This window comes from Magallana gigas, chromosome 6 (assembly GCF_963853765.1).
Source record: "Magallana gigas chromosome 6, xbMagGiga1.1, whole genome shotgun sequence".
Lineage (NCBI taxonomy): Eukaryota > Metazoa > Mollusca > Bivalvia > Ostreida > Ostreidae > Magallana > Magallana gigas.
The window spans coordinates 50,126,086-50,270,264 of NC_088858.1; the positions used below are offsets into that span (position 1 = coordinate 50,126,086).

Here is a 144,179-nt window from a genome sequence, read left to right on the forward strand (position 1 = left end):
TGAACGCGTAACTTTCGCGAGTTAACGCGAAACATTCGCGAATAACGCGTTACTTTCGCGAATAAACGCGAAATTTTAGCGAGTATACGCGTAAATTTCGCTAATTAACGCGTAACTTTCGCGAATTAACGCAAAACATTCGCAAATTAACGCGAAACCATTATATAAATATTGTAATTTTATATACAAAACCCTTATGAAGAAAAACGATTGAAAACGAACACATTTTAAGTTTCATATCACAAAATACTTATTATTCATTATTATTATAACATGCGTGTTACGTTGATTTATGAAGACAACATTATCTTTTTTACATATAGATATTAATTAATCTGATAAAACTTTATAAATGTTTATATGTGTTCGAAGTAGATAATAAGTTTGAGCATCATATTACGATTTTCATTTGTTCGCCGACCCTGTGTTCGAACAGGCATTCATTGATTATCTTTTTCAAAAAAATTGATATAAATTCAACCGCCAATCTTATTAGTCCCCTACCAGTTTTCACCTTTTTTTCGAATGACATATTGGATAAATTAAGAGGCAAATTTTCGTCATCTAGATTTGAACAATAGCTTAAAAATTTCAATTCACAATTTGACTTATCTTTCTGATATTAAACTAGACGTTAATTTATTTCGCGGCGATATAACATATATTATAACGTTTTCAACAATGACATCCTTTAAATTCTAAAATGATATTTAATAAAACGTTTAATTTGAATTAAAATTGTTATAATTAAAATATGTTGCTGCCTCATTTTTAATGAAGCAGCGCCCATTATAATGTAAAAAGCGCGATGCATTATGTTAAGATTTGAAAGATTTCCTACGTTTGAATTTATATTAATTTGTATAAGGTTAAATCTAATTCATTTACATCTTTATATAATATTATTTTGTTTTATCTAAATTAATATATTTGTTTTCAGTAATTATTCTTCATAGGGGCTCTTCTATGAAATAAAAATATTTATATTTAAGTTTCGCGTTTATTCGCGAAAGTTTCGCGTTTATTTGCGAAAATAACGCGTTATATCGCAAACGTTTCGCGTTTTTTCGCGAAAGTAACGCGTTATATCGCGATAGTAACGCGTTATATCGCGATAGTTACGCGTTTATTTGCGAAAGTTACGAGTTTATTCGCGAAACTAACTCGTTTATTTGCGAAAGTTTCGCGTTTATTCGCGAAAGTTACGCGTTATATTGCGATAGTTACGCGTTTATTCGCGAAAATTTTTTTTTTAACCTTCGAAAATGAGCTCAAAGGGCTTTCGTAATGGGAAGACAATACAGTTTAATTGACGATATTTTCTAGAAATTGGAAAAGGAAAAAATTCGCATTGAGTCAATAATGATGATAAAAATTGATTGAAAACGAGATTATCATTAGTTCGTTAGTAACCAAGATTTTATGGTTAAACATTTCGACGAACCTATCTAAAGTTTGGTTATATAAGATCTCTAGAAAATTGTACGGCATTAGAGGAAATGCGTCACCAGAAGTGGTAATGATTGCGGTTTTTATTTTAGAATCATCAAATCATTTGTTGTGGTTTTCATTTTTACTACAATCGGAAGGATTGCGTTGCGCTCTTAATACTTGAACAGACTACTAATGATTGACGAAATGCACTTACTCTTTTATTATAGCGTACAATTTACATATTTGTATTAAAGCCCCATTCATCCACTTTTTACGACTTGTTTACGAAAGTGTCAACTTTCACTTTTTCAAAGTACTATATTCTATAATGAATGGTCTTGATTGTTCAATCGTTTGACCGAATATATATTTTACTTATCTGTACCGGTTCTTCGTTTAATAGAAAATTATAGATACTCAAGAGTATACGAATCATTAATTTCTCTCTTGTCTTTTTTAGGGGGTAGAGGTAAAGAAAAGCGTTGATTTCTTCTTCGTTTAGAATGATTTTATACTTTTTTTGGATGAACTTCATTTTCCAGGAGTCAACGAAAGAGAAAAAAAAACATTGCATTTTTGCCATGTTATCTTGTCATGTAAGTATATCCTTTCAACATTCCTCTACTTAGTCTTTATAAACGATCTCCTACAAGAACTACAAAACCAAAGACCCAAATACTGGAATTCACAGCATTAGATCTTCAAATCCAGCACTTGCAGATGATATTTCCTGTATAGCCTTATCACCACGAGGTCTTCAAACCCTTCTCAACACAGCTTACGACTTCTCTACTCGATGGCGATTCAAATTTAACGCAAGCAAATCTAATGTTCTATATTTCTCTCCAACAGACATCAACAACAGTTCTCTTTCCTGGAAACTTGGCCACGACACCATTAAAATTTCAAAATCATATAACCATCTTGGTACTCTTCTAGATGCTAAGCTTGATCCAACAGAAAGAACAGCAAAAGCATGCAGAAAAGGTCAACAAACGTATTTTGCTCTCAAAATAAGTGAACACCTCAATCCCGCAACTCTTTAAAAGCTTTACAAACGGATTGTTCTTCCTAGTGTTCTATACGGTAGTGAGCTATGGTGTGACCTTAAACAGAAGGACAACCGCGCTTTGGATGTACGTCAGCACTTCATATGTAAACACGCCATGAATCTTCCAAAACATACAAGATCAGATATGCGCGAGTCAATCTTTGGACTTTAACCAATAGCCTCCGAAATTGACAAACGTAAATTACAGTTCTTTGGCCGTCTCTGTTTAATGGACACAAAATGCCTCACGAAAAAGATCTTTCTTCATCGCCTTTTTTCATGCCTCGATTCTCCAAACTGCAAACACTACGGCTTTATTCCCGACGTAATTCACCTTCTGGATAAATATAATCTGTTAGAACATCTGAACTCGTATCTACAAAATGGATTGTTTCTAAATAAACTTGAATGGAAAAAGACTGTTAACTCAGCTGTGTTTTACCACTTTACACCTTCCAGATCAAACTGCATGCTCCGAGACGACTTAACTCAATTTAGACATATAACTGGAAACAGCAGACCAGACTGGATATGGAAAATTCCTAGCGATGTTCAGGAAGTTACCCTTTGTAAATTAATTGTTAAACTTTGGACTCTCCAAGACCATCCCCCGAACATCTGCAGTTTATGTCAAAAATTGTTCACAAATATTTTTGAACATGTTTCTACTTCTTGTGATGGAACCTATTTATTTAGAGAAGCCTGGTGGCAAACTGTTATAGAAAATTTCGACATTAACTTATCTGCTGACCTATGTGGACTTAGTAATAACGACCTCTATTTGTTTCTGTTAGGAGCAAGGTCACTCCCAGGCCTTTCATTTACAGATTTTTCGTATAGTTTGCACCTTCTTAATTTCCGCCTAATTAGGGATGCAGCAGCATGTTATTATAGAATGTCACGTGTAACGTCCTGTCCATACACATAAATGTCACAGGATTACAGTGTCATATAAATGATAATACTTTATATTTTGGTATTGCCTTATAGAGTGTGTACACCTGTAAACTTGTTGGTAATTATGTATAATATGTACTGGATCTTTGCACCATAGTAGACTATATTATCTCGTTTTCTCTACAATTGTCTATATGTTTGTATTCTTGTAAATATGTTATGATAATCTCCTTTGGGAGGAAATAAAGAAAGAAAAAACTATACTTGTTTTATCACATAGACAGACTGTTTTGTTGGTAATTTATATAATCAAACCATAAAATTTTTTATTATGTGTTAATCAGTAATGTCTTATTAATTAACAGAGTGTGTATTTTCCCTGTTAAAATTAAACTAAAATGATGGGCTAGATTTTTTTATTACAATACATTGTGCATATGCAGTATCTAAGACTCGCATGTTCGTATGTTATGTGCATTTTTTTTGAGACTGGAGTTTTATTTCAGAAAGTCATGACAATTGCTACAAAATCTAAAAAATTGCTGATTTGCTATGAAGATATTCCAAGTTCTATTATTTAGAAAAATCATTCTGCAACATTCTCCAAATGTTATCAGTGTATAAATATTTATAATCGAATGAATGTAATTCATTTAGCAAAAAAGTATGGAGTTTGTAGAATCTGTTGATCTGTCAATGTTTCTACGTGCAAAAATTAAAACCACGGACAATTTTTAAAACATTACACCAAGTGATCCTTTGGCGGTTATCAATTATTGAGAAGATAAAATCAAGAATGCTGGTCTGACCTAGCAAAAGTCACAATTATATACATCATCTTTCAAAACTAATACTTGGTGTATTAAACAGAATGATGTTCAAGTGCAGATATACAAAGCCACAACACATTTAATACCGTTGAATTCTGTTTCGCGATTCCCCAGGCACCCGCGGATTTAATTTGCAATAACCTTAATTTGTTATATCTCTTTAAAAAATTCTTAATATAAATTAATATTAGTATAACAAATTCGCATTAAATAATTTTTCACCATCACTACTAGGTGTGCTTATTAATGAATAAAATCAAAACTTCTTTTCAATAGGTAACTTATTGGAATTTAAAGGATTTATATTGAGACAAATACTGACGAAAAACTAAGTCAATTACATATTTTGTTTGAACTCTTGAGACTTCAAAGCAATTCGTAATCAAGGATAAAAATACCGTTATGCTTCAAATCATCAGTTCCCTATATCCGTAAATTTGTTGTACTATGGTTCATTATTACAATAAAAAATTGTTCAAGTTAATGTTTAAAAATTTGCCTAGCTGGACATACACAAATTCGTTATACCAAGGATAAGTGTATTATCGTGTTCATTCTAAATGAATTTACGGTACAAGGTAAAACTCATTTCGGAAGGGGGTGGTTGGATGAAAGCTATATAGTTTTCTCTTCCATATAGCTCATAAAACTATTTAAATAAAGAAAAAAAAACCAACTTCTAGATTGCTGTAACATGTATTAAAAGGGAAGGTACTAGTATTGATTTTATTGTGCGTGTTAATGCCCAACTAATTTTCATCAATATTCAAGAATACTATCAACTTGGGTTTCCGCCACGTATTATTTCACTGCCCATTGACACGATTGTAGATTATTTGAAATGACATAATTTGAATTGTGATGAGATTCCATCTGCCTTTTTGGTCTCTCCATTCAACATGTCTGCAAACAATAGGCTGCTGAATAATGCAGGCGTGTCTACCTTATCGTTTTCCTTAGCAACATGGCTTCCATTGTGTGCATCCTGTTTCGGCTAATGTGGAATTAGATACTAACAGCTTCATCCTTTGTGCACCAGGAACTGGACAACTCTGCTCTCTGTCTATTTGTGTGTTGTTATCAAAGTGACATGTGTAAATACACAGTTTATACCGATCGAAGCTGCATTGATCTCTGAGTGTATAAAGCAGTAACCCGCTTCTTATAAAAAATATATCTCCGTTTGTTTGCTGCGCCCGACAGATCGTATTAGTTCTGTCTTGCATAGAGAAGTCATTTGATGGAGAAAAGCAATGAAATAGAGCGGAGTGCCACTGTTGTGTAGGTAGGGGGAGAGAGTCGGCCAAACAGCACGGTTAGTGAGTACTCCTTGTGATCCGTGACAGATCGTAGGGCGCTCTGACTTCACCATCCTTCGGGTTTCTAAGTCTAGAGCTGACTGGGATTCTTACCAATTGAGACCCGCGTCTTTCTGAATCAATAACACTTCTACAGAGAGTTGAAAATTGACAGGTATATAATCTTCTAATCAATGTGAAATTCAGGGAAACAACAGCGTCCGTCATTCGAGTGAAGCAGTGGGCATTTCAACATGTTCGATTAGCACTTCAGCTAATTCCCCGACTCTTTTCGCTATTCAATACCTGTCTTGTTTGATCAACATGCACGCTATATACGCTGGGGGGTCAACTCCCACCCCGTCCCCACGGGTCCACCGGAAACAGTTCGGCTATGGACGACCGGTGATGCCTGGATATTCTTTCCCTCACAAACAGGCCTCTCCGGTCCATCATAAAAGTGCTTCTAAAGACTCGAACGATTCTGCTTCGAAGGAAACAAACTTTCGGGACGCTATCCCTGCGATGTGTACGGCTCTGGCCTGTGTGTGCTTTATCTGTAACATTATTCTTCCAGGACTAGGTAAGAAACGTATATAGCTTGAAAATATCCAGTCATTTGTAAATAATATATATTTTGATTATTGCAAAATTTTCCACTGTATTTTTCACATCTTTTCAATAATTGATTCGCAAGATCGACTGCAAAGTGAAAAAAAAAACTCAACCAATGTCTTCCTATAAGTTCAGCGACGCTTTAGGCACATTTTCCTTCAAATATTGAAACCACAAAATTTATTTCGAATTCATCAATTTTGTTTTTTTATGTTTATATCTAAACTTGTAACAGGTATTCTATTGTATATTGTACTTTACCCCTAATTAACTTCGTTTTAAAGACAACATCTTAATCATTAAACGTATTTATCCAGACACTGTCTGATAAGATTAAATTGTTTTCCAACAATTATTGACAGTAAAACCATTTTTCTATTCTTATTTCCCCCAAAATAGCGATGGAATAGAGCCTTGATCACAAAAACATGCCGTGATAGTGCTTAGTTGACACATTTCTTTATTTATGTCAGACATTTCCGATTAAAATAGATATTTACGATCCGCTCCATTTCCTCTGTTCTTATTTAACAAAATAATTAATGGCGACTGGGAGACAGTTCAAGCATAGGATGGGTGACAAGACTTCTTTTCCCGTAATTGAGTGCTGGAGATGATGGAGAAAAAACCCGTCATCGACCAAGATACTGTGCATTATTTATATAGTGCTGGGGAATTTCTTAAGAATTCCAATGACCCGGTATATTAATCTATCACGTAACAACAGGGAGTTTCATCGAAGGAATTGGTCTTTTGTGTGTGGTTGGTTGTATTTTCCCCTTGAGTGGTTACCTATTTTATAAAGGTACTAAGAAATAAACCTTTGTGATAAAAAGAGAATCTTTAGACAGACCATGCTGGATAAATATTGCTGAAAATTAAAAAAAGTTTGCAAGTAATGTCGTCAAACGTTCGATAATTAAGAAGTCGATAAAACAAATACTAATTAGAGGTCGTGCTATAAAGAAAATGTTTTAGGGACCCTGTAAAGTGGGTTGTTCTTTAATTTCCATCAGGTGTATTTACTTTGCAATTGATACTTCGCAATCAATGGAATCTCGGAATTTAAGTGGTTTATATTTGTGCACGTGCTTTTATAATAAGTGACTTCATAAATCTGCGCGAATAGTCAATATTCTGGAAATGAGTTCAAGATGTGTTTGTAAATATTCCGACTCTCACGTAGATACATGTACATGTATAATGCTTAAACTTGGCATGTTGCTCGTATCAGTTGACACTTCCAGTGCTAAAACTCTGGACGTATTTTGTATCTGTTGAGCAGTGTATGTGTTGACCAGTACTAAAACTCTGTATGTGTCTTGTATCTGTTGACCAATGCTAAACCTCGAGATGTTTACCAGTGACAGAACCTTGTCTGGTTTTGACAAATTTCTCAGAGTTGGTCCTATGGACAGATGCTCTCAAACCGATCATACAATGACCACAAATGTAAAGAGTAAATTAAAAGACATTGTCGTTATATTTCACAGTCAATCTGTTCATGTGCTAATCGAATTAGTGTGCATAATCAGCGTTACAGTTTGGTGTTGCTTTAGTTAAAGTTTAGTTAAAATATAGACCTTATTCAGGAAAGCAACTGACAAAATTTTAGAGAATTCTTTAAAGTTCACGAGCGTGGAGTCAGTATCTGGTCACTGAGTCAGTATAATTCTACACACGGCCATCACTACGTGTTACATGTTTTTTATAGTCACGTGTCTGGTGTTGTTTTTCTTTGGATTCTTGTACTATAGGTCAAGCTACACGGGATAAAACCATTCAATCACGACAGGGCGGCTAATTATTGGTAGATTATAGAAATGTCCAAATGAGGAATGTTATTTTCTTCTGTATATTCAAGGAGAAAATATCTGAGCAATTGTTCAATCAAACAAAGAATAATATTTGGAGAACTTCCAGTAACTATAGATAATCACTCGAGGTATATGAAATTATATTATGTGAAACATCTTGTAAAATCTGGATCGATTTTAGACTGACGGTGGACATCTGTGAATCGACAAACAGCTTAATATGAAGATATTTGACCCAAGACCTAATACCCACATAAATCAAAGTACTGTGTCCCATCGATTGAGACAAAACAGTGTTAATTGAATTTGTCATCTCTCTCTCTCTCTCTCTCTCTCTCTCTCTCTCTCTCTCTCTCTCTCTCTCTCTCTCTCTCTCTCTCTCTCTCTCTTAACTTGACAGCTGAGACTATAGGCAATATATTGACAGAGGAGACGATATTCGTGACATCTGTTATTGATAACATTTAAACATATAGACCTTTCTCGTAATATATCAAAATTAATGTCGTTTACCTTTTTCCTGGAAAAAATATCTACATGGTCATAAAACTGTTACCCCAGTAACAGTTATATATGCAGAATATACAGCTCACCTCAAAAAACCCTGAATGCGCAATTGATAGGTTTTGGTTACCGACATTTATTAGGATTCATCTTGACACCGCCACTTTTTGCTTACTTCATCTGTTTCAGTCCGTTTATTACATAAATACACAATCTGTTCTTGCTTAAGTTGGGGGTCTTGTGTCAAGAAGTGTCAAATTAGATAAGTTTTGCACTTCTGGTGTAGTTCTATTTGGGGTTCCCTCTGAAGTGTAATTCATAACAGTAATAATTATACGCTATTTTTGTGCCACTTCACTGCATGATTTTTACACCAAGAATACTTATTCTGTTAACCGTATCTATGCATAAGTTGATTACATTTGTCAATGTAGAAGAAATATCTCTGAAATAATTCTTCCTGTTGTTTTAATTGATTGTTACAGAACAAGTCTTATTTTATCTCTAGCCTTGTCATTTAGTTCATCGTATGTAGACCCAACAATGATCAAGATTCTTTACGTCTTCCGTTGTATATAACCTTATTATCACTAAGCTTTAAGGTTTTTTAGGGCTGGAAATTTCCGTCAGATTCTATGAAACCATGCAGTGGACATGTTACCCATGATATGTATTTTTAAACATATTGAATACGAGTAAATATCCTTGCAATTATATTAATATAACTAAATGTTAGTTTTGCAATGAACCAATAATTTGAACCATTCAAATTTGATTCACATTAACTCTCGTGGAACAGTTCATTGGAAGTTTGGATCACAGATACTTCTTTGTAAACCCTTGTAATATGTAGCTCCAGCTATAGAAACAAGGTTTGTTTAAAAAAAACCTACATACTGTATACATCCTAAAAAAAATACAAAGTCAAAAACACAAATGTCTGCGTTATTAGTTATTCTCTTTTGAGAAGTGGACAGGCATAGCCTAGTGGATGTAGGATATGCCTGTCCACTTCTCAAAAGAGAATACGTTATTAGTGACCGCTTCGATATTTTCATTTTATTATCTCACCCAAGGAATACTAGTGGTATAGGCAGCATTAACTCAATGTCCATCTTGATGTAGCACCCGCACTGTCGATCGTATGATTATTTACACTTAATTTACTATGTTTATCCTTTTAATCAACCCTGGTGCTTCTGTAAAAAGAAATGAGGGTCGGGAAAGGTCGCAGCCAATACAATAGATATGTACATGTATAAGTATACTGCGAAAGCCTTTGGTCCACTGGTCTGGTTACAGCGCAGAAACAGATTTCTTAACTTTTAAGATACAATCGTTAAAATGCAACATTAGGATGCTTTTGAAAAATTATAAAGCACAGTGGTGTAGAGGAGGTGGTAGACACTCGAAACAGATACTGAAAAGAACATTTTGGCCAGGCATGCAAGTACAAGTATGCATTTAAGGACAACAATCGAAAAAGATATCTTAATATTTTTTTATTTAGTACACGCTACTATAATCTGACGTGGTTATTTTTAAGTAAATATCGGTACTGAATATGCTTCAAGAAAACTAGAATATTCGCTAGGGAACAACAAATGATGTTCTGCAAAAGAAACTGCATTTTTCATAATGGAGAAATGCTGTAATCTTTCAGTATGCATATGCAGGCTTGATTCATCTTGGAAATTAACCCAGCCACTGATTTTATTGCACCAGATGTATTGATTACAGTTGACTAATTTGTAATACAGCCCCAAGGACTTGCAGATCAATTATTCTGCAAACGATATTAAATGGTATTTATACAAATGGTCTCCTCCATGTTTGGTATTGTTTGGTTTCCTTGCGAATCTCCCCTTTCTGTATTTATTGAACTTATGAGTGCGATAGAATCATGCAAAAAGTAGTATGTTTGAAAAAGTATTTCCCCAATCAACAACAAAAAGAGCATCGTCGTCCTCATGCGGCTGCTCCGGCCAACAATGATTGGTTAGATTTCCCTGTAGAGTGACGCGGCCATACTATAGGAGTCATGGCACACAAACCTCAAGAACAATCTCTGAATAATCAGAGCAAGCGAAGAGCAACAACAACAAAGACTCACATAACAGAGAATAATATAAAGTCATTATGTCTCAATGTGATTAATTTTTGGTATCATACAATATACTAGTACGTGTATAAGGAAGGTGTCCTGTACTTCTCAATTTATTCATGAGAGAGACCAATTAGGGAGTGGCTGTATGGTTATATGGTAATGTTCGGCCACTTAACCAAACAGTAGAGGATTCCATTAAACTGTTATTTTGCATTATTTTACAGCCTCTGACGGAAACCGACTTTGGCCTCAGTGTTTTACTCTTTAATAACGAGGGGAGGTAACGTGTCTAAAAATGGAATCCAGTCTGTAATTATTAAAAGATAAATCTAACAGCACGTGATGGAAAGTTCATTCATTGATAGTTAATAATGTTATTATAAAACATAACAAAAAGGGCTCAGTCATAAAAATAATTGTTATGACCGCCCCGTGCAAAGATAATTTCAATACCTGATTTTTCATCATTTAGAGAAAATATTGACACGGCTGCAGATCAGCTTAGTGGATCCAAGTGGTACAAATGTATTTCCTTTGAAACAACCAAACTATTGACTCAAAATCCATTTTTTTAAGCATTTACATTTTACAAAGTCCACCGTCACAAAAGTATTTACGAATTTATATTTCTTTACATCATACTCTCCCTTTATGCATTTACTGTGCTGATACAAAGAGAGACCCGTCTAACGAGCAAGCATCATCTTTGACTTTAATTCATAATTCGTCGGTGATATGTTAATTTGGATGACGGGTACACTTAGATTGAACTACAGGGATTTCATTTTAAGTAAGATCGATCCACTGACGTCAATGTCTTTACAACATTTCTCTTTGCAATGAATAGTTATTACTGACATCATTAAAATTTTACTTGAGCCATTTGTAGTCAACATGTATTATTACTAGTACTCTACAATAACATTACAGAAAAACTACATCGTTGTATTTAATGTCTTTAATTTAGTTGTGTGGATGTTTTTTGGGAAGGGGGTGGGGTGTTGTTAGGGTTCAAGTTTGAAAATAAATGTTTTTTGTTGGGGTTTTTGTGTGCATAGTCTTGCAATTGGTTTCCTTCCTATTTCAATAGAAGTTAAAGCTATCAGGAAATTGGAAGAATGTGCCTGCCTTAGTCAACTGCGCATTTGTATGATATGCGAGAGAATTATCTGTATATCTAACACATGTTTAGTAATTATCAGTGAGGTATTTAGTGAATAGAGGTATTTGCTAATTCAGAAAAGATTTTCTTGAGTGTTTGCTTGTTTAGTTTTTTTACACATGGAAATAAGCAGTTTTTTCATAACCTCTTCTATCATGATTGTCGTTACACTATTCTAAAAAATGTGATAGTAAAGGTTTTTTTTTTAAACCAGGGAAGAGAAGTTCAGGATATTTACATGAATATACTGTCTCCTGTTTTATAACAAGTTGAATTAAGATTATATTTACGTGTCTTTGCAATTATCCTAAGCCATGTTATTGTCGCAATTCCATAATTCATCTTTCTGTAACAAAGATTGGGATGTATCCAAGTAAGCCAGCTTGGCTGCATTATGTTTTCTGTAAAACAAACCTATCTATGAATGCGAGTGGGTGTCAACACCTCAGAGGCCATCTTGGACCATTCGTGGGGAAGCTAGGTCATGCAAAATCATCGAAATCACATCGAAACTCTCCGACGATTCTCTGCTTAAAGTTAATGACGATCCGATTTCTCAATTTACAATCACTGCTTTAGAACAATTCCCCTAATCGTTTTAGAAGTTTTGTTTTGATATATTACACAGCGCTAATGGGGCAATAATTTAGGACTCGTAATCTCTAGTTTCCCCATTAATTACCGTTACTGAGGAATTGGCTTGTTGCTGGAACCATTCGATTAATTGTCTTTTAACCAAATACAAGCTTTATTAAAAGCATTACACGGGGATATCCACTCACCAGTCGTTCCTGCCTCTTTCTCTATCTCCTTGTTCAATTATTGAAGAGGGCAGGAGCCCGGTAATAAGCTAAATCAATAAGTATTTTCACAGAAATAAAAACATTTGCAAAGAACGGCTTTCCTCTTGTGATTTATTGCACATTAATCCCGTTTGTTACGTGACCGGTGTGCATACTATTAGTTTTATACAGAATCCAATATGTCAGCATCATTTATTTGAAGGACATGAAGTCTTTATGTTTTTGTTGATTATCTTAATGATTTCTCCTGCTATATTCGGCTTTGCAGCCTATCATAAGACGTAGAACACGAAATAAGGGGTTGTTTCTCTCACAAATAGATATTGTTTTCGATTGTTAGGCAGAAATAATTAAATAGGATAACATTAGTTCTTTTACTGGTTCTTTTGTTTTGACAACAACAATAACAAAAGTTTTGAATTTACACGAATGTTCAGTTCATCTCTGCGAGAGGCATTGTCCCGCCATTTTAGATTTCACCAGCTAATATCTGAACATTAGCTTTATGATCATAATGGATATATACATTGAAATATCACCGGATTCCTTAAAAGCCAAAGCCTACCAGTTTCAAATATTAAAGCTATCCTCCTGTACACTTCTTTCAACAAAGATGTTAAGGAGCAACCTTGGGTACGTGCCGTCTGTATCTAATTCCTTATGGTGAATGACCTTCCATTTCCTTGCACTTTTACTGTAAACAATTACTAACTATGCTTTCAATCAAAGTATTGACAACCAGTCAGCTTTAAAATAAAGGCTTTTTGAAGACTGTAGAAATAAATAAATAATCGTAGCAATCATCGCCATTCCTTAGGCAAACACCAATTTGCTGTCGACTAGGTTCCACCCAATGTGAAATCAAACATATGTAAAAGTTACATACAAAGGTGGAGTCCCCAGGGGCAATAGCTAGAAACCTTTCCACGAATCATCTTATCTTATTATGAAATTAAAAGAAATATTTGCTGTATTGTATAAATAAATCAAACCATGCTTCGGGTGAAGAGAGGCCAATTAACATAGCACAGAGGAGCCATTTTCCTGTCGTTCTTGTTCGGGGCTACCGTTTTGATGTACCTGTACTGCCGACCCGTGTAGAATCAATAAGACCGATGCCAGGTCTCTGTCTTTCTGCGAGGCTGATTGAGACGATTTCCCGCGAATGAAAGCATCCACAAACACATGTAAAGTCTCCGATATCATCACAGGTCGAGCACTGGATTGCGTTAATACTTTATGATCGGATCGGGACGCAACAAGAATGTATCGTATGAAAATGCGGGGTATTTTTTTTGTTTTATCTCAATAAACCTCATTGTAACATTGGCTGAATCCTAAATGAAACTTTCCACACTATTATGTAAAATGTTTATTCTGTATAGCATTCCAATATTTTACCATTCCAACAGTCTAAGGATTTTCTAAGCAGACAGGAGTGCTATCAAAACAATACATTTCTGGAGGATTTCTTCCAGAACTGTGCCCTCTCATACAAACCTACAAAAATATTTACAAATCTGCGCAATGTTTCAAAAAATGGAGAGTTCTTGTGTTACTGCTTCATTTCAAACGCACTCGCATTGGTTTGCCTGTTCAGTAATACTTAGTTATGTGAGTAAATTCCTTCTAATTCCAATTTATCTACTGTCATCACACCAGTACAAACATGGTTCATTCCAAAGAGTTATTTACCCTGCATGACTTCAAATAAGCAGAATGGTTGGTTTTGTGTTGATACATATATCAAATTCTGAATAAATTGTATTTTCATTAATCGGTCTTTTTGTCTCTCCTCTGTTTATTTATTCACAATTACGCGGAGCTATTCATTCATAAATTAAGAAAGTACAGTATATCTATTATGTAATTTTGTTGCACAGACTCGTATTTTCTACATTTTGTACATTATACATAAATATACATTAATGTACATGTATATACATCAGTTATCATGCGCGAGTTTAGAAAAAATTATTGGGGGGGGGGGGGGGTTCCGAGGGATATTTGAGTTTTCCCGGGGGGGGGGGGGTGTCAGAGGCACATTTTCTTAACCCCCTCCCTAGATCCGCGTATGAGTCATGAATAACTTTGTTAACTTCAATTTCGATCCACTAATGTATGGCATTCTTTGATATGTTACAATCGTAAGGAGATACAGATGATATCGTCAAGGAGATCTTTATTTGGTCAATAAATAAAACTAAGCGATCTGTCTGGAAGACTTCAAATGTCTCCACATCGTCTCTGTATTAAGTTTGTCAATAACAAGGACTGAATTGAGCTCTGTAGCTATGCGGTGCAGTAAACAAAGATTGTTGTTTAATTAGATTCCGATGCAGTTGTCAGCGCAGGCTATCAAAGATTTCTTGTTGTTACAGTGACGTGCATTGTATCAAAATCAGTGCCCGGGTTAAATCCGAGAGAGGTGATTGTTGAAAAGTTTATTTCATCTCTTTGGTTGTAGTTTACAACAGAGAGTATATTACAAACATATACACAATTTACACTTTATGCGTGAGTAGAGTATATATATATATATATATATATATATATATATATATATATATATATATATATATATATATATATATATATATATATATATATATGAAATAACAATATACCTTTTTATGTAGATAAATAGATACGAATTAATAACTAGGAGATTTAGCCTTCTCGTTAACAATATATATTAATACTGATAAATTTACATAACTTGCTTATGCAGAACTCTTACTATTAGTTTACATGTAAACAAACCAGCAGTACCTCACGTAACTGTGCCCAGAAAAATGTCAAAGGTAAAAGGCAAATTTTTACCACCAATATTGTGGCACATTATATACAAGTTCATGTATGTGTATGGACTATTTTTATATGTTGAATCTATTATTTAGGCATTTCTATCTAATATCTGTAATCTTGTATGCCCTCTGGGCCCAAAATTGGAAATAAACTATTATTATTATTATTATTATATTATTATTATTATTATTATTATACAAGATATTCGCGTGTTAGGTAAGGATGGGTGCTGGATTGATGGAAAAGGTTTCGTTCCGTTAGAGAATATTTTTAAAACGGACTTTAACAATATTTTACAAGTGTATTGGATATTTTTATTATGACCGTTGGTGTGATTGGGTCTATTTTTAAATACACTGACATGTATGTTTAGAACAATTATGTTTACTGAATGAAGCTCCTCGGTTTGATATAAACCTCATCAGCAAGGATATTTAAGAAAATGTCATTCAATACAGCAACGAGTTGAAGGCATGTAAAACTAGGATAATTTTGAAGCATCTGGAGTTAATTCCTTTGAGTAACAATGTATTGTTTAAGTCTTCCATTCATCCCTAGAAACTCAAGCCAACAGTCGCTGTTTTATAGACATCTGCCACTTGCAATAAGCTAATAAAGCCTGCATAATGTCACTGTCCACAAAAATCATCAATTATCTTAATGTTAGCAAAACTACTATTTTCCCTCTTGAGTATTGGTTCATGAGTTCATGGAATTCATTTTTCTTTCTCTTCTCGCGGTGAAGATATATTTTTCACATCATTACTGACGATAAATTCAGTCATGATAATGCATTTACCTATATTATGGTTTTTGTTTTTTTCTTAAAAATTGCTCTGTATCACTTGTAGTCTTAGATTGTTTCATTCCTTCATTTTCCACAATGTTTCATCAATATACTCTGAACTTTTATAAATACATGTACGTGTCGTCTTTAATTCACTGCCATTTTTTTCTGAGCCATTATGACGTCATGTCCTCTTAATTCGCTAGGTACCTTCCTGTCTGGAATGAGCGTCCTCTGTGGTTCCAAAGTGAGGCAAAAGGACACCACAAAATCCAAAGTGGTGCTCGTTAACTGTTGGGTGGCCTTTCTGCAGCTTTTCACCACCATATTTCTCTTGTTAGGTTGGATATGGAGCATTGTTTGGGGAACATTGTTCATTTCCTATACAGGTGAAGATTTCTTGAATAATTGATTGATGTATGTATAACTTTCATATGCCATATGTTCTTATGAAACTAAACTAAGATACTAATTTATGCATAGAATAAATGTCCAAAGATACATGTTAGACCTTAAGGAGGCTGGGTGGTCTTCAAACTAACCATCAGATCCGCCTAAGGTTTATAATATCAGATCCGCCTAAGGTTTATAATATAATCAATACAGTCTAAAAATGACCACGACCATCGAGCTCTCTGAACCTAGACGATGCACAGTGAATGCATGTCACAATGTCCATGTTAGTGTCCTAGTATATCAAGCTATTCGCCCAAACTGTCTTTTCTTTTTTTTTCATTTTGCAGATGAGTTCTACAAGATCAAAGAGAAAGGAATAGAAACGAGTGACCCTGACAAGGTACAAGAACAGCACACTAAGCCCCAGACGTCGCCGGCGAAACAGCGCAATAACACACAAACTAACTCTTCTCCCAAACCCTCAACGAACGCGCAAGTGCAGAGGATTCCGGTGCAACAGACGCAACATCAAGTTCCTTCTACGTCATCAACTGACCATTCCATCATCACTTTACAAGAACTTCCAACAATAAACAATGACAATTCAGTGACGCGTTTGGATCAGCCAATAATGAACGCTAGAACTCGCCATCAAAAGATTCTTAGAAGACAAATGTCTGATCACGATTTGTCTCCCTTCAATTTGACGCAGGAGCAGTTGGAGGACATTATAATTCATGCTGCTCCGGTTACTAGGGGCAACAGAATGACCATAGACGAAGCCCGAGAATCTGGCCCGGAAAAGGGATGAAATTCGTTCTGTATATTCTCAGAGTGACGATGGTGCAATATGTGGAATAATGTACTTCGATATATTTTGTTTACTCTATCAAAAATAAATGTTATTATATTACTACACCCGCATTAATGGAAGTAAGTGGTTATGACAAAAGGCCTATGGGCTACATTGTTCACATTCAGTTTACAAGAGTCATTACATTGCAATAGAAATACGTTTAGTAAAAAGCGATGTTCATGTCTTTCAGCATAAGCAATGGAGAACCTGCTCTTTTTAGTAAGATGTCCAGGCGAGCTCAAGTACTTAAAAAGTGGAATCAAAGTTTAAAACGGGTGCATTGACTATCATGCTTGCTTGCCGGTGCGCCAGATTTAAAATAATAGATGTATAACAAACAAGACTAATTGCAGTTGCTCTGTATCGAGCATTTAAGCCAAAACACAAGACCCACTCAACAAAATGAACCAAACACCAATTTCGTGCAGTTTTGTCTTTAGATATAGTAATGAGAAATCGAAACAAAAGTTTAAAACGCCTTAAAAAAGCCTCTAAAAATCTGTTTATATTATCCATAGAAAAATTAAGAAGTTAACCACACGTGAAAAGCTCAAGCAAGCAAATATGCAAATAAGAATGGAGTCAATAAAACATTACTAAAACATTGGAGAAGAAACAATTTGAGATATCTCTATTTAAAATTTGTTTACTTGCATTAAAACTGCAAGTGATTAATTACTAATAACGCCATAGCCATAATAACAAAGCCCAACAGATTGCGTGGACCATTAATCTTTATTGACAAAGCCACGGAATATAACCAAGCTGGAAACATTAACTATAAAAGCAAATAAGCTCACATGACAACAGTATCAGGACTGTATACAAGTACATGTAACAGCTGGCGGTATCTCATAATTATCGTGTCATGTTGCATGGAAGGCTTTTCAGCATTGTGAAAGCATTACCTTGTTAACCTGAAACGGCAACCGTTTATTATAACTGTTTGACAATTTCAGCCAATGTGAAAAATGTTCCAGTCGAGAACAAGGTTGATTGCAAACCACTGAAAAACAAATAAATGAGTACTTGATGTATTTATGTTCCCAAATATAAATACGGTGTCAGGATAGGGACATTGTAAAACGTTATATTGTTTAACAGTCGCGTCACACATTGCGCCGTCGCGCCATCACGACTTTACATAACAAGCAGTTGCGCTATGACGAGCTTGCAAAGCAAACCATCTTGCTATCACACAACTCGTCTCCACATCAATTCAACTTCACACACCTCGCAATCCCGCTGTCGCAATTGCCGCGATTTCGATGTTACCGCAATGTTGTCATCTGTATTTCTCGCTACAGAGTGTTGTAAATTGCGATGACCAATAAATGTGCTTGAGCGACGACGCGTTGTGTGAAGCTGTATCAGTGCGTCTACTTATGTTTGACAAAACAATGGCAAAGCTGCGTTATCATGACAACATGTTATGGGACTCTTGTGCGCAGTTGTATAATGTGCAAAGACAATTGTGTTAGCGGGACAGCTGGTGTGTGCTTTCCCATCACTCAGAATTTTCAGGGTTTTTTTAATGGTTCTGTCGAAAACAATGCGTATTATTTTTATAATAAAGCTGTTTGGTTCGTCTCACTTTTATTTCTTTTGAACCTATATAATTATAATGTCGTGCGTTTTTGGTTATCAACAACCATGCCCTTCGATTGCCAAACTTAAAGCAGAGGTAATCAAATGGCACAATTATTGGAACGTGCACAGTCCAACTCTGTAGCTTGTACGATGAAAATCTTATTTTATGTTTTTTCACGTTTTCCAATTCTAGACAAGGCATTGTTTAAATCGATTTATGTGATGTACATGTACATTGTACTATGAAAACTAACACGTCCGTCAGATTCCGCTTACAAACTTTTTAGGTCACCATTGTGCGTCAACAATTTTACATTTTTAACTTCTTGAAAACTTCAAAACCAAATGTTACCATTTTGTTTGTGAAACATCTCAATGGTAAGAAGAATCTAAATTGTGATATTCGTGGTTTTACCACCCCCAGGACCTCAAAGGCGGGGCCAAATATACAAAAAATGCAAAATTATTTTTTTTTTAAAACTAAGATCCTGTGTGCATACTGTATATATACTTGTAGAAATAAGCTGTATGCATTTTGTGTGCATCATAAATGAAACTATGAATATTAAAAAGATTGATTATTAAAGGCCAGTGGGTCTATTATTACCAAAAGTTTACAATTTTTGGCCCCTGGAGCTAAAGTACACATAGTCCGAGATCCCTCCGACTCTTACACCCTCCCCCCACCCCTCCCCCCTCCAATTTTCAAGAATGAATGTTTTTTCAAAAATCAAATAAAAAAGCGGGGTAATAGTCAAAGGAGTCTCAGATTAGGGTTTAGACTTCAAAATGAAGCTTAAAATGTAAACATGATACTCTGACGATTCAATCTAAGGGCTATGGTACTCAGGTGACCGTCAAGGCTTGTGGGCCTCTTGTCGATAAAGAGTGGTCTTATAGGCTCTCTGACTTTAGTATATCATTTGAAATATGGAGGGAGAAAACGGCCATAAAATGTCAAATTAAGGTATTTAATAACGAAAAGGTCCAAGGGCATTGATAGTTACTCGAGTTTAAGTATCAATAAAAGAGCAAATCTGAACCAGATTGCATGATAAGTAAAATATACTGAAACAGGAAGATACATTACAAAAAGATAAATCTTCAAGATATTTCCAATGAAAAACAACATTTGGGATTCGTAAGTTGTTAAAGCTTAATGTTGTTTGTGTATGTGGGGGTGTGGAGGGTGCTTAGGGAAGGGTTGTGGAAGATAACAAGATGACGAGCCTCTGATCCCAGAATATAGCGGAACTACTATTACAACCGAATTCTTGTGGATACAGATTCAATGGGGTGTGGAAAATATAATGAGTTTTTACTTATGACCATGAAAGGTTAATAAATGCATTATGACCCTTTCTTAGGGTAATATCAGAGGTCATGAATCTTACAAAACTGGAAAATGTTCATGTCGATGGAATAAATTTATGTAATGGAAGATAACTCTGTCCATTTGTAAAAAATATTTGAAAAATTTGAGGTAGTTTAATCCAGTTTTGATTTAACTTACTATAAACTATTTTTCTTAAAAATCTTGTAAAAGTATCTAATGTATCAACTTATTTAAAAACAAAAATTCAATAAAACTTTCATTATTTCTTTTCAATCCAATGACTAAAACATTTTCCATGTTTCTTAAAACATTAAAAACTAAACAAAAAATAAGTTTGCAAAATAAAACATCGGAAAACTAATTTATTAAAATAAATAAATTCTACATCAATAACATTACTGTGTTATAGTCTGTCTTTCAACCAATTTTCTAAAAATTCCATTTTGGATTTTCATTAGTTCTTGGTATGGTCCTAGCTCAGCCACAGCCCCCAGATCTAGGACTGCGATCTGATTGGCCGATCTGATGGTTGAGAGACGGTGAGCAATGGTGATGACCGTCCTGTCCACCATAAGTTTCTCCAGCGCGTCCTGCACCAAGAATTCACTCTCAGCATCTAAAGCACTGAAAAATATTACCACAATCAATAGGCTTAGAATCATCTTACTTTTTTGAGCTTTTATGGAACTCTGAGGCATTAAAAGCTCATTATGTACAATATTTAGTAACTATTAAGAATGATTTAAAGAGAGATATTGACTAACCTGGTAGCCTCATCCAATAATAGAATTTTGGGATCCTGCAAAAAGAACATTTATTACACGGTGATTGAATATATATTAGCATGAACAGCAATGAGGAATAATTTTTGAAGAAAATTCTTTAACATTTTTACCCTAAACAACTTACCTTAAGAATGGCTCTGGCTATTGCTAATCTCTGTCTCTGTCCACCTGTATACAGATATTCATTAGCATATTAACCCATCTTTTTAGTGCGATAGCACAGATTCAAATGAAATACCTATATATACAATAAGGACCTAAAATGGCCTAAACTGAGCATCATATTTTTGAAACAATTTATTTTAATTATATTATATTAATATTTTTATCAAAGATTTATTGATCAAAGACTTATACTGACAGCAAAATTAGCTGTGATTTATATTTTTCATTTAAAAGAAAAATACACATTTCTGACTGATTTTGATTTAAGTGTTAATTCTAACATCAGAAACTGCCAGTGAGTGAAAATGAATAAAATGAATGGATGAAAAATATATATTCTACCAACATCCTTTAAATAATAAAACAACTTGATTATTAAACCTGAAACATTTTTAAAAACAAAGGAATCATGGGGGCCAAATTTGACTCTTATACACAACCTTCTTGTGAAAGTTTTCAATTTTCACACTAAATAGCTTTAAATTAAAAAATCCTATGTGGAACAAGTAGACTATTTAACCATTTACCTGAAAGCATAAGCCCCCTCTCTCCAACAATGGTGTCAAAGCCATTAGGGAAGGACTTGATAAAGTTGATGGCGTTGGCTTTCCTGGCTGCACTCTCAATCTCTGCTGGAGTGACAGCATCCATGTCAGGGGCTCCATAAACAATGTTCTCAGCGATGGAGCAGGAGAAGAGAGCTGGCTCCTGGCTCACTGTTCCTATCTGGTTCCTGAGCCAGTGTGGGTCCAGGGTTTTTATGTTATGACCGTCCAAAAATACACCACCTAATAAAATCACAAACCATACATGCTCATTTAAGTTTATCGACAATCATTCAAATTGATGAGTCCAAAAAATTACTGTAAAAGTGGTTATTTACGCGTGGGGAAATTCACACTAGTTATGCGGTGGGCTTAAAACTACGTAAAATACCATGCGCATATGGTAAACAAGTGGAAAGCTGTCAATGTGACAGCAAACCAGGTTTTCTTTTATATGAACTGTATCGATAATCCATGTCAACCCTGAATTGATAAACACTATCTACTATATCCAGTGAAATGGATTACCCTATATGTAATATTTTGCCAAAACATGACTAAGTTCAAAAGCTGATATTTTTTCATAAATAATCAGAAATCAAAATCCTAGCAATATGCACACCTCTAATATATGTACAATTAGTCTGCAAAAGGACAACTTCCTATTATGAAAACAGTAGGAGTTATCCGTACAATAAGGGTACCCTATATGCAATAGTTTGCCAAAAAATGACTAAGTTCAAAAGCTGGTATTTTTTTCATAAATTATTAGAAATCAAAATCCTAGCAATATGCACACCTCTGATATATGTACAATTGATCTGTAAAAGAACAACTTCCTATATTGAAAACTGCAGGAGGAGTTATCCGTACAATGAGGGTACCCTTTTACCGCCCACCCGCCATTTTCACCATTTTAATAACCAGATTTTTCTGTTAGAAAACCCAGTTAAAAACTCAACATTTTAGAGTGTTATATCACGCATCTGCATATTCAATACCCACGCGTATTGTTTGAGCATAGAATCCCGTACCTAACCACCAGCATAAATAACCACTCTAACAGTCAAGGAAAACTCTTTATGTATTCATTCCCTAAGTTTAGTTTTGAAGCAAAATCAACAAGTTTTAACATTATACACATAATTTTCAAAACAAAAAGTTTTTAGACTGGTAAACAGGAATGAAACAAAACATGAGTTAATCAAAAATAAATTTGGAGCACTTTGCGGAGATCTGGTTAACTATTTAATGTGGCAGGATTGTGGTCACTCACCATTCTGTGGGTCATAGAACCTTAGCAACAGTGACCCAAGTGTGGATTTCCCCGACCCACTACTCCCAACAACAGCTGTAATCTGACCGGGAGGAACTGTCAGACTCAGGTCATTGAAAATTAAAGACTCGGCTCGGGTGGAGTAGCTGAACATGATGTTCTTGAACTCGATACTGCCAGCAGTGTGAGTAGATGGAATTAATCCTCCTGGAACATTCATTAAAAATATATAAATCTTATCACAGAAAATTATTTCATATCAATGGATGTGAGCACATAACTTCTACCAGAACTCAAACTTTAGATAAACAATGACATTCCCAATGCATATCAGAAATGTGAACAAGAAACACTACTACATGAATACACTAAAAATATAATGCACTTCTAAACAATATTGTTCCTCAAAGATTAATTAATGTTAAGTGAGGATTTGATTAAATGATTACTGTTAGCTATCAAATTTAACTTCATGTGAATTCATAAAGTATATCTGTCTGAACTATTTTTGCAACAGACATAAGAGACAACACAAAGCCTACCGGAGATTGGGATCTGTGGGACGCGGTCTGTTAGCTCCCAGATCCTGGCCGAGGCACCAATTCCTTTCATCAACTCACTATAAAATGATGTCATGCCTGTAAAATAAAACATATCACATGCATTAATTAATGCCAGATCAATAAGAAAATTTTAAGTTTACTTTAATGTAAATAAAATATTCTAGTATATTTATGAATGGTTTTGTCTTATACCAGGGGTAGGCAGTTATGAATATTAAATAATTACTAAATATTCCAAAAACAAAAGTGACTATTACATCAATGTTTTGAATTAAAAGAAATTAATACTGATGATTTACATATTTCTAAACTTTTTTTCTCAAAATATGATATTATTCATGACATCAAAAAATTACTACCCCATCTTTAAAACATTTTATAGTATGCACTCTTTGGCACTAAAGAATGACAACACAGTATTTCATGAATCAGGAATGTTTTTTATATATACCGCTTAGTGAAACTGTGGCATAGGCAGCATACAGCAGAAAGGAGGATAACTCCCCGACAGTGATCATTGAGGATTGCATCATGATTCCTCCACTGTACAGCACCGACAGGATTATCAGGTTACCAGTAAAGCCAGTCTGTCAGGGGAACCAGTCAATAAGATCATTTCACATGAATCAAACAAATAATCATTAAGGGACATTTTTATGTGTATATGTATGTACCGGTAGGTTTCACATTAAAGGACGAATATAAAATGTGCGGTACAAATATTCAGAAATATGTCAGTACTTTGGATGGTGTGAAAATCTATTAAATACTCTATACACCTCAAGTCATGTATTTTACTAATCATTTAGTGGCATCAAAAAGTAATCATAATTTATACCTGATAGATATCTGATTTATTTTTACTATTATGAATTTTTTTTTTTTTGGTCTTAATTTTTTTTCCCATGTAAGCAAGTAACCACAAAATAACACATTTCGGTGTTTATTCATAAGTGTGTATGTGTGTGTGTCACTGTGTGTATGATTGAATGTCTGTTTTGCATGTCTGTTTCTTTGAAAAAGAAATAATTTTAAAAAAGAAAAGTGAAAAAAAAAGAAAAAAGTAATCATAAATATGTATAATATCATTTTTATCAAGGACCGATTACATTTAACAACAAATAATGGCCTTGGGTTCAACATGTATTTACAATGACCATGTAAACAAGAAATGATACTGACTAATCCCCAAAACAATCCTAAAGCAGCTGCCTCTTTCTGCATCAGTTGTAGAACATGTTCTATCTTTGAATTGTAAGCAGCTATTTCCTTGTTCTCTTGGGCAAAGGCTCTCACAGTTCTAATATTACTGATCCTTTCCTCTGCAACCTTAAGGGAAATAAAAAGTTGTTTAATACTAGCAATTTCAAATCTTGTTTTATATTAATTATTCAATGTTGTTTTGAAATACACACCTGGGTAGCATTAGCCAGAGAATCCTGAACATTTTTGGTGATTTTCTTTTGGTAGGAACCGTAGTACCTCGACATCAGGATGAGAGGAGGGACAACACAGACTACTATACCAGTCAATTTCGGAGAAACATACAGCTGCGGTAATTTAAACGAGGCAATACTTATCAACTCATATTTTCATATAAAAAAATTGGATCAAATTAATTATCAATTTTACGGTATCTTTCAGCTCTTTTGTAAGAAACGATCTTGTTTAAAAAAAATGATACATATACATGTGAGTTTTTGACCTAGATGGAAATCAAGATTATTTCTTTTCATCTGTTTATATTATTTATCTTTTATAATCTTATTTCAAAATTCATAAACCTATCTATTAAACATAAAAATTACTCCATCAGTACTACTGACTTACCATCATTCCCACTCCACCAACTCCCTGAGCCACCGCTCGCAGTCCGTCAGAGACGTTCATAGTAATGGACCGCCCAACCAGAGACGTGTCTGTCGACAGCCGGTTAATTAACTCCCCTGTCTTGTTCTTGTCAAAAAATCCAATCTCTTGTCGAACAATAGACGTGAAAAGCTTCTCTCGAAGATTCTTAACTATTATATTGCCTGTAACATGCAAATTAAAACAATGACTGATCATTCTTGCATTAACTAGATGATGATTTTTTCTATCTCATTATGCAATATCAACTTTGATATATAGAACAGTAACCAATACAAATTAAGCTATATTTCCCAAAATTTTTATTCATAACATTCACCTGAATTATTCATGATGTATATTCTGCCCATATTAGATGCAGCACCAATCACAAACACACATATGAGGACCTGGCATATATAAGTGAGGGTGGCAGTCATATTCTCACTGTCAGAGTATATAGTGTCTATCACTTTTCCAATACAGAATGGAATGGATATTGAAATACCACTGGATATGAGCAGTAGTCCCACAGCACCTGCACATTCATAATATGTTATCATAGAAAAAATATCTCAATATAAAAATAATAATTGTTTGAATACTTCTCTTTGTCAAGCCTCGTTTAAAAAAATGGTTATCTAAAAGTACATTTAAAAATTGTGAAATGAGAAAACAAACAAGTATTGCATTTAGGACAACTCTTTACAACTATATCTAAATAAGCATTTTAATCTCCTGCAAAAAGGTCGGCAACCAGGACATTAAAATGTGAGATGGTCATGATGGTTTTTAGAACAAAGTTATAAATTTTATAATACAATAGGTATCTTACCAACTAGTTTCCATTTTTCTGACTTTGCTAGCGACAACAGTCTCTTGATTTCTGTAGATGTCGGAGCTTTCTTTTTTGTCGCCAATTGGCTCTTGTCGACCGCGAGAGAACTAGACTTTCGTCGGAATATAAAGTCCTTGATTTTTGCAAGAACACCTTTTCTAGACGAATTTCCCGCTGATACATGTTTGTATTTGGGAATGACAAACCCTGACCTTTGAGACTTGCGGTACGTCTTACACAGTGTGTAGTGCAATCGTTTTGAAGTGAAAACGTTTGATTTGGGACCAACATATGGTTTAGAAAAGATAGAAAGATTGAATGTCTTTGCATGACAATATGAAGTCCACTTACAGCAAAGCCTGTGTAACATTTTTGATATACGATCCCTGTGAAAACGATGTGCAACAGTTCAAAAAAACACTCCCACTGCAGTCCCTATCACAAATGTCATCTTACGAAATCATTTCTAATGGGCGCGGCCATATTGGATTTTAGACAAGTTGTACATGTGTTCTGTTAAACGGGCCAGCCAATAATTGTCGAAATGCGTTATTATTAATAAAACATAATTATAATATTTCAATTAAGATACATAAGATTAACATGCAGTAATAATCACAAAAAGACAATGTACAAAAATGTTCCTCTGAGGGTCAAGTACAGAATTTAAGCGACTATTAAAAGAAATTCCAACTTTAATCTTGGATTTTCTAACTTTAAAGCTGATTTTTTCCTACTTTAAAGAGGAAATTTCCAGCTTTAATCTTGGAATTTCCAACTTTAATGTTTTCATATAAATATTAAAGCATCAGATATCAAATATTGAAATAATGTTGAATGAAATAAATGTAATAATTACGGAAGCGTATTAGTGCCACTCTAAATATTTTTTTATTTTTTAGAATTCCAACTTTAAAGTTGGAATTTCCAACTTTAATCTTGGAATTTCCAACTTTAAAGTTGGAATTTCCAACTTTATAGTTGATTTTTCCAACTTTAAAGTTGATTTTTCCAACTTTAATCTTGGAATTTCCAACTTTAAAGTTGATTTTTCCAACTTTAATCTTGGAATTTCCAACTTTAATCTTGGAATTTCCAACTTTAAAGTTGGAATTTTAAAGTTGGAATTTCCAACTTTAATCTTGCAATTTCCAAATTTAATCTTGGAATTTCCAACTTTAATCTTGGGTCCAATTCAACATATTTATTAATTGTTCAAGATTATCATGCACATACTACCGTATATGTATCTGTTAACTGAAAATTCTTTGTTGAAAATTGCAGAATAGATTATTGTTTACATATAATTACTTTCCTTAATGTTTTTCAGTACTATGCTTCATTATGCTTACTCCTTTTATTTCTTTTATTTATTGAGGATTTTTTAAATTTATTTTATATGTATATGATACAATCAAGCAACGTTTTATACACATATATATATATTGATTATGACATACCGGTAGTTATTGTTTTCATGGAATTCAAAAATTAAAATTGAAATTATAATTATGACATGTTCTATTAATTCCAGTGAGTTCGAGTTGTTGTATTATTATATTGAGTTCTTCTTGAAAGCAAATGAACTCCCCCATTCTTTTTATGAGTAAAGCCTAATTCACACTGAACAAAAAATCATAGTATATATCTATCTATCTATATATACAAATATAATAAAAATCAACTTTAAAGTTGATTTTTCCAACTTTAAAGTTGGAAATTCCAAGATTAAAGTTGGACATTCCAAGATTAAAGTTGGAAATTCCAACTTTAAAGTTGGAAAAATCAACTTTAAAGTTGGAAAAATCAACTTTAAAGTTTGAATTTCCAAGATAAAAGTTGGAAAAATCAACTTTAAAGTTGGAAATTCCAACTTTAAAGTTGGAAATTCCAACTTTAAAGTTGGAATTTTAAAGAATAAAAATACAAAGTGGCACTTATACGCTTCCGTAATTAATAGATAGCGTTGATAAAATTTCAAGTTTAAAGTTTGAAATTCCAGGTTGGAAAGGAAAAATTAACTTTAACGATAAATTCCAACTTTCCAAAATAGGTTACTAACCATAAAAATGCATTTCATAGATTTGTTTAAAATATATTTAATCCAAAATGAGCCCGAAGTGTAATCTTAATACGATTCTTGTTTATATATGTTTTACATATCTGTTCCATACAGCAAAACTCGGATATAGCGAAGTCCTAGGAACCGGTGAAAATTCGTTGTATCCGTATAAATAAATCGCAATGCTACGTATGGCGACTGCGTTATATATGGCATGTTTCAGTTACTCTACATGACCACCATTTGTGATATGCACACTGCATGAGACATTCATAAATATGAAAATGAAGTAAACGATACTTCATCGGAAAATATCAATGCAAAAATAGTTTCATTTTATGTTTTTCTTGTGATAATTATTTCAACTGGTATTGTTTTTAACCTTTGAATCTATGAATTATATCGACATTATAAACAATGTAGATTTCGTTATCTTCAACTATACCGGACTCGAATCAATAAGCTCCGGATTTATGATAGATTAAATCACTGTATTCGATCACCAGTACTAATCAACTAATGATTCTGTATTCCTTAAATTCAATGTTATATCCAAGTTTTTTGTAACCTTGTAAACCGTACAATTATGCATGGACTTTTAAAGAAGTTTACCGGAGACGCCATAAAATGCATCTATATCCGTTATTCGTTCTATATTCGTGATCGTACTGAACGGATTTTACTTCATGTGTATACTCAAGTTTCGATATATCAAGATCGTATTAAACCGGATTTTATAACACATGTTCACAATGTATTGTATTCTGCGGGAAATATGCAACATTAAACTACGTACGTGATTAAAAAACTATAATAGTCTAAGTTTGTTATTTGCGGCTGTGCGTGTTTGGTTTTGTTTTGTTGTTTTTTCTTAAATTATCAATTAAGTATATTTTAAAATTATTTTGGGTTTCTTTCGTTTGATTTGATTCTACATTTTAGCTGCTATATTGAATTCTCAAGTCTGCAAGAAAAATGGTGTATTGTTGTATTGGGGTTATTCTTTATTTTTCTTTTTGGAGGGGAAGGCGATATAAGTGCACATTTCAGCCATTTTTAGAGATTTTTTTAGCGATCTGTTCGTGAATCGACCACACTGTCGTCGTTGGCACAACAGAGACATGTAAACTTTTTATCATGAAAGAAATTATAGAGATTGTTGACATCCGGTGACAGTGCATATCAAACCACTTACACGTAAAGTCACAAGAAATTCAAATTAAAGAGGTATTATCCTAAGACTTAAATATTTTGTTCAGAGAAGATGAATACAATTTCCGCCTTCGTTGTTGGTACACTGTAATTAATAGTCTATTGTAAAACTATAGTTTATATAAATGACTATGTCCTACTATAAGTAAGGGTCAGTTGGCTAGTCAGTGCCTCCTTTTCGGGTGCTGTGGCTGCCTCTATCAGCCCGAAGAAAACATGTCGGAAAAACACATAGTTATCGTTGGAGCAGGTTTGGTAAGTATCCTTAAGTATTCTTATGCTGTCTTTTAGAAGGTTGGGTGGTAAATACATAACATTTGATATACCTTATATTGATAAAATTGGTTTGTTTATCCATAAACTATTACTTCGTAAGGAACTATTCAATGAATTTTAACATTTAAATCTAAATATTTGTTTTACAGCTCATCTTTTTATGATATTTCTATATAAAGTCTAAAAATCAACCACGGCCTCCAAGCCCCCGTGAAAGTATAAACTATTAAAACTTTAATCCCAGCAAATATATGAACATTTTCTTGGTCTATTCAAGGTAGGAACTCTGAACGCTATTTTGTTGGCAAAACGGAATTTGACCGTGAGTGTGTACGAGAAAAGACGTGGTAAGTTGTTTATATAGTATTGATATTGATCTAACAAGGTCATCTTTAATATACAATGGATACTTATTTACATAATGAAGATTCATTGTACGATAAAGTGTAAATAAGTTAATTAACTGTAAGAGAGCAGTGAAAACAATGAAGAAAATAAGTTAAGGAAAATAATCAGAAAATTGAAAACCGCTAGTTCCTTTTCTGTTACCAAAAATCAAAATGCGTATGCTGCATTACTAGTCTATTTTTCAGTAAGAAAATAATGTTGAAATAAATATTTTTTTCTTCGAAACATGATACTGTAGATAAATGCCAATTTCCCTTTGAGTAAAGTATTTTCGCTATCATTTGATAACAACAGACCTTAGAAGAGAGCCACCCCCGTCAGGACGGCGGACAACCAACCTGGCACTGACCAGTCGGGGGATGGCGGCGCTCAAACAGGTGGGCGTGGCCGAGCAGATCGCCCCCTACCAGGTGGCTATGTTCGCCAGAATGGTACACGAGGTGGACGGGACAATGCATCCGCTCTACTATGGCCGGAAAGAACAGGTTTCCAAGCTTAAATTCACAAAGCAATTTTTTAATATAAATTTTGATATCAATAACTACATATATGAACTATTACTTTTATCAGATTTAGTCAGTTTGTGGGCTAGTTCTCCAAGGTCAGGAGACAGATCTCTCTCTCTCTCTCTCTCTCTCTCTCTCTCTCTCTCTCTCTCTCTCTCTCTCTCTCTCTCCGATTTACTTACAAAAGCTTGAGTGTAAATACAAGTATTGTTAAATGTTAGTTTTGGGATTAGATAATTATCACGTTTGTCTTCATGGAACTGCAAAGGGCGTAACCATTGTACATTGTATTGTATTGTTTATTACCAAGAACCATACGATTCATAGGTTTAACATATATACATAGGTGAACAAACATATGAAAACAATTTTTAAAAACAAAAACAAAAAAGAAAGACCATCACAATCTTGTATTAGACTGCGTGTGCACATAGCAGTCTGCAAAATTTACATGACAGAAGTAAACAGGATAATGAAGAATATATTATCAAAACAAAAATTAATTATAATTTTATCGTAATTTTGAGCATTTATATAAGTATTTTCCCAAATTGCACAACTCTTTGATATTCTTTGTTGAAAGTAATTGAATAAGTTTAAAAACAGAAGGCTTTTCATAATAATATTTTTTTACATACAACTTTCTTATTTCCTTATAAAATGGACAGATTAAAATAAAATGAAACTCATCTTCAATCTGTGATAGTGAACATAGTTTACAAACTCTCTCATTTCTATGGATATTATAAAATCTGCCACGCTCAATCTCGAGTTGATGAGAGGATAAACGGTATTTACTTATAAATTGAACATATACAGTTGGTATTGGTTTTCTTAAATATTCTTGTACTTCAAAATTATAACATAAGTGCTTATACATTGTACATTTGGGAGAATTTTCAAAGTAGCCATGTCCTTCTTGTATAAACATGTCGGTCAACCTCTGCTTCACTTCATGTAGGAATACATGTTCATTAAATTGTTCTTTACAGTTCCATATATATCCAAAACCTAAATTGTTAATCAATTGTTTTATGTATGAGAGCCAACAATTAGAGGCTAACTGTGTTTCACATTCATTTACCATATCTTGGTATATATTGCTTAAAATACAATTATCACTATTCTTTAACTTTATCCAATATTTCAACATTCTATAATTTCTATCCAACTGCAGTGGTTTACGACCTAATTCAAAATACACCATCATTGATGTAACACTATTCTTAACACATAATAACTTCTTACAAAAATCTAAATGTATACTTTCTAATTCACTTGCTGGGTGCTGTCCCCATAATTCACAACCATAATGTACTATGCTACCAATATATGTATCAAACAGTGACAATTTTGTATTAACATTCAATTGCAATGGCTTCATTTTGGACAATAAACAATACATCGCTTTTCTACTTTGTGATGCTAAAACGCTTTGCGTTTTATGAAAACTGCCATTAAAATTCAAAGTTATACCAAGATAATTGAAGTTTTCAACAATATCAATACATTCATTTTTATAATTCCAACAATAATTATTTTTCAACCTTCCACCTTTTCTAAATACAACAATTTTTGTTTTATCTACATTAACTTTTAACTTCCACTTGGATGTATATTGCTGTAAACAATCCAGCATATTTTGTAAACCTTGCTCTGTCTCTGAAAAAAGTACAGTGTCGTCTGCATACATAATTAAGAATAAAGCAATATCTCTAATTTCAACAGGTAGACACATCTCCTTTATGAATTCAATTTCAAAATCATTTACGTACAAGGAAAATAAGAAAGGAGACAGAGACTCACCCTGCATCAAACCCTCGAGACAATAAAAAAACTCGGATATATGATTTTGATATTTTACACATGACTTTATGTTACTATACATAGACTTTATAATATTTAACATACGACAATCAACACCACTTCTTGCTAATTTAAAAAACATTAGATTTCTATCAATTTTGTCAAAAGCCTTTTGATAATCTACAAAACAGCAAAATAATTTTTTCCTCTTTGCAATACTTCGACTAATCAACCAATGTAAAATAAAAATTGCATCTGTTGTACTATGTCCAGCTCTAAAGCCAAATTGAGCATCAGTGATTACATTATATGCCTTGGACCAATTACATAATCTGTCGTTCAATAGAGATGTAAATATTTTAGATAGACAGCTTACAAGTGTGATACCTCTGTAGTTATTACAGTCCACAGAGTCTTCTTTTTTATAAATAGGAGTTATAATACCTTCCGACCATATTTGGGGAAAGATACCGGAAGAAAAAACAATATTAAATAAGTCAACTAAGTATGTAGTAAGATAGTCACCAAACGCAATAAAATATTCATTCAAAAGATTGTCCATTCCTGGAGACTTGTCCATTTTCAAACGTTTTATGACGCGAGTTACCTCCTCTGTTGTTATTGGACCGTTAAGTTCGGGGTACGAAGAAGTGTCCGTTTCAGCGAATGTTTCCTGATCGGAGTAGGTGTTGTTATCCGAGGAGGACAGCTCTTTAAAATGATCATGAAAATTTATAATAGTTGGTCCTTGTATAGGATTCTTCTTATGTTAACGAAAGAAATGGTAGAATTGTTTGGGGTTCTTCTTTTTTAAATATGCCATATGATCTCCTTGGTATCGGAGGTAAACACGCTTAAGTTTTCCTTCGTATTTTTTATAAGTTCTTTTTGCTGAAACCAGAAGAGTTCTATTGTAATGAGTTTTTGCACTATTGAACAGTTTCAAATTCCGTAAATAGATTCTCCGAAGGTTTACAAGGTTTGTAAGTTCTTTACTTTTCAGTGTTATATATTTATCACATTTGCCTTCATGATATAATATTTACATTGTCCAGTGTCTTTGCCTATGATAACACTACGTATCGATTTTGTACTATATAACCCTTAACTTCAAATAATGCCAAATTGAGGCGCCAGCGGGTTTGCTTATTTTTATTTAAATATTTAATCGTACGATAGCTTAAATTATATAAACATAAGTAATAAGGAATCATTCTTTGTGTATCATGAGGTGATAATTTCGGTCGGGGCGTGATCAAATCTATCATAAAGCCCTTATTAGATTTGATCACGCCCCGACCGAAATTATCACCTCGTAGTACTCAAAGAATGATTCCTTAAATAAATCGCATAACCATTGTAAGTTCTTCCTTTTTTTCAGTTCATTTTGTCAACACAGAGAAATAAATTGAATGAAATCCTTTTAAATGGTAAGAGCACTATCCAGAATGATTTTAAATCAGTAGATGTAATATAATCCAATATATTTACATATCTATGGTATGATACCATGATATTGTATTAATATAATACAATATAAAACATCAGCTTTGCACTTTAGTTGAGATGTACAATGACATTTGTTGATTGATGTATTAATTAATGAATTCTTTGTAAATCCAGCCGCAGAAAAGTTTCCAAACCTCACGTGTTTCTTTGAGCACAAACTGACATCATGCAACTTAAAGACGGGACAGTTAGAGTTTTTACAGTATGTCGCAAATTTGATTCTTTATTCCCTCACACTACCCAACTTCTAAGCATATAAAAACTAGAAAATTGCAAATACATCGAAATGATTTTTTTTCAAGTAAGGGTAAAAAGGTGCGCGTGCAGGCGGACGTGGTGTTCGGTAACGACGGAGCTCATTCCACCATACGCCTGGAAATTATGAAATGTTCCCTGATGGACGTCCAGCAGATTTATGTCCCCTACGGTTACATCGAGTTACCCGTGGCCAAGACTAAAAACAACGATGTAGGTTACCATTCAGTTACCGTCGGTTACCTTTTAGTTTCATTGACATTTCAGCTATGTGGGTCAACCCAACCATTCACTTACTTTTATAACGGTAATCGTGTAGTATCATAGCCACTTCATCCATTGTTCTGTATGTAACTAGTGATACACTGTACACCTTTGTCAGTTTGCATTGGAGCCACAACATCTCCATCTGTGGCCCCGTGACGACTTCTTAATGCTCTGTACAGCGAACTGGGATAGAACTTTCAACATAGCCCTCTTCATGAGGTTTGAAACGTTTTCCAGTTTAAAGACGGAAGACGATGCGGTAGAGTTTTTTAAGAAACACTTCCCAGACGCTCTGGCGTTAGTTGGAGAGTATGTGTATTGTGTTTGTAGCTTCATTGAGATATGTTGAGCAATTTCCAATAAAAAATGTCGCAGATATTACAAGTGTTTATGAATTATTTTGAAGGAAAAACCTTCGGTCTTCTTTTCCCACATGGTATCCTTATCCAATGGTTACAATAAAGGTAATGTTTGATGTATAACCAATGTGAAGTGATTTATTCATAGTTGTGTCTTTTCTTAATCAATTCGGTAATTTAGGACTGGGTTTTTTTCAGTGTTCTCCGTACCACATCGAGGGCAAAGCTTTGATAATGGGGGATGCCGCCCATGCCATGCTGCCATTCCTTGCACAGGGCGTCAATTCCGTACGTCATGTTCTTCACTGTATTAATTCAATGTAATCTACTGTATACAGGGGTATTTTCGCCTCGTGTAATTTTTGCCTTCCAACACTTGCAAAAAGTTTCACCCAGTCTTGAATTCGCCCAAACACAGTTTTGTTTTAAGATTCTCATCCAAAAAATCTTGACAAAATGTCAATTGTCAAAATTCTAATCCGTCGGGGGGGGGGGGGGGGGGGGGGTACTATATAACTTCAATTTCACTCCTCATTTCCTTATTTACATATCAATTTTTTTACATACTCCCAAAAAAGTGGGGGGGGGGCAACTCCATGATAATTCCATTTTTTATATGTAAATTTTAAAAAATTTGTTGCTGTGAGAAAAAGTGGGGGGCCAGGCCCCCCCTGCCCCCCCCCCTGATGCTACGTGCCTGGGTGTACGTGGCGAAAATAAAAAGGGGGCAAATTTTTCCTGCTTACAGTTTCTTCAACTATCTCATAGCAGAATCTGTAATTTACTATATTTGCAGGGATTTGAAGATTGCATGCTTCTGAACAGTCTGCTAGATATACACAAAGACAACTTCGGTAATTGGCCTACTATTTCACTATTTGTGCTTGTACAACTTACACACGAAACCTTAATGTTACGCGGATTTTAATCACATTATCACATAAAATTGTCACGTCAATGCAAATTTAATTTTCATTGTTTTGTTAATCACAACGGGATATGACATACACTCCTGATTCATATAACACATATTCTTTATTTCTGATCCTTTGAATACAGCGGCTGCTTTCTCGGAGTACTCCAGATGTAGAAAAGCGGACGCCCACGCAGTCTGTGACCTTACCTTGTACAACTTCCTGGAGGTGGGAACACTCCCTTCTGACCAAAAACACTGACCAATTTCCGTCTGTTAAAACAAAGATCGAAATATGTTACTTAAATCTTTCTCAATTCTTTTTAAATCACAAAATAAAAAAGGAACTCTGTATACCATTAAGTATCAGAATATAGATTTGTCCACGCTTACACAGATTATTGGTGATGTTATAATGTGATGTTTGATTTCCTTTGTTCTCTTTGGTTTTGAGGTACTATTTTAACTACTGCCGCGGATTTTTGTCTGATTTAGATGAGACAGTTAGTGAACACGAAGACTTTTCGCTTAAAGAAGAAGCTGGACAATATCCTCCACGCCATTCTGCCAAGCAACTGGATCCCCCTGTACTCCATGGTAGGAATTTACTCAGTGGTTGCTCAAAATTTACTAAGTTTGATCTGTTTGCACACATTTTTAAAAGGTACAATCAACAATTTAAAATATGCATGTACGTTAATTTTGTATTATCATTTTATCGTCATCAAATGTTGAAAGAAAGCACTCTATTGTACAAAGTTAAGTGTGAACTGATCGTGACAAGGTCGAGTCAAATCAGCCAATACAATGGACGTTTGTTGATCCACATAGCTTAGTCACCGGTGGCCATTGAACAGGCAATCCTGGAATTTCCATTGCTTCTTCAAGGATGTGTGTTCCTCTGATTAAGCATTTTAAAAGACTAAATAAAAGAAGTTTTATATATAATTTCCATTTAGATATATTCAACCGCAGTGTAGATGTTCTTATTAATAAAATTCAACGGAGAAAGGTTATTTACAAAACTTACAAACCCATGTTGTAGCAAAAGAACAGTTACTGAATATTTTTCTGCAATTAATCAAACGTATACATACAAACATGCACAGTTATATATAGATTATATTTACTACTTCACTTTTCTCGGTATTAAAGAAAAATTAAAACCTCTATCTTCGTATATAACAGTCCTCTTGTGATCCGTCATACACATGTCCCCGAAAGATAAACGATAAGTGGGTAGATTCGGAAGAACATAGTACATGTATCTTACGAGGCAATGAGTGAAATTAAACTGTACAGGATACTATTTTTACATGTGTAGATGGCAATAGTTATGACCATAACAAATACCTCGGGAATACGTGTTTTTAGTATATACACATATGATTAATTAATCATTCTTTATCAATAATTAATATTTCTTGATGAATTACAGGTGGCATTTACAGATATAAGGTACCACATATGTAAGCAGAGGAAACAGTATCAAGATCAGGTAACATTCAGTCCCAACCATTATATAAATAGTGTCTGTTTGGGAGGGTAACTGTTGAAATTCACACACCGAGAAAGCCATTGTCAACCGACGCGAAGCGAAGGTTGACAATGGTTTTCGAGGGGTGTCAATTTCAACAGTTACCCTCCCAAACAGGCGCTATTTATTTTATTATACTGAATAAAAAAAATTTCCATCTTTTTATAAAAAATGAAGTGAATTCTATGGCGAACCGTACGCGCATAATTTACGCGCATGTAACAATATATAACTAGTGCGTGTTTGGGAGGGTAACAGTTGAAATTGACACCCCGAGAAAACTATTTTCATTCGTTGTGTTACCCGTTGCCAAGTGTGTTACTAACGCTGAGGGTAATAGAACGAATTATCAACTGCGTCTAAACCAATCAGATTTCAGTGTTTAACATGAAAGTTTAACAAAACGAATTGTTACATGCGCGTAAATTATGCGCGTACGGTTCGCCGTAGAATTCAAGTCATTTCTATATAAAAGCAGTAAAATTTCTCTAAGATTAAGACATTCAGTATAATAAAATAAATAGTGCCTGTTTGGGAGGATAACCGTTGAAAATGACACCCCTCGAAAAACATTGTCAACCTCCGCTTCGCGTCGGTTGACAATAGTTTTCTTGGGGTGTCAATTTCAACGGTTACCGTCCCAAACAGGCACTAGTTATATATTGTTATACTTTCATGTTAAATACTGAAATCTGATTAGTTTAGACGCAGTTCATAATCCTTTCTATTATCCTCAGCGTTATAGCAACGCAATTAGCAACGGGTAACATTATTATTACATGCGCGAAAATTATGTGCGTACGGTTCGCCGTAGAATTCACGTTTATTCCTATGGAAAAGCAGTTAAGTTTTCTTTAAAATTAAGACATTCAGTATAACAAAATGAATAGTGCCTGTTTGGCAGGATTACAGTTGAAATTGACACCCCTCGAAAACCATTGTCAACCTCCGCTTCGCGTCGGTTGACAATAGTTTTCTCGGGGTGTCAATTTCAACTGTTACCCTCCCAAACAGGCACTATTTATATAGTGTTACCCGTTGCCAAGTGTGTTGCTAACGCTGAGGGTAATAGAACGTTTTACCAACTGCATCTAAACCAATCGGATTTCAGTATTTAACATGAAAGTATAATGATATCATTTAGGCAGTGATATTCATAAGATCTTTACTAATTTCGTGGTTTTTAAATAACTGGATTTATTTTTGTACCTCTTTTCATTCAATCTAGATCTAGAGTAAAGTTTACAAAAAAATATTTAGAAGCTACAGTAATTGTATGGGGAGATTGCCTTTAAAAGTTTTTGTTGTGTTAAAGTTAACAAATTCATAACTTTGATTTTAAACTGTTACAGTGGGTTTTTTTCTTTTGTTGCAGATTTTGAACTGCATCCTGGTGTTAGGAGCAGCTTTATTGTTTTCTCTTCTCATCACTACAGTAATATGGGTGTACGTTAGTTGGGACAGACACGGGTAGAGATTGTCCCACTGCGAACTCGCTGTTCATATTTACTCTATTTTGACTTTATTTTGTTTTAAATAAAGTTGACGAAGCTTTTTGTTTAATAAGCGATTGACACTTTCAGACTACATGTATACATTTGGTATCATACAGGGACAGATTGTTATGCTTTATTTAAGAACAAAAATTCCTGGAATTATTGATTATTGGTTCAATACATAAAAGAGTCATTGGATTAGCTACTACACCCTAACCTGAGAATTTTCATTCAGTTTACTTATGTCATCACTTGTCATTTTTTCAGTCTTTTTTATATATACATATAGATAGTCAAGCATAATGAAAATACTGTTATTAATCTTCAGTTCGGAATAAGGCATGCCTTGTTTTTAAAGTCCAGTGGATTCTGAGCACAGGGGTTCTATGTGTGTCACATGTCTGTTGAATCATGTACATTGTTGTCTTTGTGGACACTCGTCTAATAAACACTGACAGCTTCATCGTTGTTCAATTTATTAAATTGCATTTTGGTATTATATTTTACTATTTAATCATTATGAACCAGTTTGCACATTGCATACATAGACATCAGACATATGTGGACCTTTGGGAGACGGCATACATAATATACATATCCATCGTTTTAATTTCAAACTCTTTTAGTCAGTCATATACGCATGCAACATCCATCAACCCAATCGTTTTGAAATGAAGGGATACAGTTCCAGATTAATTCAAAAGTAGAAATGGATGAAAAAATCGTGATCTGACATGTCCTTTAAATAATATTACATAATATATTAATCATTCGTTATTAATCATTTTAAAATTAGGCGATTGCATACATATCATACGTACATGAATGACACGCCAAATTCATTAGTAAGAGCATAACGTTATTTCTAGCGTATTTAATTTGTTTCACGATCTCCGCTAGCCACGGGTTTCGATCACCTCCACTCCCCATAAACATATTGACTACCTCAGGGTTTCCGGGTCCCTCCCCTCAAAGTATACCGAAAACTCTTTGCGGATATAAACTAAATAACTTTATACATGTAGTTTTTTATGCATCCGTTAAGTTTTTTCTAATGATTGTGAACTGTAATATACGAATGCAAATCCAAGTTTTGTCTGTAAATAAACGTTTCAACAACAGATTTTGCTACTAGAATTTAGATATTTTATTTGTAATAAATCACTTTCTTACTACTAAGGTGCACTATTTGTGTATCACCGTTCCACAAATCGTGAAATATATATATATATATATATATATATATATATATATATATATATATATATATATATATATATATATATAAAGCACTAAAAATAACCAACGACACGAACAATAAAGTAAAATATTGTCAAATTTTCGGGACAACCCGTCCCTTCTTCAGGACAACAAAATAAAAACTACATAAGAAAGAAGAAACACATCTACAAAACTAGCACTAAACTAAACTAAATAATATATAAAAACTAGATAATGTTTAAGCACCGGATCAAAACGTGGCAGCTACATCTTTATATTTAAGAATTCGAGCCCGAGAAAGAAAAATCCCGTCCGACGCAGCGGACGGTCTGCGAAGAGAAAGATAACGCGAACGAATTAACTTGCTAATTGGGGGTTGCTGTTAATTAAGTTGTACTAGTAAGATAATTCGTACATGTAGTGAAAGTTTGTAGGGACGATTGGCCCTGTAAAAGACCACATAAATAATCATGAATGTAAAAACTAATGGAAGTGAAATAAAGAAAAAGAACAAAACCGATTAAGGAAATAGCTAATAATTTGAATAAATAACATGATTAATAGTTTGTACATGGACCGAAAAAGATGAAGATGGTGATATTGCTACGAAAACAAATCAGTACTTAGTTGATGTTCATTTTGGTGAAGTCACTTAATTTGTTAATGCCGTCAGGGCGGAATGACTTCAGTCTATGCATCCAAAATTTTTCTTTATTTTTTCTCTCCGCATCTGTCCAGTTAGGGTTGTGATCAATGACCAAAACCATCATGTCCTCCCATTTGTGACCATCTAAATTAAAATGTTCCCCGACGGGTTCTTTAATTTTCTTAGTTTTGATGGTGGAACGATGATTATTGATGCGCCTGCGGAGGTCTCCTGTTTCCCCTACGTATTGTTTCTGACAAAATTTACAATTGATGAGATATACACAATTGTCCGTACGACAAGAAGTACTTGCGAAAATTGTGTAAGTACGTAAGTAAGTAATGGGGCTAGAGAAGTCGTCTGCATCAGAGCTGTGTTTGCACAACAGACATCTGGTGTCAGAACAAGTTCTGCATTTAGGCCCCTAAGGACAGGGTGGTAAGAAGTGACAAATGGGACCTTGTTGTCTTCGTTTTGGGGTTTATATTTCAGAAGGGATAAACGATCCTCTTTAGCTAAATCATCAATTGCATTCTGTACAGAGTGCGAGCTGTAGCCCCTGGCACATAAGTGGGATTTTAGGAGCTGACTTTGCTCAGAGTATAGTTCTTGAGTTGAACAAATACGTCTGACTCTGGTGGCTAGGACTTTTGGTATGCCTCTAAAAGTATGAGGTGGGTGGCAGTTAGACGTCATTAAATAGAGGTGGGAATCTGTAGGTTTAGTAAGAAGATTGAAATCGAGTTTACCATCGACTAAAGTTGAAGTAGTGTCAAGTATGGAACGCCATAGCTGACTTATGTGGCTATTTTATATGTAGATGGTGCTTTATTATATTATGTTGTGGTTATTTCATGTGAAGATGGTGCTTTATTATATGAAGATGGTGCTTTATTATATGAAGGTGGTGCTTTATTATATGAAGATGGTGCTTTTTATGTGAAGATGGTGCTTTATTATATGAAGATGGTGCTTTATTATATGAAGGTGGTGCCTTATTATATGAAGATGGTGCTTTTTTATGTGATGATGGTGCTTTGTTATATGAAGATGGTGCTTTATTATATGAAGATGGTGTTTTTTTATGTGCTTTTTTTTTTATGTGATGATGCTTTTTTATGTGCATGATGATGCTTTTTTATGCGAAGGTGCTTTTTTATGTGAAGATGGTGCTTTATTATATGATGGTGCTTTTTTATATGATGAAATCTAACAAGTACTGCGGTGCTAAACCATGAATTATTTTGTAGTTATCCCTTCTAGATTGAAGGGTCTCCCAAGCCAAGTTAGCTATATAAGATACTTCTAGAAGAGTTAACTCTCAACCCTAGTACATGTATATATCTCAACCCTGTTATTATTCTGGCTGCTTCAATTTGTACTTTTTCAAGCAATTCAGAGTTTTCTTTGGTACAGTTGCCCCACACAACATCACCATATTCCAGTATAGGTCTGCTAAAAGCCATATATATTTTAACCAGTTTTTCTCTATCAATTGTATGCTTGAGCAATCTTAATATATTCAACCTTTTGCATCCTTTTTCATAAATACCATTAATATGATTGGACCAACAATCCATCAGACTGTAGATGCAAGCTTAAGTGTACATGACTTTTTTTTATTGTTTATGATCTCACCATTATATCCAAACAGAATTGCAGGATAGTTTATATTTTTTCTCGCAAAGTCAACATTTACAGTTTTATTTGCATTAAAATCAACAGCCCATGTGTTGGACCAAATTTTTATTATGTCAAGGTCATTAATAATTGATAAAGTTTGTTGTATGACATCATCATCAATAATAGCAAATAGAGAAGTATCATCTGCAAATAATTTAATATTGTTTGAAATGCCATTAGTAATGTCATCAATGTAAAGCAGGAATAGGAAAGGACCAAGTACTGAACCCTGAGGAACCTCAGCATCTAACATCTGAAATGTAGATGTAAATAAGATAAATATGATAATAGGTGTTTGATAACACAGAAAAAATATATCATTGTAGTTTAAACTTCCCTGTCAGGTTAGTGAAATTAACTATCCGCCTTCCTTAGTATGTAATTTTTTGATCCGCCACGATATGTATCTCGATCCCGATCAAAATCTACAGAGACAGCCAAGCGTCTGGTTGAACGAGACTAAAATGTTTACAGGCAAAACAGCACTAATTACAGGAGCAGCCCAGGGGCTTGGGAAATCATTCGCTGCGGTATTATTACAGAAAGGGTGCAAGGTATGTTAACAATTATGTGTTCTCATAGTTAATTTCATATGACGGCAATTTTGAGTATTACTGAAAAAAGAGGTTAAAGTCCACATTCGAATACATGAGATACCTCGGTATTTAGGTCAGGCTAAAAAGAGGGTATCATCAAAAACATAATTATGTTCAGATCAAATCATTCAATAATATTTTAGACTGAGAAGAATGTGTGAGCACAGGCATCTTATTAATAATAAAAAAAAATCCTTGTACTATGATAATAAAAAAAAGTCTTGTACTATTATAATATTAAAGTACAAAGATTGTTTTCATGAAGAGATAAGTTAAAAGCGTCAGGTGCCTGTATATGTGAGGTGTAATTTTCATATCAATACTTCAAAACTAAAAAAAAAATCCTAATTTTCTTATGAAATGATACTACGGAGGATCAAATTGATCGATATACAAAAATGGTTTGCATGCATGGCTACAAGAATTGTCCAAAGGGTGGGGGGTACAAGTTAATTTTGTTTGCCAAACGGATGCAAAAGGCCTAATTTAGGTAACTTGACTTTGCGGTATGAATTTGATAGACCGGATCCATAACTAGATATCCGCGTGATTGTTGTACGATAAATTCCGATGTAAAGAGGTATTTCAACTGTTTGTATATGTCTTTATTGTATAATGTTTAGGTATGTGCTGTCGATATTAATGAAGAAAAGTTACAAAGCACGGTTAAAGAGTTTAACACTGTTTACGGAGAAGGGAGCGTGATCGGGAACAAGTGCGATGTTACTAACGCACGTGAGCTAGAAGGTGCGAGAAGACTGTTGAATTTTTGGTAAAATATCTTTTTCGTGATATTTTGACATATTCCGTTTGTAATTTTAATAAATTTAATTATTTTTCAGAATCTTTCAAACAAGCTAAAGATACTTTCCGACATATAGACATTGTTGTGAACAATGCAGGTGTCGTAGATGAGCAAAATTGGGAGAAATGCCTCGACATAAATCTGGTAAGTCTGTAGTGTCACCCAGATTTTTTTAGTAAGTCTACGGAGTACGGTAATTCCAACTTGCCGGTACAAACCATTAAAGTCTGCATATTGTATTTTAAACGAATCTCTATTTACCAAAATAAATTACATGTAATTAAGTCCGGGAAACTGTGATCTTGAATCAAAGAATCGAGAGACTTCGGTACCAAGTTGTCTATAGGGATTAATCGTAAGCAAAATTCAAGACATGTACACCTGTAAGTCTAACAATGTAAATCGTACTGGTTTGTGAGTCTGAATTATGAATGTAACCTGTTACTCAGGCATTATGAATACTTAAATGAATACTTAAAACTTTCATTTTACAGTACTGTTCCTATACCTTTTCCCCTCGTATGATACACATTTTGCAGCCTGATTTTTTAAAAGTGTTTAGGATGGTAATAACCTTTCAACTTTGTAAGCTTTTAATCAGTACTGTAGTTTCTGCAATTGTATCTTTGTGCCCAGAAATAGTCTATCTGACCTGTTACAAAGACTATACAGATGGGAAACGCGTAGTATAGTGACGGGTAAGTCAGGTTACATGCAAAAGTTCTTAGTAACAAAAGTTACACAATCAAAATACGATTGCATTTTCATATTTGCTTGCTTAAAAGTCAGGATTTTTATTCACGATTACCCTCTATACCTGTCCATCATACATGAGCCTTTACATTCTTCTCTTTGGTCATAATAATACCGTGTCTTTTACTACACAGACTGCCGTTATACGCGGGACTCTTCTTGCTCTGGATTACATGAGGAAGGACCGGGGAGGGAATGGAGGGACCATCGTCAACGTGTCCTCGATGGCAGGTAATCACGGGGCCGTCTTACAACACGCAATATACATATGTAGCAAAACCACACCGTGTTTTTATTTATCACGCGTGTATGATATATGTATTCTATCAAAAACCGAATAAATTTATTGTAATAATTTCAATATGAAATCGTTTTCTACAAGCAGAAACAATAATATCTTGTCATGTTTTATCAACATGTAAAATAGCAATGCCACCTTATATCTGATCAAATAAAAAAGTCAAAAACACGATCAAAGTAGTATAAATCACACTACAGCAATGAGAATGTTAATTTTAATTCACAACTAAGGCATGCAATAAAATACTCTGTATAATATTGTTGATGAATTATACACGGGTACTCACTGCGTTCATTATTCTGTACACGGACTGCCTCTCACTGGTAATTGGTACGTGTTCGTTATCTTTCTACCTCGTATTTTTTTTTATACATAAGTTCTCTTGTACCAGGGTATTGAGTTTATGTATACATAAACTATCTTGTACAAGGGTACCAACTGAGTTTATGTATACACGAGCTGTCTTGTACACATCCTATGCAAAGGAACCTATATGGTCTTTCCGGGTGCATGTACATGTGTACATGACTTGTCTTTCGCACGTGATGCGTATATAGTTGAACATTAATTGTATGTAGGCAGGGGATCTTGTACACTTTTATCTCCCCACAAGTGCTAGTATACATCAACTGTGTTTTACATAGGTATATATCCCGTGGAGTTTGGACCGGCGTACGCCGCTAGTAAACACGGAGTCATTGGATACACCAGAAGCTGGGCGGTTAGTGACGTCATTAATTTTCTGTTGCATTATATAGGTTTAGAAAATATAGTCGTATTGTTTATATCAGAGTGTAAAGTTAGGCCTTTTATACCCCCGTTCCGAAGGAGAGAGGGGGTATACTTTTTACCCTTGTGTGTCTGTCTGTCAGTCTGCCCGTCCGTAACACACATTTCTGTTGAATTTCTATCAGCAACTACTTATCGCAGATGCTTGAAATTTTAACTCGCTATTTGTTTAGGCATGCCATATCGTAGGATGTATTTTTGTACAAATCGGACGTCAACTTCTTGTTAAATGACGTTTTTGTTTAGTTTTAGCCCGAAGGAGAGAGGGGGTATACTTTTTACCCTTGTGTGTCTGTTCATCTGTCTGTCTGTCTGTCCGTCCGTAACACAAATTTTGTTGCATTTCTATCAGCAACTACTTATCGCAGATGCATGGAATTTTAACACTCTATTTGTTTAGGCATGCCATATCGTAGGATATATTTTTGTACAAATCGGACATCATCTTCCTGTTAAATGACGTTTTTGTTTAGTTTTAGCCTAAATTTTCAAACAAATTTTCGTCAACGATTTCTCAGCAACTGTTCATCGCAGATGCTGAAATTTTAACACACTATTTGTTTAGGCATGCCATATCGTGGGATTTATTTTTGTACCAATCGGACATCAACTTCTTGTTAAATGACGACTTTGTTTATTTTAAGCCTAGATTTTCAAACAAATTTTGGTCAAAGATTTCTCAGCAACTATAAATTGCAGATGCTTGAAATTTCAACACACTATTTGTTTATATAGGCATGCATATCAGAACGGGGGTATCACTAGTGAGCATTAGCTCACAGGTATCTTGTTTTTTTTTTACAATCAGTTTCACCCAGAGGTACAGAGTAATGGAGTTCGCCTCGTCTGCCTATGTCCCGCGTACACAGACACCGACATCATCAAATCCCTCCCGAAATCTTCTGTAGACATAGAGTTGTACCAGAAATCTCTGCAGACATTGGGTGTCATGAAGTAAATATATCTACCTCTTTTATGCTTGTAAGACTCCAAACTCCGATGGTTGCGCCGAAGTCCGATGATATGTTACTGATACGGACGCCAAAGACCAATGGAGACGGAATAAGAACGTCATAGGTAACGTCGAATCAAAATCAACACGTCTGAAGCGACAGACTGTCCGGACGATCGTCGCTTAAGTTTTAGACAAAGTGTTTACATGTACCGTTAAATGAATGCGAAAACGAAAAAGTGCATATCGTGTTTAAGAAAAAAACCTGCTGCAATTTTAGAATGTGCCTTCTAAGATACGTGTAGAGAATTTGGGGTAGGGGCTGTTTGATCAAAAAAGTTATCACCATAAGCTGAGTTTTTAACTTTATGTTCTCAATTCAGTTGGAGTTATTTTATTCTAATATAGTCAACTTATAAGTTATTGACGCATACAGACGGACTTAAACATAAACATCATTTATGCTTTTGAGTCTAATTAGATCCATCGAACTTTGGCGTGTCACATCATCGAACTTTGGCGTTTCACACCATCGGTGTTTGGCGCAGATCACCGGACTTTAGAGTCCCATCGCATTTTGGATTTCTACATATTAACGAGATAATTTTTTGTTCATTTTAATAACATTGCTGTCACATTTGCCCTCAATTTTCTAGGATGGAAAGAGTAACGGAGGCCTTTGTCAAGCTTTTAGAAGACACAGACAATATCGGGAGTGTACTTTCTGTAAACAAGTTTGGCATTAAGTACTGGAAAATGCCAGATGCAAAATTGTAGCAATATAGACAAATAAATTAGATTTAAATTGATACTTGTTATTATATTGCAGAATAGATAATATGATATACTATATATTCAGACGGAGCTATTAAAACAAATCCATTACAAATTCACATCATTATAATTTGATTTATTGAACCAACTTATTAATGTTTGCTGCGATGAAAATTCATACAACAGTTTTTAGAAATACACAAACAGGAACTGGATTATCTTGAAAATGTCCAGGTTTTTCGTTTTCTATTATAAAACTGCAATAGGTTTGATGAGGTGCAGGATATATATCACGGTGTTGACGTGTGTTGGTATCAACGTCCGAAATTCTATTGTGCAGAATTTATTCAAAAAATTATCAAGACCGCAGAATATTAACTGGCAAGATTGGAAATATACAGCTCACGTCAATTTCACTTGTTGGAATGAAACCATTTGAAATGGGCGGGGGACAAATTTACGCGGACGTCTGAGAAAACATTGGATTTGAAACTATTGTTATAGGAATTGTATTTTCAATCCACCTCAGCATTTCTAGCTTGCTATATAAGTTAAAGCGATCAAAAAAATTATTTAGTATCAGCAAAGCGGTTGAAAAACATTTTATTTCATCAATAAGTATATAATCAGCAAATATGAAAAGACCCAAATACAGATTATACGCGAGGCAAAACATTGTCCAATGACTTCAGAGAATCAATCGTCACAAGTCTGAAATCAAGTGGGGCCATTGTTGAAACAGCGTTTATTCTCAAAGGAGAATAATTCAAATTCTGATTTAATAAATTAGATTTATTATACCAAGATAAACATTTTCTTCTCTTCGCTAAGTTTATGTACACGAATAGATACGCGCGTTCATTGGTTATCTCGCTATGTACTAACCAAAAAATTATTCACTTTTATCACATACTTAGTAATAAATACAGGTTTTTTTGCATATGTGATACAGATGACATCACAAAAATTGTATCGGCCTCCGGGGTTGATACACTGTACAGGTTATCAGCCCTAACGGATCCGTATCACACCCCCTTCGGAACTCCTCTTCCCTTTTTCATTTCGGCATTTGTGCATGTTTACAGACAAAAAATAAAACATTTGTTACAGTTGACATTTTTAAATGCAGTTAAAAACTTCCACTGCTAGCAAATGTTTCGGAGCAGTAAACTTTTAAAACCTTAGGAAATTCCGGTTCTTTAGATACATGCCTGTTAAAACAATTAGATCTAATATTTTCATTGAATACATGTACAAACTTCTTTCAAATAATATTTAAGATCAATTTGTTCAGGTTGATGTTTTTTGATTTTAATACAAATATGTAATAAATATAACAATAAATACCCTTTTTTCATATCACAGCCTGTATCAGCCCTTTTTCTTCGTCATAAATACGAGGGTTGATCCTAAAGTAATGTCACAGATGCAATTAAATCGCGAAAAATTGACGTAAAATGACAACAATTTGTGCTTTGAAATATCTATACCTTTTCCAATTCAGATCTGAAAATTTTAATGCATTATGAAAATTATTTCTGAAGATAATATATTTCAAAGAGCGTGAGGTAAGGATAGTCGCCGCACGCCAGTGACGTCATTTCTGAATCCTTGGCGTTCTGGTAGAACTTCATAATTTAGTCCTATATAAAAAATGGCCATGATGCTCTATTCACATATTATTTTTCATTAAGTAAATAATTATTCTTTTTGTAATCGATGGAGTAGTATATTGGATTATTTAATGTGCGATCAGTTTTATCGATGGCTCTTCAAAATGTCACGAACGTAATTTTAAAATATAGCTGATACCAGAAGAACCTAGCTTTAATTTTCCTTCAAAGCGTATGTCTTCTGACTATCTAAATTAGTTATTAACATTATATATGCTCATATTGGAACCATGTTAAGGGTACCGTGTTCACTCGCACTCACATTAGGTTCATATATCATCGTAATTAAAAACCTAAAAAAGACATAATTTTATGACGTGGCGATGTCACGTATATATCATGTTATAAACATTCATATCTTTTTAATTATTCAACGAAATTGTATCAAATTTTTCATTTGAATTAAAATTTTGATTGGGATAATTTTAATGTATCATTTTATACAATACAGCTCCCATGAGAAGCGCTGTGCATATAGTGTGAGATTACTTTTGGATCAACCCTTGTATTATTGTTTTGAGGGGAATATACATTTTCAAAGTACGTTCCTAATAGATCAGGCACACTTTGAGGGGTATTTACAGTTATACCACCGTACTGAATTTCCGGATATACCCTGCTTTGGCGGGATATTTGTTTGCTTATCAGTTTCCAAAACAATCGAGTGTCGCAGACGGCTGCATTATCTATGTCGGTATAAGTTTTCTTGATAGACTGCTCCAATGTTAGTGATTGGCATTTTCGAAAACGCTTTTTTGCGCTTGTATAGTTATAGAACGATGTGTGATGCATCCCGCGGGGTCTCCCTTCCCTAACCCAGATGCCTCTCATTCTTCGTTCTTGGGCATAAGCTTCTTTGACCTCCCCTGTCCAGTAAGGCTTACAGTGGGGGTTAAAAGACCTGGGAACGAAAGTATTCGTACTTGTTGTTATACATTTAACGAATGCCATACAAAATTCGTTAATTGTGGGGTGGGTCTCTGATACATTATTTCCTAATTAATTATCTAACTGGTGAGTGACCTCTCTTTCATAGATTTGCATGGACTCGTTAGATATTTTGTGCCGTGCTGGAGTTTTGTTAGTAAATTAAATGAGATGATGTTAATTGCTTTGTATATTGTAAACAGCCGTATACTTCACCGGATACTTCACCAAATATTCTTTGTATACTTAAAGAACTCAACACACTTCTGTTTTATATGTAAGTACCAACAAAACAAACAAAATGCTTGCTATTAACCTTAAGAATTGTAATAGATAATTTGTTCAAAAATGTAAAAATAATACTCAGTAAGCCCAGGGACGTATATACGTCCCTGGTAAGCCATGATCGAAGAGCCAATTACTCAGGATATATTTCTTTGTTTCTAAAACTGAATTTGCTATGTAAATATATAGACTATATGAGAAGATTAAATGTTTATTTTGAGACATCCGATTTAATCTGACAGACGTATTTGTATTGAGCTAGGGTGATATAAGGAATTTTTCATTTTAATAACCTGTATTTCAACAGAAAACAAATACTACCCCTTGATGTAAACATCAATATTTTGTTAATAGATTATCTTTACTAGAGTCTCAGGTTGTGTCATCATTAAATTACATGGCGATAGACAGATCATCGCTGGGCGCTCAGGTACATTCCTGACCCCGGGGCAAGAGTTAATAAACATATAGTAATCGACCAGGAAGTGGGGGTAAGATGAAATCAGATATCGAACACCCCTCTCACAATGGTACCACTGATCCAGGAACGATGAGGTATGCGTCAAAAAGACGGATTATTACTGCAGTTTTGGGCATCACTGTTTTTAAAGTACTTTTACTGTACCTGGCTTTGATGTATGTGGATAATCTAAATCATGGTGACGAGGTTGAGAATTTTCCCTCATCTTCCATCGCGTTCAGTGAATTTAGGAACGAGGAATTAATCATCACAGAGATAAGTTCGGAAGTCTCCTTAGACGATCTGGAGCAAGACCGGAAGTTAGTGACGGACCGAATGATTGAATCCGATAACGAACCCCTAACGAGACGGAACTATACCAGGGAAAAACGGATGTTACGAGAGAGTAAATTGCATTTTTCACCACAGATAATCAGCACATCGAAAATCGAGCGACTTTTACCGAGTGTTGCAAATCCGGTAAATGACAGAATATTTGAACAAATGAATCATGTTCCTCTTCAATACCAAGACAGAAGTAACTTTAAAACGATTTATCTTTTTGGAGGTCAAAGGGGTTGGGGTCATCCTGAGGGCCAAACAACGTTTTTATCTGAACAGTGTTTAGTAAATCGATGTCGATTCACGTATGACAAGAAAATGGCCAGCAAAGCTGACGCTGTTGTCTTCGGTAATCCCAATCAAATCCGTGTGCATCCTCCATTACAAAAAACAAACCGCAACCAAATTTGGATTCTTTCCGCCATTGAAGCTCCACCAAATACAGGTCGCCATAGAAACTATCATGGTCTTTTTAACTGGACCATGACCTATCGCACGGATTCCATAATTGTGACCCCATACTTCAAGTACAAAACTTTTACCCAAGTGACGAGTCTACCTCCGAAAAACTTTGCCGAGGGAAGAACCAAGAAAGTGGTGTGGTTTGTCAGCAACTGTAACCGAGTTAACAGCGGACGGATGGCGTACGCCAGGGAGCTTCAACAGTACATCCCAGTAGATGTGTACGGCCGATGTGGGGACCGGAAATGTCCAAAAACAAACCCCAGATGTAAAACAATGGTGAAAACTGACTACAAGTTTTACCTGGCGTTTGAAAATAACAAGTGTAAAAACTACATGACGGAGAAAATCATGACTGCTTATGAGTAAGTTTGTTTTTATGAATGAATCTATACTGTAAGAAATTACCTGTAGTAAAAAATTAATTTAAGTTCGTCAGAATCATAAAATATAGAACGGTTATGGAAAAATCGACATCCTGCACTTTGGTTTAAATAAGAATATTTACTAAAAACGATATTATTAAAAGAAAAAGATACAAGTGAGAATAACAAAAATCATATAACGTTGTTCAATGTATACATTATAGTAACTACTTCAGTTCCGCTAAGTCTTTCTATATACATTTAATTATATAGATGATTATTGAGGTTTGCAACCCCAACTCAGTAGTCATATCTTTCCATTCTGCTCCATGTTTTAATTGTACAAAATGTTGATAATTTTTTTCTTCAAAATTCTCCATTTAAGGAAGATAGATTCTTAACAAGTTTCCCGATGTTATTCATCTGTTACAAATTTTTTAGGCGTAATGTACATATGTACAGATAATGATATATACCTGGAGGATAAATTATGACTAGGATTTCCAGCAATGAAGCTTTAGAAAGCAAATACACGACTAGGTAACATGGTTAATACATCAGTGCTGCTTTTTATGTCGCAGTTTTGATTTTCTGTTTCATTTATCAGTTTAGATAAATCTTTACACTAAAGACTGATGAAATTCGTAATTTTTGTGCAGTGCAGGAACTACTTGTCGTTATAATGTTTATGTATAAATGTTTGTATATTAACGCGATCTTATTCTTTCAATAAATATCAAATTTTTAAACAATAAGTAGCGACCTTAAATGTTAGAATTGTATCATCTTTAATTGGTCGTATTTGTTGTCGATTTTAGCGTTTATATCTTTAAAGCTGCTTGGTCCGATTTTCTATTTAATTCTGTGAACGCTTTTAAACGATAGCCAAGCTAAATGTGTGCATAATAAAAGACATTACAGTAGTTTTCCCTGTCAATTAAGCCATATTTGAATGAAAAAAATGATGAACAATTTGTTAACAAAACAGACGACATAAAGAGGTACCGCGTTATTTCGCCTCATATTAAAATTCGCCCGCGATGGCGAGACGGCTGTTATTGTATTACGATTTAGACATCGTTATTTATAAAGGTTATAATAATTTGGCAAATCAAATATAGACCTGTGTACATTTTGTTCACCAATAATTCTGACGTTTGTTTTGTTCATAGTCGACGCATAACATGCGGATTGAATAAACCCAATCATTCGTAAGATGAAACCAAACGCTTCCCTTTTCTAAACATTTACATGATGCAGTTTGGTTTGTTTTTTTGTAGCGCCCATAAAGAAATTACGTTATTTTATTGAATATTTCTAACTTTGAAATGAGACCGATTCTGCTGGTGTTAATAAGCGAAAGTCTGTAGCTTTCTAAGATAGTATGGAAAACTATTTGATACCGTAAGAACGAAAAAAAATCAGACCATGCAGTTTTAAAGACATGGATATCACCATCTCGATAGTTTGTATACTTCGATCCTCTTGTAGCTTTCTAAGATAGTATGGAAAACTATTTGATACCGTAAGAACGAAAAAAATCAGACCATGCAGTTTTAAAGACATGGATATCACCATCTCGATAGTTTGTATACTTCGATCCTCTTGATAGGGCTACCAACACTTACCCTTTATAGGATCATGGGCAATACTAAATTCATATTCATATATTTATTATGTATTAAACTTTTTTTTTCAATCACAGGAATGACGTCATTCCAATTGTACTCGGTGCTGCATCTTGGGAGTACAAGAACGCTCTGCCGTCTCACTCCTACATTGACGTAGATGACTTCGAAACACCCAGAGACCTAGCCCAGTATTTGCAGAAACTTGATGAAAACGACGATTTGTATAACGAGTATTTCCGATGGAAATCCTACGGCGATTTTGTGGCGTCTAAGCCGTGGTGTCGCGTGTGCTCCTTGTTACACGAACCAGCACTTCCGGCCATCTGGTACGACGATGTGGACGCATGGTGGCGCTCCAAGGACACCTGTATAGACCGTAAAACAAAATGGAGTAGTGTTCTCGACAAATGAGGGTTTTACGTGTATTTATTCATCATTCCTTGTGCCAAAACATTTATTTTATTGTTTACTGTAAAAATTTTAATGTTATTGCCAAATGTCATTACTGTATTCCCCTTGATGATTTGATCATTCCATGCAGTAGTTCGGTTTTCTGTCAGCAATGCCGTGAATATTGTAAGTGACGCGTCGTTTTCACTTAGAGAAGGGTGTTTGAAATAAACTGAGTGTCTTTTCTAAGTTAATATGGATTGACTTTTCCCGTCATAGCATATTTGCATCTTAAAGAATTCAACGAAATAGGAATATGCATCGAGACGTTTTTAATAAATCATTTATATCTGATACCGTTGTATTTCAGCATGATAGTCCTGTGGTATATTTCTTTATACACGCAAAATTGCGGTGATCGAGAAAATTTCAAATTACGTTGATGTGTATTTTCATTAAAAAAGAAGACATTATCCGTGTTTAGAGTTGAATTCAAGTTCAATATCCCAAAGCCGTCACGTTGTTTAGTTCCACAGGATTACTCGAAGGTACATTTACAGGTTTGAGATGCATATTTTGCTTTTAACATATTATAAGTATTGTATAATCTTTTTTATAGTCATTGTATATTTATTTCTCAAGAAAAATACATTGAAATAAAATGAAAAAAAGATGATAAACCAGATTGTTTCAGCAAATTATCGGTAGCTGCCATAATGGAACCCTGGTAAATCATTAAGCTAACTGCGATATTAAGTCTTTATTACACCCCAATGCCTGTAACTGTATATCAAAAAAATTAAAAAATAACCCAAAAGTACCAAACAATCAGAACCACTCATTTGTATAACAACACAGGTTTTCTTTCCGTGAGCCGGCACCTGGGAGGTACTATCTTAATTTCTTTTAGTACAATCAGAGAACACACAAACACGATTTTAATGTAATCGCTGAGTGATTCAACTTGAGCGATCTTAAATCAATTCTTGTGTTGATGGGACTCACTTTGATGATGATCTCGGGAAGAAGTCTACGTTTGAGACAGGCAGTTGCTAGCTATCATTACTGAAATACCGGTACGGTTGTTTTCGCCCCGTGTTATTTTCGCCTATTTTCATTTGTAAACGGTTTTGCACCGGCTTTAATTTTCACGGACATAGTTGTGTTAAAAGAGGAAAAAAATAAGGACTTTAGAATTTGCTCAGACTTAAATGCGCCTACTGACAACGAGGGCGAAAGGGGCGAAAATAAAATGGGGACGAATATTTTCCTGTATGTCGTGATTAAAGACTCCAATGACGATATCTCAGCTAATATTTCAAAGTAAAATCAAACACTGTCACCAGCATACATTGATTCTTTGCTTGTAACAAGGAATTAGCATTGTAGACAGACCGAGATATGTCAAACGCATATAAAGGAGGAGAGAGCTAGTCTCAATTTGAATGATCAAAGCACAAAAAACTTGTATGACTTTATGAAATGGAGAAGTTTTAATTATCCTATATCAAAATTCTACAGACGTTGGTGTCAGCGACAAACTTGAAGGGGACATATTTTAAAACTTTATTTACCAACAGATATACATATTTGGCAAAATTACATTTCTACACGTTTATACAAAAAAAAGAAGAAAACAGGCGATTCACAAACAATTTAGTGCTTTATTTTAAAAGTGGATCTGATATGTTGCAAAACAGTGCTGTTGAAAATCATGAAAATCGGATATGAATTTTATAAATTGTAGTAAAAGTCGTTTAGGCGTAGTTCTTTATTAGCGTTATGACAATTCTTGTTTCTTACATCTCGCTGCTACAAAGAGTGCAACATCCGGAATTGGTCAACCTTGACCGGGCACAACATAGACAATAGTATCCACGCTTCCTTATATTACTGTTGTAATAGTCAGATCTTTTATTAGTGGTAAGAAAATCACCTCCATCATCTTCATATTTACAAATCTCGCAGTATTCTCGTTTGTGCGTGAACAGACACTGAAGACAAGCTGAATTGTAAGGCCTGGCGAGGGGATACCCTGAGGGTTCGTCCAGATAGACGGCACAAGAGACCGGGAGTAAAGCCAACGCAATCAGAATGTAGCTCGCCATCGTCGTCAGATATCTGTGAAGAAGAAGAAGACAAATCTCACATAATTCCATAATTCTGAGTGGTCTGTGTGTTATAATATTGATTGTATAGGTCTATGTTATACCCATAGGAAAATTATTTCAATTTGTCGTACAAAAGTTCAACACCAAATGTACTAGTATACATTAAATTGATAGCATTTTCTGATATACGTAGCTGATGTTTAAGTACGTAAAAAGGAGCACAACAATCTAGATGAGTCTGAAATACTGTTCATTGCGATGTATCCTACGATCTTTGTTTCTACATTGTACGCCGAATTAAAAATCATCGGAGACTACACTAGATAAAATGTACAAATGGTTATTTTGAGATTCAAATAGGTATTTAGTAAAAATAAAATGCAAATGAGGTAACAAAGAGATTATCGATATCCACAGAATTATTACTAAATAAGTATTATTAATAATGTCCCACTTTAACGAACTGTCTCGAGGGTCAGACGACAGAATTCGATTTAACCGCTCCAGGTAGACAAAAGTTCGACAATTAGTGACATTATATCTTAATCGAAATTAATAATTGATGTCAGGCATGTTTAAGTAGAGATAAATAATGAGGCTTTATTGGCATTTCCAAACTCGCCGGTTTTCTAAGTGATGAGACATTTCCATTTCCACGGAACAGAGGCTTCATACCAATTCCATTACAATGGCCGCGGTCAGTCGAGGACGCCAGAAGTAGCACAGTAGTCATTAGTCCAAACCAAAACGCTTCTTGACGATTGTGTTCTCATGTCAGCCCTTGTATTCAAGAGTACTGAATGGCTTCAATCTGTGCTAATGTCTAGTTACATGAAAATCATATTATTCATTTCCCCCGCAATTTTACATCTTGGTTGTACAAAACTTATTTCTTGCAAAAATATTAAAACTGCATTTTAATTTTTATTTTTTTATTTTTCTGGTAACGTTAATCCCATACTTGTAGTAATAACGGTCTCAGCTGTATAACTATATCAAAGTACTGAAAGTACTGGAAAGCGCTAAGCCGGGAAGAAGCTGTTAAATCATACCGAATGTTATGAAAATACATGTTAAGAATCATATTTGAATCGGGGTTTGTTCGTTATTGCAAAATTTTCACGTACTCAGGATTAAAATGATATAGAATTTGGATATGCCATAGTTATAGAATACACAAATCTTTTTAATGATTAATGCATGCTGTCGTGTTACAGTGAAAACAGAATGCTGATGACTTTAAAAAAAATCATAACCACAGCATTTAATGTAAGCAATTAATGTAAGTGTTTCTCTATTTTTGAAGCATAAAATGTTTTATCAATTTGACTGTAAATCAAAGTTTCCAATTTACAAATTATAATAATCTGCATTAAAGCATGTTTACAAAGATCATGATTGATTTTAAAATTTTAGAACAAATGTATCTGCATGCAGGATAACTTGAAGATATTAAGTTTTCCCTACTGCATAATTTTGAGTTCTCCCGAGTACGACTTCTCCAGGGTACGACTTCTTTAGCATCCGCCAGTAGGTGGCGGTATTTCGGAAATGCGAAAACGAAAGTGGAAGTAGGATAAGAAATCTGGCGACAAAAAAGCGCTGCAGCTATGCTTTGCGCTTTAAAAATGTGGATTCTAAAGCTTTGCCCATTGCACGAATTGCTACTTTATACCGCGAATTGGTATATTCAGCGACACCAAAATGAATGTGCATAGCAATAATTTCTAATATTTACATACAGTGTATATTTCCCCTGATGTTATCATTGGAAGATAATCGTTAAATCATATTTATCGTGCCTCAAAAAAAGAGTTTTCCCGGCAACGTTTCTTGCATGCACAAAATGTTTAGCCGCAAAAGCACAGTGTGTTTTATGACTATTCCACCTATCATTCGATCATATCCATGACAAATATATATAACAGAATGACTTTAATACGACGATAAAAAAATGTTTCATTTAAATAAACATCAAAATAAATAAATACGCGCGGTATTTAATTTGTGCGCACGACCTGGTGTGTTATTGGAGCGCCGAAATCCAAAAAATAAGCATTTAAGCATATGCATTTATCTTTATATACATCTTAAAAAAGTAAATACAATAAAAAGTCTTGTCTGTGAACATACATTTGTGTGGGGTTTTTTTTTTGTTCCATCCAAAGAAAATTAAAGTGCCCTTGACATAAACTGTTACTTTGCTCTTTTTTGTATGCCATTTATCGTTAAAAGGCTTTAATCACTTTTAGAAAATCAAGCATGCAGGTTGGTCGGTCAAAAAATAATTTAGTATTTAAAGAATATTTAAATATTTTTCAAAATGTAGCTTAAATTCAACCCAATAGAACACTAAATCTTTTATAATGTGTTTATTCTTTATGAATATTCATTCGCTTTTCAGAATAAATAGTCTTAATACCCAAATGAACTCTTTATGACAATGGAGCTGAATAGTAGATTAACACAGCAATTTCTGCTAACGAATCCCTATACAATGGGCACTTTTCACGACAAAAGTGATAGCGTCAAATACATTGGATTATATTAAGGCAGGGAACCGGAAAAGATTATAGATCGCAGCGAGCACGACTCAGTCAAGAATTCGTTAAATGGTGTGCAATTGCAATCGTGTTCTTTTGAATACTAGTATTAGTAAACGCACGCGATTGATTATGCAATAGTATCAATGCTTTTAAAGAAATACTACATGATGAAAAAAATTGTATTCCGAACAAAAACAAAATAAACTGTAAGTAATGTTATAATTTTCAAAAATCTTTAAAGAAAGAGCTTTTTCAAGTAATCATTTATACAATGCTGTTCTTTTAAGGATCTAAAATAATCTTTGCTTATTTATGAGATTAATTTCTACCTAAATATGACTTAACTACTTACCAGACAGCCTCCTTAATTCGAATCCTCTCAATTCCGACGATTCCTTGGTTTTATTGCAATGAAACATAGAGATTTCGTTATATTGTCATCGACCAATCAGAACGCTAGTTATCTTGGTCGGTAGCTGGGGATGATCCTATACTCTGTATCCCCACGGAGCGCGGGCGACCGATAACATAGCTACACTGACGCGAGAGGATAATGAGAAAGGTCACCAGGGACTGCCCCCTCCCGATTCCTGGAGAGATGGACATCAATACAAAAGAAATCAGACACTTCGGCAGTGGGACTAAACAGACAGAAGTACTGAATGGTCCATTAACGCCCGATCTCTGAAACACATCATGCAACATTGTAAAATGAAGGAGTCTGGAGTTCGACCAAATCAATGCGTTAAAAATATTCATTTTAAAAATTTTCAGAAACGAAATAAACAATTAAATGCCATGTGTATATTTAATGTAATATTTAAACTGTATTTAACAATATTTTTAAGATGTTCATTACCAATTTTGTGAGAATGAAAGGCAATGAAAAATAACATTCTGACAAACTGAAAGAATCCTTACTTCCAGTAAAAGTAGACAGCAAAATCGCAATACTAAGCAACGTTTGTAAATAGCTCACAATTCTTTTATATTCTGCTTAAACATTTTCATCTTTAACACTGTTTTCTTTTTAAATATCGATAATAAATTTTACATAATATAGGTATCATATTAAAGTTTGTAATCAGTTAACATCTTTATGGTTTTCAGTAACATCTTAATGATCAAAATCACTTCCTTATTCAACATAATCCATGAAGGAGAGATCATTCTTACCCTCTGTGAAGGAGAGGAATATATAATGAATTGTCGTACGACTTTCAACTTAAAATCACCGGAAACCAGAAAACGGATGTAGACGTCGATGAAAGTAAGCATGAACCATTAACGTCAGATGAATGGCGGAGAATGGATCGTTATGTGACGTCATATCGACGAGGAAAGCAGAACAAATGCCAAATTAAAAACCGATGCTTTTTTTCGTGTCGAAAGATCCATGCACGCATGCCCGTCTTTCCGAAGTAATGGGGTTTGGAAATAAAACCACATTATCTAGTTCTATCCATGGCGACTAGGGACCATTGCTAAATAACATTTTTGCTCTATATGTATAGATTTATAACAGTCAAGACACTAAGTGCACTGAATTACATAATGTCTATAATAGAATGTTTTTAAAATCCTCTGTGACGTATTTGGTCAACAATTATAGTGTTCTCCCAATTTCCGATTCCCAAAAGGACGACTTGGTTGCAGTTGGATCTCTAAGTGGACCTAGGCTAGCAGTTGTTGTTCCTTCTCAAAACGCAACAATGAGGCAAAAATAGACATTCAACAAGGGTTTGCTGCATTTTTATTAAGTTACAAGAATATTCTCTACACAATAATTCTTTTGGTCTTAATCAACCGTTAACGTCAATCACATTTGTTGTATCTTTGGTTTTAACAATAACATGTACAGTCATACGTCGTTCAAAAGGTTGCTCCACAATTGCAAACTTGCTTTGAACAGAACAACGGTTCTACCGAATGAACTCTGTCATGACTGAAATGGATTACTTGATGATAGAAAGAAAAAATTATGTATGATGTAAAAATAAAAAAGATCTAACAAATGAAATTAATACAATATTATTATATCATAATATTATTTTATTGATGATAAAAATACGTGTGGTGTCGATTCAAAAAACAAAATTTGAACAAGACATAAAAAAAACACTAATTTGTTTTATGATGATTGTCATGATAAAAATGTTTTCTTAGACTGATGTTTTATGCTTACATCTTTGATTCATCACTGATTTGGATACGACCAGATTAATTAGTGAACTTCGTTCCCTGTTAATTTATAGAACTGGCATGGTACAGTCACACATCATGTTGAGGTTATATAATTATGCATCAATTGATTCAGGGGTGGGACTTAATCTAAGTCAGAACTGGGGTACGTAATGCATTTCATGATATTTTGTAAACTAGTGCGAATAATGCTATTAAACAAAATAATCATATGACAAATTACATCCAAAAATATAAAGTAAAAAAAGAGGTATATAAGTTCTGAATATGATTACTAAATACAGTTTCATGTAAACAAGTTCTCTTTTTTACAACATATATCCTTTTATAAGATCCAATCTTTATATTACAATGTAATTAGTTTGATATTAATAATCTTGACGTACATAAATGAGTACAGTTATAAGTAAATATCACAGAATTTATAGGACCCTGCTTTGAGGAGTATGCCCCTTAGACCACTTCATGGTATTCGCTTTCCTCCTCCTCTGTCATTGGTTTGATCTCTGGGACTTTCGGGGCGCCCTGGGGGCCAGCCGCTGGGCGGGCGATTTGCTCTTCTAGTTTCCTGATGAACGAGGACCTTTTTCCTATCCCTTTAAATTGAAATAACATTTATAGGTTGATCTTGGATTTCTGTATACAATATAATACGGTTATTATACAATATCATGACAATCATATTATCATCTGTAAAAATCGTTAGAATATTTCACCTTTTTTAATTCAATATTGAGAAATCTAGGATGTGCAGAATGAAAAGTTATTGCATGGTAAATGGTTTAAAAAAATAAGCAACCCTCCACCAACTAATAGATGTGTATTTAACTGTCAATCTAAAATTTTAAACATAAAAAACACAAAGAACATTTAACACGAGCCGTCTCAGATGTCTAAGCTAACGTGCTTTTAAAATACTTTTATGGCCACTATCAACTTAAACTGATACAAAATATTTTAAAGGTTTTGAAGCTTGATATATCTTCAAGTTTCAACCGACATGTTGGGCTTAACAAGTATTTTTTTTTACCATTTTATTTCATATATATATATTGAACAAATGTGGTCCAAAGAAATATATGACAGGTGCAAATTAATCCTAACTACTAACAAATTGCTCATAAAGGTCATTTGTCTATAAATATTACATGCTTGAATAATTGTTGATATCTCTCTTCAAATTATCTTAAAAGGACAAACAGTTTATAATAGAATACTTTTATTTTGTTGGAAAAAAATCGGCCATTCAAAACAAGTGGAAAAGTAATGTTGTTATAACAGACAAAGAAACAAAGAACTTGTTAAGGAATACATTTTATTGTGATTTACAAATGTGCAAGCTCTCTACTAGAAAATAATGCACTATTAATTAATACATTTCTACACACTATCAACACTTCTAAGTACCTTTTGGGATATCATCACTGTTTTCGTACTCTATAATTACAACATGTGCAGTTTTAGATTTCCAATTAACAAGATTACTGGTAACTTGTTAATACAGTATTATAAAAGGATAACTTTTAAGGGTTGTGCAAATACATATAGATAATATACGAAAGTCATTGCATTTAGAGCACACTTGACCGTTATGAAATGCAAGGAATGTATTATAGCAACAATATTTAACATATTGACTTCATTTTGTACATGTACTACCTAAATGGCCAGGGTTTACTGCCGGTTCACTAAATGAACGATTTGCTGAAAGCAAAAGTTTGAAGAAAAACGAATTAGCTACAAAATAATTAATGAAGCACAATGTTCTTACCGGCAGAAATGGCATCATGATAAATTTCGTCTTCTTTTTCGTTTGAAGCAGCTGCAATTGTTTCATTTCATTTTAAAAGTATTTTTAGGATAGCGAGTACATAGCTTAAACACTGTTTCATTAAGTGAAAACTATCGTCAATTTGTCTTTATGTACTACTAAAGCTTGTCTTTGTCATACGGTCAGCAAAATTAGTCAAAGAGAAATAAGATAAGGAAGAAAATAAATCTATCGACAAATTTATGTACGTGACAACAAGGTACAATAAAAGCATAAGAGTGGGGTTTTTTGGGGTAAAATAATCAGTTTTAGAAGTGAACTACATAATTATCTTTAATGCATATTTGTTGTCACGATATAAAAATTCGTGCATATCAGTTGAAATATCAGTCAAAATTAATATAATTCATAATAAATCAAAAATCTTATTATACGTTATATCAAAATAAGTTATTGAATTATAAATTCAACAATACTAAAATATATCAATCATATCCAGTATTCAGTATTAACTATACTAACACCTACCCCTGGCTTGTGGTCTCCCCGTGGGTTTCGGTGCTGTAGAGGGCGGAATTTTCTTTTCAAACTTCTTGCGTATGTCCTGAACCGTCTGACTATCCTCGTACTCTTTCGTTGCTCTACAACAGGTCAGAATTGTCCTTTTGAAATATATTCGTTTACAGTTTTCCCCAAACATACAACAATGTTTGATCAAAGTAAGTAAAAGAATTGTTTTAAATATCTACTTTATCGTTTAAAAACAAGCATGGAAGGTTTGTTTTCACAACGATTAATTAAAAATCAATAGAGCTAAAGAAACCATAAATACAACATATGTTTGACTTTTAATATTCAAGGTTCAACATAATATTTAATAAGAAAAACACAGATTAAGCTTATGATGAATGTTGTTTATTTTAGCATATAACACACTCCATACTGAGATCTGAACATTTACAATTGAGACATAAAGCTAAATATGAATTCTGCCCAACACTCACTGTTCTTCCTTGTTTGTGGCTCTCTCCACGTGACGGAGACCCAGCTGTTGAGGTGAAGGTGCGTGATTGGAGGGAGGGGAACTACCAAAGACAGACAGACAGAGGTTTCTAGTGTAACAATATGGACTATATAGACGTAGGGGAGTGAAGAAGTGTGAGTGTTAATAAAATGTAAATGTTAGGTCAAATACTAGTACATGTTATACACATTCTTGACGGTATAATCTTCGTCTAAGAATTCTAATTATTTTAGTATTTGCGCAATTATTTGAGAATACAAAAGTAATATAGTAATGGTATTGGATATTTTGAAATTGTATTCAAATAAATATTGATTTAGAGAAGTCTAGTTTTTCAGCAAACTATCTCGAAATATAAGATTACTGAACATTTATAAAGTATGGATACATTTCTTCACTTCTTAGAAAGAAGGTATTATGATCTTTCAGCTGCGATAGTATGAAAAAACAGAGAGCTTAGCAGTACAGGTCAATGCCTAGTTTTCAGCTACCTTTTTATTTCTATGCATAATAAAATTGACTGTAAGTAGATTATCTAGAATTTCATTATAATTATAAAGATAATAAATCTATTTGATAAAAAAAAACAATATGCAAGCATCAAGGGATATAAATGCACAACCTGCTACTGTTATTGTTTACAGTGCATCTATATCTGTTTACACAAGTTAGCAAGTGCAACTGCAGATAACCATGAACGCGTCAGGAAGAAGTAAGCACCATTACCTTGAAGACGTTTTCTGTTTGTCGAGAGTTCTCCCAACTGGTTTCAGACCAAGTGCTGTAAGACTGGGAGCACTTGTATCTATGCTGCTTCGTGGTCCAGTGTCTGGATCTGTGGGTGTGGGAGGAAGTGATGGTAATGACGGTAGTCCACCCCTCGGTTTAGACTTCAGGATGGAGGTGGGTGTTTTCTGGGTGGGGCTGGTGGCACCTGGGTTTGATAAGAGTGGGGGTGGAGGAGGGGCGGCAGGAACGACGGACTTAGGTGGGGGTATGTCTCTGTTTACTGAAACAGTAAGGGACAAGGATATCATTATTATCTACCTTGTCATGAATGCTCTATTTAAATCCTCAAATAAAGACCTACGAGCTGCAAACATAAGTTTTCAAGATAATATATTCATCAAATATTTTGATGAATTTCATTTTGTGTTATATAAGATAAAAAACCTTTGACTGAAAACAAAACGTTTTATTTTCTTTGTGAAGAGAAGATAATTTCCAGTCTTTGGCTTAGACAAGACTAACCTGGCTGGTTTAAGTCGATGTCCCCTTGTAACTGGTTAGGCATCAAGTGTTTTATATTGGGAACTGACATGGACCTTTTATGTAAAGGCTCTTTTCCTTTCAGATCTTTGATATAAAAAATACCATTAATTAAACAAACTTACTACAGCTGATCATTCTGTAACTTTATTAAACAATATACATGATAAATCTTCATTTGTAACATTGTCAAATCACTGTTATTATATAGAATACAAGTGGTAAGTATGATGTCACGAGGCCATACCTTTAAAACTGTCCTCATTGTAGTAACCATCAGATCCTGTAACGTGAGGTTCAGGGGGTGGGGGACTTTCGTCTGGAGGGGTTGGGGGTCGAGGTTTCTGGAGGGGGAATTTAGCTGCATTGCTCACTGTACAGATAGAAGATGGAGTTAAATCTATGTGTTTTCTGAGTTGGACAGAATACTGATTACTACTCGCGCATTTCGAGGTCTTACCTGGGGCGTTGTAGTAGACGGATTGTCGGTGGGGTGTCGGGGGGTCAAACTCCGGGGGTGAGGGAGACCCTGTAGAACAATTTCAGTATTCCTTAAAACATTAACACAGTAAAACAGTGCAGTTTTTTTGGAAGATCAAATTTGAATAGATCGAAATTGACGCTTTAGTTAAAACAACAATAAAAAAACAACTGTCCGTAGTGACTTATTTCATGAATGAAATAAAATGGAAATATTATTAATGATATAGAAAGACATAGACTGACAAAAAGTGCTTTATTTCAAGACACACAGGTATATACATCGACAGAGAAGTGATGAGTACCTTCAACCTACCTTAATCATGTTAGAAAAATTAGTAATGACACTATAAAAAGGCATAGCATGAGAAACGATTATTAATATATATAATATATATCTCTGTTACAATTATATTAGCAAACTGTGCTTTGTGAGAACTTATCATTTTTGTTTGGATAATACTTGATTCAACTTCCTTACAATGAAAATGGTCCTCGTAAATGTGTCATAATTACATACATTAAATGTATGTACATGAGATCTTATATATAAGGAGAAACATCTTCAGGTGATATATAACTTGACTGAGCAATGGATATACGAAATAGGCATAACTGTAGGCACAAAACAGAGCATGCAATGAACTCACGAGGTTTTACAGTGACTGTCGTTTTATTCAATTTATTTACAATCGAACTTCTGGTCGTGCCAAAATGGTGAACATCTGGTAAAAGGAAACCATGACAAAACTATAATTTTAGATAAATGCTGAGAGACAGTTCCAGGGACTATAAAGAATTGCATAAAATTGTCATGCATGTTATAGCCTTTACGTTATAATATTCTTTTGTTTGTCATTTGATTTCATTTTAACTGTATGCTAACATAGTGTTGTCAATAAACTGAATTGAAATTGAATTGAATAATTCTTCCTTTAATAATATTTATATAATTATCTTTTGTAATAGATTGCAAATTTACATATATGATTCAAACTCGTGTTTATTAATTCAAGTTTACGGAATTATATGATCATCGAATTCCTATAGATTGTAAATTGAAGAGGAATTATTACATTCATTATTGGGATTTTTTCTTTTTCATTTTAAAAAATTACAGATTGTGTTCATTATGGCTTAACAAAATACTCCAGCTTGCAATTGCTAGTTTGAACAAAGATTTAAAACAATTTCTCTGCGTATCAAAATACAAAGCTATTCCTCCGACTAAATTTAATATTTTTACCAATGCTTTTCCTTGTTTAATGTTTTTTTTCTCGTTGCTTTTTTTGTGTATTTGTTTTTTGAGTTTTTGTTTTTGGTTTGTATTGTTTAGTTTTGTTTTGAAGGGTTTTCATCAATCGATTTATTGAAAGCCAGGAACTCGGAGAATAAGACAACAAAATAATAACAAGTCTTGTAGCTACTAATAGTTGATTCTTTGACTATGCAAGTAACTGATTGATTATAACCATATTCTCCCCTTATTTACTCTGTTTTTATAAACAGTATGAAAGAAATTCAAACAGAGATATGCATATTTTAAAAAATGCATCCTTCGTCTGTTTATATAAATTAACATAAGAGTTAGGGCTTTGTAAAAGAAAGTGTAGAAATTTAAAAACAAACGTAACCCATGAATGTAAAACGTTAACGTTTCTAACGACGATATCAAAAACGTTTACTACGTCATTTCTAGTATAATCATGATTTTTGTGCCTTAAAGAGCAATCGATGTATCGTGTACTAAAGTGAGACTGAAACTACTACTGTTTTTTTTCTAAAATTGATTTTGGAAAGAAAAATAAGCCAATCTGGTTTATATAATGAATTAATCATCAGTTTCGGTGTGATGGGGCCTAACCCATTTATTTTATTCAAATGTTTATATCACGATTGATTTCATATTCAAACAATAAAAATATTCATACATGTATCGTATATGTATGATACATGTATTTATCAGAAGAGAACAATTAGGTTCAGTGAATGTTACCTAATGACAAAATTAAAACTAGAAACATGTCTAATGAATTCACGTTTGATTACTTCTTTTTATAAAAAGATTCAGTCCAATTAACAGCTGTGGATATAATTGATTCAATGCCATGATGGCAAAAATAAACACCGTTGTTTAACTTTGACTAACTCACTTCGCCTCTCATATTTGGCCTGCTCTTTTTTCAAAATCCCTGGGTTGAATGTTTTAGAAGGCCGTGGCACCGGTTCTTCATAATCTAATTAGAAAAGATATTAGTTGATTGTGTTAAAAGAAGCCAAGAGAAGTAAATTACATGCATATCTAGTAAAAAAGCAACGAATCAAAAACCTATATAGAAGCTATTAACATTCATTTAGTAATGCAAATGTAAAATTTTAATGAATAAATGAATAAAAAATCTCTTTTTCCCTCATTGACTGTTTGTTGTTCCTTACCGGGTAACGGTTCTGGGAGTTCCCTGGTTTTGCTGGGAATTTCTGAAAAATGCGATAGACCAAAACACTTACAATGTGTAACAAAACACTTACAGTGTGTAACAAAACACTTACTAGTACACTGTATAACAAAACACTTACAATGTGTAACAAAACACTTACACTGTGTAACAAAACAATTACAATGGTAACAGAACACCCGTGCATAGCCGGTGCGTAAAACATGGGCGTGCGTACTTAATTGTGCAGTTTTTTAACAAACATTTTTTGAGCAAGACTTAGTACGTAAGAAACAAGAGGCCAATTGGCCTTAACGGTCACCTGAGTAGCATATATCCCATACACAAACTTGTCACGGAGTCTCATATATGCATCTAATTAATTAGGTTTCATACTGGAGTAGAAAAATTATAAATTTGTAATGACAACCACATTTCAAAAAGAACTGTGAAACCTATAATTTTGGTGAAAAACTAAAAGATCTGGTCTACAAAATCATGAATTCAGTTTTCCTTTCAGGTGTGTGGGAGTAAAGAAGATAATTGTTAACGTTATATATGCATTAACATCTATACATCCATTTTGGTCCTGCCCTAGAGTCAAAACCCATCCTTGAGGGGGCATGGAAATTAAAGTTTCAGTAGAGGACTTCCTGGTAAACTTAATTATAAGTCAGTTTTTTTATACAGATGTGTGAGAATAGAGAAGGAAATTTTCAAACATTATATGCATTAACAATATATTGCCATATTGCGCCCCCCCCCCCTCCCCCCTTCATGCCCTGAACCCCTTACCAAGGGGCCATGCATTTCACAATTTAGGTAAAGGAGATTGTGGATATCATAACCATGTATTCAGTTTTTTGCCCACATGTGTGGGAGTAGAGAAGAAGATTTTTTAAGATTTAAAACAGTTTTACTATATGGCCATATTGGCCCCACCCTAGAGCCTGAACACCTAACAAAGGGGTCATGAATTTCACAATTTTAGTAGAGGCTCTCATGGACATCATAACCATGCATTTAGTTTTTAACAAATATATATGGGAGTAGAGAAGAAGATTTTCTAAGATTCAATACATTTTTACTATTTGGCCATATTGGCCCCACCCTAGAGCCTGAATCCCTGACCCAGGGGTCATGAATTTCACAATTTTAGTAGATGGCCTCATGGACATCATAATCATGCATTTAGTTATTAACAAATATATATGATAGTAGAGAAGAAGATTTTCTAAGATTTAATACATTTTTACTATATGGCCATATTGGCCCCACCCAAGAGCCTGAATCCCTGACCAAGGGGGCATAATTTTCACAATTTAGGTAGAGGGCCTCATGGACATCGAAATCATGCATTTAGTTTATAACAAATATATATATGGGAGTAGAGAAGAAGATTTTCTAAGATTTAATACATTTTTACTATTTGGCCATATTGGCCCCACCCTAGATCCTGAACCCCTGACCCAGGGGTCATGAATTTCACAATTTAGGTAGAGGGCTTCATGGACATCATAATCCTGCATTTAGTTTTTAAAAAAACATATATGGTAGTAAAGAAGAAGATTTTTAAAGATTTAATACATTTTTACTATATGGCCAGAACCCCTGACCCTTGGGCCATAAATTTCACAATTTTGGTAGAGGGCTTCATGGACATCATAACCATGCAACCAGTTTTTTCCTCACATGCGTGGGAGTAGAGAAGAAGATTTTTGAAAATTTTGCTTTTTTTCATATTTGGCCCCACCTGTGGCACCCCAGGGGTGGTAGGGCCGTGAATTTCACAATTTAGACTCTTCTTACCATAGAGATGCTTCACACCAAAAATGGTAACAATTGGCCAGGTAGTTTTCAAGAAGAAGTTAAAAATGTAAAATTGTTAACGCACGACGCACAGACGCACGACGACGGACGAAGACCAATTGCAATAGGTCACCTGAGTGACTCAGGTGACCTAAAAAGTCACAGCTAATGTAGATATTAATTGAAACTAGTTTTTGTTTGAATAAATGAATGGTGTAATTATAATATACCGGTTTTTATAAAAAAGAAAATAATATTTTTAAACATCTAACTTTCGATATAAACTGGGAATGTTTTAAACAGTACTTGCTTAATCAACATCTGAATATCTTTTACGTAAACCTAAGGGTAATTTATTAATCTTAAATCTGATACTAGTATAAATTGACTACAATTTTCAAGTCAAATTCCCCATTTCCCGGTTTACCTCTTTCAATCCGTTTCATACGGTACGGATCGGTATCGTCTTCGGACAGTCCAAAATTATACAAGTCATTCGTCTTCATTGGAATCGTATTCTCAAAGCCAGCTATGAATCGGAAAGTGTTAATAACATCTGTGAGATTCTTCTGTGGCTCGTGCTGCAAGTAAGAGTGATTTGAAGTTTCAGAGGTGCAATTTTTTTTAAAATTAGCTGCTGTTGTTGTTGTTGGTTTTTATTGGTTAAATAACCAGTTTGTATGGAAACAAAGTTTTCGAATTTTTTATGCAATGGGTTGCGTACTTACGTCATTTTCAACTTTGATTCTGTATCCTCTGTCGACTCTTTCTACCTCAAAATGTTCTATCTTCACTACCCTAAAACAGACATTACAATCATCAGCGCGCATTTTTCAGAGACATTTAAGTAACAGTTGTGAATGATGTAATAATGATACAAACGATTTCTAATTTCATCCTTATAGCTGTACCAAAGATTTGCGACAGTACTAGTAATTAGTAGTGATAATATTAATAGTTGAAAGATAAGTAGTGTTTGTGTGACAGTTTAAAATAGAGCCCTGTAACAAATTAATCAACGTGTAGTAAAATACTAACCCGTCTATTTTGCCAATTTTACTGATGACATAACTTCCGCTGTCTTTTTGGGAAGAGCTTTCCCTCATTAAGGCATTGCCTAAGCTGCCGCTATTTACTAGTATTCTCTCAGCTAAATCTCGACTACAGCTCGAAAAGAACCAGCTGCAAGTAAAGAAGACATATGTAAAGTTATCAAATATGATAGCTATTATTACATGTAAAGAAAAGAAGAGCAATTTAAAAGATGGCATTAATCTTCAGCTTATTAAAATAATATCTCTCTGAGAAAATGTTTGAGTTGTTTTTGGCAAAACCTTTTATATCCTCAATAATTATTTAAGGAATAATGAATCATTCTTGGAGTATTATGAGATAATCAAATACGGCTGGGGTGATCAAATTCAATTAAGTCTGATGGCTCCATGATATATTTGATTACGCCCGACCGTATGTGATCACCTCATACAATTCAAAAATGATTTCTTATTACTTATATTTAAAAATGTATATTTTTCAATAATTCTACCATTTAATATTAAAATAGCCATTGACGAAATGTAATGGACAATACATTACATAATAGATCCGTAGTGTTATCACAGTCAAATAAACTGGAAAGTGTAAATGTCACAAAATAAAAGAGCAACAATTTACCATTATATTTTAGTCAAATAAAATAATTTCGGGTTAGGTGTAAAGTTTATATTCTTTAATGAGAGACTTGTGTGTTCCTACCTTTAACCTTGATCAGAGCTCTGCAATTTGGCATTTTACTATAAATACCTTGCAAATATCTATTAGGAAAAGATAGATCAATGAATAAGCCTTCAGTTTTTTACTTTAGTAATTGGTTTCTGGGGAAAATATTTGAGTATGTTCGAGTATTAATTAATCACCTTGGTGTTTTATCATCCATTCTTGGATTATTTGAAAACTTCGGTCTCTGCAAAGAGATAAAATGTATTGAGTCTAATGCGAAGCCTTTAAATCAATAAATTATATTTTTGTCATTGCATGGACAAAATTTGTTCTTTACTGATCCGCACCATAGTTGGTCCGCCTCCGCCCCCGCTAATCGTGCCTCTGGACCCGGATGAGGAGGAGTTCTGAGTTCCGATTGACCTTGGGTGTTTAATGGTTGCTCCAAGCCCACTGTCCTCAGAGGGGGAGACGGACGCTCTCTTGCTGAGCTCCTGGTGCCTCGATTTCCCGCCGATGGACACCGATCCGCCGCCATGGGTCGATCCCGAGGCTTCCTCTAGGAGGAAACTGTTGACAGAGGCTTTGATTTCTTCTATTTGAGTGTCTGTTAAGTCGAGGTCATTTGGAACAGTGCCCTTGATTTTATAAAGACAAGTTTTAATAATTAATTCGTGTCTTACAAAGCAGGGCTGCGCTGTAAATCTATTCATCCCTATGGAATGAGTATTAACGCGTAAACTTTAAATAAAACCATTAGTTTAAAACTATATCATTAATTAAGGTATGTTTTCCTGACATTAATTTAAACCACAGGGAGATTTATTTTCAATGTTCATTTATGGCCGTAAAAGGTTCAAGTCCCATCGTGAATCGCAGCCCAGACACACGGAGAGAACTAACTAGAAAGGTGAGAATACTCTTGAAACATTGAAATGAAGTTTTACAAAAACATACTGGCACCAATGTAACAAAATCTTTCCGTGTAACCAGCAGACAACGATAAAATCGCCCTAACGGCTTGGTTCGTTATCGTTTAGTTTAAGTGTTTAGTTTAACTGATTTGTTTTATCGCACACAGAGTCAACGCGACATACCTTAGATAAACACAAGATATATCCTCTCCATAATTCTCTTTCCACCTTCTTTTTCGTCTAGAGGTAAATAAAAAAGCAACCGTTTATTTAATGTCATAGAATTTTCAAATTTTAAGTAATGCGCTCTATTTCTTTGACTAATTTCGTGTTATATGCTGTATATGTTAATCTAAAAAGAAAACTTTTTACAAAGGATGTTTTTAATGTAAATCTATATCAATGGCAGTGCTCAAATATGGCCTATTCTAATTAAATATAGACAGATTTGTAAGAGCATGAGGACTCTATGAAACAGCATTGAGATATTTCATCATACTTTTATAGGCCATATTGAGATCAACATTGTCATACAAAAGCGTGTTTGGTCTATAAATTAGAACTTTCCGACTTGACAACCATGAAATCTGTGACTTAAAATTATTTTCACTTCCTGGTTCTGTGAACAATGAAACCACTTCAATAGAAGTCAGTCAACCGTTGACCCTTTATCAGTTGTAAATCGAGTCGACCCTTCCTGCATGAGATATTATAATCAAATAAGTAAACGTCTTCAGGGAAAAAAGAAACCAAACCTGTATAATACTTCAAATTTTGAAAATAAAGCTGATGAAAATAAATAAACCAAAATCATTTTGTAAGACATGCCTATGCATGCGCGGATCTAGAGGGAGGGTCGGGGGGGGGGGTCCCGACCCCCCCCCCCCCCTGGAAAATGAAAATTTATTAAATTTACATAGTAAAATTATCGCGAAAATATGCCTCGGACCCCCCCTGGCAAACACAATTATCCTTCGGACCCCCCCTGGAAAAATTTTCTGGATCCGCGCATGCTATGTACAATTCACTCATATTTACCAAATTACATCTCGTGTTTTCTACATTATGGTTCATAAAGGATACATGTACCAGTAATCATTAAACTTAATAAGCACTATGATTTTTTCTACTCAAGGTTTAAAATGCAAGAGGATGTATGAGAAAACTTTTTAGCAAAATAAGAAATAAAGTATTTGTTCCATATAAGTTTCAAAGATGAAATGTAATTCACAGCACGATGTAAATATATACCGTGCACAACTTATAATATTTCAATGGATAAATATTTTTTATTCTGATGAAAGAGGACAAACAAAGGTTGGGACTGAACATGAAACCAAACTGTGTCGTTGAAATGTTGGTACCTGTATTGTAACATCAGTAAGAACAATTGGTCTCCTCTACCTTATATAGACGGTTATTATTTTATATAGACATCACGAAGATACTGCATGCAAGCAACTTTAAATACACCTCTTCTGTTTCATCATTCCAAACGTAACATTAAAAAGACAACATCTAATGCATACAATAGCATGTGCCTTCTTACTTTCAATGAAAATAAGACATTGGTTTTATATATACCAGGAAGTTTTTTTTGAAATACTGGAAATCTCCGCTTTTTTACATTTCGAGGTTTTTAATAATGTTAACAATGCCATTTTTAAATCCATTGTGTTTTGTCATTGAAAACTGAAAGCTTTTACAGACGTCTGTATCATAAAGACATAGGTGAGAGGGAAAGGTGAAATAAAAATGAAACTAATTTTATTATGAAATCAAATCAAGCAGAATTTGGCACGTCACAACAACATCAAGGGATGTTATGCTTCGATAAAGAACAAAGACGAGAAACACCTATCTATACTTACATGTAGATATATACATGTATATTTATTCCACCTTGGACTCTTTTATGCCGATGACTAATATATACTTAGTTAAGCTTGAAAATCACAGCTTATCGAATTTCTTTACCTTGAATCTGTTGATCCGACTGGTTTTGTCCAGACCTTCGGTTATTAGCTCCAGCTTGTAGCCATCTCTCGTGTCGCTGGCTGTACACTCGGTTTTGTTGTCAATGTTCAGACTGCCGACCACCTGCCAGGAAAACAGTTACAATGTCTGAATTCCGTATCATAATAAGGTTTTATATTGACAACAAAAGATATTGCATACAAGTGTATTGTTTTTATACTTTTTCCCATCAAATGCTTACATTCAAATTACTCTTCATTTCATTTGTAGTTGCATTGATTCTATTTTAGTAAAAAAAAATCCCTTTTCGAGCTAAAGAATTTGTTTTTTCCGGGAAAAAGACTGAAACATAGTGAAGGATATAACAAAATGAAATTCAGATATAAATAATAAGATATAAGATATAAAAATAAGATATACAATTTTGGTATTTCTGTGGAAGATTTACATGCTTGTCTTTTTATATAATACTTTAAAAAATCAAGTCAATATCATTTTTCTGTTGCTACTGCAAACACTGTGCTGTTGAGGATTTGAAAGCAATTGGGACTTATAAAGAGGTGCCTTGGTGTCAGGTGAAAAACCTTTACATTATATCTGCAAAAATACTGATTTTTGACCTGCTCTTCCAAAAAGAAGAAAAGGAATAATCTACATTCCCTATCAAAGACGTGGTCAACATAAAAATAAAGTTGCTTTGAGCGGCGGTACATACCGTGTCGTCATTTCTTTGGTCTCTCTCCTTAAATATGTGAATAGTTCGACCTTTTAAAACACACCAAAGTGTTTGGTAGCCTCGACCCTGTTAGAAACAAAAGAACAACCCTGAATGATTTCATTTAACTCTGATACTGATAACGTATAAATGGGGCACGCTTGTACCCTTGGAGGCTTATGAGAATATGTATTTCATCCTTTTTATCATTCATATAGCAGAACTTAATTATCACACTTTTAATTCACTATATGATATTATAAAACACGATAACAAAGGGTTCTCAACAGACAGTGTAGTAGGTGAACAAATGATGACACATCATTGATTAACGGATCAAGTATTTAAAATTGTGACAATTTAGAATATCAATCTTACGCTGTAATGAATGACCGGATTATGATGCATCATGATCTGAAGTCGCTCAATTTTCCCTTTACTCTTTATACCTTATAAACTTTTTAGAACCTTTTTAACAAGACCTTTGACTTTCAGTAAGACGTAACTATCTGTTTCATGTGTCACAAGAAATTAAAATGACGCTGGTTGCGTATTCTTAGCTCAAAAGCCAGACAAATCTTGTTGATTTCAAAAAGTCATGGCTGAGTGGCCAGCAATGAAATAGACAGGCCTATGTCATATTGCTGTTTGACACAACTACCAAAAGTCCACGCTCTTGTTAAAATGGTTCGATAACATAGTAGAACTTTCCATTTAATAGAAATTGACTTATAATGCATACTAAACAGTTTTTAAAAAACCTACAGAAAACCAAACTCTGCAGCCTATGGAAGGAATTTAATCGACAAAACACAAGTTAAATAACAAACGTTTACCTTATATGATCAACATCTTTAAAACAACTTATCTATTTAAAAAACAATAAAAGATTCATTTATTTAACATTCCACAATGCACAATGAAATAAATCATTATAAAATCAATAACAGATAGTTCCATATATGTTTTCAAGACGAAGATTTTGCTCAACGAAAGTCTGAAAATTTGAAGATTTCAATAGCTAACATTTGGTTTTGTGTGGTTTCTTCTTCTTCTTTTTTTTTTTGCCGGGGGGGGGGGGGTACAAAACATGTAAATGTTTTAACTTGTAATTTCTTTGCAAAGATTCCATAAGCTTTTGTTAACATTAAACACAAATCGAATAATTTAGACTAATCTTGTTAAATTACAATTGTTTGGAAAGGATAATAAAAACATTGCTTCTAAATTTGAGCACTCGTCTCATAAGTGCCATACCTGCCTTCAAATATTTAAGACACTACTAGACAATTGTCTGAAAATTTATTTTTAAAAAATGATATTCAAAATTTTCTAATTTCATATCACACATTTTTGTTTGAAAAATAACTTTCAGTGTAAAAAGATGATGATTAATATATATGTGTACAGGATAATATACAGTGCCCTCTATTTCTTTTTCCGTGCAATCAATCCTATCATTGTACGTGTATTTAGTACAGAGAAGTAAATAGTTAGACGCAACAAAAATAACATAAATGGACAAGAGACGATTACCATGGTTTCTTATATCATGAAATCATAAACAAGAGACTTAAAATGGCCCCGATAGCCTCTAACCACTTTTTGACAGGCGGCTTGCTCTTCAGAGACGATCATTTACTAGAGTTCTTTTTTTACAACTGGTAATGCAACAATGAGGTAGAAAATATAATTGCCGTATATGCTTTCTTGTGCCCCAAGGATTCATCATTGGTTATAAAAAGGAAAATTATAATTTGACGTATCATTGCTTGTGCGGCCTGAATTACTGATACAACGCATCATAACCTTCTCTGCCGCCCGACTTACTGATACGACGCATATCAAATCCTGCCGCCCGACTTACTGATACGACGCATATCAAATCCTGCCGCCCGACTTATTGATACGACGCATATTAAATCCTGCCGCCCGACTTATTGATACGACGCATATTAAATCCTGCCGCTCGACTTATTGAAAGAACCCATTATTACATTAATACGACGCATCATAACCTTTTCTGTCGCTTGAATTATTGGTATAATGCACATCAAAACCTGTCACCCGACTTATTAATACGACGCATCATCAGACACGTAACATCAGGGCCTGGGGCAGCCCCCCCCCTTTTTTCTCGCATTGAAAATTTGGGGGGGGGGGTATTATAAACATTAAAATAGAAGTTTTAGGTACCTGCGATATCGCCGCCCCACCCCTCCCCCTTAAGAATGTTGAACATTGTCGAATAGATTGGGATTTTTCGGATTAGTCTGCAACCCCCCCCCCCCCCTCCCCAAACACAATTTCAAAAACGATGCTACGTGCCTGGTCATACGACTCTTAAACTCTAAGGGATGCATGGTAAAGACAACACACTTTCTCTCAATAAAATCAAGGTCGAGGAATAAAAATATAACACTACTTTTACCAAACCGCTTTAAAATTTCGCCCCATGTAATTCAATAATAGCTACGCAAATAGCTGAAGGATCGAGCAGATTTCATTACTTTACACAAAAAGAAAAAGGAAGTCCTGGCAGCTTTCCAGAAAATATTTATTCTTCTGGAATTGGAAAACCTACATGAATCTATTCAACTTAATTTAATCTTCTTTCCACAATTATCTAAGAAATTCTAGACTGTCGTTGGTATTTTCATACAATGAACGCATTAAAGTCAATAACGCTGTGTATTTTTTTTTTACATACACGAATACACAGAAAATGTACCGTACTTTTTTCTTTAAACATTACCGTCATTAAACTGAAAAAAGAAATTATATCTCAAAGCTTCTTTTATCGCAAAGTTGAAAACAAAATTAATACTTGCAGATCCATACATAATGGCTTGAATGTTAACCTTAATTTTTTTTTATATTTCAACAAAAAATACATAAATGTAAATACAATCTAATTAAAACGCTAAATATTAAAGAGATGTTGTACACACCGCGTTTTTTTTTTATAGATTGATGCAATGTATATACGACACGTATATATACTCTGATAGTTTTTTTTTTTTAATGTCACAAACTGTGTTTTTCAATTCGTGTTTTTTTATCAAAACTCAGTACATGTATTTGAAATCTAATGATATCGATACGCTCATAAACGTGTAAGAAAGCTATGGTGAGCAATTTATACATGTACATGTAGATATATATATATATATAGCCACACTAAACTAAATATATAAGTGGGGTGAAGGGCAAGGAATTGCGTGACTATTTTACAACATAACGACACACGTAAAATGGAGGCATAAAAAAGAGGACTGCAATTTTTATGACGGCAAATACCCTGACTTTATTACAAACCCCATATCGGCCCAGTTGTCCATATTTTCTTCTTATCGCAATCAATAAAAAGACGGATTCTTTCTTTTTTTTAAACACTAAGCTTTGTTATCTTTTTTTGGTGATTGATTTTGACGTAAGAATGGATTCGATACCGGTTATAAAAAATGGTTCTTGGCAGCCAATCAAAGCTAACACATACCCTGGCACATTACTTCTTCCTGGTCTGAATGGAAATCCCATGTTCTGTGTACATACATTGAATACCTATTTATTGATTCTTCAATATTTATTTCACCAAACATTTCTTTTAATATATACTTTATTTTCTTTGTACCATTATTTAAGTCATTATATATTTTTGGCCAGTTTAATACACTTCTTATTCGGTTAATTCTTTAATAATTTTACCTAATTAGACTATAAGTAGCTATATGTTATATAAGTGGTTTTATAACTCGTAGGTCGTAGAGGGAAAAAGTTGCCTAACTTTGGATATTGAACCTTTTGCATAAATAAGACATATTACATGTTTGAAAGTTAGAAAAAAAATACTGCAAACATATCTAATATCTTAAATATGGAGATTGAGCGTTAAGATTACGAATTATCGACATTCGTCTTCAGATTTCTCTCTCTCTCTTTCTCTCTCTCTCTCGCACACACACACATACACACATATACGTAACACTGACTTGATCATTAATATATAAAATCTAATCCCCAGACAAAAATATTCAACACAACAACAGAGCAGTCGATGTCTATCTAGTGAAGTGGACGGGATCAAGCGGTCGGGGTATTTAATTCTGGTCGGATAAACACGGAGATTATGTAGGAGCGGGCCAGCGAGTGAAGTCCATTATACCCAACAAAAGATTGACCCATTCAGGATTAGGACATACGAAGCTTGTGAACGAATTTCCCCCACTTTTCTCGATCTGGTGAGAAAAGAACCCGCCCTAGTAGTGAAGTACGGAGACAGGCGAAAATTGAACGTGTGTCTGTCCCACCTATCCATTAGAAATCAGGTGTAGCAACCCGCCTGCACCGGGTCAACATTCGGGGCGTATATAGGGTTTTCTTTTATTCATTTTGCTACACTACATATGACATGTTCTCAAATATGATCTACGGCTATCAAATATATATTTCTTTTTTTTAATCGAAAAAAGGGAATGTCCTCTTCCTTCAAAAGAGTAAAAAGTATTTTACAATATATTACAAAGATGGGGCAATAAGGACACAGTAGCGTGTCACGTAGTCGGAATACTAAATTTATTTATCAACTTCACATGAAATTATAACAACTATGCGTAAAATACATGGTCGCGCAGATTTATAATCCTTTGAATTATTTGAACACATAATAATGTACATCTACGAGTCATTGCACTTCAACAATCAAGGAAAAAAAATCCTCATTAGCATACAGGTCACGCATAAAGTAATAATGTGTATACAACAATTTACATACATTTTACGTACCAGATTGAACAAAGTGTTATAAAAAGGTTGACAAGCGCATGTTTTTAGATCACATGTGTTGAGTTAAATTTATATAAATTCTTTACACTGGTTGTGGTCTATACAGGTCATAAGATAATTAGACCTGCACTGTGTACATATCTGTGTCATAAAATCTGTTATCTTTTAACAATCACTTTCTATCTCTCGTGAGGTCAGATTCCGAATATTCAAATCCAGCTAAGAAAAATTTTATAAAATAAAAATGAAATAAATACCTGTTTTCCCTTATGTTCTAGCGATCCCTCAAAGAATCGCCAGTCCGCAATCTCCTTGGACATTTTTCTTCCAGTGATCTACATCAGATTTAATCAAAATCCAAAACTTCAGTCAATATCTAAAAAGAAGTCCGTCACCTGTGCGAATGTTTACAAAGTGCCCCAGTAAAACCCCCTGCTGGTTTAAATTTAGAAACAGGAAGTTTAACCACTGCGATACACACATACAGGTATTCTGTTTATTGTGGGCTTATATTTGACAGCTTCGGGCTATTTTGAAGTCCATCATTATCATTTTGACTTATTTGGAAAACATGCTATATAAAAAAATTATTCATCGGTCGCTTTTTTTTAATTCATGAACCCAAATCATGATTATGTGAACAGGACAACAGACATATAGGTTCTGTGTCTCTTCTCAATTAAACCATTAAACTTTTCAAAACAACTAGTCAAACTTCGTTATCTCTCACTAGATGGAACTGTTTAAAAACGTCGAGATATTCGAGTATTCGAGATATTGACGGTAAATACTTTAAAATGAGTGGTTGGGACTTACTAATCACTTTGACATATCCATTTTATTCGAGATATCAGTGTTCGAGGTGTTACATCGTTTAATAAAAGCTTCCTTAACATAAACTTTCAATTTACTGTGAATACTTTTATCTTAAAAAGCTTATAATAAAACTTTATTATTATAATTTTATTTTCTTCTGTACTGTAAAATGTATCTTTAAAATCTTTAAAACTCCCACCAGGAGTTACTTATAAATATATGTATGTAACTTTTTTTTTAAAAAGGTCAGAAAGGACTGTACATGTACGTTTGCTTTTTTAAAGGGAAAGGTCAGGTATAACACATCTCTAGTGAAATAGATAAATAAAAGTTTGTTTAAAACATCCACCATATACTTTATCTCATGATCTTATCTTAAGCCATAAAACTTGGTTTAATTATCTGGTCAGTGTTAAATCTCCTGCAAGTGCATGGAGGCTGCCATGATAGCATCTCTGTGACGTCAGCATACCACTTCGATAAACTGACCCACTTATTGTATAACGTTATCTCTGCAAGAATGGCGCAAGAAAATATACCTTATGCATTTAAATCAGAATATACTGAAGAAGTTGAAAATCTCCCTGCCGATAATAAATCATTAAGTCCAATTTTTACAACATTAGAGGAATGGTGTTCCTGTAGACAGTTTGAGGTCATGCCCACTGCCGAGGAATGCATGTGTTGTAAACACTGCGATTATACAATAGAAAATATGGGAGAGATAGGTTGTATAACTGACCATGACCAATTTGATCTTCTAATTCTTAATCCAGATGTGCTTTCCATTACTATTATTCAATTTATGATGTTTAAGAAACAACAAGGATGTGTAACTTCCCTAGACACTGAATACAAATGTGAACTGTTAAGAACTGAGATTGGGGTATGCTGACATCACAGAACATTTGGAAGTTATCGGGATGCTGCGATAAAACCCGATGATAAGCCACAACATATTTAACTCTAAACAGTAGAGAGCATCAAAATGGCAGCTCACATGACTTTGTCAAACTTTGATATTCAATCAGTGATTGTTGCTGAATTATGATCATGTTAAGAGAAATTTAGTGGTTGACATTATTTTTAGGATAAATATAAATAATTCAACTCTTCTTTACTTTTGCCTGACCTTTCCCTTTAAACCTAAATGAAATCCGATGCACCCAAATGATACCCCAACAATTAATTTCTCGATGACAACGTCTTTACACCTATGAATATTAAAGTCTTTAAACTCAAGAATCATTCTTGTTAACGGTTTTTGGGAGTTGATTTTAAATCAACTCTCCTATGCAGTTACTCAGGCAAACCGAAAGTGAAACAGTGTTTGGACCTAAGCACAAACTAACACCGCTGATAACATTAGTTAATTAATATTAAAGTCTTTAAACTCAAGAATCATTCTTGTTAACGGTTTTTGGGAGTTGATTTTAAATCAACTCTCCTATGCAGTTACTCAGGCAAACCGAAAGTGAAACAGTGTTTGGACCTAAGCACAAACTAACACCGCTGATAACATTAGTTAATTAATATTAAAGTCTTTAAACTCAAGAATCATTCTTGTTAACGGTTTTTGGGAGTTGATTTTAAATCAACTCTCCTATGCAGTTACTCAGGCAAACCGAAAGTGAAACCTATGAATATTAAAGTCTTTAAACTCAAGAATCATTCTTGTTAACGGTTTTTGGGAGTTGATTTTAAATCGGTAGGGCGAGTGCGTTGAGGCTAGTCCAAGGCAAAGCTCTGATGGGACACAGGGAGAAAAGCCCACGAAAAATCGTACATTGTAAGGATATTATTTATAACGGTGACAAGAAGAAATTTTTAATTTCATTCCGTGTACAAAAGATGACGTAAATGGGTCTCGCAAGTGATATTCAATATTGATTTTTTCAAAGGTTGCTATTTCACAGACCATGAAACCAAATATTTAATTTTACCTCATGCAGTGTACATGTATATGCATATTTTACATGAACAATGTCAGGTGTTATTAAAGGTATGATACAAGAGAAAAGCTGTCAATGTGACAGCAAACCGGGTTTTCTTTTATGTGAACTGTATCCATAATCCTATCAACACGTATCCAGTGAAATGAAGTACCCTATATGCAACATTTTGCCAAAAAATGACTAAGTTCAAAATCTGGTATTTTTTTCATAAATTATCAGAAATCAAAATCCTAGCAATATGCACACCTCTGATATATGTACAATTGATCTGCAAAAGAACAGCTTCTTATCTTGAGAACTGTAGGAGGAGTTATCCGTACAATGAGGGTACCCTATATGCAATATTTTGCCAAAAAATGACTTTGTTCAAAAGCTGGTATTTTTTTCATAAATTATCAGAAATCAAAATCCTAGCAATATGCACACCTCTGATATATGTACAATTGATCTGCAAAAGAACAACTTCCTATCTTGAGAACTGTAGGAGGAGTTATCCGTACAATGAGGGTACCCTATATGCAAAATTTTGCAAAAAAATGACTAAGTTCAAAAGCTGGTATTTTTTTTCATAAATTATCAGAAATCAAAATCCTAGCAATATGCACACCTCTGATATATGAACAATTGATCTGCAAAAGAACAACTTCCTATCTTAAAATCTGTAGGAGGAGTTATCCGTACAATGAGGGTACCCTATATGCAATATTTTGCCAAAAAATGACTAAATTCAAAAGCTGGTATTTTTTTCATAAATTATCAGAAATCAAAATCCTAGCAATATGCACACCTCTGATATATGTACAATTGATCTGCAAAAGAACAACGTCCTATCTTGAGAACTGTAGGAGGAGTTATCCGTACAATGAGGGTACCCTATATGCAATATTTTGCCAAAAAATGACTAAGTTCAAAAGCTGGTATTTTTTTCATAAATTATCAGAAATCAAAATCCTAGCAATATGCACACCTCTGATATATGTACAATTGATCTGCAAAAGAACAACCTCCTATCTTAAAAACTGTAGGAGGAGTTATCCGTACAATGAGGGTACCCTATATGCAAAATTTTGCCAAAAAATGACTAAGTTCAAAACCTGGTATTTTTTCGATAAATTATCGGAAATCAAAATCCTTGCAATATGCACACCTCTGATATATGTACAATTGATCTGCAAAAGAACAACGTCCTATCTTGAAAACTGTAGGAGGAGTTATCCGTACAATGAGGGTACCCTTTAGGCAGCCGCCCGCCCGCCATTTTCACCATTTTAATAACCGGATTTTTCCGTTGGAAAACCCGGTTAATAAAAGGATATTTAAATCCTTTTTATCTACAATGCAAGACCTGTTCCCACGTTGAAAATACTCCATGAACATATAATGACACTTTCCAGTATCTTTGTCTGTAATAACACCACGAATCAATTTTGTAATATATAGTCCAATACATTAATAATTAAGGTCTTCCGTTTCCAACGGAAGACCTTATAGTGATTGTAATGTTTCTTATTAGGGTCTTCCGTCTTCAGCGGAAGACCCTTCTATTATTCTATTGTTTCTTTTTCACTTTTCTTATTAGGGTCTTCCGTCTTCAGCGGAAGACCCTTCTATTATTCTATTGTTTCTTTTTTACTTTTCTTATTAGGGTCTTCCGTTTTCCAACGGAAGACCCTTTTGTTTTTCTTCAGTTCCTTTTTCGGGTCTTCCGTTTCCGGAACGGAAGACCCTTTTGTTTTTCTTCGGTTTCTTTTTATTATTATTATACTTTTTCTTTTTTTTCTGACTCCTTTTTTGCTTCATAGCTCAAAAAGTTTTCAACCGATTTCAATGAAACTTCCAGAGATTTTAGCAAGTTATTGTCCCTCAAAGATGTTAAAGTTTAAAATACAACGTCACTTACGTTTTAACGTTACGTCATTTTTAAAATTTTAAAAAAGTCATTTTGTTCGGGACTTTTCTCAAACACGCTTTAAGATAGAGGCTTGAAATTTTCAATGGTTATGCTTGGTCGATTTTCCTCTGTAATAAGGCTATATGATAAAAATACGTCACTTTCGGTCGAAACCGGATTTTACAAGGGAAATAACTCCCTTTAAATTGTGTAGAGTGACCACCACTAGACTAAATTGGCTTAGAAAGTAGGTATTTCCTATCCTGATGACAATTAATAGGCTTAAGTTAATTACCGAGATAAGAATTAATACTGTAAAAGAGTTTTAATCAATTGAATTATTTAAATTATAAATTTGCAGCAATTTTGCTGTCTGATTTCATGAAATAACATTAAGCAACCTGACTTATATAACTCAATTTTTTTAAAACAGCATATGTTTCTTTCAAATAAAATTCACATGTAGACAAATGCAGTTATCAAAGTATACAATATGTCAAAAAACTCAAGTTTTTGCTCCTTCCTATCCAAAAGTGATATTTTAGATATACCTCCTGTATTTACAGAATTCAAAAAGCCACCCCCTCTTTCCAATTGTCTCCATTACCATTACATGTTGGATATGTAAATGTACATTTGACCTTGAAATAACATCTGCTATAATAATTACTCTCGAAATGATCAAGAAACAACATATTTTTACCCTTTTATTGTATATATGCATAAAAAATGTAGGAAAACATTTAAAATTTGAACATTTATCATGGAATTCTCATCCGTCCCCAGGTACCCGGTTGTGTTTGAATTTCATTTTAATTAAGAGCAGACATCACACTTGTAGGTCTAACTATTTTAGCAAAGTTAAAAGGAGACTAGAAACCAGAATAAATAAGATATTCACTAAATATGATTATATTAAGCTTACTGTTTCATGAAAATAAGAAATCACATGTATGGCGGCATGTCTTTTTGTGAAAAAAATGTTACATTTCATCCATTTATCAAGAAAAGATCAATTTTCAAAATCAGTGATGGTTGTTTTCAAATATATGGAAGAAATGACTCAAGGGAATTGCCACAAGTTTCATAATATTAGGTTAAAGTGTTCAAACTAATGCTTCTTAGGAAAATAAAAAAAATAGGGGGAGGGTATACATGTAAGGGTATTTCTAAGTGATGTGATGCTTTTGTCATGATAATATCAGGTATATGTATGTAGTTTTGAATAAGGTTTCTTATTTAGGGAGGTTGAACAACAGTTGACCTTTATAAGATTAGGTAAAGATGCTTTATTTATGGAGAGCCCTATGAATCTGTGTTAAATAGAGGAAAGTGGTTCACTTAAATGGCCATATTTTTCTTAATCCTTAATGGAATTGGCAAAATGAGGTATACTTTTTCTCTAAATAGCATAAGCGTTGTAAGTTTAAGACAAGATGACTTTTCAGAGAATGTTAGTGTAAGTTAAAGGTATCAGGGGACAGTTTCGGATAAAGTACCTGTCAATATTTTTGTAAAATTAAGAGTTGCTCTACTTGAAGGCTTAAAATTATGAGTGTTGCTTAAATTCATGAAATGATTTTTAATGATTATCATTAGTTAGAGGGATGTCTCTTGTTGAAATTGATATTCAATATGTAGGCCCCATATGTAAGGTACATGAGATTCAGAAGTAAAATGCGAAACCTGCGGCTATGACTGTTGTGTTGACTTTAGACAGTGAAAATGCAAGTTACAGACGGGAGGGTAAATAACACGAAAAGTAGATGGATGGGACATTATAAACTATACACCGGTAAGTTTCTGACATGTGATGGTGCAACATGCACATGGTACGGAAGGTCAACCCTTTGCAGGGAATTGGCTGGGGGAGGTCTAAAAAGCTGAAAAATCATGAAAAATTAGCAAAATAGGAAAGGGTCAAAATCTCATAAAACCAGTATGTAGAAAATTTTACAGGTTTTGACTAGTAATTTTCTTCAGAAATTGGTGATTGGCCTTATAAAGAGTGAATTAAAGGTATTTGAGCTGAATGGGAACTGAGGAAATTCTAGTTACAGGGTTTCGAAGACACACGTCCCCAGGCTACAATGAAATGTATAAAAAAAACTGTCCTGTGCCATCTAATGTCATGTATCGGTGTAATGTCATACTAATTACACTGCATGGTCAGTGTATTTTTTTCTTCAGAAATACTATGCATATGTTAATGTAAACACTGCTATTATTAGTACCGGTACATGTATTAACACAGCTTATTGTGTTTTTTAATTTCAGCTATTGGTGGCCACATGGTTTTTACCTGTTGATTCTTTTCAGCTCTTGAGGTTAACCTGTCACCTCTACTCACATGCATATTCCTTAATGTGTTCTACAGACTATTTACCAGTAATTCAAATTAAATCGGATAATTCATGAACAGTTACTGTAATGGAACTTTAAGAAAGCATCATGCCTTGTTGTGGTTTGTGTTTGATAAGAAATTATAACAAACAAAATTATGGCTGTTTAAAGTAATTTACAGTTGTTAGCTATGAAAATTTGTTTTTCAATAAAAGTATGCAATTATGTTTCCTTTATTTTGTTTTTAGCTCACCTGAGCCAAAGGCTCAAGTGAGCTTTTCTGATCACAAATTGTCGTTGTCGTTGTTGTAAACTTTTCATATTTTCATCTTCTTCCCAAGAACCACTGGGCAGATTTCAACCAAATTTGGCACTAAGCACCACAAGGTGAAGGGGATTCAAGTTTGTTCAAATGAAGGGCCACGCCCTCTTTAAAGGGGAGATAATTGAGAATTATTTAATATATAAAATTTGTTGTTATTTTTGCGGGGGTGTTAAGGAAGCATATGGAATCTGAGTTACATGTAATTCCTTGACATCACAAATCTTAGTTATTATGTACATATTCAAATATCTAAGCAACGAAACGTAGACCAAAAACAAATAAAAAATAGTGAAGACAATTTTTTTCCAGAAATTAGTTTGTATTACGTAGATTTACACATTGATGACGTCATGACTAAAAGTTGAATATCGTGTGAGTTTGATCGGAAAGCATTGTAAACATATTCAAAATATAACTAATCTAAAAACTCTAATAAAGTATTGTGGTGTGATTTATTGAGAGTTAAACATAAGAATACTGGGGGAGATGTTAGTTTTATCAATCATTCGCTAACAGGTATGTAAATTTGCTTTTATTTCTCGGCCAGGCTTTCCTCTGTCGTTGTTTTCGATATAAAAATCCGAGTAGAACAACACTACCCCGTATATATTGAACTTGAAATTTTATACGTATCGTTAGTTTGATAAATGCTTTAATTGAAAAGTGCTGCTAGAATCCCATGATGTGTGTTGTTTTGATGCAATTTGCCGTTTTCCGTGCAAACTTTATAAAAATTGGGAAGGTTTTACGAGAACCGGATGAAAAACTTTTTAATAAGGAAAAACATAGGATTCTAGCAGCGGTTTTGATTAAACTGAGATGTTTTGCCTTCACTTGGTATGTTTATTTTATTTTAGAAATCACGGGGTAGTGTTGTTCTATCTCATTTTATGTTAAGGAATATATTTAAGCTATCTTTAGTTGTCACGTGATAATGCACCAATGTTGCAGTGATGTACTACCCGATTTTATTGCACTGACAACGATTCTAAAGGATAATACTAAGTTTTTGATCTTATTCAAAATAATCATTTAATTTCACGATTTTCAATATAACAGTCAAAATAAGACGCTAAATTATCATGACTTCTTTCAATCCAAAAGACATTTTTTCTTTTAAAATCAGGCATCTTACACGAGGAGTCATTTCCCAAATATGCTGAACGGATGATGATGAAACCTAATTTCTCTGTTTATTCTTTAACCAATAGTGAAAGATCTAGATTTATTTGTTAAAAAGATTGAAATACATGTTTTACATACAAAGAAATACCAAATTTGAACATCATGACCACACCCCCCATCATGAGATGGGAATACATGCAAATGACAAATGGTTAAAAAAATGCACACAAATTCAATTTTTCTTGATATATTTTCAATAAAGAAGAAACCAGACATATGTACCTATGAGCTTTTATCAAGAGAAATGTAAAATAAAGGCTATTTTTTGGTTTTCGGTGACGAAAATTGAAGGGGGGGGGTGCTTTTTTGACAATCAGACATTTTAAAATTGTTTATAATGACTTAAAATGCAGATATTAACTATTTAGAATTACATGTAATTACATGCATTTTACATGTAGCACATGTAAAATATATATTTAGCCATAAAATCTACTTTTTGTCTGTTTTAGCTTGAGAAAGAACAATATTTAGCAATTTCTTATCAAAACTAAGGGTTTAAAACTTCATAAAACTGCATGGCTATCAATTAATTTCAAGAAAATTGAAAGAAAATGGTACAATATTATTCAGTTAATCCAAATTCAACTCTGCATCTTATATCAATAAGATTAATATGCCTATAAAGGGTTTTAAAATAAGAACAAACCCAAAACGCAAGAAAGTTGCACTTTTTCTAAGGACCATCCCCTGTTACATTTTGGCCCCTAGATCTCATCACAGGGTTGAGCAATCATAAAAATTCAGCCAGTTTCTCATTTTATACACATTGGATATCTTTTCTGTTCCCATATTGTTCAACTTCAAGCCTAGTAAAAATTTGACATTTTCTTGAAGGTGGCAGGGGATAGTTTTTTTGGTCGAGGAAATGTGAGGCAGATAGTGCTCATATATGAGATTTAATTTTTCAGTGGATTTTTAAATTTGCTAAAATTGGTTTGCATGCAGGGGACACATGGTCTAAAAATAACAATGCGTAAACTTATTTTTTGTATATTCATGTTTATAAAGTGACATATAGGTCCGATGGGCCGGGTGTTTATTCATTAAGGTATTATATCATATACATGTATCTTTATTTGTTTATAAAACACATGTCACTATAATAAATCATTTACTTACTTAAGTTACTCTTTTTATTGATTTAAACCCTCTGCTTCTTGCAGGAACATCAAGCTTTACTCTTGACATTAACGGAAGACCCACTCGTTGCTTTGCAACGAGCTTTGCTCTAGTTATTCTTTTTTTGTCTTACAAATTTTGTGCAGGCGATTTCTCAGAGATGGGACGATCGATTTCTCTCAAATTTTCAGGACTAAAGCCTCGTTATCTGAAATTTATACCGCTGAAATAGATTTTGAAAATTTTACTTCCGGTCGGAAGTAATCGTCCGTTTACGATTTTAAAAAGTCAATTTTGTCTCTCAGGTTTTTCAAAAACGAGCAAAGATAGAGAGCTGAGAATTTCAGAGAAGATAGATCTATCGATTTCCTGGTGCACCTCGGTATAGAGAATGTCCGCCGTCACTTCCTGTCGTCACCGGAAGAAATTTTGAAAAATTGAATTGTTCGACTTTTTTATTTTTTAATATTTTTCTTTGAAATTTTTACACCTGATAGTGACCCTTTCACTGATTCAGAATATGTATTTTGTTTTCAAATCGATTGAGGCATTCTCGCGAAATTAAGCGTCAAAGTCCTGAAGCGAGAGTCCGAGTAGCTCAGTCGATATAGTCGTAGACATGGCCAAGGCGACCCGGGTTCAAGCCCCGAGTGCCGCAAATTTTTTTTCTCTATTTTTCGCTTAGATCTACGATTTTATCTTTGAATTGATAAGTTTTATCTAATCTATTCAAAAATCAGACGGAAGACCCACTCGTTGCTCGCAACGAGATCGAATCTAGTTATTCTTTTTTTTTCTTACCGATTTTGTGCAGACGATTTCTCAGAAATGGCTGGATAGATTTCATTCAAATTTTCAAGATTAACGTGTTTTTATCTGAAGTTTATTGTTTTTTATCCATTTCTGAAAATACACTTCCAGTCGGAAGTTATCGTCCGTTTACGATTTTAAAAAGTCAATTTTGTCGGCGACGTTTCTCAAAAACGAGAAAAGATATAGGGCTGAAATTTTCAGAGAAGATAGATCTACCGTTTTTCTGGTGCAACACAATCACCAAGACGTCCGCCGTCACTTCCGGTCGTCACCGGAAGGAAATTTGAAAAATTGAATTTTTCGACTTTTTTATTTTTTTATATTTTTCTTTGTAATTTTAACACCTAAATCCATCAAGGCATTCTCGAGAAATTAAGCGTCAAAGTTCTGAAGCGAGAGTCCGAGTAACTCAGTCGATAGAGTCGTGGACATGGCCAAGGCGACCCGGGTTCAAGCCCCGAGTGCCGCAATTTTTATTTTACTATTTTTCGCTTAGATCAACGGTTTATCTTTGAATTGATAAGTTTGATCTAATCTATTCAAAAATCGGACGGAAGACCCACTCGTTGCTCGCAACGAGATCGAATCTAGTTAGGGTCTTCCGTCTTCAGCGGAAGACCCTTCTATTATTGTAATGTTTCTTTTTCACTTTTCTTATTATTAGGGTCTTCCGTCTTCAGCGGAAGACCCTTCTATTATTCTATTGTTTCTTTTTCACTTTTCTTATTATTCTTTTTTTTTTCTTACAAATTTTGTGCAGGCGATTTCTCGAAAATGGCCCGCTCGATTTGGGTCAAATTTTCAGGGATGATGCCACGTCTTCTGAAGTTTGTACCGCCGCGATAATTTTTAAAAATTTACTTCCGGTCGGAAGTTATCGTCGTTTTACGATTTTTAAAAGCCAATTTTGTCGGTCGGGTTTCACAAAAACGAGTAAAGATAGAGAACTGAAATTTTCAGAGATGATAGAACTACCGTTTTTCTGGTGCACCTCGGTATAGAGAATGTCCGCCGTCACTTCCGGTCGTCACCGGAAAGAAATTTCAAAAATTGAATTTTTCGACTTTTTTATTTTTTAATATATTTCTTTGAAACCTTATAGTGACCCTTTTACTGATTCAGAATATGCAATTAGTTTTAAAATCGATCAAGACATTCTCGAGAAATTAAGCGTCAAAGTTCTGAAGCGAGAGTCCGAGTAGCTCAGTCGATAGAGTCGTGGACATGGCCAAGGCGACCCGGGTTCAAGCCTCGAGTGCCGCAATTTTTTTTTTAACTATTTTTCGCTTAGATTTACGTTTTTATCTTTGAATTGATAATTTTGATCTAATCTATTCAATAATCGAACGGAAGACCCACTCGTTGCTCGCAACGAGATCGAATCTAGTTATTATTATTATTCTTTTTTTGTCTTACAAATTTTGTGCAGGCGATTTCTCAGAGATGACTCGTTCGATTTCCTTCAAATGTTCAGGGCTGATGCCTAGTCATATGAATTTTATACCGCAGGAACAATTTTTCAAAATTCACTTCCGGTCGGAAGTTATCGTCGTTTTACGATTTTTAAAAGTCGATTTTGTTGGCGATGTTTCTCAAAAACGAGTAAAGATAGAGAACTGAAAATTTCAGAGATGATAGATCTAGCAATATCCTCGTGCACCTCGGTCAAGAGAATGTTGGTCGTCACTTCCGGTCGTCACAGGAAGCAAATTAAAAAATGAAAATTTTCAACTTTTTGTTTTTATATATTTTTTCCGATTAGATGATAGTGACCCTTTTACCGATTCAGAATATGTAATTTGTTTTAAAATCGATCAAGGCATTCTCGAGAAATTAAGCGTCAAAGTTCTGAAGCGAGAGTCTGAGTAGCTCAGTCGTTATAGTCGTGGACATGGCCCAGGCGACCCGGGTTCAAGCCTCGAGTGCCGCAAAATTTTTTTCTCTTTTTTTCGCTTAGATCTACGATTTTATCTTTGAATTGATAAGTTTAATCTGATCTATTCAAAAATTGGACGGAAGACCCACTTGTTGCTCGCAACGAGATCGAATCTAGTTGTTATTATTTTTTTTTTCTTACCGATTTTGTGCAGACGATTTCTCGGAGATGGCTCAATCGATTTCATTCAAATTTTCAACACTAACGCGTTTGTATCTGAAGTTTATTGTTTTTTTCAATTTTTAAAAATTCACCTCCGGTCGGAAGTTATCGTCGATAAACGATTTTTAAATGCGAATTTTGTCTGCGACGTTTTTCAAAAACGAGGAAAGATATAGGGCTGAAATTTTCAGGGATGAAAGATCTACCGTTTTGCTGGTGCAACACACTCACCAAGACGTCCGCCGTCACTTCCGGTCGTCACCGGAAGGAAATTTGAAAAATTGAATTTTTCGACTTTTTTATTTTTTTATATTTTTCTTTGTAATTTTAACACCTTATAGTGACTCTCTGACTGATTCAGAATATGTAATTTGTTTTAAAATCGATTAAGGCATTCTCGAGAAATTAAGCGTCAAAGTTCTGAAGCGAGAGTCTGAGTAGCTCAGTCGATAGAGTCGTGGACAGTGCCCAGGCGACCCGGGTTCAAGCCCGGAGTGCCGCAAATTTTTTTTTACTATTTTTCGCTTAGATCTACGGTTTTATCTTTGAATTGATAAGTATTCAAAAATCGAACGGAAGACCCACTCGTTGCTCGCAACGAGATCGAATCTAGTTAAGGTCTTCCGTTTCCAACGGAAGACCTTATAGTGATTGTAATGTTTCTTATTAATAGGGTCTTCCGTTTTCAACGGAAGACCCTCTTGTTATTCTTCGGTTTCTTTTTAGGGTCTTCCGTTTTCAACGGAAGACCCTCTTGTTATTCTTCGGTTTCTTTTTATTAGGGTCTTCCGTTTCCAACGGAAGACCCTCTTGTTATTCTATTGTTTCTTTCTATTATTATTATTATTAGGGTCTTCCGTCTTCAGCGGAAGACCCTTCTATTATTGTAATGTTTCTTTTTCACTTTTTTTTTTCTTTTTCTTTTCTTTACAATTTTTGTGCAGAAGATTTCTCGAAAATGGGTGGTCCGATTTTTGTCAAATTATCAGCATCGATCTATTATCATCTAAACTTGATACGCTTTTTTTTATTTTATAAAAATCACTTCCGGTTCGGACTTATCCGCCATTTTGTCATTTTTTAAAAAGTTCTTGTCCACACATTTTCTCAAACACGAGCAAAGATAGGAAGCTGAAATTTTCAGGAATGATAGATAACATGAACATCTAGCCTCACGAGGAAAATCATTGTCCGGAAATTCCGAGTACGGAAGCTAGCTGGGGTCAAAATATAGGACACATCTTTGACGAATACTCCTTGTCCACACATTTCCTCAAAAACGAGCAAAGATAGGAAGCCGAAATTTTCAGGAATGATAGATAACATGAACATCTAGCCTCACGAGGAAAATCATTGTCCGGAAACTCCGAGTACGGAAGCTACCTGGGGTCAAAATATAGGACACATTTTTGACGAATACTCCTTGTCCACACATTTCCTCAAAAACGAGAAAAGAAAGGAAGCTGACATTTTCATAAATGATAGATGACATGAACATCTAGCCTCACGAGGAAAATCATTGTCCGGAAATTCCGAGTACGGAAGCTAGCTGGGGTCAAAATATAGAACACGTTTTTTACGAATTCTCCTTGTCCACGCATTTCCTCAAAAACAAGCAAAGATAAGAAGCTGAAATTTTCAGGAATGATAGATAACATGAACATCTAGCCTCACGAGGAAAATCATTGTCCGGAAACTCCGAGTACGGAAGCTACCTGGGGTCAAAATATAGGACACATTTTTGACGAATACTCCTTGTCCACACATTTCCTCAAAAACGAGAAAAGAAAGGAAGCTGACATTTTCATAAATGATAGATGACATGAACATCTAGCCTTACGAAGAAAATCATTGTCCGGAAATTCCTAGTACGGAAGCTAAATTTTAAAACTCAATGGATGTGTAATAATGACCTCAGACTAATTTTAAAACATATTATCTAAGTTGCACTTTAATTCTGCGTCTAATAAAATCGTTTTTCAAAATGATGGGATGAAATTTAATTTTTTTGAAAATTTTAAATTTAATTAAATCGTAATAAAATGACCTCAGACTAATTTTAAAACATAATATCTAAGTTCCGCTTACAACTGTGTGTCCAATGAAGTCTTTCTCGAATAAATAAGATGAAATTTAATTTTTTTAAAAATTTAAAATTTAATTAAATCGTGTTAAAATGATCTCAGACTAATTTTTAAACATGATATCTAGGTTGCGCTTACAATTCTGCGTCTGATGACATCTTTTTCGAATTGATCGAATGAATTTTAAATTTTTTAAAAATTTTAAACTCATTTAAATCGCGTTAAAATGACCTCAGACTAATTTTAAAACATGATATCTAAGTTGTGCTTAGAATTATGCGTCTAATGACATCCTTCTCGAATTGATTGGGTGAATTTAAAAATTTTCAAAAATTTTAATTTTATTTAAATCGCGTTAAAATGACCTCAGACTAGTTTTGAAACATGATTACTAAGTTGCGCTTACAATTCTGCGTCTAATGACATCTTTGTTAAATTGATTGGATGATTTTTAAATTTTTTGAAAATTTTAAATTTAATTAAATCGTGTTTAAATTACCTCAGACTAATTTTTGAACATAATATCTAAGTTGCGCTTAGAATTCTGCGTCTAATGACATCTTTCTCGAATTAATTGAATGAATTTTCAATTTTTTGAAAATTTTAAATTTAATTAAATCATGTTAAAATGAGCTGAGACTAATTTAAAAACAAAATATTTAAGTTACGCTTACAATTTTGCGTCTGAAGACATCTTTTTTGAATTGATCAAATGAATTTTAAATTTTTAAAAAAATTTAAACTCATTTAAATCGCGTTAAAATGACCTCAGACTAATTTTAAAATATGATATCTAAGTTGTGCTTAGAATTCTGCGTCTAATGACATCCTTCTCGAATTGATTGGGTGAATTTAAAAATTTTCAAAAAATTTAATTTTATTTAAATCGCATTAAAATGACCCCAGACTAGTTTTGAAACATGATTACTAAGTTGCGCTTACAATTCTGCGTCTAATGACATCTTTGTTGAATTGATTGGATGATTTTTAAATTTTTTGAAAATTTTAAATTTAATTAAATCGTGTTTAAATTACCTCAGACTAATTTTTAAACATAATATCTAAGTTGCGCTTAGAATTCTGCGTCTAATGACATCTTTCTCGAATGAATTGAATGAATTTTCAATTTTTTGAAAATTTTAAATTTAATTAAATCATGTTAAAATGAGCTGAGACTAATTTAAAAACAAAATATTTAAGTTACGCTTACAATTTTGCGTCTAAAGACATCTTTTTTGAATTGATCGAATGAATTTTAAATTTTTAAATAAATTTAAACTCATTTAAATCGCGTTAAAATGACCTCAGACTAATTTTTAAATATGATATCTAAGTTGTGCTTAGAATTCTGCGTCTAATGACATCCTTCTCGAATTGATTGGGTGAATTTAAAAATTTTCAAAAAATTTAATTTTATTTAAATCGCATTAAAATGACCCCAGACTAGTTTTGAAACATGATTACCAAGTTGCGCTTACAATTCTGCGTCTAATGACATCTTTGTTGAATTGATTGGATGATTTTTAAATTTTTTGAAAATTTTAAATTTAATTAAATCGTGTTTAAATTACCTCAGACTAATTTTTAAACATAATATCTAAGTTGCGCTTAGAATTCTGCGTCTAATGACATCTTTCTCGAATGAATTGAATGAATTTTCAATTTTTTGAAAATTTTAAATTTAATTAAATCATGTTAAAATGAGCTGAGACTAATTTAAAAACAAAATATTTAAGTTACGCTTACAATTTTGCGTCTAAAGACATCTTTTTTAAATTGATCGAATGAATTTTAAATTTTTAAATAAATTTAAACTCATTTAAATCGCGTTAAAATGACCTCAAACTAATTTTAAAACATGATATCTAAGTTGTGCTTAGAATTCTGCGTCCATTGACATCCTTCTCGAATTGATTGGTTGAATTTAAAAATTTTCAAAAATTTTAATTTTATTTAAATCGCGTTAAAATGACCTCAGACTAGTTTTGAAACATGATTACTAAGTTGCTCTTACAATTCTGCGTCTAATGACATCTTTGTTGAATTGATTGGATGGTTTTTAAATTTTTTGAAATTTTAAATTTAAGTAATTCGTGTTAAAATGACCTTAGACTAATTTCAAAATATAATATTCAGGTTACGCTTACAATTCTGCGTCTAATGACATCTTTTTCGAATTGATTGGGTGAATTTTTTAATTTTTCAAAAATTTAAAACTCATTTAAATCGCGTTAAAATGACCTCACACTAATTTTAAAACATAATATCAAAGTTGCGCTTTAAATTCTGCGTCTAATAACATCTTTCTCGAAATGATTGGATGAATTTTAAATTAAAATAAAAATTAAATTTAATTAAATCGTGTTTAAATTACATCAGAATAATTTTTAAACATGATATCTAAGTTGTGCTTACAATTCTGCGTCTAATGACATCTTTGTCAAATTGATTGGATGATTTTTAATTTTATGAAAATTTTAAATTTAATTAAATCGTGTTTAAATGACATCAGACTAATTTTTAAACATAATATCTAAGTTGCGCTTAGAATTCTGCGTCTAACGACATCTTTCTCGAAATGATTGGATGAATTTTGAATTTTTAAATAAATTTAAATTTAATTAAATCGTGTTTAAATGACATCAGAATAATTTTTAAACATAATATCTAAGTTGCGCTTAGAATTCTGCGTCTAACGACATCTTTCTCGTTTTTTAATATTTTTCTTTGAAATTTGTACACCTTATAGTGACCCTTTTACTGATTAAGAATATGTAATTAGTTTTAAAATCGATCAAGGCATTCTCGAGAAATTAAGCGTCAAAGTTCTGAAGCGGAGTACGAGTAGCTCAGTCGTTTTAGTCGTGGACATGGCCCAGGCGACCCGGGTTCAAGCCTCGAGTGCCGCAAAATTTTTTTCTCTTTTTTTCGCTTAGATCTACGATTTTATCTTTGAATTGATAAGTTTAATCTTATCTATTCAAAAATTGGACGGAAGACCCACTCGTTGCTCGCAACGAGATCGAATCTAGTTCTTTTTATTTTTTTTCTGACTCCTTTTCGGCTTTATAACTCAAAAAGTTTACAACCGATTTTGATGAGGTTGTGTGCAACTATAATACCTCAAAGTTTATGACGTTTCTTTGAAAACGTCCTTTCCGTTTTGACGTTACGTCATTTTTATAATTTTCAAAAAGTCATTTTGTCCGCGGCGTTTCTCAAAAACGCTTTTAGATAGAGGCTTGAAATTTTCAATGGTTATGATTTAATCGATTTACCTCTGTAACAAGGCTGGAAATGAAAATATGTCACTTCCGGTCGAAACTGGAAGGGAATCAAATTTTTCGAAAAAATAAATTTTCTGATCAAATCAAAAATGAATATGTGTTTTATAGAGCTTATTAAGCTGAATCTAACACTGAAAGCCGTTTTAAAATCGGACGGTTCATTACAGAGATATACGAGTTCAAAAAATGATTTTTCCGGAAATTTTGATTCCGCGTTTTTGGTTAAGAAATTAGTATCAAGTTCTTGGTTAAATTAACTTGTACCTAAAAATTAATTGTTAAGTCGTACTGTAACACATTCGGATTTTTTTTGTTAAGTCGTTCTTGAAATCAGAAAGGCTTTTGTTAAGTCGTACTTAAAATCATTCGGATTTTGTTAAGTCGTACCAGGAATAATTCGATTTTTTCCATCTTTTTATTTTAGTTACTCTTGTTATTAGTTTAAGAGCTCTGCTTCTTACAGGAACTACCAGTTTTACTTCCGACATTAACGGAAGACCCACTCGTTGCTTTGCAACGAGCTTTGCTCTAGTTATTATTATACTTTTTCTTTTTTTTTCTGACTTCTTCTCGGCTTTATAACTCAAAAAGTTTCCAACCGATTTTAATGAAACTTTCAGAGATAATGTGAAACTATTATCCCTCAAAGATGACAAAGTTTTCGTGACAACGTCACTTCCGTTTTGACGTAACGTCTTTTTTAAAATTTTCAAAAAGTCATTTTGTCCGCGGCGTTTCTCAAAAACGTTTTAAGATAGAGGCTTGAAATTTTCAATGGTTATGATTTGGTCGATTTACCTTTGTAATAAGGCTGGAAATGAAAGTCTGTCACTTCTGGTCGAAACCGGAAGTGAAACAAATTTTTCGAAAAAATGAATTTTCTGATCAAATCAAAAATGAATATTTGTTTTGTAGAGCGTATTAAACTGAAAGCCGTTTTAAAATCGGACGATGCATTACAGAGATATCGGGGTTTAAAAATTGATTTTTCCGGAAATATTGATTCCGCGTCCTTGGTTTAAAAAATAGCGTAATGTTCAAAGTAAAATTAACTCGTACCAAAAATAATTGTTCGAAAAGGTTTTTGTTAATTCGTACTCAGATTCTCGGATTTTGGTTAAGTCGTACCAGGAATAATTCGATTATTTTCATTTTTTTTTTATTTTAGTTACTCTTGTTGTTGGTTTAAGAGATCTGCTTCTTACAGGAACTTCCAGCTTTACTTCCGACATTAACGGAAGACCCACTCGTTGCTTTGCAACGAGCTTTGCTCTAGTTATTCTTATTTTTTCCCACGTTTTTCTCAGAGATGGCTAGATAGATTTTCTTGAAATTTTCAGAAATAATAGGAAATGATAAAGTCTAGGAACGATTTTTTAATTTTTTCAAAATTTATTTCCGGTCGTCCGTTTCCTGTCCCGCGAAGAAAAAGCTTGTCACCTCGAGATCTCAAAAATGGTAAAGACTTGAACAACCAAACTTTGTGGGATGATAGACCTGAGTATGTAGATATGTTTGAATTATTTTGTTTTGTTTGTCGTAACTTCCGGTCGTCACAGGAAGTACACCCAATTTTGATTTTTTAAAAATATTTTGGTTATTTAGCATTGAAGTAACAATTGAGCTATAGAAATACAAAATGTCATCTACACATGGTACAAAAAAAGTTCTACTTCCGGTGAGACTTCTCAAATATCTCAGGTAGCCTTCTTTTTTAAAGACAAAGTTCCCACAATATCTCAGAAACTGTGATAGAACAAGACACAAAACTTTTACGGATAATGGACATTTGATTGAACATGTGTTTAACGGGTTTCATTTGGTCGTACGTCACTTCCGGCTCTTACACGAAGCGTTCAAGCAATAGAAGTGTTTTTTTTAATTTAGAATTTTGTTAACATTTTACTCAATGTGATGAACAGTAACGTATCGTAGGTAAATATACTACAATATGTCCTTTCAATTTCATAAATAACTTCCGTTTGTTTGTTTCCGGTCCCGAGACAAAAATCATTTGTCAATGAGATATAATAACTAACAAAAACTTGAACATCCAAACTTTGAGGAAAGACAAAGCAATATATTAAGATACAATGTATGTTTACTATATTCTGTATCAGGGGTAATTTCCGGTCGTCACAGAAAGTACTCAAAAATTGACAAATTGTCTTTCTGCATTTGTATTTTTTGAGAATTCCTTTACGAAATATATATTAATTTTCTGTTTACAAGAGAAATGGATTTTTTGTACAGATAAATACATAAGGAACGGAAGACCTTTTTGTTGCTGTAGCAACAAGAGTCTAGGTTTGGATATATTTTATTATTTAAAAAAACAAAACAAATTTAGAATAACCATAAAGTTCTTTTCAAATCAACTAACATTAAGTTGTTTTGATTTTGCTTATGATTTAAATTCAATTAACTGAAATATGTTCAGACATAGATTTTCAAGCAAAATCATCATATCTACTTTTACATGGTACTGTTGAATAGAAGAGTGTGGATCTTTATTCAAAGACTGTTTCCATTAAAAAAATATTTTGATATAGACATATCTCTTATACTTTAATGATCAATATTTCTGACAGCCTTATTTCCCAGTATTCATACTTAAGCTGCTTATATGTAATTCTACGTTTAACGTTACATTTTTAAAACAAGTGATTTTTATTCATTTACATTAATACAAACGTAGTACGCTTTTAACTACATGTATACAATAGAATAAAATAAAGATATAATTGGAAATAAAGGGGTTTTTAACGATGATTTCTCCTAAACTTAGACGAGCATACATGTATGACGTTAAACATAGAATTTTCTTTGAATACCCCTTCATTCCAACAAGATAACACACCTTTAAAAATGTATGTCTATAACGTGTAATAAAGTAACATTCGTTGGTTTAATTCACATACCTGGTAATCGCCTACATTTCCTGGAAACTCCCAAACTTTATCGGCTTCTGGAAACATTTATATTTTAAATTTATTGAAAAAACATCATAATATTTTACGAGCAAGATCCCCTAAGGGCATTAACGGTCACCTAAGAATGATGCAGCCTTGTTCATTATATAGACTGGCAGTGGTAAGATAAACAGAGGAATATATCATGGGGCTAATTTGACATATTGTTATCAATTATTTAAATTAAATGCATTGAATGTTATTTACAAATTACCTAGTATTTGATCTATGATTGTTAGAAACTTACACATCCTTGTGATTCACTAAGTTTGGTTGCTCAATGACCGTTATTAGACAATTTAAATGTTTATGGCAAAAGAATATTAACCGTATGACCATCGATACCCCCTCGGGGGCACACACATGACCCACAAGTCTTGAGATTTTGTAATTAGTCCCCATTCCTATCTTAACAATGTGGTTTTGATTATCTGTTAGCTGTTAGATGTTACACGTTAAACAGTTAACCGTTATGAGGACACTACCCATTCACTATATTAAAGCCAATCACATCCTTGACATTACATATGATATCGGACATTTACGAAATAGATACATTGACACACCGTATTGCTGACATTTACATAACCAAGCTTTAAGCCTAAAATAATGCTATAAGTTTCACTACACTCTGCTTAGTTTGAATAATCTAACTGTGTTTTGACACTACAGTTAAAGGCTTCCCATGTACCAGTAATGTAGCAAAAATTTGCAGAATCGCTCCGAAATGATTTTGGATAAAATTAATGAAGCTGCATTAAAAATGACAGTCAAATTATTCATAACAAACCATTTTAATGCTGTAAATACCTTTCATCTAAAAATTTGATTCATATTAATGAAGAATTTAACACTTTTCACCAACGTTTTTTACTCACTTCAATATTTACACACAATGTTGACATTCGAAACTATCGGAAATTTTCTTATTATAAATGCATTGGCTAGAGTTATCGTCTTTATTTTCTTTGATAAACAGAATACGATATAAAGCAAATTTTCGTGAATTGTCTATTAACTTTGCAAAAAACTCAAAAGAAAGTATTAAACACAGAATATTATCATTGGGAAAAAAATAGACGACATTGAAAAATTAGAATTTCAGCATATTGATATGACTAAAAAACGCAATCTTGAGGCTGAATTGGATAAAATTTACGATAAATATATCCAAAAAAAATCATGATGATTTCCGGACTTTTGTTAGGAATTTCCGTTGATTATTAATTAGCCAAGCTTGATTGAGAAAAAATAAACACAAATTGGTAATATTCAGGTACAAATGACCAAAAATTTGAGTCTATTACTGTGGAATCATTAATATTCGTGGTGGCTCAATTTTCGTGGTATTCGTGGTTAGTCCTCTCCCACGAATTTAAATCCTCTACGAAAACAAATTTAGAAAGAGTTTCGAATCCCATGGCCATAAATATCACAATTATTTTGATAGGGGCTATCTTCATCATTTTGATAATTACTTAATTTGACTGCTTGTTGGTAAGATGATTATCACAGAATAAATACATATATATGCGTAATCACTACATGATCATTTAAGCCCCATCCTTACACCAAAACCCTGGACCCTTGGTCTATAAAATCATAATCTTAATAGAGTCCCGACAATTTTCTTAAATTGATTGTTTGATGTCTTGTTGTAGAGAAAAACATTTTCAAAGAAACAATGCATATTACTACTGTAGATTCTTTATTTTACGTGAGTACCCAATTAATTCCGCGATTCAACCGGTTTGCATCAAATCGTGAGAATATAACATCGCGAGAGCCGAAACATGTGATAAAAATATATATATTTATCTAGCAGCTAATCATAAAGTTAAATATAAAAATTATTTTAGATAATTTAGTTTACCTTTTTGCCTTTTGAGTTTTATTGTCGTTTTGTCAACAATAATAAAGTCAATGTTCAGTCTTATCAGTCTGATATGATTGTGCTCATTCATGTCTTTTAACTTCCAAATGTAAGCTTCTTTTACTGAGAGAACCAGGAAAAAACTTGCTGAAGGTCGCACGCCATTAACTAGAATTTCCTCTATATCACAATCCAGTATATCAGCAACAACTTCAACAATGTGTTTTATTTGCTCTTTAGTGTAGGCAGTTAAATCCCCTTGTATATGAAATTGTACATTCGTACACCCATTTTCTAAAAAAAATTTCAATACATGGTGATAAATATTTAATAAAAAACATTTAGTTCTATTAATTATATGGAACTGTACGTTCTTACATCTTGTCTGAATTGAATATAAATAAGTGATGGTAAAACATTTAAGGTGAAAAATAACCTTATTATTTATTGTGGGACATTAAAGATTTGAATTAAGTATTCTAAATTCTATATTCTCAATCCCTACCTACTGGTCTTTCAAAAAAGCACAGAGCTTTATTATTTGATGCATATTTTATGCATCGTGTATATAATTTTTTACAGCCCATCTCTTTGCAAAGGAACTGCATAAAAATAACATCGTTTGGGCTAAAAAGCATTTCATCTTGAAGAATTGTAAAGCATTCCAAGGCAGAATTTGCTAACTGCAAATTTGTCATGTTCTGTACCTTGCCTGACGCTACAACAAAGAAGAACATATTACAATGAGTGTCGTTTTCTTGTAATTAACTAGTATAATTAAAATCGATATTGTGGGAAATTACCTACCCTGTAGCAAATTTTTCAGCCTTTTGAGTTTTTCACGAGGAAAATTTTCTGCTAGATAATCGCTAAGTTTAGAAAACTTAATTCCTGGACCTGGCTCCCTGTATAATGGGTTTTCCATCACACCTTTTTAAAAGTCAATGACATATATCAAAATAAAAATGTATTTTACAATACTTGTATACACACAGATTTTAGAATTCCATCTCTTTTACCAAAGATAGCGTAGATATTTTTAAATGTTTCTTGGGCCCATAAAACAGTTTTATAGTTGTCCAGATTCATCAGATGATAACCCAAGTGATAACGATCATCTCTTATGACCATACGACAAAAATTAAATTAACAATGCATATAAATGTACGAGAGCCAGTCAAAACAAACATAAACGATGTCGCTGTCTTTCATGCAAGTCATAACTAACACATCAAATTATGCAACATCATATAATATTGGCTCATATGTAAAGTTTTGTTCCGAAAGGTAAAATTGTTACTTGATTTTGAAAGTAGTGTGTTTTGTCAGTGGGTAACACGGTAACGTCTAAAACAAGACGTCACGACAAGAGATGGACAAAATATAAAATACCCAATCTATATTTCCTGTGCCTTTCTTCTGCATTTTTTTAATAGTTCTAACCACTTGATGTCAAATTAGCTCAAAACATTCAATTTGTTCCCTTCAATGTATTCTTTTTTGCTCCATCTCCTTATTCCGAAATAAAACCTTTGAAAGTCAGATGTCGCTAGTTCATCTCTTATTCAATGCATCTACTTGTTTTCACTTAAAATCTTTTATCCTTTAGGCTATTTGATGTCCAAAACGCGTTCGTTTGTTTTGTGGTATTTGGAGTGAAACTAAATGTTTTGCTTTTAGCAATTTCTTATATTTTTCAATCAAGCTGAATTGACCAAAAACATAGGACACTTTCACATGAAATTAATTTAGATTGTAAAACTCACAAAATATTAAAACATTCCATTAAGAAAGAGTTCGTACTCCTACTCAATACGTGTTAGAATCAATGAAAGGATGAACTTGAATTGCTACTCATCATTCGAGAGTTAGCTATTTATATAACTGATAAAGAACAAAGATAGTATATCTGTTCTTAACTTTTGCTCTACCATATTTATATCTGCATATCTCAACATTTTTTTTTCTGAACAGGGAAAATTCTCATTTATTAGCCAAATCATTTAATTAACATTTAATTAAGATGAGTAAATGAATCACAAAATACACAGAAAACACATTTCTTATTCCCCACATGTTACCATATCTCTTTGTGTACCTATATTATTGTTGATATGAAGATTTTTATCATCTAAGAACAGCAAAAAGATATTCATTGCCATAGGATTAGCAAAACTCCATTGACAATTTATCAGACCTCTGTTTGTTTCTGGACGATTTCTGAAATTCAATTTAATAATGAGATTGGGAAACTTACTAAATTTCGAAAAAAATATCAATTAACTGCAAAGTCTTCCTGATTATGATTAAGGATAACGTTTACTCAAAATGAAAAAAAATTCCACTGATGATAATGAAAAACCAACTATTGTGTGTTATAGACCTTACATGGTAGTGTTATTCTTCATTTTCATAAAAGTTGATCAATGACCTACTTTTTGAGTTAATGGCCATTGAATATTTTTTGAAAATGTAAGAAAAATCCATAAAAATTTTACACTATGATTGAGAATTTCTTAATTGTGAAGTTAATACAAATTGCTTTACTTTTAACAAATGAAATACAGTTTATGAATGGTAGAGACATTAAATAGATACAAAGCATTAAGTTTTCATTCACAATCTTTATAGATATTCTAGACCGAATTTCCTCTATCAGTTTTCAAATTACTACCCATTTTTGATTCAGTTTAACAAAAAACTGAATGATGATAATGCTTTAACATTTATAGTATTAAACTAAGTATATTGACCATTTTCTGCTTGCAGAAAAATTATATGAAGTCAATGATCAAAATTTTGAGATATGGTGTCTTATATCATTTTTAAGCATTTTTCAATATATTTGTTGTGTGTGCCATAGTATTTTATATACGAAAAGGCAAGATAAAACCAACAAAAAATATGCAAAATTATGTTGACTAGCAAATAAAATCTTAACTTTAAATATTATAGTACTACCAAAAATATTTCAGTGGAAAACAAAATCTGAAAAATTTAGTCCTAATTTCCTCTGTTTTGCTAAAAGTCAAACGTTTTAGCCTAATTTCATAATTAAAAAAAAAAATCGATTGTTATGTCAAAAATAATTCATTTCATAAATTCTTTTTGTATTTAAAACAAATTTTACTCATGAAATTGAACTTTTTAGCAATCCGGATTCGAGAACTCAAAGCCTGAGTAAACAACGTCCTTAAGTGTTATAAATCAAGCAATTTGTGAGATTAAATTGCAGTTTTTCATTAGATGGTAAGCATTTTAGATAAAGAACAAAATGTTGATGTGCTTCCTCTTACAGTTTACAATTGTTTTATCATACTTATTTGCCAATGTTGATTTTTTTTCTTTTGTTTGGAAGAGAAAACTTTGCTTCATTAGCAAGTTGTTTTGTTTACTCTTAATTTTTTTTTGTAAATGACAACAAATATATTTTGAAATTCACAAATGACATATTTTGTTTTCTAACCTGTTTCTATGCCTGTTTGTGTACCTTTATCATTTTGTATCTGTGGAGTTTGATCATCTGTGAAAAGCAATAAAATATATATATAAATAAACATTGAGTTATTTTACATTTTATATTTTCATTCCTCATTGTTCGTTTGTTTTTATTCACACATTTATTTATTCAGTTATGCATTCATTAATACATGTAGTATGATTGTAGTAAGAGTGATCTACGGATAGCCTTTGGCGGATGGATCGATAAATAAAAGAGTGTGCTAAACGGAATTTTCTGGTTTTTGAGAATGAGCAATATATTTTTAGCACGAACTTCGAAAATTAATTTCATCTCACCCCCGAAGAAAGATGACTGTTATATAGAACTTCGTAGCCTGTCAGCTTGACTGATGGTGATATTTAATATTGCTGATATACACAGTGAGTTATTTTACTACATTTTATGCAATTAATATACATATATTTGTATTTAAATGTAAATGCATTTACGTTTAATTATAGATCACCATTAAAAAATTGTATCAATCCATTTATGTGTTGAACTACATGCAAACAAAGATTTTGGCCTTGGAGTTATCATATCAACCTTGGTGGCGGAAGAAAATAAATATATCAATCTCGGCTACCCATTCCCATACACTTTAACAAAAGTTAAAGAGGCAGTACAGCTGAAAACATACGTGTAAATAACTTTAGATTTACCTTATTGTATCGTTAGGAGATAAGAAATGACGTTGATTGTAATAATCAAATATAAATAAAATAGAATATAAATTCAAATACAAAAAAATCCCTTTCACATAATTAATGTTATTATGAGTTTCCGGAAATTTAAGGGTCGTACAAACCGGAATAATCTTATATCGTTTATTTGTACCACGTGGACTTTGATTGACAGTCACTGACGCGTGTTAAAAACTACAAGATCTTCGTCTGACTACGGTCATCATGGTATACAACGTTAAATGGACTTTCTAAACGGAACACATCCTCACTTACTTGATAATTTATAAATGATCTACCAATTTCGGTCTATTTTAAAATGAACAGACATAAATATGTCAAATAACCCCTCAAGGGGCCTCATTTACGAATTAAAATGAATTTAGGTTGTAGCAACTCCCATGATAAACACTAAAAAATACATGCATGCTTACAAAATAATAATTGTGGTTATTTGTAAAAAAAAAAAAAAAACAAACAAAAAAACTTTGAACAATTATTACATGGGAGAAGTAGAAAAGGCATATTTTTATCAACAAAACATATCCAGGAGAATCTTCGCGAGCAAGTTTTGTTTACAGTAAATAGGCATGCTGATAGTATAGAAGGCTGAACCCTGTGACACGTTGCGATGTAAATACGTGATAGGTTATACGTAATTATTAATTTTAATGAAATAATTAGATTTATTTCATGGAGAACTTTGTAATTTTCTGAAAGTTTATACATCCATGAGTAGTACAAAAATACCGAACCCGATGGGAAATTTTTTTCAAGTCGGTATTTTGATAAGATGCGCCGTATTGTCTCTTTAAGCAGTATTCAATTAACATTTAAACATACGCGTTTAAATTTTCCTACCTATGTTTTTGATCGTACTTCCAACAAAGTTTGCAACTTCTATTTGATAGCTGTTAAATTCAAATTGATTTGAATTCTTCACAACCAACACAGGGTGGGGAAGAGTGTTCAATGTCCCCTTGTAGTCTTCAGAGTTGACATCTATTGGTGTGAACATATCATCATTCATGCTTTTCAAGCTCCACTGTACAAAACAGGGTGATGGAATCGATTGAATCGTCGCAACAAACCATTGACTGCCATCTTCTTTATTAATCTTGTCAAAAGAGACATCTGGAGCATCTTGTAATGTAAAATGATTGGTTGTTCTTAAAAAGAGACAGCTAAATAATTTCCTTAATTTCAATATACATGCATTTATAGTCGGATGTTATACTTTGTTTAAAAAAATGAAATCAAATAACTCGATGTAGTATGTTGTGTTTTTCACTGCACTTTACATGGAGAATTCACGTACATTTTATTCATGAGCTAAATTCTACGTGACACTGCTCTCATTAATATTCATGTCTTCAAATTGTCTCCCTTGCGAATGAATATTACATACCTTGTATGTATGAAATTTTTTTGAATGAGAATACGTGTTAGGGCAACGCATAGATTATCTGTGTATGTTTTTGTCACCATAAACAGTGATTCACACTTCAAATTCACTTTGAATCCCTATTCAACCATTAGATTATCTAAAAATAGGACTATACCGGCTAACATGAGTATATAAAAAAACCAGTTAAACAAATCAGCTTGAAACAAAATTGAAATTTAACCTGAAAAATCTCATTCAATTTATATGATAATCCTTAAATAGAGATATGCAATATAGGCCTAATGATTTAATATAAAGCCTAAATGCCTAGCTTCAAGTCCGATAGCTTACTAAAAAAAATCTTGAAAAATGCTATATTGGAAGTGAAAAGGAACCGACAAGACTTTTTTTTAATTTGAGTCAAGATTTCTGACACAATTAGTGTGCAATGTAAACTTTGTAAATATATAAGGAACATCTTTACCTATGAATGGCACGTATTTTAAAAATAATTCCAAAATCCCTTCATGACGTCTTTCATCACTAAAACACACTTTATTCCTACAACGCCCCGCTTCGATTATTCGGATTCAAAAGGAACCGCCATCTCAATATCTAATGTAAACAAAGCAAGCACATTCCGATCCCGGATGTAGTAAATGACAAAACCAAATGAGGAGAAAATATCTCCGAAATACTTATCTTTTAAGTTTTTTAATTTTCTCACTCCTTTCAATATATTCTATTGTACTGAAAATCGCCATTGTGATAACAATATGGCCGCTATGCAAATTAGTAAAATGTACATCATTTCTCCATATGCAGATCGGGGTAACCAAGAACGCGGATTGACTAATTAACGAAAAGTGTGGGGCGAATTCATCATGCATCGCGGGCAGATACCTTGGATTGGACTTTGATTAATACAAAAGTTCATAAATAAAATGGAACAATTCATACGATTTTAGTACTAATGGAATGAACTTTCCAGAACAGGGTGCCTAGAAACGGGTTGACTTAAGGAAGGAGTCTTTTCATTATCAAACATACTTCTTATAATAAGAAATGCATGAAATTTTGACACAGTCAAACGGATCATATTACTTAATGATTCTATCAGTTTAATTAAATTTGACCTTTTTGTTTTCGGATAAAGGTCAGGTCAAGGTCACTACCTTTTTCCTCAACGTAAAGAATGATAAAAATAAGTGTAGCTCTTTATAGTTCTGTAGACATTTGTTTAAGATTTGAAGATTCAAATCTTCAATGAAATCATAGACCATGAGAGTGTCTATCAGCTTATACTACTAAATTGGAATAAATATTTATACTCAAATTGATATTGCTTTGCCCGCATTTCCTCTAATTTTCTTAAATTTTGAAGAAATTTTGATTATTTTTTTATTCTTCCAATAATAAAATATTTCTAATTTTTATGTATTATGAAGACTTTATATAAAGATATAAAATGACAGAAAAGCTAATATATTGACCATTTCATAAGAGAGAAAAACTGATTTTAGTGATTTTTTCACAAAAATCAATGTATAGAATGGGCGCTTTGAAAAGCTTATAAAAATGTTATTTGATAGGCAAATCATATTTTAAAAACATATTCTGAAACCCAAATATCATATTATTTATTCACATTTGTAAAAAAAAATCCAACATTATTGTTATTGTTTTTAAAATGCTAAAACAGACTCATTATATATATATAATCTGCAGCAATTCTGAATTGCGCAACATGTGATATTTTCCTACGCCAATGTTACGCCAAAAATATAGTCCTTGTTCCATTCTAAACATTGATTACATTTTTCTATGCCAAGTTGTATGATAGTAAAAAAGAAAGAAAAATATACTATTTTAATTTCCTTTCATCTTGATTTAATGAACAATTAATCAAATTTACGTTTGACAAGTCGAAAACCAGAAAAGACTCCTTCCTTAATGACATCATGGCGGAAAGTGTTGGCGATTTAACCATCGGCTTTGACCAGCTACTTTAAATCTGACAACTTTGGAATAAAATATGCATACACATGGATAATAATACAATACCTAGTGTGTTATAATTTCATACATTTTTATACCACGACAGATTAGCTGTACACCTTTAACAGTAATGAACAGAAAATTGTATTCTACGTCTATACAGGCACGTAGCATCAGAAGGGGGCGCCCCCCCCCCCCAAACTTTTTGCGCAGAAAAGATTTTTCTTAATTTTTCTTAATTTTACATACAAAAAATTGAATTAACATGGAGTTGGCCTCCCACTTTTATGGGACCATGTAAAAAAAATTGAATTGAAAATAATGAAATAAACAGTTGAATTAAAGTTAAAAGTATTTTTTGCGTGTCTGGCCCCCCACTTTCAAAAATGATGCTACGTGCCTGCTATATACTGTCAAACTTCTCGGGATTGCTATACTGTATGGGTAAATAATGTATGCAGAAACGGGACAGTTTAATGGGGAATGGAGATGCCCCCGCCCCCTCCAAATTGTTTTTTTTATCTGAAATTCTTATTTGCGACAGTAACAGATATTATATTGAAAATTGACCTAAAAAACCAAATTCAAAGAGAGGGACATTAAATAACAATTCAATGGTTTGAAATAAATACATGTAGAATAAAAAAGTTTATTTCTTCAAGTCAGCTGCAACAAACCGGATTAAGGCCTCGTACATGTAATGTATATATTACCCATTTCAGTTTAGATTTTTCATCCCTGTCCGCTCCTCTAAATATCCAACAATGCAGTTTGTTGTATATTTTGATTTTAAAAGAATTGGAATATGGAAAAAAAATTGACAAAATGTATACAAAAATGAAAAAAAAAAATTATCAACATGATCAACATTTTATCAATATGAAGCATAATGTTATAATAATATGTAATGTGTTCATTCCCGCGCTTCCGCGGGGTATCATCTAGTAAATATAATATTTGATTCAACCAAAATACTGATTTCGAATATGTTTTTTTAAAGTTGTTTATTGACATTTAGGGGGCATAGTCACGAATTCTAGTTTTCTGTTATTATTTACAATACTTTAGGATTGCATTTCTAATGATCAAATGAAATTTGAGGGTAAGTCGTTAAATAAAAAGCAAGGCTTCACAATTCTTTGTCATGTTAACAAGGATCGTGTTTTGTTTTTGTTAACACGGGTTCATTATACATTTACCAGTAAAAAGTATTTTTTAAGCTGATTCGTATCTTCTTATTCAGTTTCAGCATGATTAACAGTTTCTAACGTCTGACACATTCATTTTAGGTCTTAAACTTGAATTTTCACTTCAACATTCAAAATGTAAACAAATGCTTTGTTTACATAGTAAAGTATTGTAAGCTCTGTTGCTCGCTTTTATCTCAACGAATGACACTAAAACTTTAGTTGTCTGTTAAAAATGTCTTGTAAACATTAAAATCGGTAATAAATTTTAACCAAAATTGTGGCCATGCCCCTTTAAATCTGATTTTTGTTAACTTATTTATCCAAGTGGTAAAAGGAATATACACCATAGTGGAGTTTGCTTTAACTGTTACAGTTATTAAACAAACTGTTACACATTTTGATTTATTTGATATTACCAAGAACAATTTCGTCACTCTTAGTTGGTCCGACGGCGTTAGTAGCCGTAAGTTGGTAAGGACCAGCATCGTGATGACATACTTCTTTGATGATCAGCGATGGGTCGTCAATGGTAACCTCTGATAATCTCCCACCACTTCCTTTAATATCTATCTTCTTTCCATTCTTTGTCCAAAACACCTCAAGAAGACCCGGTGACTCGTCATCCAGAAATATATTCCCAATCAATTTTACAAATTTTTTCTTTATGTTTGTTTCTTGAATTGTCGAGATGTTTGGAAGATCTGTATTGATAAATTGTACTGTTAGATGCATATAAGAACATCATTTGTACATCATCATACACATGTTCAGATAGATAGTTAATATTCGTTCAGTTAACGATTTATACCATGAAAATAAAATCATACTTCCTGTGACATTGATTTTCACTGTGTTGCTGATACCACCTCCAATTTTATTCAAAACTACAAGACGATAATATAGCTTGTCGTCAAACGTTGTCTTCGGAATGACAAGTAAAGGACATTCAGGAATGGCATTACTCCCATAATATTTAGGGTCTTCTATATCAATGCAATGGTAATCCGTTTCATCTTTGCTTGTCTGCCACTCTACTTTCTTTGGGGATGGAATTGATGAAACTTTAGATCTAAAAGTTGTTTTAGAACCAAAACAAACCTTGGAATCTGTTTCAATTTCAACACTTGGAACATCTGAAAAAGTGTTAATGTAAAAAAGTACGATTTAATGTTTAGATTAAACGAAATTCGAAAATTTGATCCAATATGTCAAATGATCATAACTGGCTGCCATATATTTTTTCACAGTTTCAACAGCAGTTTTTTAACCTATTGGTTTACAATGACATACCGGTATTGTACAAGGGCAGTTAATGTCAATGCAGAAAACACTATATATATTTAAAAAGCATTGAAATGAATAATGATACTGTGTGACATGAGGAATTCAAACAAATTTATTAATGACATTGTTTGTTTTAATATTATGTCAGTCAACACCGTTAACAAACCATGTGAGATTGTACAAATAAATCAGTCTCCATGTCTTTTTATCGCGTTTATCATAATATACATAAACTATGGAGCACTATAATAAAACTCTTCTACTTTACTCCATACATTATTACATTCTATGGGGTTTGCTTTTACAACTACTTCTTGTGGTACTTCTACTGCCTCTGGTAGGGATTAGGAAGTAAGTATACATATGTAAACTCTAGTCATGAACTTTGCAGCAAAAAGAATATTAAAGAAAAGATACCTATCCGTATGTAACTATTTGGAAGTCGGTAGGTAGTAACAATAGTTTGTCATTATCTATTTATACAGGAATGATGTAGGGAATAAATAAATGATTTGTATATTGTTTTCTCTTTGATTCAACTTTATTTTACTTAACTGCATGTTTTGTTCAATGTATTTAACTTATAACATGTAAGTTTTTAAGCTTTAAGTGGTTATTTTTAACGTCATCGTTTCAAGATGTGCAGGCAATTTGAACGCTGTTTTCATTCAGATTGATATCAATGTTTATTTGTATATATGATATACCCCGGTATCTATCTAACGTCGTTTTAGATCCCTGATTTACCTTCTTTACCGAAGATATTAATATTAAACTTCCGTGTTTCGGTAATAAAATATATAGTACCGATATTTTTAGGGGTTTTTATCAGACGCAATTGTTAGAATTTTACAATTTAGAAAATGTTATCGACATTTAAAAATATACATTGGCATTGCATTTTGTTGAAATAATAAATGAACTACATTGCACCAAGCAAATCTTCACTGTTCAGCATAAGCTTTTTTTTTGTGAAAATGCATGTATGTTTAATGTTCTAATTTGGCTTTTTTAAAAGGTATAGCATGCTCAGAATGTTGACTGGAACAAAAATAAAATAACGTAATAAATTTGCATTACCTAACGTAATTTCTTCTGATACTGATCCCACAGCATTAGTTATCGTGCAGGAGTATTTCCCTTTGTCTTCGTTAGAAGGTGACGTTATTTTATAACAACTTTCAGAAATAATGCTCTCAGCAAAGGAAATGACCCTTTCATCTAAAAATTCTCCATTCTTACTCCATGCTATGCGAGATACTTTAGGTGAACGTCCTAAAACTTCATAACTGCAAAGTAAATTAATGCAGTGTTTTCCTGTTGTAACTTGTAGATCCTTTATAAGTGGTTGATCTATAATCAAGATAACAATTAAAAATGCATTATTTTTCAACTAGTCACCAGGTATTCATTTACACTTTAGATTTTGTTTATGCTTTCTCATTTTACGAAATGGTCGCTATTTTACTTTAGTAAAAAAAACCCGCAAATTACATTTACTTTTAATTATTTTTCTCGAGCTCAAGAATAAATATATTGTTCACTTAGTTTTTGTAATAAAATTTAATATTACTTTAATTATCTCTTATAATCGAGATGCAGTTTCATATATTAAGCAGGCGTATCAGACTGTAAGCAATTAACAAGCCTGATAAAACTAGAAAGGGGCATCACCACGATTTTGGGGGAATTCTGTTTTTCTGTTTTTATTATTTACACAAAATAAATGAAAGTCAGTCGTAGAGTTAAAAGCAAGATACAAAGCTCACAATTCTTTGTCATGTAAAAAATGTTTGTGTCTTGTTTTTGCTTACCTAGATTTAATATAGCAATAAAAATTCTTTTTAAATCTGTATGTATTTAGTTCCTAACGTCTAACATATTTATATTAGATCTAAAACTGGAATTCTTACTTCAACATTCAAAATGTAAACAAAAGCGTTGTTTACATAGCAAAGAATTGTAAGCTCTGTAACATCCTTATTACTCAGCGACTGACACTCAAACTTTAGTTGCCCGTTAAAAATGCTTTACTTGAAGCCTTGTTAACATTAAAATCGGAAGAAAAAAAATTGACCAAAGTTGTGACTATGCCCCTTTAAAGCGTTTCACCGTGCATAATACCTCCCAAAACCCGTAAACAAATGGTGTTTTTTGATTGTCTGTACTCGTTTCCATTTGATGAACGTGAAAGAATGGCCCGGTATTCCCCTTGATCCTCTTTACACACTGATTGTATGACCAGTTTTCTGGTGGTACTACCCCTGTATTTCTCCATACTGGTGTCAATACATCTTATGTCATTTCCAATGCGTTTCCGCCAAGTAATTAACCAGTCTCCTATATTTTCTGGTTTTATTTCTGCTTCAAAACTTGCAGAATCTCCACAGGTTACTTCCTCTTCGCCTTTTATCAAAATGTCTGGTTCATCTGATAAAATAACACACAATAAGCAACAGTTGAGACTGCTATAATCTATTAAAACAATTTTTAAGTTCATGTATATATATATATATATATATATATATATATATATATATATATATATATATATATATATATATATATATATATATCTTTTGTAATATATTTCACAAACCTTCATCTTCTGGTGATAATCTCACAAATGCTTCCAAAAGCAGTTTGTAATGTTGCAAATGATCATGCGTAAATTTAGTGCGTTCAATCTTTATCAACTCTTCTTTATAATTTCCACAGTGTCCCATTCTTAACTGAAATCTGCCAGTGACGGACTTTAAATTCTTCCACAAATCTTTAAACGCGGTATCAGAAATTGCTGCAGAAGAAACATGGGCAAAGTAGATGTTTCTAAACAACCTCAGGCGCTCTATGTCATCCCCAATATCCGTATCGGCTGGATTTGGTTCCTTTCCCCATCCTTGTGTTGGCTTCAGAGAGGGGCATAAATTCCTAATGAGCTTGTAAAGCAAACTAGCATCAAAATCAGCGTAATTAGGTAAATCAGGTGGCTTAATGAAACAAACTTTCCGCTGATCAGAACGTAGACAACATTGTCCATTCAACTTAAGTGATGGGCATGAATCTATTTCTTTATAAAGGTTCACAGGTTTAATGCGACTAGCTAAAATGTCTGTAAGAGGTAGCTTTATGAAATCCACACATGCAATTATAACGCAATTAAAGTTATGTTTTTCATTTGATGAACATAAAGATGCCATTGTTAAATTAAAATATTAACTTTGTATCTGTTCTCATCTTTCAAGTAATATGGAAAATACTTTTTGCTGTTAACGTTGTTCATGAATCCTACGACAATTTTTATTTTCGATTGAGTTTATGTTTTATCCTCCCTTCTATATAGTACCAGCCTAAGTGAATCTCTTTTGTGGGATTATTCAAGCGTTTTATAGCTTCCAAATTTTCTAAACAAAAAAACTATCATTAGACTCTTTGATAATTATAGACATACAGTGCACATATGATAAAATGATGTAAATAAAAGTCATTGCCAATGATATCAAAGCATATGTATCTATTTATTAAATTACAACGACTTAATTGTATCAGAGTGTGTTATTATCAAAAAATTCTGCCAAACCGAAAGTACATTTATCGTTATTTAACTTACATTTCAATAATAGTAGTATTCCCTTAGATTCCATTGGTAAATCTTTACTTTAGTTGTTATTTCCACATAATACTTTTTTATCACGGCAGCAAATAACAACAAAGTTTAAAACATTGAAACCAGCAGGCGTTTTGACTCGGATAGACATTATACCAGATATACCCGGAACAGGTGGTGTCTTCCCACTTAGCTAAAATTCTGATTTTCTATGGGTGACTGATTTTAGCTAAGTGGGAATGGTGCACAGGTAAGGTGGTCAAAGATCAAAGGAAATTAGTTACAGGTGAATTATAGTCTGTTCAATTATTGACCTTAGGTACATTTTTAATTAAATGAAAAAATAACAGACAAATTCTTAAGATTATATTTTAAAATAAAAAAAACATAATGATTAATTAAATACATGTAATAGATGTAAATTTTAATAATTGAAAAGGGTTTGTTTTATGATTGATCTTGGGTAAATTTTATTTTAAATTTAGATATTATTGAAAAGGTACATTTAAAATTTTTGAAATTTATTCTTAATCTTAAATCAAGTACTCCAAATTGTATGGTGTATGGAGAAACTGGAAGGTATCCATTGTCACTCTTTGTTAAAATTAAAATGATAATGTACTGGGCAAAAGTTTTGACAGCCCACGATTGTAAACTCACTAATGTAATCTATTGTTATTTTTATAGATGTTACAAAAATGGATCTTTTATACATCCATGGATACAATGTATACATGATATACTCAACTCATGCGGGTTGTCATATATATGGGAAAATCAAACAATATGTAGTTATAACTGGCTTAAGTCAATAGTTAAAGAAATATTACAAAATCAATTTGTACAAGATTGGAGAAGTATTGTAGATAACTCACCAAAATGTATTAATTATAGAATTTTTAAAACAAATCTCAATTTAGAAAAGTACTTGTTGATTTTACCTACAGATCTACGGATCACGTTTACAAAATTACGAACATGTAATCATCGATTCCCCATTGAAACAGGTAGATGGCATAATATTGAAAAACATTTAAGAAAATGTACAATGTGTGATTCTAATAGTATTGGGGATGAATTTCATTATATTTTAGAATGTACATATTTTGTAAACGACAGAAAAATGTTTTTACCCAAGAGATATTATGAAAACCCAAATATTATAAAATTTAACGAGCTCATGAATACTTTTAATGTAGAAAAACTAAAAAACTTGTCAATATTTATTAAGAAAATTTTCAAAGTCTGTTCTTCCAGAAACCAACTTTAACAACCTATTGTATTGTGATTTTAACTTTTTTTTTTGTCATTATTACTTCTACTGTACATGTGATCCTTGACTGTATTCGTGTACATTTGTATATACTGATTTTGAACCTCAAATACCAGTGAACTGGTCTTGAGCGAATAAAGAATTGAATTGAATTGAATTTAAAATTACTCGATTTTCATTCTTTTGAGTGATGAGAAGGTAAACATAGATGCATTAAATGGGCATGGTCACGATTTTGGTCAAAGAAGGTATTGCACTTCCTATGCTAATTTTCCCGAAAGGAGTTGCAGATGAAATGGAAAAATCAAAGTAAATGAATTTGATGTTATTTTTGTTGTTGTTGCAACGTATAAAGCAGTGTATAATTTTATCTGGAAAGTTTGTACTAACTTTTATAAGAACATTCTATAAATTTTATTTTTTTAATCAAATGAAAAGGTTATGTGGATAGATGATTTAAGAATGTTAGAATACAGTTACTGAAACGCTTGTTAATGTAATATTCTGCATGCGTGCTTAATTTTTTCAACATTATTACTGTGTGTAGTCCTCGTTAAAACTTGCATTATAAACATTTCTTCTTTACAATTGATTTTAAAACAATGCACGTAGCAATGTAGAAAGTTGATTCCCCCTCCCCCCTTCTTATGAAATAACCGGATCTGTACATGTTGATTTCAAAGACACATATACGGGTTGTTATGAGCAACCCCCCCCCCCCCCCCGCCCCAAAAAGCAAACAAACAAACAAGCAAACAAAAAATCATTATAAAGTATCAATCGGTGATGAAACAATGGGTTAATGAAAATATGTACGGATAAATTTTTTATTTAGGCGTTTATCTAGGGATGATTATATTTACAAATCTGACGGTTTTGAAGAGCCAGAATCAAATTTAACCATGTAGCTCAAAAGAATGACTATAGTAATCAAATTGATATATGTTAACATCAGAATACAGAATATATGGTCATCTTCCTTTTTAATTTATTTATTTTTAATTTAATTTATTTAATTTATAAATATGAAACCTTTTAATAACTGATAGTTCTTAACATTTTTAAAACACTGTAAATCCATGTTATCAAGAATATCTAACAGTATATCACAAGTGGTTATTATGCAGGTAGTTCACACCTAGAACAGACTATACCCAGTGCTCACTCAGGTGTGAAAATCACAGTTTTAGCCAGGTGGGAATAAGAATTTCAGAATTTTACTACGTGGGAATAAACCGAACAGGTAAATATGTTCGCGGGGCAGAGTGTTTATAAAGCTCTGACCTTGTGTTGTCACGTTCGACGTTATTTTTAGAAATTAAAAAGAGACAAATCCATAAAACTTTAACCTTATATGTCATGTAAAATATTCCTTTTTAAAATTATAAAGAGAAACCAATTATTTGGAGTTGTTATCTTACATTCGTTCTTACATTACGTTCGACATAAAACCGATATTTAAAAAAGGAAAACGACACAAACAGAAAAATGTAAAGCTTAAAAACTCGAATAAAAATATCTTGTTTTTACTGTGTACGGCGGGGGTTTGCATATGTTTGGGTCTACTTACCTAATACACAATATCTTAAACGGGACAAGTTTTTTTGTTTATATATTGTTTAAGATCTTTGGGGTTTGTTATAAAATTGTAATACTCCACTTTTAACATTTTAAAACCTTATAATTGTTATGTTCTTATGATCATTTCTAGCTTGCGTATTCGTTTTATTTTTCAGAAATAACTTTTTAATGATTAGGTTTATTTCTACGAATAAAGACAGAGATGTGTTTCATTAATTTTTTATGAAGCAGGCGTGAATACAAAATGGCCAATTATTTCTAACGCAACTTACAAATCTCAATTAAACGACTATTCCATTAGGTTGATAGTAACTTAATGTCTGAATGAACGAGATGTTTCCGTTGATCACAGTTCATTATTGCAAACCTATGGATAGAAATGTGTGATATTTTGTGTTTATCAAAAACAATACGAAATAGTATAAACATGGAATGTGACAGTAAACGCTGACAGTTTCTTTGTATTGTATTTCTTATTGCATTGGTTTGATTTTTATGAACAAATTATCATTTTGAGCTGTATTTTTTTTTTTGTTTACCGTTAATCATTTGTGTTGCAAAAAATAATGAAAGGAAATGTCAGAATAGAACAAAGGTGTAAAAAGACAGATATACTAGCAGACTACTACAGTTCTTGAAACGGTTTACTATTTCATGTTTCAATGCGTTCATCGTGCGCGCACAATGAGCTTACAGTGAGTTTATTTTAAAGAAATGTTTATAGCAAATGGCAAACCAAAAAATTGCTTTAATTAGTTTTAAGCAATATACAATTATAAAGTACCGAATTAACCAGTTTCAGATGCCGAATTTACCAACTGCCGAGTTTACGAAGTGCCAAGTTCACCAAGTGCCTAATTGATTTTTACCCAGTTCAACGTAGGTTTACTTGCGCTCTCTGCTCCGTTCCGTGCGCACTCACCGTTCAAAAAGTGCCTACCGCGCGCTCACTGTGCGTTCACAATGCGTTCACTTTGCGCTCACCATTCGTTCAGCGTTCACTTATTGTGCAGTCCGTTTTCATTCATTTTCATTCGGAACTCCAAAATGTGAGCGACAACAAAACGAGAAAAGAACCCGTGCGTAAAGGTGGAAATAAACTTATTTTACACACCAGAAACATCATTTAAATCAAAATTTAATCCGTTGAATTTATAATATACTCTTGAGCACCGCACGTCCTAAAAAATACCGGTACATTGCAAAAGGATTGGGGGGGGGGGGGGTCTTTTAATGACTACAGTCTGTACTGTAATATGTCGTTTGTTTTTCCCATCATTCCTAAAGAAGTCATTTATGCGTTTGAAATAATGCAATTGAATAGTGAAAATAAAAGCAGTAAAGTGTTCTTTAAAATTAAAACATTCCTTGACAATGATTTTCTCGGGGGTGTCAATATCAACTGTCACTCACCCAAACAGGCACTATTTATTCAATGGTATATATTAACAAAACGGTGAAGAATATTGATGCACGCCATGTTTTGAACAATCCAAAAATGGCGTAAGTATGCAGTTACTGTGAAAATTTTAGGTTACACAATACAGCGATAAATAAGTACACAAATAATTTATATTTATTGCTTCAGCCGTTTAAAACAGAATAATTCAATCAACGAACGATTCGACACATAAATAAATAAACAAATTGTAAATTAGAAACGGGCGCTGTGTGTATGTACCTTCACGATTCATATAATTTCTCCGATATCCGATATCATATGTATGCATGCCCGACAATAAACGGAGCAGATCTAATTAAGAAATGTAAGCTAACTATTAAATCTTGTGAATTTATAGATTAACAAAATATCCAAATGATTTATCAATAAATTCGATGTTTTTAATTATTTATAAAATAATGTTAATTTCCCGAATCGTTCTTACATTTATAGCTGAACGAATCAGCTGATTACCTGACTTAATTATAATATGATAAGGAGAAAATGTTAATTGTTAATGTTTAGTTAAACAAAAAATAATTCTGTATCTGCTTTAATCGTTATAATACATATATTTAATGAACCTGTTTGTTTAGGTAATTGTGTACACTCTGCGTACGATATAATATTTCAGGTGCACAGGTAATTAATTAACTTACCTCGTTCTAAAACCTTTCGGGTGTATGTACTAATTACATTTTAATTATTACATTAATCGATGATTCGTTGATAATAAATCATTATTTTTTTTAATTTTGTTTCATTTTACTCTTATTTCTAAACATAAATGGTATGGTATATGATAAGATAGGATAGGATAGATTTTATTTGCAGTATACATGATATAGGATATGATTGTTTTTTTCAAATTTCATAATGGCACCACTGCACATGTCCATGTAGTTTAATTGTTATTTTTTACTGATTACCGACAAAAAACAATGTTAGGATAAACTCCCGAGGCCCTCCTAATAAATCGTTCATATTGCTTTCACAAAATGTTTACATATCGTTGACCGTGCGTTCACCGTTCACTTTGCGCTCTGTTCATAAGCGCTCACCAAATTCCGTTCAGCGTGCGCTCACCATTCACGCGCCGTTCAAGTGGGAAATTAGAGCGTTTCAGGGACTGTGTTAAATCCTTATATCTTGCTCTGGATTGGAATAATGCCTCTCCTTTAGACAAATACGTAATTGCTGTTTAGAAAATGAATACGTAGAAAAGTAGTATCAAAATATAAACCGCAAAATTAAGTGACCAGAAACCGCATGTTTCTAGGTATTGCTTTATAAAAATCAGTATTACGGTTAATTGATGTAAATATTTAGATGGTATGCTGTCTCTTTAGAATATATAATAGCTTGTCCTGTCCGATATTATTTCTTCCCGTTAGAAATATATTGTCGACTTGTTCGACTTGTATGTTGACTTGTCATATAATTATTGAAAGTGATGTCCTGTTGTCAGAGGAATATTTTTATTAACAATGAACACATTACCTTTGTTGATTGTCAACAAATCGGGAATATAAACAAAGAAAAAATTGACTTATCCTTTGAATTTATTAGACTTTCACCCAAAGCAAAATTAGGAACAAACAAACAATACAATGCTTTGTATCCCTAAAAGCCGCCCATACATTTCGAAGTTGTTCTGGTGTGTATTCCTTCTTCAACAAAATACTAAACAAAGACCGACGAGCTTCTTGCCGATTTTGTCTATGTTCGTCCAAAGTAGTTTCATATTGATGTTGGTGGAATATGCCAGTTTGCAGTAAGTGGTCACAAAGTGGAAAGCAGTCTACATTCGCAATGAAACCTGCACACGTGCTTCTGAGATGATTCTTGAAGACTTCGCTATTCATTTCTTTCTCCTTTCTTTCTCCAGTGATTTTTTCGCAGTAAAACTCGATAGCTTCCAATATTTTTTTGCAGTCCTGTTGTCTCTCTAAATGTTGATCCTTAATTCTTTTTGGGATGTATTCCAGCTTCTCCCAAACATCTTCCAATGTAAACATATATCCGTCTTATTGCCCTTGATTGGACCTGTGCTGGTGGGTGTTAGGTATTCGTCAGCTCCTTTCCTTACATAAACCGATTTTGACCGATCTTTGACTGAAATATGGTTAGCATAATCTGTAAGGCCCTCAGTAAACTTTTTTTGGACCTCCGGAGTAATTTTTCCCGTTCGTATGTCCTCGTCGACTTTTTGAATCATCTCAACAATGGCATAAAAGACTCATTTTTTTGCGATGGATCTTTAGGATTCTGCATGGCATCTTAATGCTTACAGTAGAAGGTTCCCATTAACTCGATTCGGACACGAAAAATTTCAAAGCACACGTACATAGATAATTTAGGATTCATGCCCGGGGGAAGTGTTTTTGTATCTATACAAGATTCGTCTTTGCATACATGAAAATGTCCTCTTCTGGAAATGCACACGAATAAATCGCCCAAACATTCATCCTTTTCAATTTTTATACATAAAAAAGGGGAAAAGTCTAATACTGAACTTGACAGTGGCTTTTTGTTTGTCAGTCCTACGCGAAGATGAAATGAATTTGGTGGTTTTTCATCTTTATTATATATGTTTCATCTAGCCTGACAAATAGTGATGTACACAAGGCAAATGTACAAGAAATGTCAGCTTTTATTTCCATCAATGACTTCCGTTCGTCCGTTTCCGGTCCCGGGACAAGAAACCTAGTTTCAAAGAGGTTTAAGATGTGGCAAAGAATATCGATGTTTCAGCGTATCATGAATAAAAAAATTATACGGAAGACCTACTCGTTACGAGATCTAGTTATTAAGGTCTTCCGTTTCCAACGGAAGACCTTATTGTTATTGCTTTGTTTCTTTTCCTCTATTATTAAGGTCTTCCGTTTCCAACGGAAGACCTTATTGTTATTGCTTTGATTCTTTTCCTCTATTATTAAGGTCTTCCGTTTCCAACGGAAGACCTTCTTGTTATTGCTTTGTTTCTTTTTCACTATTATTAGGGTCTTCCGTTTCCAACGGAAGACCCTCTTGTTATTCTATTGTTAGGGTCTTCCGTTTTCAACGGAAGACCCTCTTGTTATTCTTCGGTTTCTTTTTAGGGTCTTCCGTTTTCAACGGAAGACCCTCTTGTTATTCTATTGTTTCTTTCTATTATTAGGGTCTTCCGTTTTCAACGGAAGACCCTCTTGTTATTCTTCGGTTTCTTTTTATTAGGGTCTTCCGTTTCCAACGGAAGACCCTCTTGTTATTCTATGGTTTCTTTTTCTTTATTATTCTTTTTTTTCTTTTTCTGACTTTTTTGGAGCGCTATTTCTCAAAAACTATCCAACCGATTTGCACAAAATTTTCAGGACGGATAACGCATGAGTGGCGCTACATATTATAAAATTTTTGCATGATGACGTCACTTCCGGTTTCAGATATAGACGATTTTGTAAATTTTTAAGGGTCATTTTGTCCACGCATCTCCTCCGAAACTAATCAAGATAGAAGCTTAAAATTTTCAGGGGTTGTAGATGAATGTCTGTAGATGTACCCCCATGCTTCCAATTATGAAAATTGCTCAAGACCTCGAAGCTCGCCTGAACCTGAAAATTAGCACCAAATTTTTCCACGAATTTTTTGCACATTTTCTGTAATACCTTTCGATGTGCACATAATTTGTTAAAACATGTTATGCAAAAATTGTTTCAATTTACACGAGCTTTCCTTTGATATCAAGAAAAAGGGGCTGACGTCTCAAATTAGGGGCCAAGGGGGCTCTAAAGTCTTCTTACAATAACTCTTTACTGAACAATAATTTGTTATTAATTATACAAGCAAAAATGTTCATTGTACAGCTGTTTATCTATACAGTATCATACTTAAGTCATATGTTACGTAATTAGGGGTTTCAAGGGGCCAGAAGTTCAAAACTTTGATCATTAATATTTGAAAAAGGAGAAATATTTTTAAAAGCAAAGTAGAACAAAAGTTGCTTAAAATGGTGTTCTTGTCAATATGCTACCTTAAATGTTTTTGTTTATGACCCCATTTAGGAGTTAAAGGGTCGGCCCCTTAAACACATTCGTACAGATATCTCAAGAACGGTTAACATTTCATGAACATTTGTTGAACAAAATATGTTTAAATTTGCAAGACCTTAAATTTCATATCAAGAAAAAGGGGATGGCCTCTCAATTTAGGGGCCAAAAGGGCTCTAATGTCTTTTTACAATAACTCTTTACTGAACAATATTTTGTTATTAATTATAGAAGCAAAAATGTTCATTGTACAGTTGTTCAACTATACAGTACCATACCTAAGTCATTTATTACGTAATTAGGGGTTTCAAGGGGCCAGAACTCAAAACTATGATCATTAATATCTGAAAAAGGAGAAATATTTTAAAAAGCAAAGTAGAACAAAAGTTGTTCAAAATAATGTTCTGAACAATATTAAACCAAAAATTTTGTTGTTAGTGGCCCCGGTAAGGGGTTAAAGGGTCGGCCCCTTAAACACAGTTGTTTAGATATCTCTAGAACGGTTTACAATTCATGAACACTTATAGAACAAAATATGTTTATATTAGCGAGACCTTTTATTTGATATCAAGAAAAAGGGGCTGGCCCCACAAATAAGGGGGTACAAGGGCTACTAAGTCTTTTTATGATCACTCTTTTTTGACCAATAATTTGAATTTTATCATAAAGCAACAAACCAGCTTTTATTAAGCTTAATTTGAAATTGAAATCCATTTTAAAATCAGACGATGCATTACAGAGATATCGGGGTTTAAAAATTGATTTTTCCGGAAATTTTGTTTCCGCGTCCTTGGTTTAAAAAATAGCGTAATGTTTATAGTAAAATTAACTCGTACCAAAAATAATTGTTCAGTCGTACTTAAACACATTCGGATTTTTTTTGTTAAGTCGTTCTTGAAATCAAAAAGGTTTTTGTAAAATCGTACTTAAAATCATTCGGGTTTGTTAAGTCGTACCAGGAATAATTCGATTTTTTTCATCTTTTTATTTTAGTTACTCTTGTTATTGGTTTAAGAGCTCTGCTTCTTACAGGAACTTCAAGCTTTACTTCCGACATTAACGGAGACCCACTCGTTGCTTTGCAACGAGCTTTGCTCTAGTTATTATTTTTTTTCTTTTTCTTTTTTTTCTGACTCCTTTTCGGATTCATAACTCAAAAAATTTTCAACCAATTTCAATGAAACTTTCAGAAATTATGTGCAATTAAATTTCCTCAATGATATTAAAGTTTCCATAACAACGTCACTTCCGTTTTTACGTTACGTCATTTTTAAAGTTTTAAAAAAGTCATTTTGTCCGCGGCATTTCTCAAAAACACTTTAAGATAGAGTCTTGAAATTTTCCGTGGTCATGAATTTGGCAATTTACATGTGCAATAAGGCTGGAAATAAAAATCCGTCACTTCCTGTCGAAACCGGAAGTGATTCAAATTTTTCGAAAAAATAAATTTTTTGATCAAATTAAAAAAGTATACGTATTTTGTAGAGCTTAATAAGCTGAATCTAACACTGAAATCCGTTTTAAAATCGGACGATGCATTACAGAGATATCGGGGTTTAAAAATTCATTTTTCCGGAATTTTTGATTCCGCGTCCTTGGTTTAAAAAATAGTGTAATGTTCAAAGTAAAATTAACTCGTACCAAAAATAATTGTTAGGTCGTACTGTAACACATTCGGATTTTTTTTGTTAAGTCTTTTTGAAATTGGAAAGGTTTTTTGTTAAGTCGTACTTAAAATCATTCGGATTTTGTTAAGTTGTAGCAGGAACAATTCGATTTTTTTCATCTTTTTATTTTCGTTAATCGTGTTATTGGTTGATGAGATCTGCTTCTTACAGGAACTTCCAGCATTACTTCCGTCATTAACGGAAGACCCACTCGTTGCTTTGCAACGAGCTTTGCTCTAGTTATTAGGGTCTTCCGTTTCCAACGGAAGACCCTCTTGTTATTCTTCGGTTTCTTTTTATTATTATTTTTTTTCTTTTTCTTTTTTTTCTGACTCCTTTTCGGCTTCATAACTCAAAAAGTTTTCAACTTATTTGAAGGAAACTTTCAGGGATTACGTGCAATTATAATGCCTCAAAGATGTTAAAGTTTCCATAACAACGTCACTTCCGTTTTGACGTTACGTCATTTTTAAACTTAAAAAAAAGTCAATTTGTCCGCGTCATTTCTCAAAAACGCTTTAAGATAGAGTCTTCAAATTTTCTGTGGTTATGAATTTGGCAATTTACATGTGCAATAAGGCTGGAAATAAAAATCCGTCACTTCCGGTCGAAACCGGAAGTGAAACAAATTTTTCGAAAAAATTAATTTTCTGATCAAATCAAAAATGAATATGTGTTTTATAGAACTTATCAAGCTGAATCTAACACTGAAATCCGTTTTAAAATCGGACGATGCATTAAAGAGATATTGGGGTTTAAAAATTGATTTTTCCGGAAATTTTGTTTCCGCGTCCTTGGTTTAAAAAATAGCGTAATGTTCAAAGTAAAGTTAACTCGTACCAAAAATAATTGTTAAGTCGTACTTGAACACATTCGGATTTTTTTTTGTTAAGTCGTTCTTGAAATCAGGAAGGATTTTGTCAAGTCGTACTTAAAATAATTCGGATTTTGTTAAGTCGTACCAGGAATAATTCGATTTTTTTTCATCTTTTTATTTTAGTTACTCTTGTTATTGGTTCAAGAGCTTTGCTTCTTACAGGAACTTCCAGCTTTACTTCCGACATTAACGGAAGACCCACTCGTTGCTTTGCAACGAGCTTTGCTCTAGTTATTATACTTTTTCTTTTTTTTTCTGACTCCTTCTCGGCTTTATAACTCAAAAAGTTTCCAACCGATTTTTATGAAACTTTCAGAGATTATGTGAAACTATGATCCCTCAAAGATATTTAAGTTTTCTTGACAACGTCACTTCCGTTTTGACGTGACGTCATTTTTAAAAATTTCAAAAAGTCATTTTGTCCGCGGCGTTTCTCAAAAACGCTTTAAGATAGAGGCTTGAAATTTTCAATGGTTATGATTTAATCGATTTACCTCTGTAATAAGGCTGGAAATGAAAATCTGTCACTTCCGGTCGAAACCGGAAGGGAATCAAATATTTCGAAAAAATGAATTTTCTGATCAAACCAAAATTGAATATGTGTTTTGTAGAGCTTATTAAGCTGAATCTAACACTGAAAGCTGTTTTAAAATCGGACGATGCATTACAGAGATATCGGGGTTTAAAAATTGATTTTTCCGGAAATTTTGATTCCGCGCCCTTGGTTTAAAAAATAGCATTATGTTTATCGTAAAGTTAACTCGTACCAAAAATAATTGTTTAGTCGTACTTAAACACATTCGGATTTTTTTTGTTAAGTCGTTCTTAAAATCAAAAAGGATTTTGTTAACTCGTCCCTAAAATCATTCGGATTTTGTTAAGTCGTACCAGGAATAATTCGATTTTTTAATTACTCTTGTTATTGGTTTAAGAGCTCTGCTTCTGACAGGAACTTCCAGCTTTACTTCAGACATTAACGGAAGACCCACTCGTTGCTTTGCAACGAGCTTTGCTCTAGTTATTATTATTCTTTTTATTTTTTTTTCTGACTCCTTTTCGGCTTTATAACTCAAAAAGTTTACAACCGATTTTGATGAAATTTTCAGAAGTTGTGTGCAACTATAATACCTCAAAGTTTGTGAAGTTTCTTTGAAAACGTCACTTCCGTTTTTACGTTACGTCATTTTTTAAATTTTCAAAAAGTCATTTGGTCCGCGGCGTTTCTCAAAAACGCTTTAAGATAGAGGCTTGAAATTTTCAATGGTTATGATTTAATCGATTAACCTCTGTAATAAGGCTGGAAATGAAAATCTGTCACTTCCGGTCGAAACCGGAAGGGAATCAAATTATTCGAAAAAATGAATTTTCTGATCAAATCAAAAATGAATATGTGTTTTATAGAGCTTATTAAGCTTAATCTAACACTGAAAGCCGTTTTAAAATCGGACGATGCAATACAGAGATATACGAGTTCAAAAAATGATTTTTCCGGAAAATTTGATTCCGCGTTTTTGGTTAGGAATTTAGTATCAAGTTCTTTGTTAAATTAACTTGTACCTAAAAATTAATTGTTAAGTCGTACTGTAACACATTCGGATTTTTTTGTTAAGTCGTTCTTGAAATCGGAAAGGTTTTTGTTAAGTCGTACGTAAAATTATTCGGTTTTTGTTAAGTCGTACCAGGAATAATTCGATTTATTCATCTTTTTATTTAAGGTACTCTTGTTATTGGTTTAAGAGCTCTGCTTCTTACAGGAACTTCCAGCTTTACTTCCGACATTAAAGGAAGACCCACTCGTTGCTTTGCAACGAGCTTTGCTCTAGTTATTATTATACTTTTTCTTTTTTTTTCTGACTCCTTCTAGGCTTTATAACTCAAAAAGTTTCCAACCGATTTTGATGAAACTTTCAGAGATAATGTGAAACTATTACCCCTTAAAGATGTTAAAGTTTTCTTGACAACGTCACTTCCATTTTTACGTTACGTCATTTTTAATATTTTCAAAAAGTCATTTTGTCCGCGGCGTTTCTCAAAAACGCCTTAAGATAGAGACTTGAAATTTTCAATTGTGATGATTTGGTCGATTTACCTCTGTAATAAGGCTTGAAATGAAAATCTGTCACTTCCGGTCGAAACCGGAAGTGAAACAAATTTTTCGAAAAAATGAATTTTCTGATCAAATGAAAAATGAATATGTGTTTTGTAGAGCTTATTAAGCTGACTCTAACACTGAAAGCCGTTTTAAATTGGACGATGCATTACAGAGATATCGGGGTTTAAAAATTGATTTTTCCGGAAATTTTGATTCCGCGTCCTTGGTTTAAAAAATAGCGTAATATTCAAAGTAATATTAACTCGTACCAAAAATAATTGTTAAGTCGTACTTGGACACATTCGGATTTTTTTTGTTTAGTCGTTCTTGAAATTAGGAAGGTTTTTGTTAAGTCGTACTTAAAATCATTCGTATTTTGTTAAGTCGTACCAGGAATAATTCGATTTTTTTTATCTTTTTATTTAAGTTATTCTTATTATTGGTTTAAGAGCTCTGCTTCTTACAGGAACTTCCAGCTTTACTTCCGACATTAACGGAAGACCCACTCGTTGCTTTGCAACGAGCTTTGCTCTAGTTTTTTTTGTTTTTTTTTTCTGTCACGTTTTCTCAAAAATGCTTCAGCCAATTTTCATGAAATTTTCAGATCTTATTCATGACAAAATTTGTAAGAAAAGTACACGGGCTTTTTTTGTCGTCACTTCCGGTACCGAGATATTTAAGATTTTACGTTTTTGCTTGTTCACGATTTTTCTCAAAAAGTATTTACGATAGAACCTTCAAATTTTCAGAGAAGGTAGAGAGTGAACGGCCGCAGTGCCCTTCGCATATTCGAACGTCCGCCATCACTTCCGGTTGTCACCGGAAAGAAATGAAAAACCTTAATTTTTCAAATTTTTAGATTTGAATTTTATTTATGTTTTTATTCGATAGAGACGCTTAAAACACTTCAGAATATGAAATTCGTGTTAAAATCAATCCAGGCATTCCCGAGATTTTGAGTTCAAAAGTTCTGAAGCGAGAGTTCGCGTAGCTCAGTCGTTAGAGTGTTGGACTTGTGCCCAGGCGACCATGGTTCCATCCCCCAGTGCCGATTATTTTTTCTTCCCTAATTTTGTTTTGTTTAACGATTTTACCTTTAAAATGATGGTTTTTATTGTTTTCCGTTTTATTTTTATCATAAATAAAAATAATAACAGCTTTTTTAGCACAAATATTGAGCTCGTTTTTGTCAGCAGTTCGCATCGCCGCCATCAAAGACATGCCGCCGAAGCGCCCCTGCAGTACGACCGCATTAGAGTTCACTGGGTCGCTTTACCGGCATCAAAGAAATGCCGCCATCTCAATGACTGTATGCACACAACATTTAGCAATGCACCAACGTTATTCTACATGGCTTTAAAAGGAGGACTGATTAGCATTTGTTCACATATATAGATACACGCTTGCATGTATGCATGCGTTTATTGACATACGTTGCTGATATACTGATTCCCTAAACACTACAAAAAACTAGAAAATCTCTCTCTCTCTCTCTCTCTCTCTCTCTCTCTCTCTCTCTCTCTCTCTCTCTCTCTCTCTCTCTCTCTCTCTAAAGTACATAAGAACTAAGTACAGGTAACATGCAGTAAATTGGATAGAGGCTAAATGTACATTGGCGTCCAAAAATTATACATGTATTAATTTCAAGTTACGGGATAATGTCTATGGATTCAAATAATTTGAAAGTCATTGTTTAATGATTGTCTTCCTACTGATTGGAAGTCAACACTAAAAAGTCATTTTTATTAAAGATGGTGTACTTTTTCCTTTTTTGTGCATGTCTATATACTGATACAAATCTGTTGCCTGTCTGGGATTAAGAAAAACCTCCGAAGTTTATACTCGTAACTATACAAACGAACGAGTGACTGCGACAAGATTTGAAAACTGACCACCCGTTTATGAGTGTTTGAGCCTAAAAAAAAACAGATGTTAAAAAAAATCAATAGTTACATCTTTCAAACAACGCTTATACATTGTTTTTAACATATGTATTTTATTTAATACCACATATTGCAATATGTGATATTTAGAATTTAATATTCTACGTTTAATATAGAAGTCACCGACCGACCCCCCCCCCCCTCCCAATTCATAAAATCATTTTGTTTTTCTGGCCCGATTTTACTTGATCTTTGATCTTGGGCCTTTAATTTCAACTAATTACCACTCTAGATTACTGTACTAATTACCGGACCAATTCGATCATTTTTAAAAGAGATATGAATTTTTTGGGCATTCGAGTTTCGATTGGCGTGCTTGACATGTACCGTAGAAAAAAATTCTAACTCCCGAGCCCCTTACTCAATCCTAATGAAATTTTGTGTAAATGTACCTCGGACCCCATTCGTATTGTCTGCCAAATATGCAGCGGATTGAACAATCAAGAAGAAATTCCTTAGATCAAACGGCGAGCATAGCCTGTACGGGGACTTAAAATTTACACAGTACAAGGGATGTAAGCAGCCGCGTAATATTTCTGTTGCATGTATATTTCTTGTTTTCCGTTTAGTCTTATCTACGATAGCGTGAGAACTACTTATATGTTACAACTGTGGAAATTACTGTCATCAAATTTTTACCGAATAAATTTACGTGTTACCGATTTCGTTATTTCTACATTTATAAAGATTTTATCAATCCTGCTGAAAAAAAACATATTAGTAAACGACACGAGCAAATATTCTCAACACTGAAATACATGGGTAAAATGCATCAGTCATTGTTCTAGGACTTCCCCTAATTGTTGTTAACCGAATCCGAGATCCACACCTCAAAATTCTATTTTCGATTTATTTAAGACGAAAATCAAGCTCGGGTCTTTTCACCCTCCTCCAGACACAAACACGCATCAATATTTCAAATGACCTCGCACTGTTACCAAACCTGAATAGTCAGACATCTTACACGTTGTTTTTATCTCAAACAAAAACTCAACTCCTCTCCCGGGCGGAAACACCCCAAATTCAAACACAAATTCGGGAATTATTTCGCGTCAGCCAGGTTTTGAGACACCTGCAAAGGCTGTGTGTTCTAATCTCGCCGGAGCCAAGATTTGTTCTTTCTCTCTATTTCTTTCTCTCCTTTTTATTTAATTTTCTAACTAAAATATTCAATATAAAAGAGTTGTTGGACTGTAGTGCAAGTTGAAAAACACTCTTCAATTAAGATTTAGACAAATACAGTCTTTTATTATTAGGGTCTTCTGTCTTCAGCGGAAGACCCTTCTATTCATACTGTTATTAGGGTCTTCCGTTTACAAAGGCAGACCCTCTTTTTTTTCCCTTTTTATTACAGGTTATTAGACCTGTAATTAGGTCAAAAGACATCTTATTTAATATGAAATAAAATGGGGCTGGTCCTTTAAATTAGGGATCCAACGGGGTGTATAATCCTTCATCCATCGCTCTTTTAGATCACATCTGCATTTCCTGATATGTTTCGTTGATGAAGATAAAAGGAAAGGTAATTCCCTCTTCTAAAAATCGAACGGAAGACCTCCTCGTTGCTCGCAACGAGATCGTTTCTAGTTATTAAGGTCTTCCGTTGGAAACGGAAGACCTTATTGTTTTTGCTTTGTTTCTTTTCCTCTATTATTATTAAGGTCTTCCGTTTCCAACGGAAGACCTTATTGTTTTTGCTTTGTTTCTTTTCCTCTATTATTAAGGTCTTCCGTTGGAAACGGAAGACCTTATTGTTTTTGCTTTGTTTCTTTTCCTCTATTATTATTATTATTATTATTATTTTTTTTTTCTGTCACGTTTTCTCAAAAACGCTTCAGCCGATTTTCGTGAAACTTTCAGATCTTACTCATGACAAAATTTGTAAGAAAATTACACGAGATTTTTTTGGTCGTCACTTCCGGTACCGAGATATTAAAGATTTTATGTTTTTGCTTGTTCACAATTTTTCTCAAAAAGTATTCAAGAGAGGACTTTCAAATTTTCAGAGAAGGTAGAGAGTGAATGGCCGCAGTGCCCTTCGCATATCCGAACGTCCGCCGTCACTTCCGGTCGTCACCGGAAGGAAATGAAAAACCTTAATTTTTTAATTTTTTGGATTTGAATTTTTTTTAGTTTTTCATTCGATAGAGACGCTCTCAAAACTTCAGAATATGAAATTCGTATTAAAATCAATCCACGCATTCTTGAGATTTTGGACTCCAAAGTTCTGAAGCGAGGGTCCGCGTAGCTCAATCGTTAGAGTGGTGGACTTGTGCCCAGGCGACCCGGGTTCAGTCCCTGAGTGCCGAATCTTTATTCTCTCTCATTTGTGTTTTGATGAATGGGTTTATCTTTAAAATGATGGATTTGAATATTTTCAGTTTTATTTTTGTCATAAATAAAAAAAGATAGCGGCTTTTTTTAGTACAAATATAGAGCTCTTTTCTGTCAGCAGCTCTCTATATTACGACGCTCGTCGCATCGCCGACATCAAAGACATGCCGCCGAAGTGCAGTTCGCCCGCATTAGAGTTCGCTGGGTCGCTTTGCCGGCATCAAAGAAATGCCGCCAACTCAATGACTGTATGCACACAACATTTAGCAATGCACCCAAGTTATTCTACTCGGCTTAAAAAGGAGGACTGCTTAGTATTTAATCCCATATATAGATACACACATGCATGTATACATGCGTTTATTGACAAAGGTTGCTTATATATTGATTTCCTGAACATTATAAAACGCTATGTAATCTCTCTCTCTCTCTCTCTCTCTCTCTCTCTCTCTCTCTCTCTCTCTCTCTCTCTCTCTCTCTCAAGTACAAATGTTTTAGCATTTGAATAAGAACTAGTACAGGTAACGTGGAGTAAATTGGAAAGAAGCTAAATGTACATTGGCGTCCAAAAACTATACATATTTTATATCAAGTTACGGGATAATGTCTATGGATTCAAATAATTCGAGTTTCGATTGGCGTGCTTGACATGTACTGTAGAAAAAATTCTAACTCCCGAGCCCCTTACTCAATCCGAATGAAATTTTGTGTAAATGTACCTCGGACCCCATTCTTATTGTCTGCCAAATATGCAGCAGATTGAACAATTAAGAAGAAATTCCTGAGATCAAACGGCGAGTATAGCCTGTACGGGGACTTAAAATTTACACAGTACATGTAAGCTGCCGCGTAATATTTCTGTTGCGTGTATATTTCTTGTTTTCCGTTTAATCTGTATCTACGATAGCGTGTGAACTACTTATGAATGTTAGAACTGTGGAAATTACTGTCATCACATTTTTACCGAATAAATTTAGTACGTGTTACTGATTTCGTTATTTCTACATTTATAAAGATGTTATCAATCCTGCTCAAAATAAAACAGTCAAGCATAATAGTAAACGACACGAAAAAACGTTCTCAACACTGAAATACATGGGTAAAATGCATCAGTCATTGTTTTAGGACTTCCCCTAATTGTTGTTAACCGAATCCGAGATCCACACCTAAAAATTCTATTTTCGATTTATTTAAGACGAAAAATCAAGCTCGGGTCTTTTCACCCCCCCCCCCCCCTCCAGACACAAACACGCATCAATATTTCAAATGACCTCGCACTGTTACCAAACCTGAATAGTCAGACATCTTACACGTTGTTTTTCATCTCATACAAAAACTCAACTCCTCTCCCGGGCGGAAACTCCCAAAATTCAAAGACAAATTCGGGAATTATTTCGCGTCAGCAATGTTTTGAGACACCTGCAAAGGCTGTGTGTTCTAATCTTGCCAGAGCCAAGATTTGTTCTTTCTCTCTATTTCTTTCTCTCCTTTTTGTCTAATTTTCTTACTAAAATGGGAATTATTTCGCGTCAGCAATGTTTTGAGACACCTGCAAAGGCTGTGTGTTCTAATCTCGCCAGAGCCAAGATTTGTTCTTTCTCTCTATTTCTTTCTCTCCTTTTTGTCTAATTTTCTAACTAAAATATTCAACATAAAAGGGTGTTTGACTGTAAAACAAGTTGAAAAACACTCTTTAATTAAGATTTAGACAAAAACAGTGTTTTATTATTAGGGTCTTCCGTCTTTAGCGGACGGAAGACCTCCTCGTTGCTCGCAACGAGATCGTGTCTAGTTATTATTCTTTTTTTTTCTCCCACGTTTTCTCGAAAACGCTTCAGTCGATTTTGATAAAACTTTTAGATCTTGTTTATGACAACATTTGTAAGAAAAGTACGTGGTATTTTTTTGGTCGTCACTTCCGGTCACGAGATATTAAAGATTTTATGTTTTTGCTTGTTCACGAGTTTTCTCCAAAAGTATTTAAGATAGAACTTTCAAATTTTCAGAGATCGTAGAGAGTGAACGGCCCCAGTGTACTACGCATATCCGAACGTCTGCCGTCACTTCCGGTCGTCAGCGGAAGGAAATGAAAAACCTTAATTTTTCAATTTTTTGAACTTGAATTTTTTTTATGTTACTGTTCGATAGAGACACTCTAAAACCCTTTGAATATGAAATCTGTTTTAAAATCGATCCATGCATTCTCGAGATTTTGGGCTCCAAAGTTCTGAAGCGAGAGTCCGCGTAGCTCAGTCGTTAGAGTGGTGGACTTGTGTCCAGGCGACCCGGGTTCAGTCCCCGAGTGCCGATTATTTGTTCTTGCTTAACTGTGTTTTGTTTAACGATTTTATCTTTATAATGATGGATTTGAATGTTTTCCGTTTTCTTTTTGTCATAAATAAAAATAATAGCGGCTTTTTTTCAGTACAAATATAGAGCTCTTTTCTGTCAACTGCTCGCTAAATTCGGACGATTGTCGCATTGCCGGCATCAAAGACATGCCGCCGAAGCACCCCTGCAGTTCGACCGCATTAGAGTTCACTGGATCGCTTTGCCGGCATCAAAGAAATGCCGCCATTTCAATGATTGTATACACACAACATTTAGCAATGCACCAACGTTTTTAGTATTTCACATGGCTTAAAAAGAAAGGTTGTTTTGTATTTATTCAAACATTTAGATATGTACATGTATGCATGTATACATGCGTTTATTGACAAATGTTGCGTTTATATTGAATTCCTGAACACTAAAATCAATCTCTCTCTCTCTCTCTCTCTCTCTCTCTCTCTCTCTCTCTCTCTCTCTCTCTCTCTCTCTCTCTCTCTCTAAAAGATCTACTACAGGTAACATGGAGTAATGAGGCTAGAGGCTAATGTACATTTGACGTCAAAAAAAGTAAATACGTATTTTTTTCTAGTTACGGGATATTGTCTACGGATATTATTTTTTGAAATTCACTGTTCAATGATTTAATAACAAATCTATTGACTGTCTGGGATTAAAAAAACCCGATTTTTATTATCAACTGAATGCTTAACATTGGTCATTTAGACATAACACTTGGGTATCGTTTGGATTCGGGAAAATGGGGAATAAATAATCATACTATATTTCTAATGATGTAGGTTATTTTATTTGCTGACTTACCAGAATTTTTTATTATGCAGTTATTGTCGGCAAAGAAAAACTTGAGACAAAAAGAAATATAATACATATGAAAAAGCAGATAAAACAATTATAAATTTCTTTATCAAATCAGAGACGTAAATGTTATTTATGTCTCTGATCAAATCGATTTCTGATTAATCTCTCTCTCTCTCTCTCTCTCTCTCTCTCTCTCTCTCTCTCTCTCTCTCTCTCTCTCTCTCTCTCTCTCTCATCATACATATGTAGTGTTTAGCATGTAAATGTTATGGCATTTTATATATTTTATTTCTGAAAACTTTAAAAGTAAAAAGTAAATCCATAAATTTCGTTTGATGTAAGATTTTAAAAGATTATTGCAAATGTTCTCGACTTGTTGCAATACTGCTGTTGTCATAGGCAAAATCCCATCGTGAGCTCTGGACCGGTAAATGTCCGAGTAAAAATAAACTGGCGACTTCTAGAGAATAATGCGTATATCTCCCCTATTGTAAGACCCATCAACTTAAAATTCGGCAGGAGTGTATCTCAGACATTACTTTTATGAAAAATACATGCACGTTGCGAGTGTTTTTAGGATTTTGAAGCGAGCTGGTAGTTTTCTATCTGGGTCAGTGTTCGACCTCTTTCTTTATTTATGGTTTCATTGAAATTAATGTTGAAATGGGCTTGGCCCCTGTGCAGCCACGTAATATTTCTGTTGAATGTATATTTCTTTTTTTCCGTTTAGTCTGAATCTACGATAGCGTGTGAACTACTTATGAATGTTAGAACTGTGGAAATTACTGCATCAAATTTTTACCGAATAAATTTACGTGTTACTGATTTCGTTATTTCTACATTTATAAAGATTCTATCAATCCTGCTGAAATGAAACAGTCAAACATAATAGTAAACGACACGAACAAAAATTCTCAACACTGAAATACATGGGTAAACTGCATCAGTCATTGTTTTAGGACTTCCCCTAATAGTTGTTACACGAATCCGAGATCCACACCTCAAAATTCTATTTTCAATTTATTTACGACGAAAATCAAGCTCGGGTCTTTTCACCTCCCTCCAGACAAAAACACGCGTCAATATTTCAAATGACCTCGCACTGTTACCAAACCTAAATAGTCAGACATCTTACACTTTGTTTTTCATCTCATACAAAAACTCAGCTCTTCTCCCGGGCGAAAACGCCCCATATTCAAACACAAGTTCGGAAATTATTTCGCGTCAGCCATGTTTTGAGACACCTGCAAAGGCTGTGTGTTCTAATGTCGCCGGAGCCAAGATTTGTTCTTTCTCTCTATTTCTTTCTCTCCTTTTTATTTAATTTTCTAACTAAAATAATCAACATAAAAGGGTTGTTGGACTGTAGTACAAGTTGAAAAACACTCTCCAATTAAGATTTAGACAAAAACAGTCTTTTATTATTAGGGTCTTCCGTCTTCAGCGGAAGACCCTTCTATTCTTATTGTTATTAGGGTCTTCCGTTTACAATGGAAGGCCCTCTTTTTTTCTTCGGTTTCTTTTTATTGCAGGTCATTAGACCTGTTACCAATTCAAAAAGATCTCTTATTTAATATGAAATAAAATGGGGCTGTTCCTTCAAATTAGGAATTCAACGGGGTGTACAATCCTTCATCCATCGCTCTTTTAGATCACATCTGCATTTCGTGATATGTTTCGTTGATGAAGATAAAAAGCAAGGTCAATTCCTCTTCTAAAAATCGGACGGAAGAACTCCTCGTTGCTCGCAACGAGATCGTGTCTTTATTATTAAGGTCTTCCGTTGGAAACGGAAGACCTTATTGTTTTTGCTTTGTTTCTTTTCCTCTATTATTATTATTATTAAGGTCTTCCGTTGGAAACGGAAGACCTTATTGTTTTTGCTTTGTTTCTTTTCCTCTATTATTATTATTATTATTATTTTTTTTTTCTGTCACGTTTACTCAAAAACGCTTCAGCCGATTTTCATGAAACTTTCAGATCTTATTCATGACAAAATTTGTAAGAAAATTACACGAGATTTTTTTAGTCGTCACTTCCGGTACCGAGATATTAAAAATTTTATGTTTTTGCTTGTTCACGATTTTTCTCAAAAAGTATTCAAGATAGGACTTTGAAATTTTCAGAGAAGGTAGAGAGTAAACGGCCGCCGTGCCCTTCGCATATCCGAACGTCCGCCGTCACTTCCGGTTGTCACCGGAAGGAAACGAAAAACCTTAATTTTTTAATTTTTTGGATTTGAATTTTTTTTATATTTTCATTCGATAGAGACGCTCTCAAAACTTCTGAATATGAAATTCGTTTTAAAATCAATCCACGCATTCTTGAGATTTTGGACTCCAAAGTTCTGAAGCGAGGGTCCGCGTAGCTCAGTCGTTAGAGTGGTGGACTTGTGCCAAGGCGACCCGGGTTCAGTCCCTGAGTGCCGAATCTTTTTTCTCTCTTATTTGAGTTTTGATTAATGGTTTTATCTTTAAAATGATGAATTTGAATGTTTTCCGTTTTATTTTTGTCATAAATAAAAAAAAAACAGCGGCATTGTTATCAGGACAAATATCTAGCTCTTTTCTGTCAGCAGCTCTCTAAATTCCGACGCTCTTTGCATCGCCGACATCAAAGACATGCCGCCGAAGTGCCCATGCAGTTCGACCGCATTAGAGTTCGCTGGGTCGCTTTGCAGGCATTAAAGAAATGCCGCCATCTCAATGACTGTATGCTCACAACATTTAGCAATGCACCCACGTTATTCTACTCGGCTTAAAAAGGAGGACTGCTTAGTATTTAATCCCATATATAGATACACACATGCATGTATACATGCGTTTATTGACCTAGGTTGCTTATATATTGATTTCCTGAACATTATAAAATACTGTAATCTCTCTCTCTCTCTCTCTCTCTCTCTCTCTCTCTCTCTCTCTCTCTCTCTCTCTCTCTAAAGTACAAATGTTTTAGCATTTGAATAAGAACTAGTACAGGTAACACGGAGTAAAGTGGATAGAAGCAAAATGTACATTGGCGTCCAAAAAAATGACATATTTTATATCAAGTTACGGGATAATGTCTATGGATTCAAATAATTTTGAATGCATTGTTTAATGATAGTCTTCTTACTGATTGGAAGTCAACGCTAAAAAGTCATTGTTATGAAAGATGGTATACTTTTTTTCTTATTTTTGTGCTTGTCTATATACTGATACAAATCTGTTGCCTGTCGGGATTAAGAAAAACCTCCGAAGTTTATACACGTAATACATGGGTAAAATGCATCAGTCATTGTTTTAGGACTTCCCCTAATTGTTGTTAACCGAATCCGAGATCCACACCTCAAAATTTTATTTTCGAATTTATTGAAGACGAAAATCAAGCTTGGGTCTTTTCACCCCCCTCCAGACACAAACACGCATCAATATTTTAAATGACCTCGCACGGTTACCAAACCTGAATAGTCGGACATCTTACACGTTGTTTTTCATCTTATACAAAAATTCAGCCCCTCTCCCGGGCGGAAACGTCCCAAATTCAAAGACAAATACGGGAATAATTTTGCGTCAGCCATGTTTTGAGACACCTGCAAAGGCTGTGTGTTCTAATCTCCCCGGAGCCAAGATTTGTTCTTTCTCTCTATTTCTTTCTCTCCTTTTTATTTAATTTTCTAACTAAAATATTCAGCATAAAAGGGTTGTCGGACTGTAGTACAAGTTGAAAAACACTCTTCAATTAAGATTTAGACAAAAACAGTCTTTTATTATTAGGGACCTGTTATTAGGTCAAAAGACCTAATTTGATATGAAATAAAATGGGGCTGGTCCTTTAAATTAGGGATCCAACGGGGTGTATAATCCTTCATCCATCGCTTTTTTAGATCACATCTGCATTTCCTGATATGTTTCGTTGATGAAGATAAAAGGCAAGGTCATTTCCTCTTCTAAAAATCGGACGGAAGACCTCCTCGTTGCTCGCAACGAGATCGTGTCTAGTTATTATTATTTTTTTTTTCTGTCACGTTTTCTCAAAAACGCTTCAGCCGATTTTCGTGAAACTTTCAGATCTTACTCATGACAAAATTTGTAAGAAAATTACACGAGATTTTTTTGGTCGTCACTTCCGGTACCGAGATATTAAAGATTTTATGTTTTTGCTTGTTCACAATTTTTCTCAAAAAGTATTCAAGAGAGGACTTTCAAATTTTCAGAGAAGGTAGAGAGTGAACGGCCGCAGTGCCCTTCGCATATCCGAACGTCCGCCGTCACTTCCGGTCGTCACCGGAAGGAAATGAAAAACCTTAATTTTTTAATTTTTTGGATTTGAATTTTTTTTAGTTTTTCATTCGATAGAGACGCTCTCAAAACTTCAGAATATGAAATTCGTATTAAAATCAATCCACGCATTCTTGAGATTTTGGACTCCAAAGTTCTGAAGCGAGGGTCCGCGTAGCTCAATCGTTAGAGTGGTGGACTTGTGCCCAGGCGACCCGGGTTCAGTCCCTGAGTGCCGAATCTTTATTCTCTCTCATTTGTGTTTTGATGAATGGGTTTATCTTTAAAATGATGGATTTGAATATTTTCAGTTTTATTTTTGTCATAAATAAAAAAAGATAGCGGCTTTTTTTAGTACAAATATAGAGCTCTTTTCTGTCAGCAGCTCTCTATATTACGACGCTCGTCGCATCGCCGACATCAAAGACATGCCGCCGAAGTGCAGTTCGCCCGCATTAGAGTTCGCTGGGTCGCTTTGCCGGCATCAAAGAAATGCCGCCAACTCAATGACTGTATGCACACAACATTTAGCAATGCACCCAAGTTATTCTACTCGGCTTAAAAAGGAGGACTGCTTAGTATTTAATCCCATATATAGATACACACATGCATGTATACATGCGTTTATTGACAAAGGTTGCTTATATATTGATTTCCTGAACATTATAAAACGCTATGTAATCTCTCTCTCTCTCTCTCTCTCTCTCTCTCTCTCTCTCTCTCTCTCTCTCTCTCTCTCTCAAGTACAAATGTTTTAGCATTTGAATAAGAACTAGTACAGGTAACGTGGAGTAAATTGGAAAGAAGCTAAATGTACATTGGCGTCCAAAAACTATACATATTTTATATCAAGTTACGGGATAATGTCTATGGATTCAAATAATTCGAGTTTCGATTGGCGTGCTTGACATGTACTGTAGAAAAAATTCTAACTCCCGAGCCCCTTACTCAATCCGAATGAAATTTTGTGTAAATGTACCTCGGACCCCATTCTTATTGTCTGCCAAATATGCAGCAGATTGAACAATTAAGAAGAAATTCCTGAGATCAAACGGCGAGTATAGCCTGTACGGGGACTTAAAATTTACACAGTACATGTAAGCTGCCGCGTAATATTTCTGTTGCGTGTATATTTCTTGTTTTCCGTTTAATCTGTATCTACGATAGCGTGTGAACTACTTATGAATGTTAGAACTGTGGAAATTACTGTCATCACATTTTTACCGAATAAATTTAGTACGTGTTACTGATTTCGTTATTTCTACATTTATAAAGATGTTATCAATCCTGCTCAAAATAAAACAGTCAAGCATAATAGTAAACGACACGAAAAAACGTTCTCAACACTGAAATACATGGGTAAAATGCATCAGTCATTGTTTTAGGACTTCCCCTAATTGTTGTTAACCGAATCCGAGATCCACACCTAAAAATTCTATTTTCGATTTATTTAAGACGAAAAATCAAGCTCGGGTCTTTTCACCCCCCCCCTCCAGACACAAACACGCATCAATATTTCAAATGACCTCGCACTGTTACCAAACCTGAATAGTCAGACATCTTACACGTTGTTTTTCATCTCATACAAAAACTCAACTCCTCTCCCGGGCGGAAACTCCCAAAATTCAAAGACAAATTCGGGAATTATTTCGCGTCAGCAATGTTTTGAGACACCTGCAAAGGCTGTGTGTTCTAATCTTGCCAGAGCCAAGATTTGTTCTTTCTCTCTATTTCTTTCTCTCCTTTTTGTCTAATTTTCTTACTAAAATGGGAATTATTTCGCGTCAGCAATGTTTTGAGACACCTGCAAAGGCTGTGTGTTCTAATCTCGCCAGAGCCAAGATTTGTTCTTTCTCTCTATTTCTTTCTCTCCTTTTTGTCTAATTTTCTAACTAAAATATTCAACATAAAAGGGTGTTTGACTGTAAAACAAGTTGAAAAACACTCTTTAATTAAGATTTAGACAAAAACAGTGTTTTATTATTAGGGTCTTCCGTCTTTAGCGGACGGAAGACCTCCTCGTTGCTCGCAACGAGATCGTGTCTAGTTATTATTATTTTTTTTTTCTGTCACGTTTTCTCAAAAATGCTTCAGCCGATTTTCATGAAATTTTCAGATCTTATTCATGACAAAATTTGTAAGAAAATTACACGAGCTTTTTTTGGTCATCACTTCCGGTACCGAGATAATAAAGATTTTACGTTTTTGCTTGTTCACAATTTTTCTCAAAAAGTATTTACGATAGAACCTTCAAATTTTCAGAGATGGTAGAGAGTGAACGGCCGCAGTGCCCTTTGCATATCCGAACGTCCGCCGTCACTTCCGGTCGTCACCGGAAGGAAATAAAAAACCTGAATTTTTCAATTTTTTAAACTTGAATTTTTTTAATGTTTTTATTCGATAGAGACACTTAAAACACTTCAGAATATGAAATTCGTTTTTAAATCGATCCACGCATTCCCGAGATTTTGTGCTCAAAAGTTCTGAAGCGAGGGTCCGCGTAGCTCAGTCGTTAGAGTGGTGGACTGGTGCCCAGGCGACCCGGGTTCCGTCCCCAAGTGCCGATTATATTTCTTCCCTAATTTTGTTTTGTTCAATGATTTTATCTTTGAAATGATGGTTTTATTGTTTTCCGTTTTATTTTTATAATAAATAAAGATAACAGCTTTTTTAGTACAGATATAGAGCTCGTTTCTGTCAGCAGTTGGCTTAATTCAGACGCTCGTCGCATCGCCAGCATCAAAGACATGCCGCCGAAGCTCCCTTGCAGTACGACTGTATTAGAGTTCACTGGGTCGCTTTGCCGGCATCAAAGAAATGCCGCCATCACTTTGACTGTATGCACTCAACATTTACTTAACAATGCACAAACGTTATTCTACATGGCTTTAAAATGAGGACTGATTAGTATTTATTTACATAATTATATAGATAAACGCATGCATGAATACATGCGTTTATTGACATAGGTTGCTTATATATTGATTTCCTGAAGACTATAAAACACTATGAAATCTCTCTCTCTCTCTCTCTCTCTCTCTCTCTCTCTCTCTCTCTCTCTCTCTCTCTCTCTCTCTCTCTCTAAAGTACAACTGTTTTAGCATTTGAATAAGAACTAATACAAGTAACATGCAGTAAATTGGATAGAGGCTAAATGTACATTGCGTACAAAAATTATACATGTATTTATTTTAAGTTACGAGATAATGTCTATGGATTCAAATAATTTGAAATTCATTGTTTAATGATTGTCTTCTTACTGATTGGAAGGCAACGCTAAAAAGTCATTTTTATTAAAGATGGTGTACTTTTTCCTTTTTTGTGCATACAAATCTGTTGCCTGTCTGGGATTAAGAAAAACCACCGAAGTTTATACACGTAACTATACAAACGAAC

General features: G+C 33.6%; 7 protein-coding genes across 16 annotated transcripts; 4 read left to right on the plus strand and 3 right to left on the minus strand.

Annotated features, from left to right (window-relative positions):
• The first annotated feature begins 5,048 nt into the window (after window positions 1-5,048).
• On the plus strand, window positions 5,049-17,425 carry LOC105326768 (uncharacterized). 2 transcript variants are annotated; one of them, XM_011426950.4, is made up of 3 exons: window positions 5,076-6,093; window positions 16,320-16,502; window positions 16,857-17,425. In XM_011426950.4, exons 1-3 carry the CDS (start codon window positions 5,835-5,837, stop codon window positions 17,318-17,320), a joined length of 906 nt encoding a protein of 301 aa, XP_011425252.1. In that variant the 5' UTR covers window positions 5,076-5,834; the 3' UTR covers window positions 17,321-17,425. The 2 variants fall into 2 exon arrangements, with proteins under 2 accessions (XP_065944096.1, XP_011425252.1); XM_066088024.1 differs by lacking the exon at window positions 16,320-16,502 and having other exon boundaries at window positions 5,049-6,093.
• A 3,214-nt stretch (window positions 17,426-20,639) lies between these two features.
• On the minus strand, window positions 20,640-26,818 carry LOC105326756 (ATP-binding cassette sub-family B member 10, mitochondrial). The gene is made up of 12 exons (XM_011426940.4): window positions 26,309-26,818; window positions 25,814-26,011; window positions 25,456-25,658; window positions 25,041-25,175; window positions 24,808-24,954; window positions 24,077-24,212; window positions 23,605-23,700; window positions 23,063-23,269; window positions 21,769-22,029; window positions 21,201-21,244; window positions 21,056-21,090; window positions 20,640-20,915 (listed from the first exon to the last, which is right to left on the minus strand). The coding sequence occupies exons 1-12, from the start codon at window positions 26,679-26,681 to the stop codon at window positions 20,687-20,689; spliced, it is 2,064 nt and encodes a 687-aa protein (XP_011425242.3). The 5' UTR covers window positions 26,682-26,818; the 3' UTR covers window positions 20,640-20,686.
• A 2,783-nt stretch (window positions 26,819-29,601) lies between these two features.
• Window positions 29,602-39,484, plus strand: LOC105326901 (kynurenine 3-monooxygenase). The gene is made up of 14 exons (XM_011427135.4): window positions 29,602-29,840; window positions 30,139-30,208; window positions 30,564-30,754; window positions 33,963-34,011; window positions 34,205-34,292; window positions 34,393-34,558; window positions 34,728-34,921; window positions 35,019-35,076; window positions 35,170-35,259; window positions 35,768-35,825; window positions 36,031-36,113; window positions 36,380-36,481; window positions 37,323-37,382; window positions 38,797-39,484. The coding sequence occupies exons 1-14, from the start codon at window positions 29,802-29,804 to the stop codon at window positions 38,893-38,895; spliced, it is 1,347 nt and encodes a 448-aa protein (XP_011425437.3). The 5' UTR covers window positions 29,602-29,801; the 3' UTR covers window positions 38,896-39,484.
• A 3,369-nt stretch (window positions 39,485-42,853) lies between these two features.
• On the plus strand, window positions 42,854-47,472 carry LOC105326745 (15-hydroxyprostaglandin dehydrogenase [NAD(+)]). The gene is made up of 7 exons (XM_034467332.2): window positions 42,854-43,021; window positions 43,687-43,810; window positions 43,906-44,012; window positions 44,756-44,852; window positions 45,567-45,643; window positions 46,520-46,665; window positions 47,320-47,472. The coding sequence occupies exons 1-7, from the start codon at window positions 42,869-42,871 to the stop codon at window positions 47,438-47,440; spliced, it is 825 nt and encodes a 274-aa protein (XP_034323223.2). The 5' UTR covers window positions 42,854-42,868; the 3' UTR covers window positions 47,441-47,472.
• Window positions 47,473-50,636: 3,164 nt separating this feature from the next.
• LOC105326742 (glycoprotein 3-alpha-L-fucosyltransferase A) lies at window positions 50,637-54,259 on the plus strand. Its single transcript, XM_011426920.4, has 2 exons — window positions 50,637-51,951; window positions 53,657-54,259. Exons 1-2 carry the CDS (start codon window positions 50,819-50,821, stop codon window positions 53,991-53,993), a joined length of 1,470 nt encoding a protein of 489 aa, XP_011425222.3. The 5' UTR covers window positions 50,637-50,818; the 3' UTR covers window positions 53,994-54,259.
• A 1,357-nt stretch (window positions 54,260-55,616) lies between these two features.
• LOC105335020 (uncharacterized) lies at window positions 55,617-80,162 on the minus strand. 9 transcript variants are annotated; one of them, XM_066086619.1, is made up of 23 exons: window positions 79,987-80,161; window positions 74,945-75,031; window positions 74,230-74,352; window positions 72,436-72,492; window positions 71,686-71,976; window positions 71,536-71,582; window positions 70,658-70,801; window positions 70,348-70,417; window positions 70,047-70,200; window positions 67,812-67,853; window positions 67,529-67,612; window positions 66,026-66,100; window positions 65,356-65,424; window positions 65,143-65,268; window positions 64,878-64,982; window positions 64,353-64,635; window positions 63,607-63,687; window positions 63,131-63,243; window positions 62,491-62,535; window positions 62,239-62,268; window positions 59,551-61,427; window positions 58,982-59,313; window positions 55,617-56,093 (listed from the first exon to the last, which is right to left on the minus strand). In XM_066086619.1, exons 1-21 carry the CDS (start codon window positions 80,047-80,049, stop codon window positions 61,285-61,287), a joined length of 2,232 nt encoding a protein of 743 aa, XP_065942691.1. In that variant the 5' UTR covers window positions 80,050-80,161; the 3' UTR covers window positions 55,617-56,093; window positions 58,982-59,313; window positions 59,551-61,284. The 9 variants fall into 9 exon arrangements, with proteins under 9 accessions (XP_065942691.1, XP_065942690.1, XP_065942689.1 ...); XM_066086618.1 differs by lacking the exon at window positions 62,491-62,535 and adding an exon at window positions 62,603-62,653 and having other exon boundaries at window positions 59,806-61,427; window positions 79,987-80,160; XM_066086617.1 differs by lacking the exon at window positions 62,491-62,535 and adding an exon at window positions 62,603-62,653 and having other exon boundaries at window positions 79,987-80,160.
• Window positions 80,163-100,524: 20,362 nt separating this feature from the next.
• On the minus strand, window positions 100,525-116,317 carry LOC136276406 (uncharacterized). The gene is made up of 12 exons (XM_066088301.1): window positions 116,148-116,317; window positions 115,137-115,941; window positions 114,662-114,967; window positions 113,618-113,890; window positions 112,081-112,386; window positions 111,670-111,954; window positions 107,540-107,821; window positions 105,960-106,016; window positions 103,301-103,423; window positions 102,999-103,211; window positions 102,494-102,787; window positions 100,525-100,616 (listed from the first exon to the last, which is right to left on the minus strand). Exons 2-12 carry the CDS (start codon window positions 115,735-115,737, stop codon window positions 100,525-100,527), a joined length of 2,832 nt encoding a protein of 943 aa, XP_065944373.1. The 5' UTR covers window positions 115,738-115,941; window positions 116,148-116,317.
• Window positions 116,318-144,179: the final 27,862 nt, after the last annotated feature.

What these genes read in the sequence shown, in the direction of transcription:
- LOC105326768 (XM_011426950.4), top strand. Translation starts at nt 5,835, where the DNA reads ATGCACGCTATATACGCTGGGGGGTCAACTCCCACCCCGTCCCCACGG. An exon ending in CATTATTCTTCCAGGACTAG is followed by an intron (nt 6,094 to 16,319) that starts GTAAGAAACGTA and finishes TTAATTCGCTAG; the next exon opens with GTACCTTCCTGTCTGGAATG. An exon ending in ATTGTTCATTTCCTATACAG is followed by an intron (nt 16,503 to 16,856) that starts GTGAAGATTTCT and finishes TTCATTTTGCAG; the next exon opens with ATGAGTTCTACAAGATCAAA.
- LOC105326756 (XM_011426940.4), bottom strand. Translation starts at nt 26,681, where the DNA reads ATGTTACACAGGCTTTGCTGTAAGTGGACTTCATATTGTCATGCAAAG. An exon ending in TTGGTGGAGTGGGAATGATG is followed by an intron (nt 25,176 to 25,455) that starts GTAAGTCAGTAG and finishes AAATTACCGCAG; the next exon opens with CTGTATGTTTCTCCGAAATT. An exon ending in TTATTGGATGAGGCTACCAG is followed by an intron (nt 20,916 to 21,055) that starts GTTAGTCAATAT and finishes AATATTTTTCAG; the next exon opens with TGCTTTAGATGCTGAGAGTG.
- LOC105326901 (XM_011427135.4), top strand. Translation starts at nt 29,802, where the DNA reads ATGTCGGAAAAACACATAGTTATCGTTGGAGCAGGTTTG. An exon ending in GGACAGTTAGAGTTTTTACA is followed by an intron (nt 34,293 to 34,392) that starts GTATGTCGCAAA and finishes TTTTTTTTCAAG; the next exon opens with TAAGGGTAAAAAGGTGCGCG. An exon ending in TATACACAAAGACAACTTCG is followed by an intron (nt 35,826 to 36,030) that starts GTAATTGGCCTA and finishes CTTTGAATACAG; the next exon opens with CGGCTGCTTTCTCGGAGTAC.
- LOC105326745 (XM_034467332.2), top strand. Translation starts at nt 42,869, where the DNA reads ATGTATCTCGATCCCGATCAAAATCTACAGAGACAGCCAAGCGTCTGG. An exon ending in CAACGTGTCCTCGATGGCAG is followed by an intron (nt 44,853 to 45,566) that starts GTAATCACGGGG and finishes TGTTTTACATAG; the next exon opens with GTATATATCCCGTGGAGTTT. An exon ending in CAGACATTGGGTGTCATGAA is followed by an intron (nt 46,666 to 47,319) that starts GTAAATATATCT and finishes TCAATTTTCTAG; the next exon opens with GATGGAAAGAGTAACGGAGG.
- LOC105326742 (XM_011426920.4), top strand. Translation starts at nt 50,819, where the DNA reads ATGAAATCAGATATCGAACACCCCTCTCACAATGGTACCACTGATCCA. An exon ending in AAAATCATGACTGCTTATGA is followed by an intron (nt 51,952 to 53,656) that starts GTAAGTTTGTTT and finishes TTTCAATCACAG; the next exon opens with GAATGACGTCATTCCAATTG.
- LOC105335020 (XM_066086618.1), bottom strand. Translation starts at nt 80,049, where the DNA reads ATGTCCAAGGAGATTGCGGACTGGCGATTCTTTGAGGGATCGCTAGAA. An exon ending in TAGAACATAAGGGAAAACAG is followed by an intron (nt 75,032 to 79,986) that starts GTATTTATTTCA and finishes TGTTTCTAACAG; the next exon opens with GGTCGAGGCTACCAAACACT. An exon ending in GGGGAGACCACAAGCCAGGG is followed by an intron (nt 62,654 to 63,130) that starts GTAGGTGTTAGT and finishes AAACAATTGCAG; the next exon opens with CTGCTTCAAACGAAAAAGAA.
- LOC136276406 (XM_066088301.1), bottom strand. Translation starts at nt 115,737, where the DNA reads ATGGCATCTTTATGTTCATCAAATGAAAAACATAACTTTAATTGCGTT. An exon ending in ATTATCACCAGAAGATGAAG is followed by an intron (nt 114,968 to 115,136) that starts GTTTGTGAAATA and finishes TTATTTTATCAG; the next exon opens with ATGAACCAGACATTTTGATA. An exon ending in GAAAATCAATGTCACAGGAA is followed by an intron (nt 111,955 to 112,080) that starts GTATGATTTTAT and finishes TTATCAATACAG; the next exon opens with ATCTTCCAAACATCTCGACA.